The following is a 112040-nucleotide window of genomic DNA, read 5'->3' on the forward strand; positions in this document are numbered from 1 at the left end:
CCACACATGAATTTAGGTCCGTTTTTAGTCTACAAGAAGTTATTCATATAATTAAGTATTGTTTTCGTTCCCTTGGTACCTGATAAAGTTTAATTGTTCCTCCTGTGAAAGTAAGTATTGAAATTTTCGTAAAGTCGTTTTGTTTTTAGCATTTGTCACTGATGTCTTTGAACAAAAAATGCAAATCGCTATAGCAGTGCTGTACAGTTATCTTTTCAGCGTGGTTTGTTGTAGAAATGGAAAAGAAGGGATATGCTGTATTAATTTGTGAATAAACAGATAGACATATTTGACAAACTTCCAAAAACAAAGGAACAGTGCTCGTTCATCTCAAAGTCACGGTGATTCAAAAGCTCGCCCCTCTTGGCAGCACAGTTCATTGAGTATCCTGATTTAGCAGTTATTATCTACATGTAGCTTCTTTTGTGAACGATTTTATAAAAGTTTTCTTAATCAAATCTAAGATTTTTTGTAAAATTCTCAAAAGAGATAACAGATTAGAATAAAAGTTCTTTTGTCTAGTTTCTGAAAAAAATATGTAAATTGCAGTACTCAACAAAATATAAGGATGTGTGATATGAGTGCCAATAGAATATAGTTTATTGGAGGTCAATGTTAATGACATGGGTACAAAATTTGACCAACATTGCCAACTAAGCACACATGATATGACCACTGCGGTCTCTTCCTACATAAAAGTATACAAAGACGTGGCGTTGGAAAGGATCATTTTTTGTGTAAAATATACCAAAACAAATGACAAATTCAGAAATTTATACAAGGGGATGGACCACTTTTTAGATCAGCGGCCATAAAAGATCACAAAAGACAGATGAGCCTTTTCAATCACTTGGCGTCCGTCCTACATCCGTCATCCCGTCGTAAACTTTTTGGAAGATATTTTCCTCTGAATCTACTGAACCAAACCAATTCCACAGGCTATCTATTAAACATCTATTTATTGTACATGTATTTGAATCGTCGTGTATACCTTTTCCTTCAATGTTGTTAATTCGAGTTAGTACTTTTTTTTTAACTGCAGTTGTACACGAAGCAGAACGTGGAAATACTTTTGTGAAATGAAATTAATTAACCATTTCCCAACGCATGAATTATCAACACTGAAACATGTAAGCTGGCGATAAGAAAAGCCTTGTGGTTGAATGTTTTTGGTGTGTAATGTTTAAAAATTATTATGCAGCTGACAAATGTTTGGCGGATTTTTCTTCTGTTATGACTTTTGATTGCCCTTTTGGACGTTCTTACTTTTTTATCAGATAAGAGTAACAGAAACAGGTTTTTTTTAATAAAACCATCACCATTCGTCACTTTCGGTTGTCAAGAAATAATAAAATCTTTCCCAATCTAATTAAATATAGAAAATCAGAGATCTATATTTTAATTAGATTGAATCTTTCCAAGATTCCAAAACCGGGTGTGTTGTACGGAATGATAAGGTGTACATGTCCGTAAAAACCAAAGTTGACCTTAGATGGATTTGGCTATTTTTAGGTCCTTTACTGTCACATACCCGTAGCTTTTCTACTGTTTCGGTTCTTATACAAAACGTTTCGGACGCATGAAATTTAAAAAAGTGTTGTTTTCATTTTTTTAACAAACTAAATATTGGTAAAGACAGTCGAAACTTGAAGATTTTACTTGACCTAATAGTTTTCCTTTACCTATAAACTGTATAGCATTGGGTTTCTATAAACTGTATAGCATTGGGTTTCTATCAACTGTATAGCATTGGGTTTCTATCAACTGTATATATAGCATTGGGTTTCTATCAACTGTATAGCATTGGGTTTCTATAAACTGTATAGCATTGGGTTTCTATAAACTGTATAGCATTGGGTTTCTATCAACTGTATAGCATTGGGTTTCTATAAACTGTATAGCATTGGGTTTCTATAAACTGTATAGCATTGGGTTTCTATAAACTGTATAGCATTGGGTTTCTATAAACTGTATAGCATTGGGTTTCTATAAACTGTATAGCATTGGGTTTCTATAAACTGTATAGCATTGGGTTTCTATAAACTGTATAGCATTGGGTTTCTATAAACTGTATAGCATTGGGTTTCTATAAACTGTATAGCATTGGGTTTGAAATTACTAAACTAAATTGGGTAAGTCAATCACTGAAACTTTCTTAAAAAGAGTGCACACACAGAAATGTCTCGCCTGCTTTACAGATCATAATAGAAATTTATGTTGAAAATCTTTAAGATAAAGTTTTATTACAGCTTAACATTACCAGTGAACCATGAAGGTGTGATCAAGGTCAGACGAACCCTGATTGACGGACATGTAAACCTAATAGTTCAGTACAACAAATATAGTTGACCTATTACATAAAGTATCCGAGAAACGGACATAATCACAAAAAAACTGAGCATTGGCCAATGAACGATGAAAAGGAGGTCAAGATCAGATGAACCCTCTTAGATGGACATATTCATCTTCCAATAATTTCATATACCAAATATAATTTATATTTTGCTTTTAGTAACTGAAACCGACCTTAACACGAAAACTTGAAATGAACCATACCATGAAAATGAAGTAAAGCCAGTCGGACAATCGTTCCATTTTGAATGGTACTAGTATCTGGGAAACGGGTCCCTCCACGATAACTTAATACTTTGATAAATGAACCAAGAAAATGAGGTCATGGTCCGTTGAACCCTCCCAGATGGACATAATTCTATACTAACTTCTTACAGTCATTCCATTATATAGTTGACCTGATGCGTATAAAATTAGAAAACGGGCGTAACAGGAAAATTAACGTTGAAAACTGAGCCATGAGATGAGGCCAAGGCGAGATGAACCCTGTCTGACGTTGACTTTGCAAGATTCCATCTATCAAATATTAAGTTATATTACTCATAATGAGTGAGAAAATCTCGTGATAAAAACAGCAATGTTTAAAGCAGACGCTGAACAATAAAAAGGAGGTCAAGGAAAACGGACATATTCCAGACAGAAACTTCAGAACATAATGCATCTGAATTCAAGATATGAGATCTTCTTACAGCTTTAAACAAATAGTTTACGCCTTCGCCGCCGCCTACGCAGCTACCTTCGCCGAACTAGCAACACCATGTCACGAAAGCATTCCGCTATACATTTGTTGCAGGCACGACAAAAAACGTGTATAAAGGATAATAGGGCAATTTCTGAAAAAAACGTTATCATTTAGTGTTAACACAGTTGAACACAGTCTGCAGGTTGTTCATGAAGAAAGATGACGCTTTTTATATACTGAATGTCTTAGCTTTCCCGTAATTATTTCCCCTCAGAAAATATTTTATGTAAAGCTATAGTTGGTATTATCCATATATGTGTTTTTGGTGCTGTAAAGTTCGCATATGAATATTTATAAATTATAAACCGTTTGTGAGTACACTCATAATTCTAGTTTCAAACCTCAAACCATATACATATCAAAGCAGTAGGTGATAGTATCAGGAAAAAAAGGTAAAAATACATAAATTTCTGGAAATTGTATCCTGCTAAGGATTATGTGGATCATTTTGAAATTAGTATTTTGAAAGAGCTTTAGATTTTGTAAATAACACATCTTTTTTATATTTTTTTCAACACGCAGCAAAGATTAACATTTTTTTTAGATATCAGTGTTTAAAAAGTCACTAAGGAAATTCTTTCGATAAATGATGTGAATGGGCACGCAAAATTTCAGATAGTGCAATTTCTCAGATTTGTTTTAAAAGTGTACGATTGTGGTTTGGAATTACTTTTTACCGACGTGGGGATACATCTATTGATTTCTGTCATTTTCATCCAAGGGAGAGTTAGTTTCAAGCGTCGCCAGTTTTCTCTTTATAAGAACACAACTGTAATTGAACTAAAAAAGAAAAATGAAAAAAATATTGGAAAACTGAACAAAGAAAGATAATCCGAAAAATAATCTTGTTTTTTTTTTTAAATTTATAGTTATCGCCCTTATACCACTGTTTATTAACAAACGTCAGTTGTTCAAAGCGACACAATACAAATTGAAAATGCGACAGCAATACAACGATACAAATATTCACATCTCGAGTTCAGCTTACATTCTTAACCAATAAAAGTTCGGGATAAATTAACTGAGACTTCTCCAAGTTCTGCCTTTTTAACCATTAAATATTAAACTAAATGATACCCTGGGACAGTCACAATATTTTGTGTTAAACATTATTGAGAGTTCAACGCCCCAACTTTTTACCTTTATAAATGAATTAACCAAAGGTACGCAATGATAACCAACAAGGTATAATTATTACCCTCATGAATAATTAGGTTTAGTAAGCCAAAAAAGAAAATTGAAATTGCAATTCATACACTTATTTGTTTTTTAAAAACAATATGACGGTAAAAAGAATGAGTATATTGTACTGTATGTCGTACGTAGAATGGAAAAGTCGCAACGTTTGTCTAATGGTTGTACGAACATTACCACGAGAAATTATAGTATTAACTTAGTAAAACGAAGTCAAGGAAAACAAATTGCAAGCAGTATCTATATGTTGTATTTATAGGTAAAAAAAAAGAGGATTTTTAAAAGAGAATGTGTCATCAAAATATCTGCAAAATGAAAATAAGAAGATGTGGTGTAATTGCCAATGAGAAAACTATACGAATGAATGAATGAATAGTTTATTATAGTGTAACCTGTATATATACAACAAACACATATTAGTTCAATATTACATTACAGCCAGCCAAATAGGCTTACGATGCACTGCACTATATATTCACTCACATGAATTTCAAGTGAATTTCAATCCATGTGAATCTCACGTGAAATTCACATAAATTTCACCTCAAACGAGCTTATACGTGAAACTCACGTGGAATCAGTTCATGTGAGTTTCACGTGCATCTCGTGTGAAGATCACGTTAATTTCACATGAAAATAACATGATTTTTTTCACGTGAAATTCACATGAATTTTAAAAATAAAGTTATTCAAATAACATTTATATTTTCAAATTTATTTGAAATTATGAAAAAATACAAATCTTTTGTTGGGTAAAGTTCAAGTGAAATTCATGTGAATCTCAATTCACGTTAAATTCACATGAAAACTTTCATGTGAGTTTCATGTATAAGCTCGTTTGAGGTGAATTTCACGTGATTTTTTCACGTGAGTTTCACGTGAGATACATGTAAAGTTCACGTGAGCAAAATTTGCCTGTGTAGTACGCTATAAAAGATCCAGCATGACACAATGTGAAAAATGGAAGAAAAGAAAAAGCAACGGACTAATTTGTGTTAAAACATTTATGTTGACAAACAGAGCCGCAACCAACGCAACCATTGAAATACAGGGTCCTAACTTCGGACATGCACATAAAATGTCGGGTTTAAACAACAGGTGCTCAACCGTGGCCTACCCTAATCTGGGAAACTGGTTAATACCACGACATAAGAACAGACTGTACAAAAATACTTCCTGTTACCAGACATATAATATATATGTCTGTGATGTTACCAACATATCCAAACTAAAAATGGTAGCAAGTGTTATTTTAAGTGTTACAACCACTTCCTTAGTTAATCAGGCATTTAGTCCATGCCTGCCTGACTGAGGTTATATGACTGTGACCTCGTTTTCGTGTTTCATTGTGTTTTTCTTTGCTCAAGTCCGTTTCTGTAAGCTATGGATGGTTTATTATATCGGCGTAAGGTGAAGCTGTCTGTTCGCCAAGGATCGAACGACCGTACCCTTTTTCATGGGTCTGGTTCAGTGATTAAAGGTAGTTTTTGTAATTTGTAATCTAGTGCACCACGTTTAAAAATGAGATTGGGCGTTCGTTTTCTGATAAAAGTATCGGTACAACTAAATAATATTCCTAGTCACTAGGTTAGATGAACCATTGTTTTCGGTAACTAACATATATCGATATTGTATTCAGTCATACGAGATTAGAATTGTTAGACCTTCTGTCATATAAAGGATAAGAGAGACTTATGTAACCTTACAATGGGAACTTGTGACAACACTTATTCAGGCTCCTCTGTACTTGTATACAGAACTTTCAGTGCTATTTTTCGACGTAGCGTTTCTGTTGTCTGTTTGTTGATTTTGATATTTGGACATTCGACCTTGACTTTCAGTACATTGTTTTCAGTAGTTATTGTAATACAGGCAAAGGTATTCTTCTTATCTGCTCTTGGGATCTATATTCCATTGATAAATTTGAAATGTTCATTAAAACTTAATTTGCAATTAACGGCAGAACTTATTTTTGTAGAGCTTCACTAATATATATGCTTCTTTTTGGTTATATCAACCCAATGTATTTATACATTGCTTGCTCTTAGCATTCCTGATGAAGGCTAACCCCTCAAAGCACAAATACAATATTATAAAGAAGTAGGGCCAATATCCCCTAAATTTATTTCAATACTAAAAGGTTTAACAACATTTTGAATTGTTTTTGAAAAGAAGTGAACAAAAATTAGTGCATCTTCAACAACTGACACTCTCTAACATTGTAGACTAGAATATAATTCATGACTAAAAGTTTCCGCAAAAATTGTCGTTCAATGACAAAAACTCCTATAAGAAGTAGAACGAAGATTTTGGCTAAGTTTGACTTATTTGTAGATCTTGCCATGCTGATTATTTCTGTTTTTACGAGCTATCTATTATAGTTTTATAGATAACAGGCATCAATGCAAAATTATGTTAAAAATCGCCATTTAAGGGCAAAAACTCAGACACATTTAAAAAAAGAATAGATTCCCCAATAATGATTGTGGGCAAGTTTGGTTTAATTTGGCTTTTTAGTTCCAGAGAAGATTTTTGTAAAAGTTATTGGAGATGGACAAAATGGGATGACAAACACCAAGTGATGGAAAAAGTTCACACTGGCCCTTCGGCCCAAGTGAGCTTAAATTCGTTTATTGTTTATAAAGAAGAAAAAAATTATGCTCTCCCTGAAAGATGAACAGTCAGTGCCTAAGTGCAGAAAACCAACATCCCAATCATTTCACTTTGTACATTGAGATAAACTTTTACCTTTTGCCAACTAACCACAACAGAAAACAAACTTATTTTTATTACTAGATGATACCCTGCTGTCTATATGCTTGGGTTTCTGAAGGTCTGAGCAAAATTTTGTCCAACTTACTCTCCCATTAATGAAGTTGTTGGAGCATATGCATAGACTGCTTGTCCTAATATGTAAACAGATGAGGAACCTAACCCTACCACTAGACCATAAACAGTTAAGGTGACCTACGTTTGCTCTCAAATTGTCTAGACCACTTGTGAATAAAGGAGCTAGTTTCAATGTTTCTATCCGAATTTCAATTAAGTATTCAGTAGCTATTATCACAATAATTCATAGCTAAACCAGTAACTAAAAAGAAAATGTTATTTTTTGGAAAATTTGTTTATTGGCATTCTTTTTATGATGTTGTAATTACCATCAATTTCAATTTTCCACTAGTGAAAACAGGCAAATTTCAATTGATTTTCAGGACCCCCCAAAAAAAGAACATATAAACCAAATGTGTCGGCAAAAATGATCTTGTGTCATTGTGTTTGTTTTAACATACATGACTTGACTATTAAGTTTGTTGAGCCCTGCACATTATGATTGATTGATTGGTGTTTAATGCCACTTTCAGCACTATTGGCTATTTCGTGGTGGCCAGTTTTTATTGTTGGAGGAAGAAGGAGTCCCTGCAGAGAACCACCAACCTTCTGTAGGAAAACTGACAACCCTAGTCAATTCAGATTGGAGTCGAATGCACCTGATGCAGGACTCGAACTCGCAACCTCAGTGTTGACAGGTTAGTGATACAGTAGTTGAACTACTTAGAATACTCAGCCATCAAGGCCCCTCTGCAAATGTTGTTTCCTTGGCCTAAATTTTGTTGAAATTCACCAGAATCTCAAATTTTTACAATAATAATTCTATCTCACTTTCCCACAGGTACATTCATCGCCTTGATACACTTTTCTTCTTGAAATGTTAGTAATAGATCTAATATTGAGGGTGAAATAAGGCCCTTACAGCACCTACCCCTCTATCAAAACTTAATCAAAGATCTGCCTTCAATATCAAATTTCGTAAATGACAAAATAAATCATAACAACTGATGAGATTGGAGACCGGTAGACCAACATATGGCTAGGTTTAAATAGTTCTTTAAGATTTTAGCAATCCACCATCTACCTCTAGCAGCGGATAAACAAAAGGTACATGAAGAGCATACAAAAACATCAGTACAGGAAAAACACTTAACTTTATAACCAATCACAAGAAAGACAGAACATTCAAACAATACATAGCATTTTATCTTAGAATGATTTTAGTTCCTGAAAGCTAGCTCAAAAGTACTTCTTAACCTACAGATGTGAAATTGCCGTCATGCACCCTGGAGCTATAGTGCCGGAGAGGACACTAACTTTCAGCAGGAAAACTGACACTCTTAGTCAATTGAGATTGGAGTTCAATGCACCTGCCATATGCATGGTTCCAACACATAACCTCAGTGTTGCCAGGCTGGTGATACAGTAGTTGAACTACTTAGACCAACTCGGCCATCGAGGCCCTATCCCCATAGAAAAAGTCTTTACACAGAAAACCTTGTTGTCATAAACATGCTGTTCCTTAGGGTATAGCAGTACTACTGAGATAATTGCTGTTTCATATATATATATTCATTCCATTTGCTTTTACCCAAACCAGTCTCATACAATTTGAAGAGGTTAATAAAAAGAAGAATATGTTTACATTTCAAGATTTTTAATCTTTAAAAAAATATAAAACAATAACAAATAACATTATCATAAATAACAGGATTTCTATATCAATGATTAATTTACAATGAAACATATGATAAGACTAGATAAATTCTAGCAAGAATTGATAACATGGAATTCACAGCTTAGTTTGTAGTGAGATCAATGTTCAAGGAATGCACCAGGTTATCTCCCCTTCAATAACATGAAGGATTAACTCCCTTTGAAGACTTTAGCACCATTTGTGAACAAACCTGCAAATAAATATATAGCTATTGAAATAATATGTCAAAGTAGATTAATAGTTAATATCTCATGGTAAAAACAAAAATCAAATTGTTGTAATGAAACTGCAAAACAATTTTAACTTTTATTATAAAATTAAATGTTTTACCTGTTTTTTTAACAGAATGCTGTGAAGAAGATTTAACATAAACACCATTATTAATGTCTGTTAATTTATTTTTATTATCTTAGAAATCTGTATATTGTCAACTACCAATAAATTTCAACCTTTCAGTGAGGCAAAAATAAATGAATATCAATTAAATGGATAACACTGTTACATCCACTTTGTCCTATGGTATGACTGTTTGATTGACTGATTGTTGCTTGCTTAACTTTCATTGGCAATCCTATAGTATATATAATCAGTCCCAACTATGTTTCAGTAGCTTAACTGCCCCATATAAAGTTTTAAATTGTCTACAATGTATTTCTAATTTATTTTCATGTTTTTCTTTTGTTTTATTTGGATATGTCTCAAAATTCTCGAAATTAAAAAAATAATAGACAGAAAATATTTGAAATATCTAAAACCATTCAACAGTATGAAACAAAAAATGCTTGATATTAAATGAAAAAGTCTTAATGTCTATTTCTTTCAATGATATTTTTACCAATATATGATTAGGAATGATGATTTGCAATACTGCATATATTTAGCATATTTGATCTTTATGTATACTTACATCATACAGTGAGGATACAATCCTTGAGTGGCAGTGTACATAAGTGGCTCTGTTTGTCTTTCTGTATCTAACACTTGGAATCATATAGATAATATCAAAGTCATATAAATCTCTACGAGGTATCATATCTTTTAAAATACTGCTTTCAGGAAAAATCTGTAATAATCTGGAAAAAAATAAAATATTCTAAGTTATTTCTTGGATAGTAAACCATTATATTAAGACAGTAAGAATAAAAATATTAAAAAAGATAAACACACACAAAAATAACATACCTAGAAAACAAAAGAAATCAAAACATAACAAATAAGTGAAAAAGTGACATGTGATAACTATTCTACTTCAAGATCAGGAAAGGACAACAAATTTAATAAAAATTACAACATTTGTACAAAGAATGATACAAACATAACCTTATTTTAGAGTACATAATAATAAGCTTGAAAGAGACTTAGTCAAAGATCTGCCTCTAATATCAGATTTCCTAAATGACAAAACAATGTTGTTCATCCCATGATTAATAATACCTGTGGTTATCTCCCATGTCACAATCAGTAGGAATAAATAAAAATAATCAAATTATCTCCCTTAGTCCATTAAATCATTGTGACCACCGTGTCAGATTTTATAAGGGGATTTAAAAATGGTCAAATTGCATGTCAAAATTTCATTAATAATGATTTTAACAAGTTCAAACTTTCTCTTGATCTATAATTAAGTCAGTAATAACAGGTTAATGTATGATTTGGTCAATTAAAGGACTTAGAATCATGAACCAAGATATCCTGTCCACGCTAAATCTAATTTTATTACTTCTGAAATGTGCATTTTTTAGCCTGATTAACCATAAGATTTATGACTATTTTACAAGCAATCTAAACATATAATTATCACAACAAATAAAACCTGTTCAACTTTAAGGTGGAGTTACCTCAAAATTTAGAAATAAAGCATGGACTTAACTAAGCTTACACAACCACAATCTTAAATTAACATCTACTCTTTCTGTTTGGATTGGGTTTTAAATGATATGTATGCTAAACAATGAAACAATTTTCAAGCTCCATAAGATGTATGAATAGTCCATGGTGTAATACAGTTTAAGTTCTCAACTCAAGTCAGTAATCTTATCAGTAAGATTGTTTTTTTCTATATCGTAGAGCCTTTTCATCTTTTATGGAATAAGTTTTTTGATGACAGAGACAGTACCATTCCTTTATCTATGACATGTCTAGACTAAGAGTTATTTTGACCTTAACATAAAGTATAAACTAATGTTGAAGAGAGAATATTGATTGCTACATGTTTTAATCTGGATTTATTTTCATGTTGGGTTGCTGACATATTCCCTCGACTACCTGGTATTCTTTTTATTTTTTTGTCTAATTCCAATATTTTACATTAAGGTTTTGACTGTTGTACAATCAGCACTTACCATTACTCTATATAACAATGCCACTCCTTGGATACATCTGATGATGGTGGACATCCTCCTCACTGCCACCACGGCCACTATCACTCGTCACATCCTCACTTAAATCACTACGTGTATCTTCACCATGGCGTTTACTCCAAATCTGTCGTCTCTGCAAAAAAATCGTTTATATGTTAAGTTTTCAACAAGAAGAAAATACGAGAAAACACATATTAGTATGAATAGTTAAATGTCACCTTCTTTATAAAATCTTTCTTGATAGTAAGACAATAAATACATTGTTCAGACTTTAAACTTTTTCCCATGATTTCATACTTGAAAATCGGTATAAAAAATTAATATTGTCCTAACAAAATCACTCAACTCTCACCTTATAAAGTATCTATTTTGGCAAATCTCAATAGCAAAAAAAGAGAACTACAAGTGACAATTTTAATGTCAGGAGACAGACATATCTAACAATTAAATTTAAAAGATTTCTGCAGAAGTTCTTGTCACAGAAGTCATACTCCAGGTGTAAATGGGGGGCACCATATAATTCTATTACTATGACTATTATTTCCCAATGACATTCACATAAAATCACGATAATTAGTCCAATATTATTACAATGTTAAGAAATATTCTGACATCTTAATACCGAGAGGTTGGACATATTTTATATGAAGGGATAAAACCACTCCATGACGTCCATGCAGGAATATCAGTCCTAAATGTTACATCGAGTACCTCTTGACAATAAAAGAAATCTTCGCATTACAATGTCAAAACCGTATTTAATCAAATTATGTTCAGTTCATTTGAACTGTAGTCAAAGTGCATAGCTCCCACAGAGAAAAGCCTTTCTATTTAATGTATATTTAATCCCATTTTTCAGTATTTGAGTGAGAGAAAGGTACGCAGACACGCCCCCGTTTTTCTCATAATAAAAACTTAACATCCCTTGATTAAATGTTCTTTGAACTTTTAACAATAAGGCTCAACACAGAAACAAGTACAATATTCATTTTCCCCTCCAAGAAACGAAAGAAAGAAGAAAAACTTCAAAGATAAAAGGATTATGAATAAATATGGGGCAATCTGTTTAAATATTTACGTGGATAAATGTTGTATATATCAATAAATATCTGTTATATTAACTGTTGACTTTTGTATTGATTTTAGACACAATGTATCTTTTTAAAGTTGTGAAATTATCTGAATATTCTTCACTGTTATGTTTCCTCATGGTCTATTTAACTTTTATTTGATAGTCATCTGAGAATTTATCTTGTTTAAAAGCTCATCGGAGTAAGGATAAAAAAAAGAAATATAAAAGATATTTTCAAAAGAAAAGATAAAGAAGGAATCTCTGCTGTTACAAAACTATTGTAAACTTTTCTTCACAGTTATTTCAACAGGGTCTAACCTTCAATCCACTGGACATTAAACTAACAACAATCAATCAATGTAGCCTTCGAGAAAACAGTCTAGAGATTTTATATCATATCTGTTCTCTTTTCAATATCAAAATAATATCAAATTTCCCATTTCAAGAAATATAGATTTTACCACTGCAACAAGTGTGTTACAATATTTCTCCACTCGAGACAGTTAAATTTTAATATTTAAAGCGTGAGGCTTGCCAAGCTTTTTAAATAATTAAAATTTAACTGTTGAGAGTGGAGAAATATCGTAATACACGAGTTATAGTGGTGGAATCTGTTTCTCTAATGATTTTTATCATTCCTTGTTCAAAGAATTGCAGACGCCTTTTTTCATGACGTCACAATAGGAAATTCAGAAGAAACCAAGAAAATTTAACTTCATTTTTAAATTTCGACCAATCATTTGCCGAGAACAGATATTTCACTAGTGAGGAGAAATATTTTTCTCACACCTATCAAGAAATGTGAAAATAGCACAAAAATTAGAGAAAATTAGTTTCTATATGAAAAACCTAAGCTACACCAAATATGAAAATTTGGATTAAAAAAATTCCTTTCAGTCAAAGAAATAACTAGTAGGCTTAGATTTTGTGAAAAAATCTTAGTCTTGTGTAAGTCTTATAAACCAATAAAAATATTTACAAAATCTCAGTTTCCTCAAATAACCTTTAGTCAAACTCCTGTGTAAGTGCAGGATTTCCTATTTATGTGAATTGAAATGTTTTCAAGGGGAAGAAACAGCATTCTTTGTTGTAATAACATACTTTTTAACCATCTGTATAGGCCTTAACAGGTTCAAATTTTAAACAATCGCAGGATCTGTGATTAATAGGTATTTAGAAATACTTTAATACCGACATTCTATTCATATCAAATTTTTACCACGATTAAAAATTTAAATTCTAATTTCTGGATTTAAGATTTAACTTAAAGAATGAGAAACACTAAAAAAAGAATAAGATGTCAAAATGAACTAAATTACCTTTAGAATGATGACTAACATGTAACTTTATAATAAAAAAATATGTGGTCATTGTTTTGTTTTTGATTTTGATCTTTAGACTTTTTATCGGCAAAGTTGTTAGTGAACTGGAAAGTAAAACAAAGGAAAGGCAAGGTTGCTTGATTCCCATCTATAGATAGGCTTTAAATAAAAAACGTTATAAACAGACGAAGAAATAAACCAACATAATATTAAATTTCAAGATATTTTGTTAGGAAAAAGATTTAAAACAAGCTTAATTATTTGAATATATATACACCCAATATTACAAGAAATTTAGTTGCACTTTTTGTAATTTTAAATACTTAAGAAAGAAAAGGCAATTCTGGATAGATGCAAACAGGACACCAACCAAATAGCACTAGAATAATTCATATAATATATTATAATGTACAGACTTCATTACCTCCATCATCAGAAATAAATAGTCAAACCTGTATAATGGTCACCCCTCCAGACCAGACAAAACGGACCTTATAAAACAGATGATCTTTGAATTGAGGTTCAACACATATAGGTATTCCTACAACAGGACAGGAGGAGGATGGATGACCAGACAAGACAGTTTTTTTTCTAAATAGATTTGACCTTTATAGCAGGTTTGACCTGTTATATATAAATTCAGTAAATTCTGACAGGTCTTTTGCAGTCAATAGCTTCTATCATAGGCTTAGGTAAGAAGAATTAATAATGTCTAATGAACTACTTACATCATCAGGGTGATATAATAATGGTTTATTATAGGAAGAATTCAGTAATTTCTGATGAAGACGTATGGATGACATTCTATGGTGCTCTTCTTCGTGAGGGTTGGGATCCGATGAAGATTCATGAATCTGAAAGTAAATAAAAGTCCAAACATTGTAAAATTCAGTCAGCTGCTTATTACTACCGGTAAAATGATTACAAGCTGAATTCAGTAATTTAAAAAAAAACATTTCCCGATCAATATTTCAATATTTTCTGCTTGAGAGTGAAATATTATTTATACCAATTCTACTTCTTTGATGCAGTTTAAGTTTGTATACAATATATCTTTGTGCTCATTGATCAATGCCTTTAAGCACATATTTTACATGTCTGGTTGCTAAGTGTCGATGCTTATTTCTTATTGTTCTGATTGTTTTTTTGAATTTAATTTGTAAAATATCCTAGAGGAGTTTTCATTGTTAGCAGGGTATATTAAGTCAGTATATTCCTGCATAGCGTACCAAACCGATACACCATTGCATTGTTCTGTCTTATCATTTACAAAAATAACAAAATGTAAATAATCTGTTGGAAATTCCTGGAAAATTATATTTAATCAATTCAGTACAATTTGGTTTGCTCTCATCAATTTAATTGACTGTTTGATATTCATCAAACAAAATAAAAATGTTAAGCTGTGATAGAAACAAAAGCATTTCCATTGTGTTGCAACAATAAAAGTAAGTTAACCATTTAACATTGAATTTCTTAGTTGATCATGACATTTTTTTCAAGCCAACATTGTTGATGGTAACATATGTACAAGTATATGTGTTTTTATCAGAAGTCAATTTATGATTAAGCTGTGTCACAAGAAACATATTGTACAGAATAAAAAAGACAAAAATGTCAAAAACTTATTACAAAAACCAACTTTTTGTCATTTTCTCATTTTTCAAGCTTTTCCCTATTGGTATATAATTTGGTGAAAGCTACAATTTATAATCACTTTACGGACAAAGTATGGTTTTATCATGCTTATAATAATGATGAATGGCACTATTCAGTATGAAAAATGACTTTATTGAATTTATACTGCACTTGTAAGGTTTTCACATTTAAACTTTTTTTCCTTAATCTAAAGCAATCTATGGCAAATCAATTACAGTCCCTTTTAAAGGTGAACAATCTTTTAATTTTCAATCTAACTCCCAGCAACTTCCTGCTAAATTCAGATATTTTAAATCCTCTTACATCTTTTGTGGTGAGAATTTTGCTTGATAAAATATGATAATTTGTGTAATAACCAACATGTTTGTCAACAAAAACTTTCATTTGTCCAACCCCACATCTTGTAACAGGTTGGGTTCTATGAACGATTTCCCGTTGATATTTCTAAAGAGGATTAGCATATATAAACATCACATGGCTCCAAAACTAACTATTAGGTAATGTTCTGGGGTCTTTTTCAAAGCTAAATCATTTAATCAAACTTTAATTTACATTTAGACAGCTGGCAAACAAACTTTCCTATCTATCATATTGTTAGAATATAATGGCCATTTTCATTTTGTTATCAACACAGTGGTCACTTCTAAATTGATGGTTTTACACTAAAGGAAAGATTTCATATATTTCTAATTCAAGTTATTGTATTGTACATAAGAAAGAGAAAGAAGATTCCAAAGGGGTAATTGATAAGATGCAAAATACATGTATGTCCAAATTTAATACATTGTTGAGGAAAAACTTAACTTCTGGTCAACCCCTTTATGCTGTAAATACCACAGGAACAATCCGTGTTTTATTTGTTTTTTTAATTGTTTTGACAGAAGCCATTCCTCAAACCACAACAGTTGAGCTACATAATTCGTGTTTTAAACATCTTGTGTTCATCATTTCTGTCATCTAATGCCATATCATATATACAAAGCTCAGGGCTCTAGGTCATTAAACTTTATTCAGTACTCAAAATACAAAATTTATGCTCGAAACACCAAATCCAGTATTTCGATTGGTTAGTTTTTATTCTGAGTATGATAATCATGCTCCAAATTGTTATGACGAAAGGCCTGTAATCACTTTCTTATACTCTTGACACTTATGTTGGAGTTATCAAACTTTTTTAATCACTTAAAAAAAACTGATTTTCCAGTTTAAATGTTGGTGGCCTTTCTTCAGGATCAAGTGGACAGAATTTTCTAAGTTTAAAGTTGAGATATGAAATTGGATTCATTTAACATGTAGAACACTGGATAAAAACTTAGTTATTGTTGAAAGAATTAAACATTCACACTTATTCATATTTTCTTTTAAAAAGTTAACAGGACTATTGGTACTCAATCAAATTTGATTTACTTGAAAACTCTATCAGAATATATGAACTATAAATTGGCCAATTAAAACGAATTGTTGATCAAAACCTCACACATTATACTATATAATAATTATGATTTCCCCTGCAGGTGAGTAAATAAAATGGTTTTATTAAAACCTTACTTTATATCAAAAGTTCTAAAGATTCTTCAGTAAAAAAAACAACTTTAATTTAACTGTCTTTTATGGACATTTTACATGTGAAAATAAACTTTTGCATCTAAAGACAGGTCAAAGGTTACACAGAATTGATCTGACAGTGAAAAGTTCACCTTACTGAGAAAAGTTTATATTACTGTTTTATTACCCTAATTAGGCTACCAGATACTAGACTGACAAATTCTATAAAATGTCTAGATAAACCAGTCTTATTAAAATTGATAGGTGTGAACTTAGCTATTTAACAAGTGTAAATTGTTGTCTATTATAAGAGCAAAAAAATGTTAAATTCACTTAATTTTAAAATGAAGTTCAATATATATCTAAATAGTGCACATTTTCTGCAAATTTTAGATGCTTTAAAAATTGTTGAATTTAAATTGAATTTAAAGAATAGGTTAGAATAAAACTTCATGCAAAGACTGTTAATTAAATTCCAAACCTACAGAAATCTTAAAATTAAATTGGAGTTAAATGTTAGGAGAAAAGCCAAACATGCCTAGACTGTTCCCCCTTGAACAAAATGTTTGTTAGATGTTAGGTGAATATAACGGGCAAGGAAACAAACCTGTTTTAATGACTGCTGTGGTTTGGGACTACCCGATTCTGAATTAGCTATCATAAATATTCCAGAGTCTCTATGATCATCTAACGAAAAACTCACTTCTTTTTTATCTCCACCACTTAATGTATTAGTATTATATCCATTTGGTAAATTGGTCTCTTTTGTCAATATGGATTTTTTATTGGTGTTAAGGTGTATAGTTTCTGAAATCTGAAATTCTTCCTTCCCTGGTGGTGGATAGTCTTTCATTAATTTATTATTGTCAACTCTCCGTATGAGAAATATGATGACAATTATGGCTAATGATAAAACGATTGTTACACAAACTATTGTAATCACGATAAGGACATTCTGTCCAATACTTGCTTCAGACGAGGCTGATGTTTTTGTCAATTCTATCCTTATTTTAATCTCGGTACTGTTACTCCGCGGAGTAATACCGTGGTCCTGTACTTCAACAACTAATAAATAATCCTTTATTTCACTACTCTGAATGCTGTGTGCGAGAAAAATCTTTCCAGTATTGCTTTCAATAAAAAACAAATTATTGTCATTTCGTGACCGGATTGAAAAACTGAGAGATCCATTTGGTCCATTGTCAGGATCAAAGGCTTCTACTTTGGTGACAACAGAATTTGCTGGTGTTAAATGTGAGACTTTAATGGAGCCATTTCCCTGCACTGGATACAAAATCTGTGGTGAATTATCATTTATATCTAGAACCATTACTTGTATGTTAACTGTCGAGTTTAAAGATGGTGCTCCAAAATCTTCAGCCTTTACTTCAAATGTGTATAGATTTTTATACTCTCGGTTCAATATACCATTTGTTTGAATGGTTCCTGTAGATGGATCTATGTGGAAGGGTACTGCTCTGTTTCTAGACTTTATAGAATATTTAATTTTACCATTATCACTAATGTCATTGTCAGTGGCATATACCGTACCCACAAAAGTCTTTGATTGTAAATTTTCTTGAATTTTAAATTCATAACTGGTCTGATTAAAACGTGGTGTTTCATCATTTTCATCAAGAATGTGAAGTTCCACTGTTGCAGTTGAGGTAAATGCCTTTGTTTGTCCTCCATCCACAGCTAGAACTTGAAATGTATAAACATCCTGCATTTCTCTATCAAACGGTACTGTGGTTCTAATCACACCAGTGCTTGGGTCAGCATAAAACTTGTCTGCATTACCCTGTTCTACATAATACCGAACTTGAGCGTTCTCTTCCTCGTCTTTGTCTGAAGCAGTAACTTTTGCTATGAAGATCCCTGTATGGTCACTCTCTACCATTGACTCATTGTAAAAACTTTTTAAAAATTCGGGGAAGTTATCATTTTCATCTATAATTTGAACAATAAAGCTGGACGTTGTTTTAAGTGGTTCTTTTCCCGAATCTTGACAATCAACAGTTACAACAAGTTCAATGTCCTTTTCTCTGTCTAAAACTTTATTAACCAACACTTTATATTCTGTTTGAGAACTGGACAGTTTAGAAAGTCTAAATGTGTTGTCACGGAGACTACAAGAAACAATACCATTGTTACCAGTATCTTTGTCTGTGACTCCAATGTAAGCAACGACAGTTCCATTAGGAGAATTCTCATTTGCTCTAGCTGTACTGCCACTTGATAACAAATTTATGTTGATTTCTGGAGGATTGTCGTTCACATCAGTAACAGTAATTGTCAAGGCAACCTGACTGCTCTTGGGTGGTGTCCCTTTATCAGAAGCTTGAACGATAAGACTAAGTGGTGCCCCCTTTGTGTGAGAGAGATGTTCTATGACCGACAACTGACCTGTTGATTTATCAATGGCAAAGAAAGTTTGTGCATCACTTGAGGGTGATGATATCAAAGTGAACTCTACATCACCATTCAAACCAGCATCATGATCCACCGCTGTGATGTTTAGAATTTTATTTGGTACAGATATATCTTCCGGCACAGTGATATCATATTGTTTACGACTAAATATGGGTTTGTTGTCGTTTATATCAGTAACAGTCACGTTAATTGTCAACATACTACTTCTTTGTGGTGAACCTCCGTCTTTTGCCACCAGATAAACTTGATAATGGCTCAGCACCTCTCTATCTACTGTCTGTTTGAGGAGGATAGAAACTTCAATATTTCCTGATAAACTATGGTCAAACTTTAAACCGAAAGTTCCGCTATCTGGTAAAAGTTCATACGTTTGTAAAGAGTTGTTATCACCCATATCTTTGTCAACGGCCCCTATTACTGGGTATGTTGTGTTAATGTCTGCATCTTCTGGAATGTTTAAAACAATGGATGACCGGCTAAATTCTGGTTTGTTATCATTTATGTCTTTTAAAGTTACATTAACATTTATCGGCTGGAAGAAAGTTCCACTACTAGCACCAATACGGAGTTGAAGAAGACAACTTTTCTGAAAAGGACAAATTGTTTCTCTGTCTAATTTAGAATTTGTAGAAAGAGCACCATTGTTTTCATTTATTGTGAAATATGTTCCAACTGTTTTCAGAAAGCTATATCTCATATTGGCAAACTCATCAGCTGTAGCTATGGATGCTAATTTGCTTGCATCGGCAACATTGCCTAGATATAAAGGTGGTTCTTGTTCTTCTAAAATCTGATAAAATATTGTAATATCTGCAGCTCTAATGAACACAAATACTGTTGATAATACTATTACTGTTACATATCTACACATTGCCATTGTCTTTTAGAAGTATTTCCAAAGATGTTTAAAATGTTTTTGCAATTCCTCACATCATTTATATGGAAATGGAGATTCTTTACCCACACTGGACGACTTTCAATTTCTCAGTCTGAAATTAAACAATAAAATGAACTTTAAATTGGCGATTTGTTTAAATGTATATCGAGCACAGTCATAGGTTCCTTTTGATTAGGTTTTAGTATAATGATACGGTATACCAAGGATTTGTATAGTGAGAAGGATTGGAATCTCGTGGACTATTTGCATTGCCTGTATTGAAATAAGCTGCGTATGATGAGATTTTGCGAGATTTACCGTGATGCATCTCGTTAGTCGTTTTTCGTCCACCATTACAAGTTGAATTTATGTCATTTCAAGATAAACTCGGCGTTTTGTAAGTATAATATAACAAAATTACATGATGTGATACTTTTAAGTGTTAAATTATGACAGTTCTGATTCAATAAACAGTTTTTATCTTTACAAAACACATTGTCTGCATCTAAATATACTATGCATTTTATCTGTTGTTCATCGTAATAATCCCGCCCAAATAGGCGGTCCAAACCACAACTTTAATCTCAATCTCCTCCTTCATAATAAGGATTTGTGTTCAGAAACTTGAATTATATGAAATAAATGTGTGTGGTGCGTGCATATTATAAACTATATAGTGTAAGGAGCTTTCGTTGTTGTTACTTTAATGGTTATCTCAGACCAACCGTCAAAAATCGTCCCGCGTCAGTGCAAAAAAGGGTGGACTGATAAAATATCAATAAAGTGCCACAATCGGTCGATTTCAACACTAAAACGTAATTATATCAATTTATCATAGTTTATTTGTTGTACTTTCTAAAACATTTGGCAGTAAAATGATAACGTGTGATATTATCATATTTTCAAAATACCGCTACGGTTACTAGATGCATCCAAAAGTCGTTATTATGGGCGGGACCAAATTAACATAAATAAACTTCCTGTAGTCCCTCGAACGTGATGAAAAATGTTTACAGTAGAAAAAATAGTTTGCATCTGTCGTTTCATGGACATTTACACCAAAAGGTATTGCTTTTTCCTTTAGAATTGATATGAAAATGTACTGGGAAATTCCTTTATGCCTTCTAGGGTTTACAGAACCCTGCTTACGTTCACCACATCAACTGAGTATATCATTATCATACAGTCATACTGCACATAGGCTACTGTCATAGGTGATAGCATATTTTGGCAGTAGTATAAAGTGAAAATATAGGGACACTATTAATTTACAAGTTAAAGGCGTGTTCTTACTATCATATATTAAGACTGTCTATCTCTCCAACTTTTTGGTATACCTCAGGCCTGTACCAAAGATAACAGGAGATAGTTACATTTGTATATGTGTATATATGTGCTTAAAAGTGTGGGGGATAAGGGTACGATTTCAGTCCGACTAATTCAGTTAATGAAATAAAAAATATATATTGCCGTCTTCAGGATAAATTACAAGCGCTCGTCCCAGACCAGTATAATTTTTCTGAGGCTTAACTGCCCAAATGAATAAAAAGAGAAATTTTATGAAAGACTATTTTTCAGGCTTTGTTGTCAAAAAGTGTTCTACAATACACAAAATCTCTAAATTAACACTCATAAACAACAAAAAAGAAAAGAACGGTCCATTCACATGTACATGTATGGAGAATTTGAAAGTAAAATTAGGCACTTCATCAAAGAAATACCAAAATAGTCAAAAATTTTATGTTGTCATGGTCAAACATTTGATATTCTTGGGATGGCTACATGTCTACTAAAGTACATAATTAATCCTTGTTACCCCAATACAATCAACCGGTTATGTACTTGTATAGGATGCATAATGTGCCAATGCGGACTTTAAAAATCTGAACTTTTTCTGACCAGACTCCATATTCTGCATAAATTCATGTCTTGTATTTTATTATTTTTGTGATGTATTATGAACTGTGTTATTTTGTTAATGTTCATATATATATATATATGTATACCATAAAACCCATGATAACTGGATTTAAATTTCAATAAAATACATATCCCAGCATTATTATAGTGAACATGTAAATTACATCTGTTTACATGGTTTAAACAGTAACAGATTATACATAACCCAGCAGTGACGAGTGCCCAATTATTCGTTTTTAAATTACTGCAAAATTCTCGAAATGTTATTTGATAAAATATAATTATTTAGCTTTTATATATGGACAGCTAGGAGAGAAGCTTACTCTTGATACATAAGTAATAAAATTTCAGTTACTGTGTATAATTGTTTAACATCATATTTGCATTCAGTTTTTTACTTTCAGATGTAAAAGATATTTTGTGTATTAATAGTACTTCTCTCTGAAGACAATAGTTGGTTATGGCTGTGGATAATAATCAGGTAACTACATTATTAAAAATATAAAATAATACTGATACCAGAATTACTTTAAAATCATTATATTCAGAATTTGTGCAAGAATCATACCAGTGTGCCACATCTCTTAATATTTTTTACAGAAATTCTTAGTTGAATTCTAGCCAGCTCTGACAGCTTTCAGCACTAGTACTAGTACTGCCACAAAATGTAATTTTTAGATTCTTATTTGTTTTTTATTTGTAGTAGGCAGGTGTATTTTGTTTTACATGTAATGTTTTATTTTCTTTGCTTAGAAATTAAATGGATTAAAATTATAATTTTACAATATGGAAAATGTCAGGGAAACCCTAATTATATTTTATGTATTTTAGTCTTACAAAAAAAAAAATGTTTGTTATTTTCAGGATACCAAAGTTAAAGAAAGGAGATATGTTTCTTTGTGGTGAAAGTGCAAGAAATAACACCATATTCTGACTTACAAAATGATCACTCATACTGCATGCAATACAGGGAAAGGCATCAAACCAAGCCTCTAGAAGACATACATTTGTAGAATGTATTTTCTATGATGTACACATCGCAGAGGATACTTTATGTTCCAAAAAATCAAATACAAATTGTGTCAGCTCCTGTGACAAACTGAAGATGGAAGTTAACCAGAGTATGAAATCACCATTATCAATATGTAAAATCCAACCAGTGACTATATATTTATTCAAATAGTGTCATGAATGGAATTAAAAAAGGACTTGGAAAATTAACATGTTTTAATATTGCTTTGTGTGTGTGAATAAAATTTGTTAGCAAGAACAAACTTCTTTTATTACAAGACATCCAGAATACATGATGTCTTCATACATGTCATAGCAGGTACCAGCATTTCTGTGGTTGGGTGTTCCCAGATAGTTTAGTTTGTAACAATGTTCCATTTTTTGGTCTTTCATGCTTGGTTCATAAAGAATGTAAAAAAATATTTCATGTGCGTATAAAAATAAGGAGATGTGGTACGATTGCTATTAAGACAACTATCATGAGATCAAAGGACAAGGATGTAAACGAAGACAGGTCAGTGTTCACTAAGATAGGTTTTCTAGGTACAAAGTAGGTACTTTTGAAAGTGGATAATCAATGGATTTATTGGGTCAATGGGATGAAGGTGGGGTGATGTGGGAATGAATATTTTAGCATGGTGAGAATTAGTAGAAGAAATAATGTTGCCCGTTCAAGATTGAAAATGAATAAGCTGCTGCATTTCTGCCTCACATTGAGCATGAAAAATTATTTAAAAAAGTGAAAATGAAGCTATGTGACATAAACAATCTGAGCAACAGCTAAAAATGAAATAATATTGACTATTTCATTTTGTGAAAAATCTGTCCAAGAGAAATCCTCCTGCCTTACCCCCTAAAAATGAAATGATTGTCCCCTTATACATGTATATGCTCTTAATGCTAATAAAAAATGTCAAATCTTTACCAATATAAAAATAAGGAGATGTATGAATGCCAATGAGACAACTATCCATCAAATTCAAATGAAGTGGATGTAAGCAATTATAGGCAACTGTACAGCCTTCAACAACGAGAAAAACCCATATTGTATAGTTGGCTCTAAAAGGCCACAGCGTGAAAAATGTGAAACAAATTATGAGTAGGGTGTATGACACAATAAGCAGATAACCCATCAAAGTTATTCGTAAAATGCTGTTAGTTGCTTGTGTTACTAATGTTTTTCACAAGGGAAATTTACTTTTACTTGCTATGGGTACAACCATTGATTTTAGGGTATGAATGATACGTTCGTTTTTGAAGACCCTACATCAACTGTCAAGATGAAGAACAGGAATAAAAGCCATGTTCATTGATAATTTTCTATGTTTTCTATGTATTGTGTGAGATTTAGTCCCATGTACATGTACATTTACTCCATATCTTTTCAGTTTCTATTTTACTGTTGTTTATAATCATGAACTTATTTTTAACTTCCTGCCAGTCCTTCAATGAACTCAAACCTCTATAGTTCCAGTTTACACTCATGTATTTGCAGTTTGAACAGACGAGCATTCTTGAAAATCAATGAATTCATTTAATTTCTCATTTGTTGCGGACCTTACATGTATATTGATTCTGTTAAATTTATTCATAACTTAACTATGATAAAATAAAACAACATACAGATAAAATTTGTATGGAGACTGACTATTCTTGAAGACTGTATGATTTCCTCTAACTGTCAATTATCTTGTGGTAGTTGGGTCAGTTTCATATACTAGACTACTACTAGAAGAAAGGACAAAGACAAGCTGCGAAAATAAATAATTGTTTTGACCTTCTCTTTGGGGTTATCTTAAACAGCTATTACTAGTATCATAAAGATGTGTTGGGCTACTCAAATTACGATCACAAGAAAAACAACAACAATGTCAACATAATTACGATAATTTTCGGCAACTGCCAAATGTAAACGACTATCAAAGTTTATTTTCCAGCTAAAGAGAGGTCCTCAATATGACATACTCAGAAGGAATCGTGATATCTTTGCGAATTAAAACAAAATATTGATCAAAGATGCTAAAACAAACAAAACCTAACAACAAACAAGTCAGAAATGATTATCTTGCAATACACGCTGTTCAACCGGATATTTACTAACAGGCGCGTATAAATTTATAGTGGCGAGTACGCAACATCTCACGATACGCGAGAAGTGTCGATATACCGCGAGATTCCAATCCTTCTCACTATACAAATCCTTGGGTATACCAACATTTAATTCTAAATCTGTTGAAGTCGTACAAACAACGATACTAAGTGTTTAGACAAATTACAGGGTATGCATTTTAATCTCAGGTCCATAAAGAGATTTATTTGCGCCTGTATTGTTCCTTGCACAAATATATTCAATGGACATTTATTTAATCTGGACTTTACTGTTTAAGAAACTTATAATCGATTTGAATTAAGAAAAGAAAGTTTATTTTTGTTATCTTTTACTTTTGATATATATTTATTCTGCAAGTTAAGGCTTTTATATTGATATAAAACGACTTTTAAAGGGAAAATATTCATGGTACAAATGTATGATATTCAAAGATCCATGAGTATTAAATATAAATAAGAATATCAAATGATTAAGGTGTTATTCTTTCTTCTGTAACAAAAGAATTGAATTAAAATTAAAAATTTAAATAATTCTCTAGATCAAATTAAAAAAAACAACCTACCAGTTGCAATTAAACTATACATAACTATAACTGTATATATTTGGTCTCTGGTGGAGAGTTGTCTCGTTGGCAATTATACCATTTTTTTTTTTTTTCATATAACTGTATATATAAAATCATTATTCTTTCCAGCCATCATCATTTGTTTTAACTTTACAAAAAACCTCTTATTCAACCAAATTTTACACAAGAGATTACTGAATTTCAACAGAGACAAATAAACATCAAACATCTTAACCAGATTATGTTATACACTTTTTTACATATTTCTTGTCTTACTTTTTGGAAAGTGTATGTAATACATGTACCTGTAGTTGTAGATATTAATGAACTATTCACTGTTTATGTTCAACACTATAATCACCTTTTAATTGAAAAATACATAAGTATCAGACTGTTATAATCTGGCTTAGGACCAAATGTTTCTGTCGCAGTCTAAAAAAAATCTTATGCAGGTTTTATTATTATTAAAATTATTACCAAAATATATGGTATGTTTATCATAAGATCCTTTATGTTATCCTGTTCCCACTGATGTATGTGTAGTTTGGGCTTCCAAACTTTTGGCATCGAGAATACAAGACACAATTTATTCTAGAGACATGTGTTGTGTGTAACAAATTTAATACTGGTATAAATTCACCACTAGATCTTAATCTTTATAAAAAAAAAACCTAGGCACTGTGAAAGTATCATTATTAGATGAAAATAAAATATGTTCATCAAAATAGTCTATGATCTGATATGGTCTCCACTTATGGCAACAATTTAAAATCGTTACAAAATATTCAATATCTAAGTAACACTGGAATACCGACAGTTAAGACAAAAATAACATTTTCTGCATATTATAACAGACATAAAACATATTCAATTTTCATTCAAATAAAAAAAAAAATAAGTAGGAAATTATAATAAGACAGCAGCCCAAGCAATATAAAACAAAACAAAATGAAAACCTAGAGATGATATTATTCCTTCTCGGAAGATACAGCTTTCTTTCAAGATTTTATCGTTGTGTTTTAACTATGAATAAAAATATTTTGAAATAAAGCTGCTCAAAACTAGCTGTTCCTTTTTCACTTTCATCTAAAAATATGCCATTTATATAAAATATTACAAAAGTATAAAAATAATCAAAAAAGTGAAAATATGAATCCTAGATTATGTATTACAATCAGTCACTAATGGTTTCTTTACTTCAGCTCATATTGTTTCAAATCGAACATATATACGTACTATCAATTCTTCCAATATTACAAGCACATATGCTTGCTACATGCAGAAAAAGATCTTCATTTTTTTGTATGTTGCTGTGCCTAAAATTACTTATTTTACATAAAAATTACTTATTTTACATAAAAGATATGTTTTTAGAAAACTTAAAAATAAAAAGTATTTTATTATATTTTATTATACAACAGATGATAAGATCAATTGTTTCAAAAATAACTTCCTTAGGTATACATGCAAAAAAGTGTTTAATGCAATGCGATATAATGTAAATAATAAGCATGGTATTCGAATATACTCATACTTGAAATGTTTTAAAATTCTTAGAACTAAGTCAAGTAAATTGAAATAAATCATGATTTGTAACATCTATGAGTGTAAATTATTTGGAGAATATCATAGTAAATGCAAATTCACAAGGAAAAAAATGTATATATATCAAAATTTTCATTGCTGTGACTTTTATTAAACATTCGTTATATTTATATTTTCATTGATTTAAAAAAAAAATATACATTGCAGATTAAACAATTCATTTTTTTCATAGAAATTAAAATAAATAAATATGTTTACCTTCACTTTTAGTTATCCATTTAAATTGGTTTTTATTTTCCCTCAGAAACTAAATGTAACATACATCTCTTGTTAATTCACTTTCATGTTTTTATAAACGTATAATCTTTAAATCTTGTTGTCATAAATCCGAGGATAAAAAAATTTAACTCCTGTACCCTCCAAGTGTGTTTAATGAAAAATACCTGTATCTCTGTTTAATGGTCTTTCAATTGATAATAGGGTGGAATGCCAACCAATCAGATTGTCTGTTACAAGTGAGTGATGACAGTACAATATCTTATGCTCAAATCAATGATTTTATCAGATATGTTTTTAAGAAGTTTTTCAGTTATGACAATGTCACAGTGATTTTTTGAGTACCTGTTTTGCATGTTTTTACTCTTCAAATGTCATGCATTTTATAAAAGAATTTTGTGACATAATAATTGAAATTGAAAATTGACTGATTTGACACAAGTCAATTAAAGAAAACATTTTATTTGTGTTATGAGATCTTATCTTAAAACAAGATTTTTAAAAGCAAGAAACATTTAATATATGGCTTTTAACCAAATAGTTCTAATCCAATCCATTACAATAAAAATCAAATATGTTATGTTCATTAAAAGGTAAATAATATGAAGAGCCTTCAATAAGAAGATTCAATATTTTACTTGAATCAAATTTGAAATTGTCTGCTTAAAATTTTCAACAATTAAAAACAAAAAGAGACTCACATATATAAACTCTTATACTTCGGAAATTTTATATTTAATAGAAACGTCTAATATTTTGAAAAACAGGATGAAATTTTCCATATATGAAGTATTTGTCATTGTTTCCCCTAATTATATATTTGCATGCTTAATCATTTTGTAAAAGATTAATAATTTACTTATACTTGCATAAAAAAGACAAATGTCTTACTCACTTGTTATACACAGCTTGTAAATTGAACTGTTTAACTCAACAAAAAAGATAATCCTAAAGACACATGTGCTTCACTTTCAATCCTATATCAATTATTGATAAATATGTCTGGGTTCTTGTATTAAAAGTTCATAATTAGTAAATCAACAGAATTTATAATTAATGGACATGGTCAATATTTACTCAGGATTAGTAAGGTGAAATGGACACTGAAAACTCAATCAGAGTGACTAATTACACTCAATTCCTACAATCATTACTCAAATTTTTAAAATATGACATTTTCTATTTGTAAATTTGTATATATTTTCTTCTTTCTTTTTATGTTTATTTCAACATTTACACTATTCAGTTGTATTTTTTATGATAATCACCAAGAGTACAAAAATATATAACATCTTCTAAAAAACAAATTTATTGACTTCACAAGGTTTCAAAATCTAAACATTCAAGTCTGTATTGTTTGGAAATTAAAAAGAAGAAAACTGATCAATTAAAGATTTAATTAGTAATACTATAACTATTAAAACACATTATACTATAACAACACTTCAATCGTGAGTAAAAAAGACAAACAAGGAAAATTTTATACGAAAAATATTTGTTTGCTTGGTTCAGTATAGGACTTAAATCAGTCAAATGTGTTTGTTGGTATCATATAGGGGCTAAAATTACCCAAACACTGACCAAAAGTAAATAAATCTCTTTTTCATTTGAATCTACCTGAGAATATAGTACAGACAAACTACCTGTAAGTCTGTAATCAACCCGGTGATGTACAACAGATGTAAAAATCACAATTAAATTTGAACAATTAAAAACAATTTATGGTCTGTTTTCATGACAAACAATCATTTACATTTATCTATAAGTAACTGTACTTAATATATATATTGGCAAATCAGACAGCCCCCAGCAACAGAAGGTATGATTATTGAATAAAACCATATTAATATGGAAAACTAATACCACAGAAACATAACAAAATATATCCATTTCTACATGCAAAAAATGTACCGATTACTTCTTGTTTTATTACATGTAAATAATGCAAAAAAATGCACCGATCACTTCTTGTTTGATTACATGTAAATAATGCAAAAAAAATGCACCGATTACTTGTTTTTTTTTACCATATAAATAATACAACTTTTACTGTTTGTTTTTCATTAACTTCTGCTGCTATAATTTGCCTGACATCTAAAATCACTTAACTATTAGAAAAATAAGTTGTGGTATAACTACCAATAAGATAACTTTGTACTAAACAATATAAAAAAGAGGCCAACATAGATCATTCCACAAACTCTTTAAAAATAAACGAAACATTTGACATAAATTTGTTACTCACAGACTGACTGACACACTGACATTGCAGAATACTAGTATAATTCCAATGTATAATCACTAAGCATGAGGTTTGATAATATGACAACTTTTACCATAAAAAATATTTCTTTCCCCAAACTGTATGAACATCCTAAAACGTTCTCATCTTTTGCAATTTGCCAGTTGCTTTCTATGAGAACCTGAACATCCTGTTACAAACTGGGAGTATATGTTTACCATGTCTCAATGCCATTAATTGATAAACTTTAACTTTCATTTAAATTAGTGGTTAGTTAATTGTTTCCCCTTATCCGTTGTTGTTGTAATTTATCTTGGAAGCAAAACTTGACCATATCTAGGAATTAAAATCGGTACAATATTTTGCCTATTAACAAATGAGATTACTGATAAGTTTGACATGTCAACCTGAAGTTAAAACTACCGTCTGATAGCGAGGATTACAGTAGCATATGCCAAAACTACAGGGCTTCTCAAATATCTTATTCTTTTACAATATATTCTATTTAAACTGAACTCCAATTTGAATATTATTAAGATTGGATCTGGACGTCAATGAACCTAACCTTCTAGTCACTGTGCATGAAATCAGCAGATTTTAATCAGTATTTATCTCTGAAACAATTGTTTCAAAGGAAAAAAGCGACAGTAAAAACAAATTTTTACTGATATAACACCACAAAAAAGGAACTGTTGAAGGTAATGTGATAAAAAAAGCTTCCAAGTCATATATAACTAGACTAGGTCTTATTTTATATTATTTGAGGTCTGCACGAAATAAGTATTCTTCTATTGGTATGAAGTAAAGACTTTCAAATGAACTAATGATATGAAGGTTAAATGTCAAAGGAGATTAAAGCTTCATGTTTTCACTTTCTGTTTTAATAAACTGAGGTTTGGCCTCCATAACACAAATCTTCAGATATCAAAACTTGTTCCTATTTTACACACAATAGTATCTAACTGTTGATATCAAGAGCCAAGACCTGAATATTCCGACATTCGTTTCACATTGAAATGTGATTTAATCTTTCTTTTCAGTAAGAATTCAGAATGATAACTTAAAGACAGATTCCTCATGACAAATGCCATTGGATTTAATGAGAATCAATACAAGTATGCACCAGAATAATGTCAGTCGTTACATTATGCCTTTTACTGACTGATCTCTGATTGTTACGTAGGCTACAGGCCACTAGAACACAATGAATTATTTGAGTTATACAAGACTGAACAATGAACCATAAAAGGAGGATGCATATGAAACAATAAATAAAAGCAAAGTATTTCAGAATATTTCCACATTAATTTGCAAAGTGTTCAAGAGGTTGTCAATTTGCAAAGTGTTCCTGAGTTGATCTTGAAAACATTAACATGCCAAGTGTTCCTGAGTTGATCTTGAAAACATTAACATGCCAAGTGTTTCTGAGTTGTACATATTGAAATGCTAAGTGTTCCAGAGTTTTTTTTTATCAATATGCCAAGTGTTCCTAAAGTGTACATATTGAAATGTTAAGTGTTCCAGAGTTTTTTTTTATCAATATGCCAAGTGTTCCTAAAGTGTACATATTGAAATGCTAAGTGCTCCAGAGTTTTTTTTTATCAATATGCCAAGTGTTCCTAAAGTGTACATATTGAAATGCTAAGTGTTCCAGAGTTTTTTTTTATCAATATGCCAAGTGTTCCTAAAGTGTACATATTGAAATGCTAAGTGTTCCAGAGTTTTTTTTTATCAATATGCCAAGTGTTCCTAAAAGTGTACATATTGAAATGCTAAGTGTTCCAGAGTTTTTTTTTTTATCAATATGCCAAGTGTTCCTAAAGTGTACATATTGAAATGCATAGTGTTTCATAAATTTACCTATTTTTTTTAATGTCAATTGTTCAATAGTTGTATATATTAAATGCCAAGTGTTCCTAAGTTGTACATATAATATGATATTGAATGCCAAGTGTTCTATAGTTGTACATATTGAATGCTAAGTGTTCCATAGTTGTACATATTAAATGCCAATTGTTCCTTAGTAGTACATATTGAAATTTAAAGTGTTCCTTAGTAGTACATATTTGAATTCCAAGTATTCCATAATTGTATGTATTGAAAGGCTCAATATTGGAATGCAACATGTTACATAGTTGTAAAAGAAGATGATTGATTGATTGGTGTTTAACGCCACTTTCAGCACAATTGGTAATTGTGTGGCATTCAGTTTTTATTGGTTAGAGTTCCCTGGTAAGAGAGAACCAACATTTTCAGCAGGAAAAACTTTGTCAATTATGATTGGAGTCGAGTGCACCTGCAACATGCAGGGTTCAACTCACAACCTCAGTGTTGACAGGCTAGTGATACAGTAGTTGAACTACTTAGACTACTCAGCCACAAAGACCCCATGTACAAGAAGAAATGACAACTGCAACATCGTTGTACATTTTCTGAGAGTAAGTGAAGTGTTATTATTTACAAATCAAAGGAACATTTCCATTCCAAATGTTCCAGAATTTATGTGCTCCCGTATTGTAAGTTGTACATATAAAAATCCAGATGTTGTACTTATTGAAATTGCCAGTATTCAATAGTTATAAGTATTTAATGTATCAGTACTACATTATACTGATAAACAGAAAAATATGTGTTTATAAATGTATTATCACCAAAAGAATTTCATGTCAACCAGATTTCACTATCTATATTAACAGAATGACATGATGTCAAATGAAAATCTATATTTTCTTCCAAAAACAAAATAAAGCAAAAAATTAAAATAACCACTTTCTAAAGCATGAAGTTCAGGATCATCTTTTACATGGAAAAGACAAATTTTATGTTTAAATTATTTCCAAATGGTCAATAAATTGGAGAAAAGTTGGCCATAAAATTGATACTAATCTCTGTCAGAAGACATTTGAATGTTCTCAGCCTTAAAATGAAGCTTTTACACATTGTCATTAATAATCTGTGAAAAAGTATTCTGTTATTGTCCTTAATTATCTGAGGGGAAGAAATAAAATATTTCATGAGTTTAGAGTAGAAAACCTGTGGGAAATAGTATTGAAATAGTTGTGTGTGTGACTCTCATTAAATTTTACACTTTATGCAAGAATTAATGTCCCTATTCAAAATTATGATTTTGTTCCATTCAATTTTTTCATGTAATAATATTTTTGAAGAAAAGAAACTCAATTATAACAATTATGGGAATTGTTGGTGACCTTCTCCTGTGGCTTAAAGATTACTTGTCGAACAGAAAACAAAGGGTTGTCATAAACGGAGTAGAATCTTCCTGGGCGGATGTAAATGCTGGAGTACCCCAGGGTTCAATTCTTGGGCCCTTGTTGTTCCTCATTTATATTAATGACATTATTAACGAAGTAAGCTGTAAGATTAAACTATTCGCGGACGATACATGCATCTATGCTGTTGTAGATAATCCACTAGTTTCATCGATTTCTTTACACTACAACTTGCGTAAAATAAATAACTGGGCGGATAAATGGTTAGTAAATTTTAATCCGTCTAAGACAGAATCCATTGTATTCTCACGAAAAAGCGAACCAGATTATCATCCACCTTTGAATATGAATGGCGTCATAATAAAAAGAGTTCAAACTCATAAGCACTTAGGATTAACTTTCTCGAGTGATGGAACATGGAATCATCACATCGAAAAAATTACATCAAAGACATTACCCCGACTAAACTTACTGCGTCGCCTAAAATTTAGGCTACCCGATCAGTTTAGAAACATACACCAGTATAGAACTCGTTACGCAAATAATTTTCCATCAGTACCCTGTCGAACTACTTATTATATGAATAGTTTCCTTCCATCAACAGTTCGACTTTGGAATAGCCTTCCCCTAGATATAAAAAATGCTGGTTCTATCGCTCCACTAAAAGCCTTTCTTAAGTTAAATCATTCTATACCAAATTATTATTATGCAGGCAGTAGACTAGGTCAGATATATCATGCCCGAATCCGTACCGAGAGCAGTAGTCTTAGAGATCACTTGTATCAAAAAAATTTGGAATCAGACCCATTTTGTAAATGTAAACAGATAGAAACCTCGGAACACTTCCTTCTAAACTGTCCCATTTATCATCGAACTCGTGAAGCCCTTTATGTTAACCTAGTTGGTACACTTAACATAGATACGTTACTTTATGGTGATCCGAACATTACAGATATAGACAATCAAAACAACTTTCTTATTGTTCAAGACTATATATTGAAAACTAAGAGATTCACAAAATAATTCTTGTTGGCTCAACAACATGTCACCCAATATCAAAAAATACTATCTGCATTATATGTTAATTTCCATTACATTTGATTTCTTTTTCTATGATATTATGTTATATGATTGTACATTTTCTGTCCATTGTAATTAATTTTGCCGTTCAAAAGGAGAGGAATTTGTATAAGTGACTTGTCACTTGTTTTCCAATCCATGTATTGTATTGATGTACATATTTATTTATCTGTTTCTAAATAAAATATTGTTTACACTAATTATAACAAATTTCCTTTACCAAATCCTATTTGTAAAATATTTTATGTCGCACGTTAAACTTCTGTACACCATTATATTCACACCTAATTCAAAATGTTTATATTTAATGATACAAACATGACCGTAACAACTTTTTAATTTGTGAAAAATTCTTTTTAACAGTCAGAATATAAGTGCATTGAAATTCAGCTACAATTGACTGAACCCACAGTAAGAAATAACGGGATCTTCTTAAAATATTTTTCACTATTAATGCAAATCTACTTTCTAACATGACATTTAATTTATTGGAAAAGATTAATTCTAACCCAATATTAACTGTTTTTAAGAGGTTTATGTAAAATGACATCATTGCTGACTTCACAATGAATCAATTTTTGACAACTAATTTAAACATATGAAGTAAAGAAATCATTCTGATTGCCCACAGTGTTCTTACATTAATTTTCATAAATCAATTTTACAACAAATATCATCTTTGGACTCAGTGAAAAAAACTCAATCAAAGTATAAACTAAGGCAAGGATTTGTATAGTGAGAACACTATACAAATCCTTGACTAAGGTCATGGTATGTAAAACTGTGACGAAGATTAAGAGTGAGCAAAATCAACAGAATGAAATCTGTTGTTTAAGTTTACACTTTCTAAGGGAAGTCTAGATCATTCTGTGTAAGATCTTTTGAGATCAACAAAGATGATTAGTATTACCTAAAAAGTTTATGACAATACTTAAGGAAAAGTACTGTAGCACGACTGCTTAAAAGTCATTTCTGGACTGGAAAAAATCTTCTCTTACAAGCTACTCTGTGATATCACTTACCAATCAGCGAATCAATTCATCCTGAAATATGGTTTTGACAAGCGTGGTATGCATTTTAACAACAAAACATAGGCTTCACTTACCATAGAGTATGGGTTTTGCTCATTGTTGAAGTTTGTACGGCACCCTATAGATGCTTATCATCCTCTTCCTTTCGTCTCTGGTGGATAGTTGTCTCATTGGCAAATATACAAAATCTCTTTTATTTTATATACATATATGATGTTGTTTTCTAAATCAATATTTTGTGGGGATTGATATAATACTCAAGACAACATTAAATTAGGGAATCATTCAAAATGGCCCTTGTGAGCTTCAGAAAATAAACACACTTTTATTGATTGTGTTATCCATTAAGGGAGGTTTTATCTGCTTTTCTTAAACTTTTTCTGTTTGGTTGTCCTGTTTGCATGTAACTGAAGTTTCAACAACAAAAAAATAGGAAATAATCTAGACAAAGGTTCTCGTTTTATTCAACAAAAATCATAAAATTCTAGGATTTTTTTTTTGGAAGTCTGACAGTCTTTTTTAGAACTTGCAGGGACTTTTGTTCCCTGGCAATAATCTAAAAATGCCATTTGACGTCAACAATCTCCCACTCATATCATCATAATACCAAGAAATAGGTTATGGTTTTAATAATTTGTTTCTGGAAATCAAATTTCTGTTATATAATATAGAAAGCTAAATATAAGTTTCATATTTCAACAAAAGAATTTTGTAGATTTTTATCAATGTTTGAAAAAAAATCTTTATCCTTACACATTAAAACTGATCTCTAAATAATGAGTTTTCTATTTGCTTCATTTCCACTTTCAGGCATTCTGTATCATTACATAAAATGTTAACTGTTGTACCATATAATTACAGTAAAATAACATATTATGCAAACTTTTTATATCCTGTGTAAGCTGTGCATTTAAGGAAACAATATATCACCAACACTAAGCCCAAGTCAACACAGTCAAACAATACATACTAATTTAATGGCAGATTTTGTTCCTTATTATGTATAATATATAGTCTCAAAACATGATCTCATCTTGTATCAATTTTCACCTAGGTACTTAGTACTATAATTTATCTGATACTGAATCAGTCCTTTCCTCTAATTTTACCGCTGGAAGCATTGTTCGCCATTTAATTACGTTTTTCTTTGACCAAATTTGTGTTTATCCACTGTCAATATCTAAGACTCTGGACTCGTCAACATAAACATGTCATACGATAGTCTATGTCATGCCTCTTATTATCCTAACCTCGTCAAATCAACCGGCAACATTTTTAATTTCTCTAAAATTATTTCATCTTCTGAACCATGAAAAAGATTTCATGACACAGAACTACAAAGTAATACGCCTTTAACCAGATATTGTCCATATGATATGGATGATGTCCAACAAAACATTTTCAATTTGTAGATTTTTTTCATCTGATTCAAGTCAATGAAATGGACATTAGCGGTCTACGATCAGAATGTTACAAATGAACGACAAATTTCACATTTAAATGGCGAGATCCTTCTGTACTGGGACATTACTTTTATACCAGAGATGCAATCTTTTAACAAATGACCACAACATTAAGATAATTAATTTCAATATGACTCAAGTACAAACGATTTGTTTCCTCGTCTCTAGTCTTTGGTGAAATTAGACATATGTAGGTGTGGAAATAAGTAAAATTCAATCTGATTAACATTCAGTAAAATATCTTGTATTCACTTACTGATAAAATAATACTCTAAATTAAAATATTGGTCCAAGGTACTATCTTATGTCATTAAGTCACTACCATCTATTTTATGTACTTCTAAAACAATCAAAAACACAAATGCATTTTTTCCATTCTGTCTAGAGTATCTAAAGTATCATTATAAATGTATGTAGTTCTTTGGTTTAACAAATGTCAAAACTTATCTTGGGAAGTTAAAAGATTGACAAAATATCTTAGAGAGAACAAATCTATTTCCTTTTGGACAGAAGCTTAAACATTGAAATGATAACCTTCTCAAACTTGACTTCCCCGTGTCAACATTGAAACAGGAGACAGGGAAACCAAAGGTCCCCTAAATATCTAACTTCAGATCAATGCATACATCAACATTTTTTTCTGCATTTTTAGGTACAAGAAATCAATTTCTGAGTAAAGATATTGTATTTTTATTTATCATTTATGACAGTTTTAAACATGACTATTTCAGTCATTATTACAGGATTGTCAGCTACATGTGACAATTGAAGAATATTAATTAATTATTCAAACAAGGTGAATATAAAATGTTCCACCGATTCAATACTTCCAATATTTTTGATTGACGGAATCAGCACAGAGACGAAGGCATGACTTAATCAATTGAATGTTTTACACAATGCAACTTTCAAATATACCTTTAAGATCATGTTATCGACAATTTAAACATTTGCAATTGTCAATAAACAGCATGAAAAGTAAATTAAAAATTTTAATAATAAATAATACACATAAAATCTACTTTAGAAACTTAAAAATGTTAAAAGATAAGCCAAGTCTGAATTCATTTAAACAAGAAATAATATTATACGGAACATAATATACTTTCTGTTCTACCAATAAAATTTAAAACTTATTTGAATGTCAAGTGACAAGTATTTTAATTGTAAGCAAGACTATATTTCAATTAAAAATAATTACAACTATAATTACTTAAAGTTCTATTTTGTTGTTTATTTTCAAAAATTCTTTAACAATATTAGAGGTGATATTCAATGTAGCAAACTGAATCAATTTCATATTTTTGTATTAATCAATATCAAGTCTGGCATCTGTTAAAGTTGTATCAAGTACAGAACAAATTGTTAGTGCAATAAATATTCTTAGGACATTAAATTACATATATTTTTCAAAATCAATCAAGATGTACTAAACTTAGTGTCTATCCACCAAGAGTGGTCCTGCATGAATATTAATGATATATTTGCAAGGGAATGTTCAGCAAACAATAATAAATTTAAGGGATCATCCATACATGCCAACCATTTCCAAAGTATGCAAAGTGCACTCCATTGCGAAGTAGAAAATTCAACAACAACTTTTATCCAGCTTATTTACTGTATTAGTCCAGAAATATTTAGGTTTTTCTATAAGTTTATATATTATTCTATTGAAAATGATTTTTGTCGGAGGGAGGGCTTTAAAAGAAGTGTGTTTTGCACGCTTGGAAAATGGTTGACAACTATGGATGGACGACCCCTAAATAAATATAAATATGAAAACTAGGATTTGTATAGTATTGTACTATAGTATTGTACTATACAAATCCTTGATGAAAGCAGTTTTCATACTTATGTTAAAATAGGACTGCTACTAAATTATCAAAAACTTTTATCAACTTTGACTGTTTGAATGGGCTACTTTTCCATGGTCAACGTTTGGTAACTTTAAAAGAGGATAAAGAGATAATACCTGTTATGATAAAAGTACTGATAGTACTGTTGACTTAGTACCTTTACTTAGCATCTTGTTACTAATCCTTAGTTAATATTTCTTTATATTATCCACAGGATTATTCACCAATTATCTACTTCAGCCCTAGTCATCTTGACATTAAATAGATTTATAAACAAGCCATCTTGTACTGATAAGTTGTCTAAGAACAAATGCAAACTTTTTTAAATCTTAAATTTGTTTTCTGTCTTATTAGGGTGTTGATTTTACTGCACACTTTTATAACCTTGTTTACTGTAAACATTAGGGATTACTGCCTTAGTTGAGTATTGAGGTTCTTTTAAACAGTATTTTGAGTTTCATAAACTGGTGGTGACATTGATTTTAGTAAATATCATGCCATTTAATTAAGCTTTAAATTTCTTTTGTAAATTCAAGTAAAAAATAAGAAATAAAACCCTTTCATAATAAAAATGTTATATTTTCCCTTATTGTATTATTCTTGTGATGTGCTTCTATAATTATTGGTCTCATAAAGAGATATACTAAATGATGTTATTTGGTAATCTTAACTAGGTGCATGGGTTGCAATCTGCATTTTGTGATTTTCTGTCAGCTTTAATGTTTGAGTAAAAAAACAAAATCCCTATACATTGTAATTGCCTTTAATCCATAACTTTAGGATCAGATCAAACCCCTCAATAAATCATTTATAACTAATCATAATGTATACTACAAAACACAGTGCCAATAATATATGTACAAAGCCTGGTAAATGTTGGGAATCTGCATTGGACTAAATTTACAAGTTTATGTATAAAACTAAATAAAACATGCATTGGGATAAATTTACATGTTTATTTATAATAGATTTAAGAAGATGTGGTATGAGTGCCAATGAGACAACTCTCCATCCAAGTCACAATTTGTAAAAGTAAACCATTATAGGTCAAAGGACGGCCTTCAACACAGAGCCTTGGCTCACACCGAACAGCAAGCTAGAAAGGGCCCCAAAAATGACTAGTGTAAATCCATTCAAACAGGAAAACCAACGATCTAATCTATATAAAAAATGAGAAACAAGAAACCCTTATGAACCACATCAACAAACGACAACCACTGAACATCAGGTTCTAAAACTAAATAAGCATATGTCCATATATATAATAACAAATATACCTTGTCAGTTATTTAACCAGGTTTGTAGTTTGATATGTATTAATTATTGATTGTGAAACATGTCAGATCTGATTGGATGCTGCCACAGAATCCATTAAAACATGGTTTCTTGGGACACAATAACCTCAGCTACACTGCCTGAAAGGACTACCAAGGGGTCACTATCCTTTGTGATAAAAGATGCCATTTTATGTGAAGCATTGGATTTTTCATTAGAAGTTGCAGGGTGGTTGTATAATAAATTAGTTCTCTTGTAATTGTATAATGCAAAAGGAATTAAATTACATTCAAAGTAGACATTATCAAAGGTCAAATTAACATGGAAATCTACTAAGTTAGAAAGAATTGGAACAAAATTTGTAACAAACAAGTCATTTGCTTTAAATGAACAAATGTTCCTAAATTTAGAGACCCATCTGATAGCTTAGAATGGAGAGATTTATCTTAACTAATGTGAAAGATGCACACCCATTCTTTTGGTTATAACCAGATAATTTTGTACCCCATCAGTAACATAACAATTTAATAAAACACAATAAAAGGATTGCTTAAGGTATAAATTGACAAATAATAAATAACTTTTTTACACAGCAAGATCACTTTGCCACAATCCATAAAATAGATGAAATGCACAAATGTTGGAATATAATTTGAATAAAATTTCTCTAAATCTGTCAGACCTTTCAAAGGCTAATTATAAGGCTGTGAAAGAAAATTGCTCTGTACAACCCTTGACTTAATTAGATGCAAGAGTCCTTAACGCTTGAGGCAGTTAGCGGTCAGTTATTTAGTTGGACAATACACCTTCCATTATCAAGATGTCATTAAAAACCAGATCAACTATCTTGTCATGGTGAAAAAGTTACCATTTATATAAAATTTAGGCCTGCAGGCGCAGAAATGTAGAAAAGACACACGATTGAATAGAGCCCACACTGACAAGTGTAAGGAAAAGGTTATTATAACATGCTATTTAGTGACAAAAGTTAATTATGTATGGTGAGAAAAGGAATCATTATTGCTCTTAAAAGTCAGATAAAAGATATGGTGTATAGATAAGGCTCTGGCAGTAAAGTGGACCTCAGCTTTCATAGTTATCTCCCCTTAAAAAACAACAAGACAAACAAAATATGCTGTGAATTTCTTTCCACAGACAAAATTAAGGTGCATGAGGCATGTAACAAGTAGGAGACTCGTAATTACCAAGCAGTAGGTTATCATATTGCAAAATCTTAATATCATGAAAGATTTATACCAAATATAAAACCTGTTCTAATGGTATATAGATTGATTGATTGTTAGTGTTTAATGCAAATTTCATCACTATTAGCCTTATCATGGCGGTCAGTTTTTGTTGAAAACATATGCATAAACCTGTTATATTTGTTTCTAGACATTAAAATAGTTACACATCTTAAAATCAATTTATCAGAATTTTAATAAACAAATGCAACAAAAAAATCATGAATATCCAGTAAAATGATACAAACACAGTAAAAGATAGAGCAACCAACAAAACCTGGTTCTTTCAGATTTTCAACATTAAAGTTTAAAATCAATATTATAAACATTTGTACATGATTCTGAAAGTAATTTCTTTCTTTTTACATCAATATAAAGCAATTCATTTATTTTATAAGTATTTCCTTTTTATGGTTTGTCAATACAGTTGATTCACACTTTTATATTACAATCAATTTTTTATAATTTTTATTCAATCACTATTCTTAAAATAATCACAATTTATACTTTGATCAGTAAAAAAATGAAAGAAAACATCGAAATTAAAAGAAAGATCCTAGCATACCATTTACTTCCGTTTGTTTAAAATTAAAATTGTATACAACTATGAATGTTACGGACCATTTATGGCGATCAAAGTCTAACTCCGTCTGAACTGAGGGAGTTTGATCTGTTTTATTGGTTTGTATTTGTGATGACAAATTGAAAGAAAATTTTTATTTTCAAAAGTTACTCCTTTGGCAATTTTCAACAAATGGCTGATTTAAATCTTCAGAAAATACTTAAAAATATCATCTGGAATCATCATTTTTTTTACTATGATTTACTTTGATCTATACTTTTCTCGGGTATATAATCATATCATGTCACCAAATTAAGAGAAATATACAAAAAAATGCCAGAGCAATTAAAAGACATTGATTATAAAACAAAGAAAAATGTCTTTTGTAGTTGAAAGTGAAAGCTTTTCTCACCCTAATAAGGAATGTCCTTAATTAAGTTACCTGAAAGTCAATTGATAATCTCGTTATCTCACCTGAGGTAATCATTAGATCCCATTAACACCTGTATGATAACTGGATTATCAGGTAAGTGTTAATGGAGTTCAAAGGTGATTCATCATAACACATTATTGTTTATTTGTCTTTCATCTTTGTCAAAACACAGACAATTGACTACTTTTTCCCTTCTGTCCCTTTCCTTTTTGGGGAGGAGAAAAGACAATACAATATATTTTCTTTCTATCACATATAATCTGACAAATTCTCTGGTGGATTATAAAAATAAAAACTAACAGACAATACTCTGATAAATTTTGGGTAACCCTTAAAATATACATTAACACCTTTCATTTGTCTGTATAAAAAAGGATCAACATTGTTTTTAAAGGAATTTATTAAGTATGCCCCAAAATATGACAAGAAAAAAAGCTTAAATTCACACATTAAACCAGAAGTGTGAGAATACATTAAAAATGAGCAATACGCATAATTTTATTGATAAAAGTTATTTCATGTGATTAACTAAGCTAATCTTTCCTGGATTTTCAACTATAATCTATTCTTTGTATACATTTTGAAAATCAAATGTCTTCAGGTCAACCAGATACATGTAATTCAAAAGATTGGCACCTCCAATTAATGGTCATATAATCTATTGAAATATCATACAGAACTCTTTAATATTATGCTCAAACTACCTTTTTACCTACAGACATATTTCTTTTCTTCTTTTTTTAAAATAATTTTCAGAACTTTTATCATGGATATTGTTTAAAAGATTTGAAAAGAAAAATATCTTTTAAAATGAAGATTTCATGAGCAATGAAAGCCAAAAATTTATATCACAATAATGAAAAAGAAGTGAGAGAATATGGATGTTGTCAGTATTGTTGATACTTCTTTGTTTTTTATAGTATTTTAAATTATGATGCTATAAAACAAGAAATCTAATTAATCGCAGCAACCAAAAATAAAAAAAAATCGTAAGGGTTCCGTGGAACCCAGTGTCTCGCCTAATTTTGCTGCTAGTCACAGGCTCAACAAAAATGGGGAAAAAATTATTAAAACTTTTCCTATTGATACTATCTTTTGATTGTAAGAAGCTTCTGTCCAAGTTTGGTAAAAATCCAGAATGGTTTATGAATCTAATAAATGTTTTAAAAGCTTTAACTACAGACTGTATGTAATGTTAACTGGATGAAAAACTAAGTCCATTTATAAGTTATGTACGGAAAAACAGGAAATAAATTTTTACAAAATTTCGTTCTAGATACTAGCTTTTGATCATAAACAAACTTCTGTCCAAGTTTGGTACAAATCCAGGATAGTTTAAGAAAGTTATTAAAACTATTAAAACTTTAACCACAGAGTGAATGTAATGTTAACTGGCAGAAAAACTAAGTCCATTTATAAGTAAAATATGGATAAATAGGATTTTTTTTTTTACAAAATTAAACTTCTGGATACTATCTTATGATCATAAACAAGCTTCTGTCCAAGTTTGGTAGAAATCCAGGATAGTTTAAGAAAGTTATTAAAACTTCAAAAACTTCAACCACATAGTGAATATTTGTGGACGCTGCCGATGAAGGAATGTAGGATTGCTATGTCTTGCTTTTGCGACAAAAGTCGCAGGCTCGACAAAAATGAGCGAGTGCTCAGATATAATTTTAATTAGATTGTAAAATAAGAAAATCTAAATAATTTCTTCAAACGGTATAAAAGGTATATATTATACATGTACTTAATTTTTTTATAATTATTGTAATATTTTAGAAAATATGATTTTGATTAGTACTTATTATAAACAATTTCATTGAAATCATGAGGGCTAATTAATATCATAAGATTTTGTCTAGGTGCCAATCTCTTGTATTATATATATTCTTTTTTGTAAATGACAGATTTCCCATACTAGCAAATGGATGATTGTAGACATTTTTGTATCCGCATAGGAAGATTATCTGAACAAGAGAAAATTCACATAAAATATTGAAGTAAAACTTACCATATTTCTAAATAATAGAGTATAAATTATGCTACTCCATCGTTTTGTTTTACCCTTTCAACATTCTTTCAAAAATTGAAAAATTTGAACTTCGTGTGACTAAGAATTAGACATTATGAGAAATAAACACTGCTTTATTCAAATTAATGAATGAATTATATTGTTGACTAGTCAAACCATCTAGTATTTTCCAATATGAAAGAAATTCTTCAAATAAGCCCATAAACACACCCTTTGTAAAACAAACTAAAATATTTACAGTTTACATAACAATTCCATTCCACAAATACATATGGCTTCTTTTCTGAATTTATTTGAAATCAGTTTTCTTTTTGTGATGTAACTAAAACCCCGACTTTAAAGAGATCTGACATAGTGACGATATTAACACTAATATAATAATGTATTTAGTAAATATTAAACATTAAACTTTACCTTTAAATACTAACAACTGAATCACAAATGGCTGCTGTGTTCTGGTCCGTTTCTCCAGGATTCAGAGACCTGAAAAAGACAAAGATATTTTGGGATCACACTTTAAACTCTGCAATCATGCTTAAAGAATGAATCTTCTATAAGGTTTGCCTTCTGTACCAAAAATCTGTCTTACAAAGGGGTGGAATGTCATGTCTAAATGTTAAATACCGGTATAGATGCTTATTGTGAAGGTTTGGCCACTGGTGAAATATCTTTTAGACTATCATATTCATTTACCGTCCAAATATAAGCAAACTACAAGTATGCAAGGATTTACATAAAGCAATGTCAAAACCCTTGTCCAAGGGTTAATTAATTCCCCTGTAAGTCAACAAGAAAAGATTGCCCTGAGGTTACTGTAGTTTGTAACATTCTAGTTAGTTACACTGGCTTTCCAGTAAGCTGTTAGTGCTGAATTTTGAAAACTATACAATTACTCTGATTCATCAATGCCAATTTAAGTTTGTGTTTTAAGGTTTACATAAAGGTAAACCGCTTATGGGTTTTAAATTGATGCCCTTTCCTCGAAAAACAATACTTTACTAATATTTTGTTCATGCCGATATTATAACTGTATTATCAGACAGTTGAGTTCCTTCAATAACGAATAGCCTTTGCTTTACACAATCATTTACTTATTGCTGCTTTGTTTTACCCTTTTAGTTTATTACTTGAATGGAAATATCTCTGTTAAACAGACTTTTTAAGACTTCAATCCTCTTTTATCCTTTATTTTAGGGACCATACATTTTGAACTTGGGGAGTTAAAGTCATCTTGTTAAAAATCTAAGTCAATTAATATTCAAATCACAGCATATTGGTATATCTATTTACAGCTAAAAGTTAACATTATAAAATCACATAGGACACATATGTAGTCATCACTGGTCAGTTTTGGCTTGATACCTGTAGCACAAAACAAAGAATGAACAGATTTGACTAGCATAATCTCTCCTAACTTGTACTTATTTCAAATCTAAATTAAATATTACAATTCTCAATGCCCGACTGAGGTGCCTGCCCATCAATATATCTTATTTTGATGAAATCAACAGAATGTTGTTGAAGAATCCTCTTCACAAAGACAAAAAATGCAAGATGAGTTGAGTAAAACTGATTATTATAGTAAGCATTGAATGATTCTGAATCATTTGTCATTCCTTTAATGTATGATGGTTGCTCAGCCCATAGTATTGGTTACAGGTGAAAAGAGGAAATGTCTGGTCAATTCAGTACAGGTGAATTAAAATCGAAAGCCAAGTTTCCATCATATTTGGAGCTCAAATGTCCTTTTGTGTTACAGGTAAAAAAGGGGCACACATCCTGTCTCCTATTCACTTATATTTTCCAGTGTCAGTCAAAGTACCTGCTTTTCTTACTTTACTGATTATATAAACTGATCTATTGGTTATTGATTTTGTCTGAAATATGCATGAAATTCCACCACTGTATGTTAGGCAAACATAAATCAATCAATCAAATTTACAGTATGCAAGATCTATGACTAACAGACTCAGTGATAAATTTTTAAAAAAATTCTCAAATTTTAATTGAATTAAAAAAATTCTCTCACATAATTTATCAAATCGTTTCAATTAAGTTTCATTTAATATAACATATTTTATTTAAAAAAAATTCCCTCTTTTTTTAAAAGAGTGATCAAAGCAGTTTTCTCTTATAGTCAATTAGAATCAATTTAATTTATCTTCTGTAAATATTGCCAAGTTTCATATAAATCAATTTAATAAGATAGAAATGTTATATATTCCTTCTACAAGTTATCCCATCAAATTCTAAATACAAATACAATTTAAACACTTTCTGAAGACAGATCAAAAAGAAATTTCTGTTGTACAACTTTTCCTTAAATGAAAATGTTACATGCAAATTTATCAAAATATGTAACCAAAATACTGATGCAAGTTTGATAACCAATTTTGAATATTTAACAATATAGCAGAATTAGAAATGTCATTCCGAGTCAAACAAACATTTGTGACTTGTGGAATACTAAGGAGCCTTTTATATGATATAATCATAGATTTAACACATTTTAGTTCTAATTAAACTAAGGATGTACAATGATTTATATTAAATTGGAAAGGAATTTCTAATTTAAAATCATGTCACTGCGCACCAACTTGTTAAAATCTACTCTACATATTTTATCATCTTTTATTCATTTCATCATCACTATGGTGAAATAAGAATCGGATTTTCCTGACAAATATTTTGTATATTAGTGAAGGCGATATTCATCGTTATGACAGAACCTTTTTAGAAAGTGCTCAACTGAGCATAAATTTATTTTAAACCCATCAATTAATAAGAAATAATTTCCGTCCACTTATGGCAAAATAATATAGATGAAAAGGCGAGACTTTATGCCCTTAAGTTGAGTCAAATGGAGATAAATTTCCCAGCTGTCAGAAGGATTGTTGTCGTTTAAGGATGATTAAGTCTGTAACAGTATCGTTTGTTACAATACAATATTTATGAATCGTGACGGGAACTTCAAAATTGAGGCCTGTCAGGAAAATGTGCAATTTATATGGAACTTTGACCAAGGTATTGTCCTGTGAACTGTCTAGAGACAAGACTGACCAACACTGCAACAAGTTCAATATGCCAAATATAACAATAAAAAAAAACATTTCTGCACATGATTTGCATAAAATACAATTATTGAAAAAGCAAGTGAACTGTTACTAATGAAAATGTGAATTTAATGACTTGGTTTTCAATCAGAAAAATTTGTTTTATTGCTCAGGTGTTCTATGAAAATACCTTCAAAGAGAATTACACTCTACATAATTAAAAGCGAACACAAGGCAACAATCAACAAATATGAGAGTGCAAAACAGACTTGAAGCATCACAAGTTATATATCAATTTACATAAGGTATATCATTCCTGTAAAGGTTACAATATCAATACACCTAAACAAGTTTTACTTGGTATCCCCAGGAAAATTGAGACATTGAATTGATGCAAAAGATTAATATTTGGTCCCTGGATGTCCAGCATCAAATATTTCTTAAATAACTTGTATTATAAAATAAAGTGTCTTCAGTACAAAGTAGAACTAATTTTGTTGTAATGGTAACTTAAATTATCTAAAGAACTAACCTTAAGAAATGTTCATTTAAGTCTCTCTGCGTTAATGTAATTGCTTCTGAATTATCATTTATTTTGTTTATTGTTGCATAATGATTATTTCAAGTTTAAAAAAAATAATATCCTAGTTATAACAAGTAATTTGTTTAAAATTCAAATATTTTACTCACCACATTAGGCGACCTAACAAAGTGTGAAATAAAATCAATGCTTATGTGCATATTTCTGATCTTTATAAAACTTTTAATTCTGCTATATGCAACAATCAATTGAAATATCAATCAAAGATTTAAAATACACTCATATAATCGTTATCTAAATCCTAGGTTCACCAAATAAAACAAAGTAAAAAGAAGTGCCAGCACCCGACAGATTACGGATAATCCCTATATAGACAATGTTATAGGATTGATCAAAGATTAAAAGGATTTATTTCCAATCTTTTAAATTATGAAGTTTCAAATTTAAACTTTTAGTCTTAAAGAAGATTAAAAATTTTACTTTGTAATGGTTAAGGCAGTTTTAGATTTACCGAATGCTCTGATTTGTAATCCATTTGCGGCAAAATTATTTTTTAAAAGTTTGTTTAATAGATTTTATTTCCAAAGAACAAGGACAATGTTAGTCATTTGTTCCTTCAGGATAGCTGTGCTGATCTCTAATTAATTTGTTCAAAGAAATGATTTTCAAAGTTTATTCTCAAGTCAATAAGCTAACGGAAATCCTATTGGGAGCCATAGTAAATCAAAAATTATAAAACAATACAAAGTTATTGTCCTACCACAATATGCCATTGAAAGGTGACAAGGGTCAGTAATCTTGTAATCAACAGACCTTCTTTGGAAACATATATTTGGTCAAAATCAAATCAAATGTAGTACATTTCACCTACTCGATAAATTATTACATGAGAAGATGTGGTATGATTGCCAATGAGACAACTCTCCACCAGAGACCAAATGACATAGAAGTTAACAACTATAGGTCACTATACGAACTTCAACCATGAGCAATACCACTAAACAATTCACATTCCTTCACCATATACTTATACAATAAGTTTATAAAAATATCAAAATATCTTCAAAGTTCTTACTAGTCTACAACAATGAGCAAACTAGCTGTATTGTGAATCAAAGTTAAAATCCTTCTACAGCCATGCAGCAATGATCCTTTTTTTCATATTTTGTGTGAAGAATTTCTATGCAGATATTATGGACAGTATACTAAAAGCAGATTAAATTTTCAAGAATGCATAAAAAATAATAACAGAGACAAAGTTTTGGTTAATGATTGGGGGTTAGAATTGGAAAGGGGATAATGGGATCAAATTCTCAACCATTTTTCAAAACGTCGATTTTTATTCAAATTTTTTTTGAAGATTTTTTAAATACATATCATTAAATAGGATCTGTAAAATATCAGTATGAGAGGACAAACAATTCATTTAATGCTTGAGTTTAAAAAAAAACTATGAGAAATATATTCTTTTTTCTAGCTAAGCTTGACTTTTTTTTTGCTACTGTAAATTCAGAAATTATTGCGATGTTTTTATTATTGCGAAAAATGCGACAGGGTTATAATCGCAATAATTTAAACTCGCATTTTGAAATTTTTTATATGAATTAAACAGGATTTTTCTCAATATCGCAAAAATTAAAATCGCATTTTAGTCTAAAATGACAAAATCGCAATAATAAATGCACGCAATAATTTTTGAATTTACAGTATTCTTATTACATTTTTAGTGTTATTTTACAATGATTTAAGATATATGATTTGTTCTACTTTATAGGCTTTTTATATACATTGTTTTTTGTTGTCAATAAACTAATCCAGTATTTGACTGTAACTCTGAAATATTTATCTCAAAGCTAACTTATAAATCTGGCAAATTCTACATGCAAATTTTCTAAATCGCAAAAAAAAAAATCTTTTTCCAAATCACTTAATTCAGCATCAACTAATATACATTGTAAACTTCTTACAACTTTGTTGACAGAAGCAGTGTTTACAAACAAAACAATTCGTAAAATAAATGAAAATTGTGTCTTACCTTTTCTCTCCCCAGCAACTATGCATGACATGTTTTTCGTAAACATTTTAAATAACTTTTAAAATTTAAATACATTTTATGCCATTTATCTGATTAACTTTCAATTTAGTTTTAACCTAAAATATAACACACCCATTACAGAATGATGATTTCAAGCTGATAATATAAAAACTGATTTTTAAAACATAAAAACTATCAATAGAATGAAAAATAAAATATTACACATTTTTCTAGGACCAATAGAAATGTCTATAATAGATTTATGTATAAGCTCTAAATATTTTCAAATTTAAAACACTTCTCAGTCTACATTTATCATTTCAATATATTTAACAGTATAATTGACTTGTCCTTTCACATGAATATTGCCAACATACCTGATCAGATGATTATAGGAATAAAAACTATAGTCTGGGTAAAAAAAAAATTAAAAATTAATCAATTAAATCCGTGTAAATCTTCTTGTGCACATCTAGGTATACATTTGTCAAATGAAGAGAGAGGACAGAGGATATCGATGATTTTCAATGTACCCATGCATGAACACATTTTGTTTAATTTCTGAAATCAGAATTTAAATCACTGAAATGGAACCAACCAAAATATCTATCTATATGGGAAATTAGCTGTGGTCAGTTTGAAAGGGTGAATGGCAAATTTTCAAATTACCTGAAGGGCCAAAATAACCACCAATTGTTGGTACAGTATTTTCTTAATATAATTGAAAACCATTGTTCTTTAGGATGAATCTCTGACAGCCTTTGTTTACACAGAAAGTTTTATTGGTGAATCATTTTGACCAGTACACGTAAATTGAAAACAAACCCCATTTTAACCATGAGGTATATTATTTAGTTTGGGTGTAAAAATAATATCAGGTGATTTTATAAATAGATGTAATTATAGTTATTGATGACATTTTGGACTATCTTTACTGGACAAATGACCAGTACTGTAAATTCTATTGTACAACAATATGACACCATTTAACATCTGAAATGAGTTCTCTTTCATGAAGGTGTCAACAAGCCTTCTAACATTGACAAAATTCTAAACCCCAAATAAGTGAGAATAGAAGTTTTTCATACTATGTTTATTTACAAGCAGACTTTTTACATTGCAGTCAGTAGATAGTGTCTAGAATTGAAAGTCAGCAAAAAAGAAAATAAACAGAAGTCAAGAGGGAATTTAAGTATCAGATTCAATCCATTAATGTGACACAAAGAAGATGGTTTTGTTTTTATTGTTTTGACTATGCTTTATGTTTTTCCAAAGTTTGATCATAATACTGTCTACATGTGAATCACTGATATCTCCCACATCACAAAGCTAACATTCAACATCTAAAAACAGACCAATAGAGTTGAGAGATAACTACCTACAAAAGGAGTCAGTGGGTACAGCTTGAAAGCATCAATGTTATTTTGCAAATCTGATCATACAAATGTGCAGAAAATGCTGTAGAGTGGGTGGCAAATATTCGCCTTGGACACATTTTCGCCGTTTTGCTATTTTTTCTGTAAAATGTGTGTCCCTTTACCCAATACTTGCCTAAATAGATGGTAAAGGCTGTTTGTAATGTTACAACTGTTAATATTCCTCTTTACCCCATTTCCAAGGTTATTTGCACATATTGAGATATACGCAGGTGTTTTTAAATGATTTTGGCAATTATGTAAGATTTATATGGCAATCATGCGCAGTCTTAAAGTAAGTATTTGTGAGAAAAAATTGTATAGGAATGATCTCTCAAGCTAATTCATGTAATTGCAAACATTCGTTTTTATAATATACCAGGATAATAAGGATGGTCATATCATACATTGCGGCGAAAATGTCTCCCCCATGGTACACGAACAACTTGATTTCCTCTTGAGTTTGCGTTCGTATTTAGAACAATTAACCAATGTTTTGAAGATAATTTCTTTATCAAACATTTTTTTCATATAGTTAAATTTCTGAAACCTTCATAAAAAGATCCAAATATTCGAATGTAGGTCGGATGTAAGTGGAAATGAACGAATTATGCGGCGAATATGGGTCTCTCACTCTACTGCAGTGAATGATTTTGTTTGTGTTAAGTAACATTGTTTGACTCTTTTGACAATTGTAAATTTCTATACAAAACCTGTCAGTTGCACAAAATTTGAGAAGAAATTTTGTTATTGTTTTAGTTTTTACAGTCTTTCCTTTTTTTGTTTTTTTTTAGGCTTTTTATAACATAGACAGAAGATTAAAGAAAGTTAACTGACAAGAAGTTAAAGTCAGATCCTCCTGTTGTATGTGTGACAACATCTGATCCAAAGCAATAATAATGTAGGATACTACATGTCTACAATTAACTCAATCAGGTATCCAAAAAAAAAAAGAGTCAAATACTAGTACATGAAACATTTCAGACCACCAAAACCATAAAGAACCTGTACAGAATAACCAAAAACTGTCCAATGTTGACAGTCATGGTGAGAATAAAAGAACCCTAAGCAATATAGATTTATGATACTTACTTCAGAGTACAAGACACTTCTAGAGTACCTCCTCAGGCCTTGTAGTCATTAACATTTGTGTAGGACTATCATACTCAGACTCTGAAATCAACCAATCAAAATACTGGATTTTGCATTTCGAGCACAAATATTGTACACAGAGTACCAAGTTGTATGACCTAAGGCCCAAGTTCGCTCAAAACATAAAGTTTATAAAGTCAAATACATTTATTATTTCAGAGTACAAAAACCAACAAAGAACGAAACAGAAAAGTCAAAAGTCACAGGTCAACTTTTTTGAAGGAGATGGAACCTTAGCTGTACTACAGTTACAACATTCATGAACAAATATTTTACAATGTACATGTACCACATAAACCATGCCAGTACCCTGAGGAACCAGAGAAATTAACACTTACACCAACTGAAAGGTTTTATCAAGGTATAAGTTATATACAAACTACATTTGAATCATTGGTTATCTATGGACAATAACACTGATATCATTACTAATGGCCTATATGTACCTCTGTGACCAGAATTTCAAATAATGTATATCTCAACTATTTATTTTACATTTATACATACAATGTCAACATAGGAAAGTCCTCCGATATTATAACCTAAATGAATTTTAAGTCCCCCTTATCACAAAGAAAACTGAATTTTCTTACATTTAACTGAATTTTCTTACATTTATATTCAATCTTAAATTATCAACCCTAAGATAATACTTAAATCATAATGATAAATTGTCATTTGATGAGGTTGATTTTTACAGTAGAAAGATTTGCTTTCTATTCAAATAAAAATAGAATCTTTCTTTAGATGTTATTATAGATTTTCTATTCTTTCTTTAATTATAATACAGACTTAACATCTTGATGTCATGATATAACAAGATACCCATCTGTAGGTAAAAAACTTTTCATTCTTTAAATTTCAATAACTACTGGATTATCGTGTCTATGCTGGCACGTTAAAAACATATTTGATACCCACATTAAATTGTGTTACTTAGACGATAATTGTTTTTTCTTTCTTCTGTTTCATGCAGGTCATCCTGGATGTGATAATTTTAATGACACTATTCATGCAATCCCAGGTTTGTTTGCAGATAAACAGGATATTTAAAAATATTTTTGACAATAAAAGGCTTCAATCCTGTAACGTATCGTCCAAAACAAATGTTACCCGAGTAAACTAGATAAAAAATCTACTATGTTTTTTAATTATGACAGCATCCTATATGCAAATGTATGACCAAGTCACTGATGTATCTGAACACATGATTCACCAGATTAACCAATCAGGAAGTATCATAGTCTATAAATAGACTTAAGTAATTATCACAAACAATCTAGGAATAATTTATGATGCTTGTTCAATGACATGACTGAGTAAAAACTGGCAGGAAAGTAACTGATGGAAGATCAAAACATAATAGTTGGAGTAGAAACAAGATTACTAAGATATCATAAAGATCTAGAATTAGAATTAACAGAAAGGATATGAGAATTGGAAACACCATGCAATATGTGTATTACATGACAATGGAACAGAGTAGGAGAATCAGAAACTACAGCAAGTCAACTACTTAATAATATACCATGCTATGATACACTCGCATAATGCCTTACAGCACTGCATTTAACAAGAAATGATTGTAACAGGATGCTGTTACGAAGTCTCCCAAACGAAGCTCCCATAATTCGTAATTCCCAGGGTCGCCTAACATTGGGCAACGTCCAGTGAAAATTGGTTTGGTACAGTAAAGTTATATGCATTAGTGATGCCTGGGGACTAACGTTGTATATCATTCAAATCATCTTGGCATGACAAACCAGAATATATATGGTTTAGGGGTGGGGATCTCGACCATTTACAAGATACTAGAACATTGGGGGTGGGGAGGAACCCCTGGGGACTGGCCCTATACGTCATTCAAATGTTCATTACATGACGAACAGGAATATATATGGTTTAGGGGTGGGGATCTCAACCATTTACAAGATATTAGAACATTGGGGGTGGGGGGGGGGAACCCCTGGGGACGGACCATATACGTCATTCAAATGTTCGAGACATGACAAATAGGAATATATATGGTTTAGGGGTGGGGATCTCAACCATTTACAAGATATTAGAACTTTCTCAAATGGCAGGGGGTCGGGATGACCCCTGGGGACTAACCCTGTATATCATTCAAACCATCTTAGCATGACAAACCAGAATATATATGGTTTAGGGGTGGGGATCTTGACCACTTAGAAGATATTAGAACTTTCTTAAATGGCAGGGGGTGGGGGTGACCCCTGGGGACTAACCCTGTATAACATTTGATGTGCTTTATCATGACAAACCAGAATATATATGGTTTAGGGGTGGGGATCTCGACCATTTACAAGATATTAGAACTTTCTCAAATGGCAGGGGGTCGGGATGACCCCTGGGGACTAACCCTGTATATCATTCAAACCATCTTAGCATGACAAACCAGAATATATATGGTTTAGGGGTGGGGATCTTGACCACTTAGAAGATATTAGAACTTTCTTAAATGGCAGGGGGTGGGGGTGACCCCTGGGGACTAACCCTGTATAACATTTGATGTGCTTTATCATGACAAAACAGAATATATATGGTTTAGGGGTGGGGATCTCAACCATTTACAAGATATTAGAACTTTCTCAAATGGCAGGGGGTCGGGATGACCCCTGGGGGATTAACCCTGTATATCATTCAAACCATCTTAGCATGACAAACCAGAATATATATGGTTTAGGGGTGGGGATCTTGACCACTTACAAGATATTAGAACTTTCTTAAATGGCAGGGGGTGGGGGTGACCCCTGGGGACTAACCCTGTATTTCATTTGATGTGCTTTATCATGACAAACCAGAATATATATGGTTTAGGGGTGGGGATCTCAACCATTTACAAGATATTAGAACTTTCTCAAATGGCAGGGGGTCGGGATGACCCCTGGGGACTAATCCTGTATATCATTCAAACCATCTTAGCATGACAAACCAGAATATATATGGTTTAGGGGTGGGGATCTTGACCACTTAGAAGATATTAGAACTTTCTTAAATGGCAGGGGGTGGGGGTGACCCCTGGGCACTAACCCTGTATTACATTTGATGTGCTTTATCATGACAAAACAGAATATATATGGTTTAGGGGTGGGGATCTCGACCATTTACAAGATATTAGAACTTTCTCAAATGGCAGGGGGTCGGGATGACCCCTGGGGACTAATCCTGTATATCATTCAAACCATCTTAGCATGACAAACCAGAATATATATGGTTTAGGGGTGGGGATCTTGACCACTTACAAGATATTAGAACTTTCTTAAATGGCAGGGGGTGGGGGTGACCACTGGGGACTAACCCTGTATTTCATTTAATGGGCTTTATCATTTAGAACATTTTCAATTAAAAAGATTGTGTCTATCACGAACGGTTTTCAATTGATAATCATTTGAAAATTTAAAAAAATAAAATCCCATAGGGTTCTATAGTAAAACCCTCTTTTCTTTTTGCCCCTCAAAGTACCCCTTTATAAACCCCATTGCACAAACAAAACCCTGATTGCACCACTAGACATGTTAGTCTAACATATTGTGAAACCCTAAGTTAATCTGACAAGCGGTTTTGGAGAACGGGTGCGGACAAGTTCAAATTTAAAAGCGGCGGAAGAAGAAGAAGAAGTAGAAGAAGAAGAAGAAGAAGAAGAAGAAGAAGAAGAAGAAGAAGAATAATAATAATAATAAGAACTGAGCAAAAACAATAAGTCTTCCCAAACTTCGTTTGGGAGACTTAAATATCTATGGAAGATTCAAAGTATATGGCCACTAGGACTTATATCTTAGAGTAACTGTAAATAGTCCCAGCTGGCCATTTAGAAAAATTTCCACACCTTGATTCAATATGACATCTTTTGTAAAAAATACTGAAAGTTCTATCTATGTTGTAAAAGTCTGAATACTTTCTTTAAGGAAAATTAGACATGGCAAAATATTAAATAAAGTTTCTGGCTGAAATAAGTGAGCTGGACTGTTCATTTCAATATATACAACAACAGCATACAAGTATTAAGACCTCAACATCAAAAGTAAAAAAAAATAATATGATAGAAAAACAAAGGATATGGGGTATCCATCTATGACACAAAATCAGCTTATACTACTGTTTCACAATGTTGACATATTTTATATTGATTGATTGATTGCTGCTTGATAAATGTCCAGTGGCAAATATTTTATGGATGTTCATGACGAACATTTTGCATTGAAGTTATGCTCTTAGTAGCATGGGTTTGATATATAACAACTTACTCAGGTATATAATCCTGAAAACAAACGATTCAAAGCAAATGAGTCAAAATTGTGAAACTGATTACAGTATTTAAATCAACAAATATATATATGCCTTCATGTAATTCAGTGTTCTCATTAGAGTATATAAAATAAAACAACAAAACACACCCTACCAATCCTGCCAACTTAATACCCCCAATGCTTAAAATTTCAATTTTTCTGTAGTTCCTTAAAAAAAACCTCCCCAGCTCCTGCTTCAATATGAGGGTTGCCATATTTTTCTCACTACCCCAATCAATCAATTTAAAACCTGCTGTTGCCTCTTAATTTAAAAAAAAATTAATTCAAAGATAATTATTACATGAAAACAAATTGTTATGGCACACTTTGTCATCAATTAAAATTCATATAATATTGTACAATTGTACAACATGCAATCTTAATGAACATATTGTACTACAATATATAGATATATAAGCTACAGGCCAAAGTCATCAAGTTTTGACAACCTGCATTAAGATGGGAAGGCTGATTAAGATATGTTATAACATTTTTCAGCCCTTTAAAAGTTTTACCGGTCAGATTTTATCAACTTATGATTAATAACTCTTTTAGTTTTCTCTTTGCTTGGCTGTGTTAGTGTAGCATTGTACCAGTCTTCAGGCCAGTCATGTCAATGATTTTTAACCATATGGGATGGTTTTATTTGTCATATCTTCCATAACTTACAAATTTATATTTTACGAGAAAATAATGACTCTTTTCCTTCTTGCTTTTACAATATAAATCTATGAAAAATCAATTTGGATATTGGTTAAATATTAACTAATGTAACCTAAGTGGTAGCTTTTTTTAGAAACTGAAAATTATCTTTTAAATTTCAATATTGAGTTATGCTAATTTCAACAAAATGGTTTTTCAAATAGTATTAAAACATTCAAGGCATGTCAAAGATTTGAAGAAACCTTACTGCTTGACACGTATAAAAGCATAATTTAAAATATTTATTGTAATTTGCCTGAAAATGTCAGCTGTCTCTCTGTCTTTTTTCATCAGAAGTTTAGAACATCTAATTGCTATATGGAGTATAAGTAATTGATGGTACAGCAGCTGTAGTCAGTGTCATCTTACCAATATTGGTAATTCAAAGAATTAAATCAACCAATCACCTCAATATTTTTACCAATAACTTAAGAGCTTTGAGAAGTCAAAGATGTCTGGACTTCAGTATTGAGCCTATTTTAATTTTTCATAATGTTCAAGGTTGAAGACCATAGCAACTCTACACAATATTTAATACCGTAAATTCAGAAACTATTGCATGCATTTACTATTGCAATTTTTGAAGAATGGACAAAAATGGAATATTAATTATTGCGATTTCATGAAAATCTGCATACAGATAAATATATCAGATATCAGGATGCGAGTTGCATTATTTGCATAAATAAAAACCTCTGAATAACTTCTGAATTGACAGTAATTATCAATTTTTGGCAATCCCTGTTTTTTTTAGTCGTGTGTTGGTAATTGATCATCATACTGTGATCTGTTGTAGTGTGCAGTATTCTTGGCAATTCCAATTGTCCCTTTTTATGTATAATGGAAATAACATTTGATTGCTTGTTTTTTTAATATTTTTATATTTTTTCAGAAAGGGAAAGGGTGTGTCAGCATACAATGTAACAAAAATGATTTATTTTGATGGTCTCTCAAATGGGTCAACAGTTCTTGGCATTATGCTTTTTTTATTCACAAAATTTAAAATTAAATGTTATACTGTTTTCCCAAAGTATTTTACGTAAATAAATAAATGGATACATAGACAGAAGAAAAAAGGCAATTTACCCCCCAAAAGAAATTTTACTGTTCAGGAAAGCAGGGTAATGGATACATAGATAGAAGAAAAAAGGCAATTTACCCCCCAAAAGAGAAAGCAAACCTACATTACGAAATTAACTGCTTACAGCAAATTGTGCCTTTAATTTGCATTTAAAATTAGGCTTACAAAGAATATACATGATAGTTATTTTACCTAAATTTCTATTCTGAAATGTGCAGTTGTGGGCTGTTTTACTTTTATTTCTTTACTTCTGAGGAAAGGATGAGTACATTATTTCTTAATGTACTAAAAAAGGTTAACAGAAGTGACAGATCTTAAAAGTCTGCAATATCAACTAAGATGTCAGGTCTTACAAATATAAAATCTCTTTGTAGATTTCTAATTATGTGCAAAATGCAGATTGGAATATTATTTCTTGTCCAAAAGCAGAATGTCTAAAATTAGAGGATGGATTTATCATTTATATCTATGTTTATCGCTAGTCCGAAAAAGTGAAATGATGCTGCATCAATTAGTAAGACCATCAGGTTTGTTATTGACATTAGCTCTCAAATTAAATTGACCACTGAATAATTTGTATACCAATTAACTTTAACAACATCTTAAACAAACCATTGACCTAAAAAGTTCACAACCAGGGCAAAGTGACTTTATAAAGAAATTAATTTTAGTGTTACATAAAATTTAAATCAAAGATGGTCATGGGACTGGACATTATCGGACAGGTAGATCTTAATGGTGCCAGGTTATAATGGTGTTGACCGCACACGTGAATGTAAACATTTGTACCTGCTTTATTCAGATGTGATTAATTTCGTAACAGGTGTCATGATTCACGTGTTACTCCATACATAACAACAATATTATTTTTTTATTAATTTAATTTCTTCATTTTATATACATTTTTATGGTTATGATTTCAAATTAAGTGTGTAACTGTGGAACATATATATATATATATTTTCTATTATGAAAGAAAGGAATTTCACAGGAAAATTTTTATGGCTTACTGGAAAATTAATACAAATGACTCAAAGTATACCATAAAATCTTTTACACTGATTTACATATGGTTATTAAGTCAATTTGAAATTATATTCCATTTCATTAAGTAAAATCTTGTTCTGCATAATCTTATTTGTTGGCTTTTATATTAAGATTCTACAATTATTCATGTTCTATCATCAAAGCCTTGTTTCTTTTATTTGAATAAAAGGAGATTTGACTCTGTTTCAAAAAATACCAGACCTTCAAACATGGACCTCTGTCAATTAATTATATCAGTCCAAAACTAGGGAGTAGGGACCTCTCTTTAAAGTAATACAAGTCCCCAATACTAGGTACCTCTCATTCAAGTAAAATGAGTCCCCAAACAAGGACCTTTCTATCAAGTAAAACCAGTCCCATCCAAGGACCTCTTTGTCAAGTAATCTAAGATGTACTATACTGATAATGTTTAAACATGTGATTCTAATGTTCCATTTATAGAAAGCAAAAAGAATCCAACTGTGGTGGTTGTTAATTCAATTAACGTGAGTGTTCAGCTCAGTTTACGGTAATTTATCCCCTGCACTTGTCGAGAGGTCAGTTATTTGAGCCAGACTTATCCTATTCAGAAATTAATTATTTGGTTAACAAATGGCGTGTTTCACTTTAGAAATCACTCAAGTAGACACCAACAAATCATTAGGCGTAATCCAAAACCATGAAACGTAAAATAAGATGGTCTATACCTGAGCATGACTTCACATTCAACTGCAAGTTTTAATAATGATATTGTTCAAAATATGGAAAACCGTCATATATAATTCCAAACCTCAAATACCAAGGAGGAACTTTGTGACAATATAACAAACAAAACATGCCTTCTATATACTGACCGTGGTGTGCATTTACTATGATCTCACCACCACACGAAATGCTCTCACATGAAAGTGAAACATAAACTGACATGACAAGTGCTTTTATTAATATTCCTTTTGAAAAATACCAATCCTAAAAATGATACTTGTATACTCTGATACTAAAACAGGTGCAAGAAAAAAACATCTTGAAATTAAAATCTTCCTGTGGTTCAATTGAATTCAATAAAATATTTTTTTTTAAATGATTACTGGTAAGACATAACAAGCAACAAGTTTGCAACAACTGTCATACACTATAAGCACATCTTCAATATAGGTTATATGCTAGATGACACATGAAGAAAATGTTTTCATATATAAGCATGGATTCTGCATCTCAAAAAATTACTGGTAGTGTGAAAGTAGGAAAGAGAATCAAGAACATAAGTAACAGACCTATTGTCAACTTTCTGATATTCATTAATAATTGTTATACATGTCCTTGAAGGAATATATAATTATTCAGAAGTTCAGTATATTTTAAATAAAACTGGTGGTTTTCACATAAATTTGATCATTCATTGCCAAACAACTAGTAATGTACTTTATAATCTTAAAAACCATTAACAAACACTCACAAGGCTTCATCAAGAACTTTGTAGGAAAACAGAGCTATTAAAAGTATAGTTAAAATTGGTGGGGAAAGCAGATAATATGCAAAATATATTATCAAATTAATAACTGATATAGTTATTTATATATCATAAGGACACATAATTAAGTTAATTTGATGCTTAATTGTAAACTTAGACAAATTAATAAAAGTTACCATAAACTGTAAATTTCCAATATTCAGTCTGCAACTTTTACAGCAATTACAAATTTATTATATAACTCATAAATATTAATGGATTTAGAATGAAATGAAACATTCAATCATAAATTAATAAGTAATCAATTTATAAATGGATGTCTATACAATCATCATTGAATTTTGTTCATCTACGTTTTGATAATATTTAACAAATTATAAATTTGGAAAAATTTACTAGGCATGCGTCGGAAAGTAAACATCAGTATGTTGATGGTTTTCTCTAACTGAAGAAGAAGATCATCTATTGTGCCACTTTAAGTGTGGACTTAAGAAAAAGATAAAAAAAATCTCCCAAGAAGATCTTCTATTTATAAAATTTCAAACCGAAAAATCAGAAACCAAAAACTAAAGACAATAGCACCAAATAGAAAAAGGCATCTTATATATTTATTTTAATCTAAATCTTGTATGGATTCCTACTAAAATACTTTCTTAGTATACACTTGTTTATATAAAGTTTCTATCAAGATTCCTCAATACTCACAATAAATTTGAAAGAAAAGTTAAAGGCATCAATAATATAAGTTCCTGTTAAACTATTGCTCCTATATGAATCACAAATAAACTTCCCTAAACATCTGAATTCCAATGTTCTATTTCTAACAATACTGTGACAGTTTGAAACAACAATCAAACAAATAAATATTATCTTCCCTCAATCTACTCTAAATCAATGGAGAAATGACCCTGTATCTCAAATATAAATTACTAATTAGATATTCGTTAATCAATTAATCTAAAGTCAGGATTATACTATGTCAACCGTGTCGTTTGCTTTGTAGATATCAAACCAAAGTACTGAACATCTTCAATAATTCAATGGTGATCAAACTGGTGCTCGTGCGGTCTACGCTATTGTTGGTCAAAGAACTGTAGCGATTTGTGGCTTATAAACAACAAACATAAAGAAGTCAAAGGAAGGGACCTGACTCATTCCAAAGATAAAGTATCGATAGATCTTAAAAGATATTAAATTATATTGGATCTTTATCTCCAAACACTTCTAAAAAACATTTAAGATACAACTATTGTCAAATATTCGACAGAAATGACGGTTAAATATTTTACATGTGTCACTGGACACAATACATAAAACCCTGACAATTTCAAAGATATGTTTCTGAGTATATGAACCAGACAATCACTCTAGGGTGATGGTTTTGACAAGATTTTGTACTCTTTTGTTATAAACTACTAAACATAGTAGTATTGAATGTGTCTATGTCATGCAAAGCTTGATGCATCTCAATGTGGGTCCTGTTATACACTGTGTGATCATTTAAAACTTTGTATCACAGATTTATTCTAATGTTTATATTGTTTCATTATATTAGCTGCGTCAGATAGAATTCGACCTTATGAAAGTGAATATCAATAATCTGTTAACCTATTTCGGGTTGAATAAATCTCTATGCAAAGTCTGTAACTGTTTGAAACTAAATTCATCTTTTATTTCACATTGAATGTTCCAAAATCAATCAAAGTCTTATACATGTACATGTATACATGCTTTTGAATAAGGTTGATTTCTATCCAATGCAGCTCATATATTACAAGATAAGAGGAATTACCAAAAATATTGGACAGTACACAACAGACCATACCATCAACCAGAACCGAACTCTTCAGAACATACAAACAAATACAAGCAACAAGAAACAACCCATGATCCAGAGGGTTCCGACTTGGTACAGGCACAAATATGATGGGGTTAAAACAAGACTTGTATGCACACATTGATATTCAGGTTAAGTAAACACTGGAGACAAAAGGTCATAGCGTGATATTTTTTAATTTCATTTTTCATGAAACCATTAAATCTGTAATCTGTTCCAATTTCTTTGTACATCTGGGGTTTATTTTCTGACAAAAATTAATGATTTATGCAATACCACATTCAAACTGAGCGTAAATAAAAGAAATTAAACATCTGATTTTGACTTCTTTTCACTAAAAAAATAAAATACACCAAACTATTTTAAAGGAATTAGCATATGTTTGAATGATACAGTTGTTACCTGTAGGGATGTACCTGTTCACACCTCTAATTACCATGTCATCGGAGCTAATTTTATCAATAATCAGTGAAATCTTCTGATTGTAAACATTGACACTCTTCCTTACAACTAATTATCACAAATCACAAAATATCTGCAGTATGTTCATTTTATGGGATGGTTGCATGAGAATTCACAATTTCAAGTTTTAATTATGAGTACAAATTTTGTTTGACAAGAGAATAGTATAGGACAACACTTTTTATTTTTAAGTTTAAGTTTAAAATTTTCAACATGAAATAAATATTCAGAATTCTAAAGGAAATCCAGCTGGTCTACCTTTTTATTCGAGAGATCATAAGCCTATTCTATTACAATTTCACCAATTTCGAGGCCTTTCATATAAATATTTCTTATAAAAGTTTTCTTTATAATATATCTTATCAACTTAACAAAGGTATCTAACATACTGCATGAGATATCCTATATAATGTGTATGTAGTTTAGATATCTGATATATTGTTTTATAAGATATCTTATTGACTGAAAAATTTAAGAGCACCATGTATGTATGTAGTTTGATTCTTTATACTAATATCAGATATCTTATCTATGCACATGTTATTGGTGGAATCTTTATACTAATATCAGATATCTTATCTATGCACATGTTATTGGTGGAATCTTTATGCTAATGTCAGATATCTATGCACATGTTATTGGTGGAATCTTTATGCTAATGTCAGATATCTATGCACATGTTATTGTTTAATTCTTTGATCTGATCTATGCAAAACATGTTATTGTTTAGTTCTATATACCAATGACAGATATCTGATCTATGCAAAACATATTATCGTTAAATTCTATATACTAATGTCATATATCTGGTCTATGCACTTGTATGCAGTTTGATACTTTATATTCATGTCAGATATCTGATCTTTGCCCATGTAGTGAGTTTGATTCCTTATACCAACATGACCAATGTCAGATATCTGGTCTATATAAAAATAAAGAGATGTGGTATGATTGTCAATGAGACAACTTTCCACCAAAGTTCAAATGAAGTGGATGTAAGCAATTATAGGCAACTGTATAGACATCAACAATGAGAAAAACCCATACTGCACATGTATGTAGTTTAATTCTTTATACTAATGTCAGATATCTGGTCTATGCACATGTATGTAGTTTGATTCTTTATACTAATGTCAGATATCTGGTCTATGCACATGTAAGTAGTTTGATTCTTTATACTAATGTCAGATATCTGGTCTATGCACATGTAGGTAGTTTGATTCTTTATACTAATGTCAGATATCTGGTCTATGCACATGTATGTAGTTTGATTCTTTATACTAATGTCAGATATCTGGTCTATGCACATGTAAGTAGTTTGATTCTTTATACTAATGTCAGATATCTGGTCTATGCACATGTATGTAGCTTAATTCTTTATACTAATGTCAGATATCTGGTCTATGCACATGTAAGTAGTTTGATTCTTTAAACTAATGTCAGATATCTGGTCTATGCACATGTAGGTAGTTTGATTCTTTATACTAATGTCAGATATCTGGTCTATGTACATGTAAGTAGTTTGTTTCTTTATACAAATGTCAGATATCTGGTCTATGCACATGTATGTAGTTTGATATTTTATACTCATGTCAGATATCTGGTCTATGCACATGTATGTAGTTTGATTCTTTATACTAATGTCAGATATCTGGTCTATGCACATGTATGTAGTTTGATTCTTTATACTAATGTCAGATATCTGGTCTATGCACATGTAAGTAGTTTGATTCTTTATACTAATGTCAGATATCTGGTCTATGCACATGTATGTAGTTTGATTCTTTATACTAATGTCAGATATCTGGTCTATGCACATGTATGTAGTTTGATTCTTTATACTAATGTCAGATATCTGGTCTATGCACATGAAGGTAGTTTGATTCTTTATACTAATGTCAGATATCTGGTCTATGCACATGTAGGTTGTTTGATTCTTTATACTAATGTCAGATATCTGGTCTATGCACATGTAGGTAGTTTGATTCTTTATACTAATGTCAGATATCTAGTCTATGCACATGTAGGTTGTTTGATTCTTTATACTAATGTCAGATATCTGGTCTATGCACATGTAGGTTGTTTGATTCTTTATACTAATGTCAGATATCTGGTCTATGCACATGTAGGTTGTTTGATTCTTTATACTAATGTCAGATATCTGGTCTATGCACATGTATGTAGTTTGATTCTTTATACTCATGTCAGATATCTGGTCTATGCACATGTAGGTTGTTTGAATCTTTAAACTAATGTCAGATATCTGATCCAATACCTCTCCAATCTGGGACAGTGGTTTAACAGCACAACATAAGAACAAATTACAAAAAAAGTTGAAAAAGGCTTAACTCATAAGAATACTTATGACACACAGTACATTTGGGAGTACTTGCAGTTACTGAAAGCTACTTCAAAGCCAATAACTAACAAGATTCTTAAAGGGTTCTGCTGATCCCTGTGTCTTGCCTGCAATTGCTGTTGTCAGTGTAAAAGTGTGAAGTTGAGCCAGTGTAAAAGTGCAAAGTTTACTGTAAAAAGTAAGTCCATTGACTCATTCATTGGTAAAATCAAGGATTTGTATAGTCTTACTATACAAATCCTTGGTAAAATACAGAATAAAAAAAATCAAACTTTGTCCATTAGTTTCATAATAGTCAATGAAGGTTTACAAATTTATCATGTCAAAAAAAGTTAATACCAAACAGTCTGTTAATTTTTATTGAAAAAATAAGTACATCTGTCAGTAAAATAGTGAAAATTGGAAGGAAATATATTTTCAGAATTTTGCTTCAGACATTATCTCTTAATCATATAGAAGCTTCTGCCAAAGTTTCATAAAATTCCATGAAGGTTTAACAAAGTTATTGATGACTGAAAAACTTTAACCTTACAATGTATCTTGATGTTATTAGTAATAAGATTATTTTTGGTAAAACATATTATGAGATGTGCACAGTGCATACAAGTGCAATAGTAAAATTATTTTTTTAATAGTGGAAAATGAGTGAAAAAAGTAAGAATCCTAAGTGATCAGTAATCTGATCTGTAAAAATAAAGACCAAATATCTTCGAACAATGAAAAACTGACTCATTAATATTTCAAACTTAACTTTTGTCCATTGATCATTTGAAGTGGTATGTCTAAATACCATCAGATCAATTCTATCTTTTAAGCTGTATTTACTAATGACTCAATTAAACTCTGTAAATTACAGAAGACAGCATATCTCATTCTCTACTCAACTCTCAACATTAGACCCCACTTAACCAATTATATTACAAACAGAATGAAAGTTTTTTAACATCTCTGCAGGTAACCTGACTTTGTACATAAAAAGTAACATCAAAGGATTTCACCTGTCCATTTATTTTATCTTGTCTCACTTGTAAAAACTATGGAAGATGAACAGTGTCAATATCTCAAAAAAATATCAAAATTTTCCCGTTTACATATGAATAACAAGAGGCTCTCAAGAGCCTGAATCGCTCACCTGTATTTCAGAGGAGAAGATTTTTAAATGTTAGCAAACTTGATGAACAAATTGTTTATAATTGTCTTTAAAGGGCAATAACTCCTTAAGGGATCAATTGACAATTTTGGTCATATTAACTTTTTTGTAGATCTTACTTTGCTGAACATTAGTGCTGCTTACAGTTTATATATATCTATAATAATATTCAAAATAATAACAAAAAACTGCAAAATTTTGTTAAAACTACCAATTCGGTGGCAGCAACCCAACAATGGGTTGTTCGATTCGTCTGATAATTTCAGGGCCGATAGCTCTTGACCAATTAAACAATTTTACCCCATGTCACATTTGCTCTAAAAGATTTAGTTTTTGAGATATAAGCCAAAAACTGCATTTGACCCTTATGTTCTATTTTTAGCCATGGCGGCCATGTTTGTCGATGGATACAAACTTCGGATACAATTTATCAACAAAATACCCTAAGGAACATTAAGTTAAAGTTTGAAGGTAATTGACCCAGTAGTTTCAGAGGAGAAGATTTTTAAATGTTAGCAAACCTGATGAACAAATTGTGTAAAATTGTCTTTAAAGGGCAATAACTCCTTAAGGGGTCAATTATGGTCATTTTAACTTTTTTGTAGATCTTACTTTGCAATGTCACATTCGCTCTAAAAGCTTTAGTTTTTGAGATATATGCCAAAAACTGCATTTGACCCCTATGTTCTATTTTTAGCCATGGCGGCCATGTTTGTCGATGTATCAAAACTTCGGATACAATTTATTAACTAGATACCCTAAGGAACATTTAGTTAAAGTTTGAAGGTATTTGGCCCAGTAGTTTCAGAGGAGAAGATTTTTGAAATAGTTTACGACGACAGACGATGACGACAGACGACGGACAACAAGTGATGGCATAAGCTCACATGGGGCCCTTCGGGCCCCATTGAGCATAAAAAGAGACAGCCCATTTTAATACTGAAAAAAATTCAACTAAACCAGAAGTGCATAGGTCAAGTTGCAACTAGTTATAACTACCGGTATTATAATAGCAGGAGATACATTTCATATTTTTTTTAGGTAGATTGATTGTTGGTGTTTAACGACACTTTCAGCATTATTGGCAGCCAGCTTTTATTGGTTGGGGAAGCCAGAGTGCCTAGAGAGAACCTCAATCTTGGGCAGGAAAATTTGCAATCCTAGTCAATTATAAACTGTTAACACAGAGATATGTCTCGCCTATTTGTTATTTTCATAATGCAAATGTGGAAATTAAAATAGCAATACTTTAACATGTAAGTTATGCAAATATTCAAAGTCAATGCCCCTTTTATTAGATAGAAAGCTTGCTGAAGATTGGATGAATCATTCTAGCAGAAAAAAGACAAAATACCTGATATTTAGCACACCTGAAATTATTAAAAGCATAAGTATGAATTTGATTGATTGATTGATTGATGTTGATGTTTTCCACCATTTTCAGCAATCTTGGCTATATCATGGTGGTCAGCTTGTATAGATGGAGGCAGGAAAACTGACAATCCTGGTCAATTAAAATCGGAGTTGAAACCAAACGGATTTTGTGTAAAACAAAATTGCTGACTTTGAAATGCTATCATGAAATAATCTTCATCAGACACACACAGAGCAAATGTTTGAAAGCCAAACATGCATAAGAATATGGAAAGTAACAACTGCATGAAGAGGATTGAAGAGTAACCAAAATCATCTAAGAACAACCCTACATAATTAACACTCTACTGAAATTGAGAAATTATTAAAATTTATGTATGTAATAAATTTGAACTAATAGCCAACAACTATGCAAAATTCAGATTTTGCTATGAGAAATCCTGAAAAACTCATTGAATGAAAACCTGCTATTGAAAATTAAGAGTGCACAATGGCATTATGTAGGAAATAGTCTATGAAAGTTTTATTGAAATCGGAAGTTGGTAATTTATAAAAACTTTGAATACCCAAAATTTATTGTTGAAGGCCATAAGGTGACCTATAGTTGTTAATTTCTGTGTCATTTGGTCTCTTGTGGAGAGTTGTCTCATTGGCAATCATACTACATCTTCTTATTTTTATACATAATTTTCCCTAAAACTGGTGTTACATTTGGTCCTCCATATTAAATTATCTACAAGAGCATGACTTACACAAATGAAAGAAGTAGTTAAAACTATTATCATCCGTTTCTTATATTGTTGTGAATGATTTCATCGGAAACTTAAACAGATCTTATATTGTGATAAAGCGATATGTTGTGGTTCTCATGCCATAAAACATGATTGTTGTGAACAAAAAACGCCAGATCAATTGTCAATTTTTACAATAGTTATGACTTTTGAAGATATTTTTTATGCCGCCAGTAGCAATTTAACAACAAGCTATACTTGTTACAAAAGTAAATATACAACCACTTAACTCTGTCGCTATACATAATTTTACTAACTCAGATTGAAAAGAAAATGTTCGTCGAACTTGGTCAAATATTGACCTAAGAACAATTATAATGATAGGGATGCCCTGGTATTCAAACATATAAATACAACTTTTAACACAAATCTTATAACAAAAAGCTATACAGAAATAGAAATTTATTTTACTTTCAAGAGGTGTCGGTACATTATGAAAATTTACAAGTAAAATTAGGAACATGTAGTTCAGGTGTAATGATTCTGTAATGATTAAGTAATGATTAAGTTTAGAAGGATGTTGAAATATACAACTTTTATAGGACAAAACACTTGTATAAATGAAATAAAATCAAATCATGTATTTCCCCTTTGTATATGATTGTTCGTGGTATAATTGCTTCCTTAGTTGATAGTAAAAAAATTGTCAGTTGGTAAATTTCATTAAGACGGTGTAAAAGTGTGTGACATTTGCAGCTACTCAAATTATTTTTATTGACTGTTCATTAAATGACAGAAAGTAAAGCCTTGCTAGTGTTTGTTAAGCATAAATGATGTCAATATATTCATAAAAAAATAAATCAAATTAATTATTTCCATCAAAGTTTAATACAGGACTTGTACAGATCTTATTTTGTGTTCAACAAAAATATATCTTATTCACTCTCTTATATGTTAATTTATTAACTTGAAACATTTTTCATCTTGAAATAATGAACTGGATATTGGGAACCAAATAAGACCCTTACCACTTTAATTAAGAGGCACAGACAATGAGCATTAATTTAAATTTTGTGCACAATTATTTCCTGCATTTCGAGGGACAAAATTTTCAGTTCTCACAAGTCCACCATATTCATTTCGAAAATCCCTCCCCACCACTAAAAAAAAACCTAAATTAAATGGTAAACCCCTTAATAGTGAAAAGGAATTATGATTGCTGTTATCAAATTTGAGTCAGTTCCATTCAGCAATAATTGGAGAATGCTTGTTAGTGATACATGTTATAAGATGAATCTTTTATGAGTTTGGTCATATAATGTGATTCATAACCATACTTTTATAACAAATCTGCTATTAAAGGAGTGCAAATGGTGCCAATAAGAATACCTACAATCTGCCATTAAACTTCCAACATCTGGAACCTTTTCAGTGGTTGTCTATCTTATTATCTAAATAATTTATATCAGGGACTTAAGTATTAAATGCAGTTTTTTGGTAGCCTTGAGAAAAATTTATTCATGATATTTTTCCGTACAAGGTGAATCAGAGTTTAGCATAATTATCTATAGCTGAAGACTGTTTATTGACCTTTAGATATCTTTCATTATTTTGTGTTGTTGGGTTGCTGTCTCATTGAAGTAGACCAAGATCGGCTTTTATACATATTACAAAAAAGGTATGAATAAACATTATGTTTTCATTAAATTCCTGCAAGTGGAATCATATCAGATTTAAAATTAATCTAAAAAATTTGATAATTTAAAATATAAAGTTTTAACACCTGCATCCTTGTTGCAAAATATTTTCAGCAATGTAACTATTAGGTGAATTGAAATCTATGACGTCAGTGAGAAATCTTCACTCTGTAAGAACATCAATAGAACAGTAACTTTGAGGAAAGGAAAATTGACAACAGGAAAAGAATCTGATCTCTATTAGAAATATTACCAATTTTACAAAAAATTCAACAAAGTGAATTTTAATGATATACAATATAGTAAAGAACTCAATAAAAAGTATAAAAGTTTAAAATTTCAATATGCCTTTCTAACCGAATAGAGTTTATAACTATAAAGTTATGACTTTGAAGTCTTTCCTTTTAATAAAGCCATTTAAACCAAATTGATTATAAGATTTAAAAACAGTGATGGAAAAAAAATCCCATAAAATGTCTTTTTTCTTTCTTTTATCTTGTAAAATATCACAGTCAATAACAAAATATACTGTCCCCTCTGAAAACACATAAATGAAATTAACAGAAAAATGCCTTCCATTAAGTTTACCCTTGTACAGTTGTTGTCAAAATAAGACATTAATTCCCAAACAGCAAATAAAATAAAAAATATAATTGATTTTTCCTGTAATACGAAAATATTCCATTATCATTGATCTCTTTCATCAGCAAATGAACAAACTGCTAAAAGGGCTAAGTCAATTATTATCTATAATTTTATAACTTGCGTGTCAATTTGTATCATGAAAGATGAAACTAGTCTTCATTTACTTGTACCATTGAATCATAATGCAATTTTTTTCATTTTCAACGGTGTAACGACGACACAAAGTATTTTAATTATCATTATTTGCTTTTTCTCTCTTAACTTTGTTGTTTAATCATATTTTATGATTCTTTGAATCGCACAATAATATTTTTAAAGACCTTCAAATTTGGAAAGGCAGATATAGAAACATCAGTTTAATGTAGAAAAAAAAGAATAATTTACCTTTTTAAAAGTAACATCAAAGTTTTCAAGATTTAAATGTAAGGTCTAAATTATAATTCATAATACATAAAATGAAATAACGTTTCTGCATTTAATTTAGACCAACATGTTTTAATTACACATCTCTCTGGAATGCAGACTTTTAAGTATGTACATTGATTTTTTTCATACAATACAAACTGCTTTAAACTATTTATATTACTAAACAGTGTCAAACAAAATATGAATATTAGCTCTTCAAATTAGTATATGATTTAATTAAATAAAAATTTTAACAGAAAGTCATAAAATAAGAAGCTGAAGTCAAATCAGTACATAATGAATCTTTATCATGAATATGAAAATATATCATGAGATATCCTCATTTTGAAATTACCTCCCTTTTGTAGAAGTTGCTTTCATTAACTTAAAGTTGGTTTTCTTACTTTACAGCAAGGATTTGTATAGTGAGACTCTCTATACAAATCCTTGCTTTACTTAGTAAAACATATGTATATAGATTTAATCTGTACTTTATTCAAAAGTCAGATAGTACCGGTAATCATGAACCTTCAATTACATGGAAGTTTTTATTAGGAAGTCATTATCAAATATAAAAAAGAAAATGCTTATTAAGTTCCATTGATGTCTAGTTTGTCTAAAATACTCAAAAATATAATCGCAAATTGGTACAGTTATTTACAAAATTCCACAGCACTTATTTGTTTATTTCAAATGAATTCACAGTTTTTGAACTTCAAAGATTTCATAATTAAGAACACAATGTAGATTTTAATCAACCAATCAAATTGATGGCAATCAGCTTATCACAGGTGTTTTAACTGATACACATCATTCCCAACATGATAAAAAGCAAGCAATTAGAAATAAAAAAAAATAAAATGTTAAAATCTTTGATCAATTCCAATAGATATTCAATCCACCATCTGCATATTCCAGTTTGGGTGTATTATTATCTATAAATCCAATAATTCAATTGAGATGATAAACAGACACTGTTTTTTAGAGTGCAGGACACAAAATGTGTTGAATTTCATAAAATAAAAGAAGAATGTGCCTGAGGACACGAATGCCCACGCTCAAGCTTTGCAATTTTCCAAGTTATAAAGGGGCATTACGCTAGAATGGTAAGTGACTTACTGCCCATATTCAATCTATGTCTTTGAGTTTCATAAATTTTGGATAAGGCAAACTAAAGTTAGAGTGCGGAAATGAAAATGAGACTGATGGACATACAGATGGAAAGACGGACAGAAGAATGGTCAAGGGTAACACTTAATGCTCCCGTTGTCTACAGCGGGGGCATAAAAAACATAAATATTGATCATTTCCTTTATTCTTTAAAATCAATGCAAAAGCAAATTCTAAATGAGCCATTTGGAAACAAGATTTTAAAATTATGTACATTGGTACGGTAGACTAGACCTAACCGGATACTGGCTAAACAAATATATCAACGAGACAAAACCATTTGGTATGGTTAAACCAGTTTATAAGTACTGTCACCCATTAGACAGGCTAAACTAGCTATGGTTTAAACAGTTTATACAGACTATAGGGTAATCTATCAGACAGGACCATAACGTATGGTTTAACCATAATCTATCGGACGGGCAAAACTATGTTTTTTTTTTTTTTATGGTCTTAAAAAGAACTGCAGTCCATCAGACATGCAAAACTAGGAATGGTTTTACCAACTACAATCGATCAAACAGGCAAAACTATGTACTGTCAATTGTATATATAGGAACTGTCGTACATCAGACATGCAAATTTAGGTATGGTTAAACCAGTTTATTAGCATGCAGGCAAAATTAGGTTTAACAATTACTAAATCCCTATGTTGTGTAAATTAAGTTTGCTGGTGTTTTCAACTTATTGTATGCTTTCTCTTCTTAAATATTTTATGAATTCTACAAGAATCAGTATTTTCTATTAGTTTTCTGAATGTAAGTTTACCCTATATGAAGGGTAAAATACAGTCAAATTTCTAAGCTTTGAGAAATATATACATAACTTGGATAAAATAAAATATTATACATAGATAAGAAATCTTCCATAAAATGCTAAATGGAAAAAGAGTTTCACATCTACATGTAATTTTATCTGAATTATAAATCTAAGGAAACAAGTATCAAATCTTTAACATGCAATTTGTACATAGTGAATTGGTACTTTTGGATTTAGTTTTTAAAGCACCAATTAAATTTAACTGGTAAAATGTGAATTTGAATGTTATCTATCAATAACATCTAGGTATCTAAATAAAGAAGTCATGTCAACTTTCACTAATTAAAAAACTTGACAGCATTTAAACTGAAGTGAAAAGTGATTTAAATACTTTCCTTTATTTCCTGGTATGGTTATTAAACCAAAAATTAATGCCTCCGTCTCTTTCAAAAGTCAGAAACTAAACAGGTATTGTAATTTAATGTGCAGTGCAAGTGTCAATCTGTAAAATGCTTACAAAAAAATCGGAGTAATTTGTTTATTAACTGTTCAAGTATTTAATTTTTTTTTTAATTTAAATTGTGAACATCTGTTACCATTAGTATATTAAGTATCACATCTGTATTCTGGGTACATACATATTAAGTGTTTTCATCAGCGTTGACATACCTTGGTGATTACATTCTGTTTTTCTATGTATTGTAACTTTACACAATTCTGTCTCTGCTTGGCTTGTTTTCTCATCAATATAATCTGTTTCTCATCAATGTTTGCACGGATGGTCCAATGAAACCCCGGCATCAAACAGTTTTAAGCTGTCTCGGCCTACCGATTCAAATAACACCGGTATGGATGAATTTTTAACTGCAAAAGAATGAAATATGTAAAGTGGACCGAGGGAGAGAAATGGGATATACCATAATGACATGTTACACATAGAATATAATTATATAGATATTGTTAGACAGACCATTAGCTGTTTTCATCCCTGTATGGCAAATTATTATTATCAGGCTCTTATCAGATAGAAGAAACAAAAATTTGACAGGATGAACTCACTACAAAGAGTCAACAGTGGTCAGTCTCAGCTAGTCAACCTTTCACAAATAGAATTAACAAACAATTCTGACATTTATTATCTCAGAGAATATATACAAACTGCTGTGAAATTTTCTACAATTGAAATTTATATCTGTAAAATGTGACTTACTCAGTGAGTGTATTAAGTATTAAAATTTGGCTTTTTAATGGAAATAAAACATTTATAATACTTTTCACTCCTCTTTTTTACTTAGTAGTTCAGTTTAAAATCTTTCAAAACAGAATTTCAATTACTGACATGTACCGGTATATTGAATTACACTACTGTGAATCATGCTGCTGCCTTTTCTCTGGTACCAGTATTCCATGGGAACCAGTCTTTTTTATATTTCACCATCTCTTTCCATAACAGTGGGCACTGCAGCTTACAGCTGCAGACAGAAAAGAAAGAAATATGTGAAACAAAAATATCTATACATTTTTTGATACATGTAATGCAATGGTTGAGATTTACTCCAAAACTTTTAAATAACTAGACCAATGTGCACTTGATCAATATAAATGGTGATAATGTTGTGTATGTGGTTAAAATCCAGTGGCAAATACCGCAAGACAAGGGAATAAGTTAATCATAATGTGATTTGAATATGAACCCAGCTTTGTACTAGACCCACACACTAAGTCAGATATTTAAGATGATAGTTTTGAAAGGTAATTACACTATCATCATGAAAACATGATTATCTACCAAAAACATTGTCTGACTTTACTCTGAAGTAATTTTACTCCTAAATCTTGCCTGCATAGCTGAGAAGCAGCAAAAACCAATTTCAATCCTTAAATTTGAACAGACCATGGATCAAACACACAGCCTCCTCAGACCTGTACAGGTGGCCACCATGATACCACAGTAGCAGTGATCAATACATAAATCAATAGTGTATTGAAAAAGACAGAGATTACTACTCAAAAAGGCTCTGTACCATCTGGGACAAAACCTACAAAGTTATGTCTCACTCAGCAGTGGTGTAGCTGCATTGTAGCATTGTAAGCATGTAATTTCAAATAATTTTAGAAATTTTTTTTTTCAATAAGAATTTTACAATAATCGTTCAGCTTCTGTTGGGCTGCCAACCCCAGACCTCTCCTTATGCCACTCCTTGGTAAATCACAGAAAACATTTTAGAAACATCAAAACCGGTAATGATATCAAGGATAAATGTATACTAAGTAGACTCATAGTCATCTTGATGATAGCTGACACTAAAATTATCCACTATAGACAAATAAATCAAAGTACTGAAGTACTGAACATCGGATGACCACAAGTTCTTGAGGATGGTCAAAAGCACTTGTCTCAGAAAAAAACAACATATCTCTTTACCTAAAACTGAGGTTAATGTACAGAGATATATTTTTTTCTGAGACAAGTTCGTGCGTGGATGATGAATAAATGACAGGAAATTCAACTTCACCGTAATAACTATTATATTGTAGTGATACAAATCAGTATACACTGAGTTGTTGTTTATATTATATTAAAATAACAGTAATATATATAGATTTGAATCCATTTGTATATCATTCTATTGTACTATTCTAAAAATAGTGCAATGCAAGTGCATGGTGGACACTTTTCTGTAAAAATTCAATTTTTCTAAGATTGGATACGAGTAGGCATTCATAATTTCCCGCAAAATCAATTACAGAGTTACCGGTCCTTGACGGTATTTTCACAAAACGTTCTTTGAGATATTCTTCCGCATGCTTATACACAATTTTTCGGTACGTGTGCATTGATATTATCAATGATTTTTTACTTATATATATATATCTAACTACAAAACATTTTCATATTATTAATTTATGTTGTAAACAAAAATATTTTTATCAGTATTCATTGAAGAGATGTATTTATATCAAACGATAAGGAATGTTATTTTGCACTCGTTTATGTGCGCGTATTTATCATGTTTATAGATCGGTTACAAACCCAAAACTAATTTACATAATGGAAATCTAAGCGATAGCAATACATCGGAATGACCTCAAGGTCATCGCGATGTAAAAAATCACAATATAACAAACAACAGAACACAAAACAAAAACGTTGAAAATACAGAAAGTGAGCTTCTGATCTTTTAATTATGGAAAAACTACTATTTTGTTAAATTACTTGAAACAACATAATAAAACAATTATTAATATGCCATCATTTTAGTTTTTGTCAACATTGAATACATTTCTTGTACAAATTTTAGTCATTTATACCATTGTTAGAGGTTCTTTAACAGCAACCCTTAACACAGAAAGAGATCCTATATAAAAAGTAGTACTTAACTTTTATAATCTGTTTATTAACAGTGTACCTTAAAGAACACAGTGATAGATCCAACATGAAATGCCTCTTTACTTTAATAATCTTTGTTTATTAACAGCATACCTTAACACAAAGATAGATCCTAAATGAAATAGTACTTAGCTTTAATAAATCTCTGTTAATTAACAACAACCCTTAACACAGGGAGACATCCTACATAAAATGGTACTTAACTTTTATAATATCTGTTAATTAACAGCAGCCCTTAACATAGAGAGAGATCCTATATGAAATTGTCCTTAACTTTAATAATCTCTGTTAATTAACAGTGACCTTTATCACAGGGAGATATCCTACATTTTTGTACATGAAATAGTTCTTAACTTCAATAACCTCTGTTAATTAACAGCGACCTTTAACACAGGGAGATATCCTACATGAAATAGTACTTAACTTTAATAATCTGTTTTTGAACAGTGTACCTTAATACAGAGATAGATTCTACATGAAATGCTTTTTTTTTAATAATCCCTGTTAAGTAACAGTGTACCTTAAATGCTTCTTTTTTTAATAATCCCTGTTAATTAACAGTGTACCTTAACGCAAAGATAGGTCCTAAATGAAATAGTACTTAGCTTCAATAAATCTCTGTTAATTGATCACAACCCTTAACACAGGGAGATATCCTATATAAAATGGTACTAACTTGGGTAATCTCTGTTAATAAACAGTGAACCTTAACATAGAGAGAGATCCTACATGAAATTGTCCGCAACTTTAATAATCTCTGTTATTTAATAGCGACCTTTGACATAGAGAAAAATCCTACATGAAATGGTACCAGAAATATTTTTGCTAACATTAGTTCTGAACACAATGTGAAACGCTACATAAAATAAAACCCTAACTTTTATTTTAATATTGATTAATTTATACTGACCTAAATACAGTGCTCCTTTAAGAAGATAATTATGATGTTTGCAGGATTGTCAGAGAGACCCTATAAATTTTGTCATCTCAATTCAGTAGAAGCCATAATAATTAAAAATTCTAACCAGTATTAAGTTGCCAAATCTTTCTCACTGAATTTTCCAATTTTCCTTATACATCTCTGTTGAACACTATTGTTATGTATGATTTTTTTAACATTATCATGCAAAGTTTCAATATGTTTAATGTGTGAACTTATGAAAAGCTTTTAGTTTTGGAACAAAACATAATAACTTTGCAATACATTTGTATTAGAACTTTACTGGCTTGTTTTGCGGAACCTTGCTTAAAATGAGATTTGTTACATACAGTCCAAGGGACACAACTCAAACACAGCAAATGCTATAACTGCATTTCAATACTTTATTCGTTCAGGGTTATCCTCAAAATATAGCATGTATGGCATATCATGTACAAACTTGTGTAGAAATGGCCTGAATCAGGCTCAACCTGTATTTGTGGTTTATAGAATTCTTGCTTATAATTCATTATTTGTTTGGTCATTATTCTCTTTTCTGCATATATGTGAGCCAAATTTTTTTAATCCTGAGAAAAAAAGTTCCAATGGAATAAATATCACAGGAAATATATATTCTGGGAGAACTTTTTTCATAATATAATTTCTATATAATTTTTTCCATCTCTATAAAATAAGTTCCACAATTGGTGAAATAAGTTCTGGGTTTGAGAAATTTGTTCATTACCTGGTGTAATCAGTTCCGGGTTTGTGAGATTTGTTCCTTACATGATAAGTTCCTTGTCTGTAAAATATGTTCCACTGGTTATACAAGTTATCTTTAATACTGAGCATTGTCATCAGTGAGTTTAAAGATATCATTCAAGTACATTATAAAAACATGTATTACATTGATAATGTATTAAATCAAAAGTGTAAACATCCAATATGGATCCTTTGGAGTATACTCAATAAAAAATACCCAAATGACACTAATGAGGCAGAAAAGAAGATAATAAGAAAAATCACTCAGAAAAATTTTATAGTTAAAGATGAACATTTATACTATGTTCAAAAGGACAAAGTGACTGATTAATTAATTAAAAGACTTGTAGCGACAAAAGACAAACTCAGGATTTTTTTGAAAATGTGCCATGACCAAGACATAGTGAGCATCAAGGTGTAAACAAAACTGTAAACAAGATAACAGAATGATACTATTGTAAAGGCATTGTGTTTGATACTACAGAATATGTTCAACAATGTGGAATTTGCCAAAAACAAAACAAGATTGTTAAACCTGCAATCCTAGAGCTCCACATCTGTACTTGTTGGTAGCGATTTTGGGGGAAGATAGGAATAGATCTGATTGGACCATTTTCTGAACTTTTACTATTGGAACATGCAGCAGTGATTTTTGTTCTTGAACTTATTTCACACTTGGTCAAAATTTTACAGTGCTGGAACATATTTCCTTATAGTATATATTCAGGGTATAAATTTTCTGTGATATATATTCAGTGGATTATCTTTCCAATGAAATAAGTTCTGGCGAAACAAATGTACTGCCGGAACAAATGTCACGCCAGAACCAATTTTTTGTTACATATACCCCATCCAGACCCTCTTACATATTTATTTTAATACATAGCAGTATATGTTTACTGTTTAATTCTAAAAAAAACAAACTATAAACTATAATTATAACTTTTATAAACATAATCAAAGGGCTTATTACATGAATATATATATATGTAAAAGACTGTATATAAAACTCAAACACTCATGTATTTTATAGAATTAACTCTAATGATATTATAAATCCTCTGGTTAAAGAATCGCTACAACAAATATAAATTTTAACACATTCTGCAGGAATTTATTCTCGGTACTCATTTGCAGATAAATTTTTATGAAAATAAACCCAGAAAATTTTTATGAAAATAAACCCAGAAAATTACTCTAATACTAATGTATCTTTTAAACAATCAAAAAAGTGTTAAAATGTAATATTAAAAAGTGTGTTTCAGAAGAATATGAAAAAACTACTTTAAATAAACTTTCAAAATTGGATTCCTCATCCAAACTTTGTCTTTATGGGAAATTAAAAACTAATAGACCACTTTCGAGTTATGTCCTTCACCGGAAAAGTTCGTCAATTTTGTGCGCCTTTGTGACGTCATTTACCAGATAGGGGGGATCGCTTGTATCCCTGCTCTATTAAAGTTCATCAAGTGTCTTTGTGATCGTCATTATGCAGGATACACTAGAAATAATATTTTTTCCGTAAGTACTTAATCACATTTCCCTAATGATAGCAGTGCTGAATATCAATTATAAGAATTTAATTTGCCGAATAATTCGTGCAATATAGCATTATTATTTTTTTAACCAATCCCTCAACATAGGAACGAAAGTGACGACGCCCTTAAACGCACAAATGATGTTCACTAAAACCAAACTTTTTGACGGAAATGCAAAGAACTCGAAAGTTGTCTATTGTCAGTCTGAGGAATATTTAAATTGCAATAATTTTATACATAGGCAGTTACTCTCAAAATTTAGACTTTAATAGTGATCATTCCCTAGGCATTGAATTGGGAAGACATAGAAACATTCCAAGAGCACAAAGATTATGTAAAAAATGTGGAGTCCTTTCTTTTTGTATTATGACATTAACATAGTATGTAAAAAATGTGGAGTCCTTTCTTTTTGTATTATGACATTAACATAGTGTGTAGTAAATGTTGTAGATACTTAGTCAGCCGTAAGCGGTTGAGCTAAGGAAGTACTTCTTTTGCTCAGTCAGTATAGGCGCTGACTTGTAACACAGAGGTCCAGGGTTCGAATTCCGGTGGAGACAAAGATGATTTTGTATGTTGAACCATGCTCTCCGGTTGCGTTTAAATTTTTTTGCTTATCTAAAATACTATGTACCATTATTTCAACATCTTGATGCATTTAATAAACTAAAACACATTCTTAACCCCACCCCTTGCGATCTTGTTTGTCATATTGGAGTCTTCATTAAGCAGTCTTTAGAACTGAGGGCCAGGTCAGACAAGCTTATGTTTGTGTTTTCCCTAAATTTGATAATTGAACTCTTAAAATATGTTCTATTGTATTGTATTGCATTGTATTGTATCTAACTGTATTTAATTGTATCATTGTTTGTTTGTATTGCTTGTCCCTTATGGGTGTAATTTTGCAATAAAGATTATTATAAAGAAAATAAGATTAAGCTGATTCGCACACACTTTCACAGAATACTCTTAGATCTATGGAGAATCCTGTTGCATGATACCTGGGAAAAGTATACTAACATATGTCCCAGATGATACCATACACCTGGATGTTGTCATTTTGCAAATCATCAATATAAACATTGCCATTTAAATTTCCCTGGTTTCGCTATGTAACACGTGATCATTTCAAATCTAAAATTAGTAAAGGGTATTTCCAATATTAAATCAACATTACGGATTACCCTTTCTTGGTTTCTCCTTTATAAAGAACTGCGAAATACTGGTGAAAGAAGAGTTTTACCAAAGAAAAGTTTGTACATTACTTGTTTCAGTTATTATTAAGTTCTCGCTCAATGATTTTCCATGCAGAAAAAATCTTTCATGATAAAATGAAACTGAAAGTTAGGAATGTCGTTTGTTCCAATTCTACAAAGACCTCTTTTAGTTTCCTTTTTTATTTCATACATTGAGCCCGATAACAACATATTTGGTGTTGTTAGTAAGTATTTGGTAACCACATGACATTGAACAGTTTCTGTGAACTATATATTTTTAAGATATTATGATTTTAAGTCCCAGCTGAGTGGGAACAGAGACATATAATACAATTATATGTCTCTGGTGGGAATAAATCTTATACTTTATACCATCCTAAAATCAGACATTACCTAAAATAATACCTTTTGGTATTCTGAGTGTGAAGTGATTTGTGGCCAAATCAGAAAATCATTCAAAACTCAGAATCCCAAAAAGACTCAGAGGCGCCAAAATCAGAAAATCGCTCAAGACCCAGAATCCTCAGGGATTATACATTCAAGGGGATACAAGACAACTCGTACCTTCCGCAACTCATACTCAACCAACTGGTACCCTATTTTTACCAACTCGTACCCATAATTTATAATTATTTATATTTATATACATTATAGTTGTTATATGATAATATAGCAACATATAAACGAAATAAAATATAAATTAGATGCAATCATAATTGTTTCAAATAAATCAAAACTAATCAAATGCTATTAAATCATTAGTCCATAGAATTTTTTTGATTATACGAAATTGTTTGAACGGCAATTTATTTGATGCATATTAGATATGCATATTAGATAATTATAATCATACAATTTACTATAAATCAGTGATCATTAGTGGATGATAGTCATAAAAAATAGAATGGGTTTGTTTAAATAAGAAATAAATATTTATAAAAACAAAAATTATCAAAAAACGTTTCTACATCCAAAATTTATCAACGAAAAACACACATAATCCATCCACTTATATATGCATAAATACTAGTTTTTTTTCTCTCCCAAAAAACACCAGTAAAGACACAAATAAATATCCTTTCAACCACACTACAAGAAAGACACAAATGAATATCGTTTAAACCCCACTACAAGAAAGAAGTGAATATCCAATGACTTAAAACATAAATTTGGATGAACTTTATTCAAGATCTTTTTATAGTAATTATAATTCTAACATTCATAAATTAACTTTGTTAAGTGAGTAGATTGTCAGCTTGATCATAAACTTAGCCTGTAGATTATTGGGTACAACAGTGGAAAATGAAAAGAAAATCATTACAAATTGAAATAAAATTCCTTATATGTTATAATCAAAAGATTTGTTCTTCATATTTAAGGTGTATTTTGAGTTAACGAAAGTCCAAATTACTGTCCATTCCTGAGAAATAATAGACAGTTATTTGGACTTTCTCTATAACTTAATGTATTGTTATTCTTATCTGTTATTTATATATATATGGTATCTAATAAATATATATATAAAACATTTGGACTTTGTTTTATTCATAAGCAGGCTTTATGATTTCAAAAGGATTTAAAAGTATTCTTTATATATATATATACAACAAAAAAAACCCCACAAAATTCAGTAAAAAAATGTACTATCAGTAGATCAATTACAAAATAATTATAACAATTAAATTTTAAATATAACCTTATAAATAAAACACTATCGTGCTAACAAAATATTAAGTACATGTTGCCGAAGGTATGAGTTGACATGTATCCCTAAAAGGGACTCCCTGGACTTAATTTGATTGGTCCAACTCGGGTGAGTAGAGTTTGTAGAGTTTACTCAATAATAAATACTGTTATATTACAGAATATCTCTTCCATTTGGAACTTATGTTATAAAGGAACTTATATTTCATGACAACAATATTCTATACCCTCTATTCTGTCAGGAACAAATACAACAAAATGTACTGTTATATTACAGAATATATCTTCCACTTGGAACTTATATTTCATGACAATACACCCAAACAGACTTATACTACCAAGAGTAAAAGTAAGGATACTCTTCATAATACAGCAAACACACTTACCAGTAGTCTATAAATTTCATTTTTTTTTTATAAATAAGAAAATTGGGTTATTGAATTAAGTAGATAATAGTGTGAACAAATTCAAAAATAAAAGTACAATAGAAAAATAAACAATCTAGCTTTCATTTAAAATCTTAAAAGTGAAAGATCTCATCACACAAAAAAAACCCACCAAAAACTCAATATATGTGGAGAAAAACCCAACAAAAACCTGATATTAAAAATAAAAATAAGCATTATTCAGAAGACCTGAATCGAATTTAGTTGAAATTCAGGTGCATTGACTTTATATTGTTTACATCCGTTGTTTTTGGATGATATTGTCTCAATAGATATACCCTATGGCCCGAGAACACAGTTATTTCGTAGTGCATTTCTTTTAGACAAAAAACGCAAATTAAAACAATCTCACCTGCGATATCCAAAAAATATTTTTACAGTGTAGTGTACTACTTTTGGGACAAATTATATCAAAATTATAGAAAAGTCTATCGGCTCTAACTCAAAATATGGATAATTTTATGTTAAGGGGGTCTGTAATTCAGTTTGACAGCTTCAGACATACTAATTTTTGACCTTTTCAAACTGGACCAAATCACTACTTTACCTGAAAATTCATGCCCCAATTTTTTTTAAATATTATTTCATCCCCCTACTTACTATTTTATGCATAAAATATATAGAAATAAATTTGTAAGGCGTATGAAAAAAATTTGCAAGTTATACACTGTCCACACTAGGGACTCTATTTGTAATCAAAGGACCATAACTGTGTCCCCAGACCTAATATATATATATATATTTAATATAGAACTTTTACAGAACAACATGCTAGATACACATTACAATAAGAAATGAATATTAGAAATGTATACTTAACAAAGCACAATGAATGCAATAAATAAGAACCATAGCATTTGGTAATAAAAAGAAAAAATCATATTGGTTGAGGCAATTTATGACCATCAAACCTCAATACATCATTACAAATCATTTTCTATGTCATTGTTTAATCCACCGATGCAGAATTTCACTTTCTAAAATCTATTTTTTCTCTTGCAGAGAATTGACAACTATAATAGTGTTTGGCGAGAGGTGCTTTATTATAATAATGCAATCATATATATAGTTATACCAAACATGGTATCAATAAGCTACAATGAACAAAGTGTCAATATGAAGCACCTGAAGTTCTGAACCCCAATGTGGGTAATAATAAAAGTAATTAGAAAAAAATCAACAACAAGGAAAAAAAAATTAAGTACATAATAAAAAGTGGCTGGAACATGCTCTCTTGCTTAAAACCACATGTTAATTAAAACCCGGATGAAGTAACAAGGAGAAGCAATCTTGTACAAGGCATTATCAATTAGGTACAATGAGAGTTACCTCCCATTGTACGCAATTGACAACTATAATAGTGTTTGGCGAAAGGTACTTTAGTATAATAATGCAATCATACATAGTTATATTAAACATGGTATCAATAAGCTACAATGAACAAAGTGTCAATATGAAGCACCTGAACCCAAAAAGAAGTTGCCAAACCGAGGGGGAGAAAAAAAAAAAAAAAACACAAATACAAAATACAAAAAAAATCAAAAATATAAAAATATAAAAATACACCGACACACATACCCTGAAACTGACTACCAATCAAATAATTCATGGCTGAGGAAACTTGATACATATCAACACTGGCTTGTTTAATGTAAGTCTGAAAACAGTCAGATCGCCAATCTCCATCATGTTTAAATAAAATCTCGGGAATTCCAGCCTTGGTGGCTAACGTAGCCCCTCCGTGCCTCAAGGAATGAAAAGAATAAACTGAAGGGTCTAAACCAACAAGAACAATTTAACTCTCTGAACCTACCAACAAAACGGATCTAGATAAAGGCAATAATTTTCCATTGACAGATAAGGCAAACACGGGAGCATACTTATCACCAGGTATTAAAGTCACAAGATGTTTGTAAGCTTGAACAGGGCATATTAATGGCTCGACTGAGCAACATAGAGAAACCTGATGTGTGAAATCATGATCTTGTCTAGTCTTTGACCATTTGAATAAAAGAAGGATACCCCTATCACTAACAACAACATTCTTTCTGATCAATTGTTCACGGGAATTAAAAGAAGCAGATCTTCTGCTGACCAGATTTGACGCCCTAAGCAAACCAAAAAAAGCAAACGTTAGAAAACACCATAAACAAGCATCGACATAATCATAAATATTCAACAACCTAACAATATCAATTAAATGTGTCGGTAACAATGGCAATTTTGACACAGCCACGTGCTGATTCTTATGGCTCAATCCCCTTAAAGTTAATTTCAAATCTGTAGATAAAAAAGGTTCCACAGTAAAACCAAACAGTTGACTCCAGGTCTTAATGCCAGAAATATAATTCTTTACAGAAGGAAAACTGCGTCAACTCTGATAAAAAAACATGCGTAAGCACACAAGGTATCCTTAATACAAGGAAATGGTCGAAATTTATAAAACACACAAAAAATATGGTATGCATTGAGTTGACTCTTCAGATTAGAATAAGTACCAGGTCTATAGGCTGCACCCTTAGCAAGCTTGACCTCTTTCTGTAAAACTGCTCTTCTGGACTTAAGACCTGGAAGTCACAACACAACAGTAATTAGATAAACAACAATGTCATATTCATTATCATAGTTACTCTTATCACCAATTTATCACTAAAATAGTATAAATGTATCATGTATGAACACTTAGATATTAATGATATCATTAAACATGTGACTAAACACTTCTTACTCGACAAAATCTGAATTGTACATCTTAGATTCTATGAAAAACTGTGATCTGCTCTTCTCCGAAAGATTCCAACAGGATAGCAAATCTGATAACCTATTTTCAACAGATGCTATATAACTCACACGCAATTGAACATTACTTGTCGCACACAAGTACCATATTTGACGTGTCAAATTCAACATTTCCTGATTACGTCCTGATCCCCCATTTAAAATTTCAACACATGCTTGATCGTCACAAAACAGCTGTACCCGTTTATTGGAGATACCTAAGATGTCCAAAATTGAATTGCTATATAAATCGCATACATTTCAAGCACAGATATGTGCATGTCCCACAAAGACTCCGGTATGTCCGAATAAAAATATTCAAATGTCATAAAGTTGACACAACCAATACCCTTGAGACAAGCGTCAAAGGAAATAATTGCGTCTGGTGAAGACCAATCTACACCAGGAATTATACTAATTCCATTATAGTCATGTAAAAATGATAACCACCACCTAATGTCTTGTCTAAATTCATCTGTGATATGAACACGATAATGATTGAAATGGTATTTTTGTAATGTCTGTAACATGCGTGAAATAAAAAGTCTTCCGCTTTGGACACATTCGGAAATAAATGCTAACTTGCCAATAACTTCTTGTAACTGACATTTAATGCAATGTTTTTTTCCAGGCAAATCTTTGTAACAACTCATAAGTCTCTTGCAATTTAGTCTCTGGAATTTGAACTGTCATGTCAATTGAGTTATACTCCTTGCCGAGAAATGTCAAAACTTTTGTTGGCAGCAAACACTTTTCTTTGCTGACGTCTAATCCTAACCTCTGAAACAATTCTAAAACAAAATTATAGTCATGTTCAGCGTTCAGATTGTCACTAACATCACAAAAATCATCAACATAGTTAATTGTTAGATTGTTAGATGTAAGATGTTAGATTTCCATATCATATAGGAAACAGCATTCGTTGTTCATTGACAGGCCTGTGGTGAAGAGCGCATACCAACAATAAGACGGTTGTCAATAAAAATTTGTCCCCTCCATTCATAACCTTGTAAATGTAAGTCATGTGGATCTAATACTAGTTGCCGGAGGGAGACAAATCCAATTTCCACATGGCACACTCACGACCGTGATTTAAGAGCAAAGCCATGAATTCTTCATGTCTAGGATAATAAAGTTTAAAATTCTCAGTCAAAAAGGTGTCAGAAGGGATTCTCTCTTTGAGAGAAGCTCTACTGTGATAGTCGAGTTTGACATATTTATACACCATTATTGCAAAGATTTCAAACTCCTATGGTTTGATTTACTTTGTGTATCATATAGATCATAGCATAGACCAAGAGGGTCATAAATGTTGGTTATTTATGGTTCTATAACCTGAAGATTATTACACTAGGAAAAGAAACCAAAAGGTCTATAGTATTTTCCTTATTATTTTCTCATGTTTCTGTAGGATGGATAGAGATGACCGAAGACGTTACTTTATTGTTGGTTCTGTTATAGTAGAGATAGTTACACCAGCTTTCAGACAGAGGCTAGAGAATGACTACAAAAGTAAAGGGTTAGGATGTCTACAGGATTTCATCAACAGTAAACCTGTCATACACATCCTGTTTCATCTCCGCCATAAAAATACCCAGTGTTGTGTGGACAGTACCAACTGTGTAAATCATGGTCCACTTCCTCTGAACCACAGCCAATGGGACCTGCTGTACACTGGACCACCAAATCATCACTGTTTCTGCAAGTTTACAGCCAAACCTGTCACACTGGATGAGCTTGACATCACCTTGGCAAGTCTGATATTACTGAACTGTTGTACTTTATCTGTCAATGAAAGGTTTTATGTTTCTAAATTACGAGAATTTAAGAACAACTACTTAAGCCACAATGCTAATGGCACCATAACACAGGCAGAGTACACCACACTGATTGGAGACCTTCAAACCCTTGTACTAAAACTGGATCCCAGTAAACAAGATGACTTTGCAAGGATACAGAACAGAGCACTTGATGAACCACTGTGTAACAAATATTTTACATCTTTACTGGATATTTATGGCCTGTTAGAAAAGGTATAGTGTTCATATCCTCACCAGCGCTTTACTTATATATGTGATGTTATCAGATAAATAAACTACAAAGTTACCAGTTTAAAAAATTGAAAAATATTTCTAAAATACATTGCTGAAAGAGAAAGATCTTCATGGTTTCATTTTTGGGTCTAAATATAACCATTAAAACATGATTCTTTTAGGAGTCTGATTTAAGATATTATCTTAGTGGATTAAATCAACTGCTTCAGTGTTCACAGAGTCCCATGTTACAATGCATTTGTTTTTAATCATCCTATTACTGGTATTATTTTAATGTACAGATTGAGATCACTAGGACATTGTGTAAAAGGTCTTCAATATCAAAAGTTTCTTCTATGGACAGCTTTCAGGTATGCTGACTAAGTTTAATCAAATATTTTTTGTGTGTTAATTTTAGATTGGGAACAAAGTAGAGAATGTAGATACATCTACAACAAGAATCCTGACTACAGTGAACAGCAATGCTCAAATACTGGCTACAATGGGTATCAGCAATGATGCTTTAATTGCTAAAATAGAGGTATGTTTTCAAAATATAAGATTGCAAACTAATTATAATCATTAGTATATAATCATTGTATTTCTGAATTAAATTGTTTTAAGAATCAAACATTGTAAGTATATTGGTAAATATAACATCAGAAAAAAGATAGCTTTGAAATTGGTAATAAAACATTTTTATGTAAATCAATTTACCAGCGAATGACAGTGAAAAATTCACAGTCATGGAGCTTATTATAAAAAATGTTTTCTACATCTCGTTTTGTGCAATTGTACCGTTTAAATTTGTACAAATACAGTAAAATCTTTGTACAAGCTGAGTTTATTAATGGCTTCCTTGGTTGAACAACACGGGTTCAACAGTCGTTTATTTCAATGTTTTTCATTTCAACATGTGTCTTCCCAGAAAAAAAGCTAAATTATTTTTTCCATGACCTGTCATTTCTTCTCATTAGCATTGGCTGCAGATGGATGTTTGATGCTGACAAATTTATGATCATCGTGAGACGGGGAAATGATCATCATACATTTTTCCTGAATCCAACGTTTGAAATAATTAAAAGAACACCGCACTATTTTGCTTGATGATAGTATTTTCAGAAATTACAAGAATATCTTTTTTTTTAAAGCATTCACTTAATACTTTCTTACTTTTACACAAATTATTCATGTATTTTACAATAAGGCTCTACAAAGTTACAAGTCAGAACAGTTGTTATATGACCAGGCTGGATCGCATGCCAATTGTTGGGGGTACTTATGATTTGACATTCTGCGGCCCAGCTTTGATCATATTATTTTGCAGGGGAACTAACTCAGAGCTTTGGGTTGGTAGAGCATTAGGTCCAGCTTACTTTTGCAATACGGTTAATAGTCAATAAAACACTAAGTTGGATGTTCATATATTAATTATTCACAAAATAGATTAAAAAGATATGTTGTCAGCCAAAATTTATGTATTTGTATTGTAGAGAGCAAATTCAGTTTGAAGTTCAACCTCTTTGCAATAACCTTGTTTGTCAAATATGTTTGGCTTAATCCACCCTGAATTAATCCCCCGTCCATTTTGTTTTCGAGGAATATTTTAAAATAAGTGCAGAACCTTCAGTAAAAAAACAATCTGAAGACTTTTTCAATGGCCACAAGAAAACTTCATGAAAATGTTATTGACAAAACATTTACAGTATCACATAGAATTTGTAACTGATTTATAAGGCAGGGGCATGGAAATATTTTTGTCTCATGTTTAACTAAAATATTTACTCCACTCCCCTTCCTTGTAAGTCAGTTACAAATAGAAGTATTGACTTTTGGATATGTGAACCTCATGGGAAAAAATGATTTAATGAATGAATGATGTCATATTATTTTATAAGGATGCAAAAAATCTCACGAGTGTTGTGGCTCTAGGAAATATAAAACTATTTAAAATATGAATGTCTGCTTCACAACTTCTGTCATAAGAAAAGATGAAGGTGCAGATATTACACAAGAAATTTGTTATTTATTCAATTATTACTTACAACTTATGACACGTGGCACTTTGTTATGTATACCACCATGCAGGATTTGGCGACCATGTCGCAATCGTCTTATACTTAAAGTGATCTAGAACACAGAAAAAAACATATTTATGATATAAACATAATTTCATTAAATATTTGGAAAACAAACTAAATATTTCTCAATGTGTAAAAGCCAGGCTCTATTCTATGGTCTCCCTATGTTGTAGAAAGGCAACATTATCTTTTACTTTTATAACAGTATCTGCAATAACAAAAATTTCACATATATTCGAGTAAGGTCTTACCAATTAAATGTAAAACTGAGAGATCAAAACAAAGCTTGGTCACAACATGTTCAATTTAATCAGACTGTTTTTTCACCCCGACATGTAACACATATACATTTCATGCGTCCAAAGCACTTTTCTTGATTTACCATATTCCAGTTGCTTAAAATATTTGAGCATGTAGTAATACTGGATGTACTAATTTCAAACAGGATAATCTAAATGTAAAACCCACATTTAGGTATCACTTGGTCATCAACTCAAAAAATGAGGTTGTTTGTAAAAGTTATTTAGGTATTATCGTCGCTATTATTTTTGTTATGTTTATGTCTTATACCGTGTTCACACTATGAAATCTGCTCCGGGTCGAACCCGGGATAATTAATCCGAATTAATTACCCCAGTTCACACTTAATAAAAATTTAAACAAGTTTGGGATTTTCCCTCTCAACAGAAGTAGAAAAGTAAGCACCAAATTGTAACCTGCATCTGTCCACTGTCCACTGTACATATTTACATTTTCTATTTCATCACAGATGCATTATTTTGAATTCTGATTTTTTTTACCGTACTCCTGACCGCTTCGGATGAGTTCTACATCAACAGCTTTCTGTTTTTTACGTCACTTTATCCAAACTGCACCAATATTTAGCCCACATAAAAGCCACAGAAATCTTATAGGATTCATCGTTTGTCATTATGCAGGTTTTTCAACATAGATAAATACACTTATATCCCTCTTGCTGCCGCTAATTTAATATGGGTTATATAATTTGTGACCCAGTAAATACGGTAACTGGACGTCTATCAAATTATGACGTCATTCGATATGTGACGTCACGTAATTGTTACGTCACATTGAAGACCTATTCAAGCAAACGTCACTATAGCAATAACCTCACATTAACTTCACTTTGCGTTCACATATAGAAGAGAGGTAGTTAACCCTGGTTCGCCCCACATTAACTCCACCTCAAATGAGGGGAAATTTTAATCCGGGTTTGCCCCGGGTTTAGGTGTTCACACTACCTAAATTTAACCCGGATTAACTCATTCGGGTCGAACCCGGTTTAAATGGGCATAGTGTGAACGGGGTATCAGTCTTAAATGACGCAAAAATTAAACTTCAGGTAAAGTCTTAACTGTATGCATGTTAAATGACTAAAAAAGGCTGAAATACTCTATTGTAGCAATTTGAGTGCTGTAATTTGACACCAAACATAGTCAACAAAATTGTTACATAAAAAATTAATAAAATACCGCTGGATTGACAACAACACTTTAATGAACTGCAAGTTTTATTGTGTTGACTAGTTTCGCCGATTAGATCGGCGTCTTCAGGACAAATTATATAGAAATTACAATCCCTGAAGTATAAAAAGTGGTATCTAAATTTTAACGTCATAATGTGTTTACTACATTGTCTTTGTTGTTCCTAATTACCAATATATGAATGAAATGAAACCATTATCCATTTCTTCCTAATTTGGACAACACTTTAGGGCCCTAAAGTGTTGTCCAAATTAGGAAGAAACTTTATACAAACTGTACACTGACATTGTACTTACATTCATGTTACACATGTTTTTTAATTTACTACCTTTATGTACATACGTTTGTAATTTTTTCATTTCATTCATACATTGGTAACCAGGAACAACAAAGACAATGGAGTAAACACATTATGACGTTAAAATTTAGATACCATTTTTTTATACCTCAGGGATTGTAATTTCTATATAATTTGTCCTGAAGACACCGATCTAATCGGCGAAACTAGTCGACACAATAAAACTTGCAGTTCACTAAAGTGTTGTTGTCAATCCAGCGGTATTTTATTTATTTATTTTTATTGACAACCCTGCATACCATCGGGTATCCTCTTTAGTGACTCTACCTTCACTTCACCACAAAGGCGTTGGTTCAGCAGCTTCTTATTTATAAAAAATTAATGTAACATGGTAACTAACACCAAATGTGACCAATTTTCATTTTAATGGTTATGATTTCTAAAATCTAAATTTCACATGCCTTTCAGTAATAGGAATAAATTTACTAATGCATAGCCCCATTGCTTTCTATGTAAAAATCTGTAATTTCAAGCATTAATGACTACTTTGTCTTATTAGTTCAGCTAAATTGACAGTCGTTTCATGTCAAAACTATACCTTATACTGACTTGTGCTGAAAAATTCAACATTCATTAAACTACATATAAGAGCATGTCTGGTTCCCAGACGTTTGGTAGTACAAAAACAGGTACTTCTGATCTGGACAACACAACAAATTATTTCATTTCAGGAAACAGAACAAAACCTAAACTATTTATTTTAAAAATTTTGAAAAACTTATTGCTTGAATTTTAGAAACACAATGATGTTCTTTCCTTTAATTCATGATTTTCTCTGTTTGTAGGATTTGCTACAAAATATGATATGCCAGAGATGCAAGGAGATGATAAATAATCAAGGTAAGCCGTTCTGTATTTTGTCCAATTATCTTTCAAACAGATGAAGTGATTTCACTTTGTGGATAATCTTAATTTCCATACAAAATTTGCAGATATTAATTTCTGTCTATCTACATGAGTTTACTCTTTTAAAGAATAATTAAGATTACTTCATGTATCTTCTAAGCATGTAACCTGGTATATTTATCCCCATTAACCTTTAGGTGTCAGACCACCAATTACTCCCTCCAATTTAGAACGTATGTAAAAGTAGCCCTACTCTGACACAAAATAGTGCTTTTGATGTCATTGTTTACTTAAACTATCCAACAAATTTGCCGATATGAAACTTTTGGTGAAAGAGAAATATATTTAGACCATTTTGAGCCAAAATTCACTTGTCTATGAGTTTGCATTAAAAATTAAGGATTTCCAGAAAACCAGGGGTTATTTTTGGAGTACCTCTGTTCAAAGGTCAGTTTTTTTTCTTAGAAGTCTTTAAAGGTATGTTGAAAATTGGCATGTAGAAAGCTGATACATGTACAATTCAGGATATACCTGGTTTCTATGAAGTTAAACTTAAGGTAAAATATTTAGAAAGCTGTGAAAATTGCAAAATTTGGTTGAACAGATAGGGATTTTTAATTGGTGGTCTGACACCTTAACCAAGCAATAATTGACAAATCCTCAAATATTAATTATGTCTAAAATTAAGTTCAACAATACCTCAGCCAATAATTGTTGTAGCCTTTGTTATTCAGTGGTTTGGTTTTTGGTTTCTGTCTGTTTTGTTTCATTGTTTTATTTATCAGGCCGTTTGTTTATTCTTTTGAATTGGTTCATATTTTGTCATGTAGGGGTCTTTTATGGCTGCCTATACAGAATGGGTTCCACTTATTTTTATAAGGCTGTACAATGACATACAGAGGATAGCTGTCTCATTTGCAATCATACCACTGCTGCTAAATTTGATACTTATTACATTACTGTTATGAGCAATAATAACTTTGTTGCTGAGATAATTGTGACCATACATTCTATACAATTTCAATAGAAACTATATAGCTTGGGATTGTTACCTCAAGATCATTCATCCAAATAATAAATGTACATCTAAAACAACTGACTGAAATGTTAGATTTACTTTTAGTGTAATAAAAGCATACTATCCCAAAAATGTCCCATTTAATAATTATTCAGCTTTAAGAGATAAGATAAATGCTGTTCCATTTAAACATATGATGTTCTCAGAGAAGGCACTTACAAAATGGGGTAACCACCCATAGAGGCATATGAAAAAACTCACTAATATTTTCACTGTACCTGACATCACACCCGTCCATATTTGCAATTTTAAAGTGCCTTGTCAGGCTCTAATGTATGTTTTAATGGGACAGCCCTTAGCAATTGTAGCTATTAAAATTACAATTTACACAAATTATGAGTGGGACCTCACACTCCCCTTAAAAAAAGAGAAAAAAAACATTCCTTACATGTACAGAACAGTTTACATTATGAGTACTGTAAAAAAAAAAAGAAAAAAAGTACGTAGCATTTAATGAGAATTATACTATACCCAAATTACAGACATTTTTAGATATGCAACATTAAACCACTAAAATCTACTTGAATGAAGTAAGGATTTATGACAACAGATTTTAAACACATAACATTACTAATAGTTTTGTTGTATATCATTTTAATATATATATTAAAATAACAAATTTTTTCAGGACTTAGTATAAAAATATGGAGATGTGGTATGATTGCCAATGAAAGAACTGTTAGATATATTCATAGCATTTGTTATTTCTTTTTAATTATTATTAAATTTGCTTAATTTGAACAATAATTAAATAGTGAATTATTCTGTTTCAGAAAAGGAAAACTCAAATAAACCCTATAAACTAGGAAATTCTATCTTCACACTACATCATGAGATAAACCTTACATCAATAGTTAGTGATGGCTTGGTAGGATATGTATCAGATATGATGATGATGGATGATGGTAGAATAGTGATATGTTTACATAACCAGAGCAGACTACTGATCTGTAATACAGATGGATCACAGGCAGACAGTATACCTGTACAGAGTTTCCCATTGTGTGTTACAGCAGTCAACAACTCTACAGTAGCTGTTGTACTGTATAGTAGTATCTGTATAGAGATGTATGACATAAACAATAAACTCAAACTTAAATCAATATCACTACCTGGAATGTGTTGGGTGAGTTGCATTACAACTATAAACAACAAGTTAGTTGTAGGTGGTTACGACAGACTACAGATCATAGATCATCAGACAGGAGAGGTGGTACAGACAATAAAGACTGACTGTAGTCCTTACAGGTTACATTGTTCTGGTGACAGAATATTCTACTGTGGTAACAACTATAACAACAACAAGCTGTACAGGTACAGTTATACTGATGACAGACATCACACCCTAACATTGCCATCACCACCCTATAGGATGACTACACTACAAGATGGCAGTCTGTATGTGGGGTGTGAGGATGGATCAGTACAACATGTGTCATCTGATGGTAAACAGTATAAAACTGTTACAACAGAGGACCAAAAAAAACTAAAATTTCATTCCATGTCATATAATTCAAAGCAAAGAAAACTTGTCACAACATATGCAAGTAAAAATCAGACCTTAACATTCAAAGTCTTCTATGAGAAATAATACAGTCTTATGTTATCATGTTAATGTTTCATAACTGTATAAGTGCTTTAGAAGGAATAAGAGATGAAATATTTGCATGCATGGATGGATGATAGAACAAGTTTCTTCATAAAACATAGACATAAATATGATAGGGGAAATTGATAAATATTCTATGAGTCTGTCAAAAGAGATGATTTTAAGTATGAACCTTTCCCTTTTACAAAGAGTGTATAAATTAATATTTTGTTAATCAAAGGAAACTGAAAAATTGCTGACTGAAACTGAACAGGTGAATAAAAGCATTATGTTCTAAAGTAAAATAGAACGTGAAGGTTTCATGAATATAAGTTATTACTTTTGTCTTAGACATATGAACATTATACAGTACCATAACATTGTTTAAATATCTTCAAAATTTAATTTGAGCTAGTTGCACGTTTTAGTTGTTTTAAATAAACATTGCTGTTCCATGATTGGTATCCAGTATGGCCTGTGATATGGACCATTGTTTTAAGGACAATGTGAATAATCATTAAAAAAATAAATCAAAATCCTAAGCATCTTTAATTATTAACAGTTATAGTGAAGCTTAACATAAATTGTACTTATAAACAGAACTTTGAAAGGGATCAAACTCCTTTTTATACGACCGCAAAAAAATTTGTGGTCGTATATTGGTATCAAGTCGTCGGCGGCGTCAGCTTTGTCCGAAAACATTTGATTTCCGGACAATAACTTTAGTATAGGTGAATAGAAATCTATGAAATTTTAACACAAGGTTTGAAACCACAAAAGAAAGGTTGGGATTGATATTGGGGGTTATGGTCCCAACAGTTTAGGAATTAGGGGCCAAAAAGGGGCCCAAATAAGCATTTTTCTAATTTCCAGACAATAACTTGTTGAACATTGTATGGATCTCTCTGAAATTATACCATAAGTTTCCATACCACAAAGGGATGGTTAGGATTGGCTTTGAGGGGTTATGGCTCAAATTGTTTAGGAATTAGGGGCAAAAAAGGGGGAAAAACAAGGGTTTCCTGGTTAATGGACAATTACTTAAGTATTGGTCTTTGGATCTCTATGAAATAGATATTGGACCATTAAGCATTATATAAGGGATAGCATTATATAAGGGATAGCATTCAATGGATTCATGATATTTTACAGTATATAGAAGAAAACAATATTTTGGGATTTTGATTTTGAGAAAGCTTTTATTCTTTATGTTGGGACTTTTTGCTATAAGTATTACAATTTTTCATGCTATTAGTATTACAATTTTTTTCATATGCTGAATCTAACTGTTTATTTGGTTGTTGGACCCATTTTCTAATTGGTCCAAATTTTGGCCTGAAGGCTATAAAATTTGTTTTGTTTGATTTAATAAACATTAAATAATTTAAAAGATAATAATTACAATGTTATATTTGAATTACCTCCCTTACATTGCTTTTAAATTATGTAAAGTTGTCAGCTAGTTCTAGTATGAATTATTTTTTAGCTCTTTCTAGAAACATCAAATACTGTGATGGAAGTATATATAATATAATAATAGTGTATATCAAAGGGTTCAGTGGTAATAAATTTTCATATTCAAAATTGTTTATTTGTGATCAACATCATTTGTTTGTGTTTTTTTTAGCATTAAGAGTTACCTCCCTTACAATGGTTTTGTTATAAAGAAATGTTGTATTGTCTTGAGGTGATTAGCTGCCAATTTATTTTTATACAACTGCAAAAAATTTTTGCGGTCGTATATTGGTATGACGTTGGTGTTGTCGTCGTCCGAAAGACACTTTGGTTTTCGCACAATAACTTTATAGTTTAATTGAATGGATCTTTATGAAATTTTACCATAAGGTTCAATACCACAAAAGGAAGGTTGGGATTGATTTTGGGGGTTATGGTACCAACAGTTAAGGAATTAGGGGCCAAAAAAAAGCATTTTTGTAACTTCCAGACAATAACTTGTGTGCTAGTGTATGGATCTCTCTGAAATTGTACCACAAGGTTCCATATCACAAAGGAAATGCTGGGATTGATTTTAGGGGCAATTGCCTCAAAATTTTATGATTAGGGACAAAAAAAAGGGGCAAAAAACAAGCATTTTTCTTGTTTCATGACAATAACTTGTGTGTAAGTGTATGGATCTTTCTGAAATTGTAGTTTGGGGGTAATTGCCAAAAACGTTTAGGAATAAGGGGCCATAAAGTGGCCAAAAATAAGCATTTTTCTAGTTTCCAGACAATAACTTGTGTTCAAGTGTATGGATCTCTCTGAAATTGTACTGCAAGGTACCATACCACAAAGGAAAGGCTTGGATTGATTTTGGGGGTAATTGCCTCAAAATTTTAGGAATTAGGGGCAAAAAAGGGGCAAAAAACAAGCATTTTTCTAGTTTCAGGACAATAACTTGTGTGTAAGTGTATGGATCTTTATGAAATTGTACTACAAGGTTCCATATCACAAAGGGAAAGCTGCAATTGAGTTTGGGGGTAAATGCCCAAAACGTTTAGGAATTTGGGGGCAAAAAGAGGCCAAAAACAAGCATTTTTCTATTTTCCAGACAATAACTTGTGTTCAAGTGTATGGATCTCTCTGAAATTGAACTGCAAGGTACCATACCACAAAGGGAAGGCTGGGATTGAGTGTGGGGTGATGAATCATAAGGGGGTTCAAAAAATTTGGGGGGATTTTTTTTTTCCTTTTTTTCCATTTTTTTTCTTTAAAATTTTCCATTTTAAATTGGTTATTTCTGATTTATATATAAAAGCAAATAATAATGATATGGTTTGAATAGGTAAATTAAAAAATTTTAAGTTCTTAGACCACATTCATTCTGTGTCAGAAACCTATGCTGTGTCAAATATTTAATCACAATCCAAATTCAGTGCTGTATCAAGCTTGAATGTTGTGTCCATACTTGCCCCAACTGTTCAGGGTTCGACCTCTGCAGTCGTATCAAGCTGCGCCCAGCGGAACATTTTATTATGTATTTTACTGATAAATGGACTTCATTTTTTTACTGTTTAAAAGTCTTGGAGGTTTTTTTAAAGTTAACAAATAGACTTTTGTTTTGCAGTTAAAAAGATACAGTCTTTGGTTTAAGTTTTTTACTAGACTGGTACCTGGCACTTATTGATAAGCCTACTGAATATTTTACGGAGGGAACCAACCTAAAGTTTTACAGTTATCAATAACCTTGTCAAACCTTCGTGGAATTTTATGAAATTTGGGCAGAAGCTTAGTTTAATATGATCAAAATACAGTATTCAGAGCAAAAATTTGAAAATATTTATTATAATTTTCCTGTATTTTACTGATAAATGGACTCACATTTAAAATCAGATACATTCAGGGGTTAGAGTTTGTTAGACATCAATAACTTTGTCAAACCTTCATAAAATTTTATGAAACTTTGGCAGAAGCTTTCTTATGATTAAGAGATAATGTCTAAAGCAAACTTTTGAAATTATTTTTTTTCCATTTTCAGTATTTTTCTGATGTATGATTTTTACAGTTAACATTTACAGACAGTCTTGGATTATACATTCTTTAACATGATAAATTTGTACACCTTCATTGGTTGTTATGAATTTTGGACAGAAGCTAATCTTCAAGACCATGAAATAGCATCTAAAGAAAAGGGTTGAATTGTTTTTTAAATTTTGTATTTTACTGATAAATGGACTCATTGTTTAAGTCAACATTAAACTTTTACACTGGCAGCAGCAATCGCAAGCGAGACACAGGGTTCCGCTGAACCTTACCCTTACGAATTGTTGTATAAAGTAATGTCTTTTGTCATAAAATGATGATTCTTATTCAAGTCCTATTTGAAACAGCAGCTTCACATTTAAGAACAAAAAGGGGCTTATATTGTAGAGGGTGTACTCAAGTTAACAGTAAATCATTCTTTGATTGAACGCAGGTGATCTTCTCTGTTTGTTGTTTTGTATATATATATATATGTAGGACTCTAAAGTGCGATGGTACTCCAAAGTGCGATGGTCACGCTAAAGTCTGATGGTCTACGCTAAAGTGCGATGGTGTCAGACGCTAAAGTGCGATGGTTGTTTGTTTTTAAGTGCGATCTGAAAACACGTTAAAGTGCGATGGTATGACACGCTAAAGTCTGATGGTGTAACGGAAATGTGGTTCAGGCAATGGGTTTCGTTTGCTGCTGAGTCCCTATTACTTTTTCGTTTATTGTTTTATTTATACATCAAGTCGTAGTCTTTCTCTTTTGAATTGTTTTACACTGGTCATTGTATAACCCTATATAACTTGTTATATGCGGCATGGGTCAAGGCTTTACGTTGAAGGCCGTATGATTATTAGTTGCATACATAAAAGGACATTTGGGTTTGGATGGATAGTTCATACTACATCTTCTTATATTTATTTAAAGTACGATCATAGTTGTCCAAAAAGTGTAATGGTTACATTGCAGTAGTTAGTATCAGAGACATATAATACAATTATATTGTATTATATGTCTCTGTTAGTATATCCAGAATTTAGTGGTACATGTAGTCGTTTGTTGGTATATTTCATATTTGCTGTTCGTTTATTGTTTTGTATTTAAATTAGGTTGTTATTTTTACTCGTTTGAAGTGTTTTACACTGGTTGTTTTGAGGCCCTTTGGTTTTATTAGAATACTATGTGGTGTAAGCCAATGCTCCGCGTTAAATGTCATACTATAACCTAAAGTTGCATACATTAATGACATTAGGTCTTGGATAGAGAGTTGTCTTATTGGCAATCATATGATGTTACTACATATCTGTTCGTTATTTTCTGTCTAGTTGACGTATATTCATTATTTAACAGAAAAAACAAACCATATTTAAATTTTTTTATAGAATTATTCAATTAGAAAGTAAAAAATAAGACTTTTTTTTGGCACCGCAGCTGTTTTGATTAATTTCTTTTTACAATTTTACAAATTAAGTTAACCTCTTCCAGCATGGACTAACATTCTCGTCATTATGCTGTTTAACGTTGCTAACGTCGATACTTTTTCGGAAAAACGCACTTTAGCGTGTTCAAATGAAGAGCACAGACCATCGCACTTTAGCGTAGGCCAACGCACTTAAGCGTGACCATCGCATTTTAGCGTCCCCATCGCATTGTAGAGTCCTACATATATATATATATATTTATATATATACTCCTTAACTTGAAACATGTGATAACCGATAGTGAATGGGTTTTTATAAATGTAAATAGAAATTTTCCGAATGATTTTATTCTTATCAATAATTATTGTGGACTACTTCAATTGATGTTTAATTTATTTCATATTATTACAGTCATATTGTATTACTACATTTGTACTAAAGCATCCTCATTATTGTTGTTTGTCACCATTATCTGTCAGTTGACATTTTGTTTCTTGGTTATATCTTCTGATATAAATGATTGATAACTAAAAGTTTGATACATTCTTAAGGAAGTTCGCTACTCCGTTTCAAAATAACAACCTTTTCATAACACTAGTATATATTGATAGGGGATTAATAAAGGAACCAAAAGAGAGAAAAAAATATAGGTCCGTGTGCTTCTTTTCGAGATATTAGCCATTGAAATTTTGGCGGGAAAATGTTCTCTCTTGATTTTTCATAGCTTTATCATTGACAAGTTTAAGTTCTCAAAAATTATTAAAAAGTAACAAAGATTTTTACAGATGGCTTATAATTAAACATGTTAAAGATTTATAAAAAGAAAAACGGGGGTTAGTAGGCAAAATATTTTAAGGCATTCAAATGGATAAAAACCAGAGGATCCCGAAAATCTGACAAAAATTCCAAAACATGACAGATGAACATCCTTAACATTAATACTTTTTTGCATTTTTTTTTATTTTTCAAAATGAAACATTTAAATAACATAATACGGTATTAGACAAAAATTCGAAAAATTAAGTCACCCTTGTAAGATTGGTCAAGTAATAAGGATATCAGAAAATGTATTACAATTGATTTTGTTAACTAAATGCTACTTCTAACAATTGCCACTTCTGATCTAATTTTACTTTTTAAACAGCGGTTATGAAAAAAAAAGAGTATTTGTCTATACCTATCCAATATTTTAAATATTCTATTCCATCATATTTTGTGGGTAATATGTTCTTACATCTACATTTGAATATATAATTTTAAATATCGACAAAATATTATTTACTGTTTTACTGTTAACACAAAACTCAGACACACCGAAAAATAACTTTCTTTTGCTCTAAAAGGCAAGGAAATGTCATAATTTCTAATCCAGTCTAAAATAAATAGCCAGAAATTTTGTACATTACACTCCCAAAAAATGTGAAAAATGCTTTCTCTGATTTCTGAACAAAAAGTACTTAGTTCAGTTTCTTTTAATTTGCATTTAAATAAAAAGGAATTATATAGTAGAATTCGATGAACAATCTTTGAATGGAAATTTTGTAAAGACGAATCTCTGGTTATAACAAAAGGCATTGAGTAAATAGTATAAATTTAATCTTCAATCTGCAAAGATAAAGCCAATATTTTATTATCTTCCAAAAATAAGTATTAAAAAATTAAAGGATTTTGGTTCTTCTTTAACTTTATCTACCATTTTATTTTCAGTATTGTCCAACTTAGAACTACCTTCTATCATACTTCTCCATCTTTTTGAAATTGCACTAATAATACCACAAAACTCAACTTATTGATAGCATATTTTTCTTCAAATTCTTCATACGAAATAATGTGTTATTTTCTGACACCAAATCGTTTGTAGATAATACACAATTTTCAATATATTTGAACAAGAAAAGTCAAAAATCGTAAGTCTGATATAAGTCAATTTCATATTTGTTATTTAAAAAAAAATTGATATAGAAACTGAACATCCAAGTCTTAGTCCTCGTTTTCAGCGACCTGACTTCAGTTTTCACAAAATTAGCAATCTTTTACGTTTTTGGGTTGAAAATGTCAAAACTGAAAATGGAAAGAATCTTCATTTTCCTAGAATTTGATGTTATTACTACAGAAATATCGTGATAAAATTTTGACTTATTTTAAAAACACTTGCAATAAAAACTTTCACTCAACAGAAAATGGCATCGGTGTCCGAGTGGTCTATATGTAACAGTCAATTTAGTAAATTATTTCAAAACTTTGTTGGAAAAATACATCTCTCACTATTATTATCTTGAAATCAGAAAAGAACATGTTTTATGAAAAATATTTTATATCAGACATTCCTGTTATTAAAGTAACTGATAACCATACATAAATATTGTAGTAATTCTTGACTAGTTTATATTTAAAAGAATTATCATGTTTGAACTTTTCAACGTTTGAATTGCTATTGATATTATTTAAATTGACTACACCCCACTGTTTGTTTGTGACATCGTGAACTGTCTGTTGAATTTTTTATTGCACATATTCAAATAAAATATCATATAAAAAAAATAGTTCAATTACTGTATCACTAGCCTGTCAATGCTGAGGTTTTGGGTTTGAACCCACCATATGGCAGGTGCGTTTCGACGTCAATCTTAATTGACTAGGTAAGATCAAGAACGTATAACTAACATATACGTCCTTGGAAAGATTGACTAGGATTGTTAGTTTTCCCGCGAAGGTCAGTGGTTCTCATCAGATACTCTGGCTTCCTCCACCAATAAAAAGTTCCTTCAAGAAATGGACAAGAGTGCTGATTGATATTTTAGTTTAGTGCCATTGGATGTTGGATGTGTACCGATTGATATTTTAGTTTAGTGCTATTGAATGTTGGATGTGTACTGATTGATATTTCAGTCTTAAATACATGATATTTTTACTGGTTGTTATTGGCTTTGAACTAGCTATCAGTAACTGCGAGTACTCTCAGATCTGTATTTTGTGCCTTTTGTTGTGAGAGATGTATAAATTCCCTGCCACGTCCGATCTGTGTTTTTGTTAGTTGTTTTTATTTCTGCTTTGTATTGATCTTATGAGTTGGACCCTTTTCAACGGATTATTATTGTTTGTTCTTATGTTGTCCTGTTACTCCACTGTGCCAGCTTAGGAGGAGAGGGTTGGCGCCTTTAAACATGTTTAACAGTGGCACATTCGTTATGTGCCTGCCCAAGTAAGGAGCCTGTAGTTCAGTGGAAATCTTTGTTTCATGTCTGTCATGGAAGCCAGAGTGCCTGGAGAGAACCACTGACCTTCGCGGGAAGTTGTGTAAGGTAGGGATTCTGCCTTACTATTTAGCAGTCGTTACTAAAGACAAAAGATGGCTCAACTGTTGCTTGTCTAACTTCCAGTGCCAAATATTTCAAGCAATTTAAGACATCCCTAATAAGGCCAAAGGAGTGCGCTACTGATGCAAGGGTTTGATTGCCGGATGGTGTAAATATATGGATGACCAGACTGTTATATCCTCTTCCATCCTTGAGGTGTTTAATACAGAAGAATACATATCAATATTTTTTTCTTATCTGCAGATAAATGGTTTAATTAGGTATTCGAAGCTGGAATTAAGTAACAAATACAGCAGTTCAATTATTTTTAAAACAAATGTTGCCTGATATAATTTTAAATATATATTCGATGGTCTGCCACCACCGCTGAACTTTCTCGTTCATATAAGGTAGATTTACTGTATACCGCCATCTTGGATTGTACAATAGCAGTACATAATCGGTCTAGTGCTTTGCCTAATCTGCAAATTTTGAGACAGATTTGCAATTTATTTGTAAGACTGTTTATTTGTATAAAGAAAAAAAAAAAAGATTTATTGCATTATCCAAAAGGTTTAAACAAATAACAAATATTTGTAATTTTTATAGAATCAATTTTTATACGCCCGTTTACGGGACGTATTATGGTATACCGTTGTTCGTCTGTCCGTCTGCCCGTCCGTCGTCAACATGTCGGATATTAACTCAAAAACGTTTTAACCAATTTGCATAAAACTTTGGTGAATTGTTTTTATTACATTGGTTGCAAAAAAATTACATTGATTTCCCAGTAAAATAAAAACCGATAATTTCACATGTGAAATAAAAAGAGAATATCATATGGCTTTTTCAATATCACATCCGTATCAACCCGAGACACCAATATAATCCCAAGAGCTCTGCTCGAGGGATTATATTGGTTGAGGTTTGATACGGTGTGTGATAGTGAAAAAGCCATATCATATACACTTTATTATATACATATACCTCACGTAGAATTTTTTATGTGACATGACGTCATAAAGATAAGGAGGTTTGAAATGACGTCATACAGATTACAGGTTTGACATGACGTCATACAGTTTAGGGGTTTGATAAAGAACAGTGACTGCAATCGATGACGTGACGTCATACAGATTAAAGGTGTGATAAAGCCTTTGCAACCGTGCTGATATCGATATCATCACGGGTGGCTGATACAGCAAGCTTGCCAATGATTGTATTACACATACAATTTATCTGTATTTACTACTAAGTATATAATAAACGTGGTTATTTCACTCCTCTGACGTCATACAACAATAGGCGTTGTCATGACGTCGGATCAAAACAAATTGTGAATGCTTAGAAAAAGATATAGTTCCTTACATATTCTAGTTTAATTTCAGAAAAAGACCATTTGTCAATGTAATAAAAAGAATAACTAATCAAAGAATTCAAATATCGAAAAATATTCAACTCGTGACCGAACAACACTTATAATTAACCCATGCGCTACGCGCATTCGTGAATTAATGTGTTGTTCGGTCACTCGTTGAATATTTTTCTCTATTTGAATTCTTCGATTAGTTATTCTATAAATATACAATATATGTACATTGTCGGAAAATATAAAATTTATTTGTATGAGCTTTAGAAACAGGACGAAAAGCGAGGCTCGCCGAGCTTTTCTCCTGTTTCGTAGCGAGTACAAATAAATTTTATATTTTCCGACAATGTAAATATATTGTTTTTATCCTGAAACTTACACCCAACACTTGAAACTTTAGTTGTTAAAATCTAGATCACTGTCTCTAATTTTTCAAAGAAATCGACATAGTTTAAACGCGGACCGCGAAGAGGACCCCAAATGAACTGGTACGCAAAAAGAAATATCCATTTTATCGCTTGCTCAACATGGAAGCGGGATAATAGGAGACTTTATTTGTACAAGTACAAATAAAGCAGACATTTATTTGTGTACCTGTTATTTGTACAATAGTTAGCTGATTGCAGGATAAATATCTACTGACGTGAGCTCCCTTTCGTTTTTTATAAATTTTAGATTTTACGTTTCTGAGTTATGGGGTTTTATTCATTAAAAAAAGGGGGATTTTCCAGTTTTCGGACAATAACTCAAGAATGCTTTCACCATCTTGCAAGAAATTGTGGTGAATTGTTTATATCTATTGACATGAGCTCCCTTTCGATTTTTAAATATTTTAGATTTTACGTTTCCGAGTTACAGGGCTTTATTCATAAAAAAAGGGGGATTTTCCAGTTTTCGGACAAAAAACCAAAAATGCTTTCAGCAGTTCTAATGAAACTGGTGAATTGTTTTTATCTATTGATGTAAGCTCCGTTAAGAATTTTATAAATTTTACATTTTACATTTCTGAGTTATGGGGTTTTATTCATTAAAAAAGGGGGATTTTCCAGTTTTCGGACAATAACTCAAAAATGCTGTCAGCAATTCTCATGAAACTTTGGTGAATTGTTTATATCTATTGATGTAAGCTCCCTTTACATTTTCATAAATTTCTAATATGACATTGAGAATTAATTGAACTTTAATTGTTTATAGTCTGTCAACAGATTTACTAAGTATTGCGCAGCAGCACAGTGTATTGCACAACAGCAGGAAATCTTTAATTGAATATAAATTCTATTCATATAACCAATTTCAAGTTCTTTGACTACATTTATTCAGAAACCTATAATATGTCAAATATTTAATACAATCCAAATTCAGACCTGTATCAAGCTTGAATATTGTGTCCATTTTTGCCCCAACTGTTCAGGGTTGGACATCTGCGGGCGTATCCAGCTGCGCTCAGCGAAGCAGTTTATTCATCTTACCCATTTAAGGGGATATAACCCTTGTAATTTTTATACTGGAATGATAGTGAAATTTTCATTTTTTACTTGAAGCAAGAAAATAAGTTCGGTGACACCATTTTTATGCCCCCGCCGTAGCGGTGGGGGCATTAAGTTTTACCCTTGTCTGTCTGTACGAAACTTCTACACAATGCTTATTACCACAAAACACAGATCAAATTTGAATTCTGGTGGTGTTAACCGTTCTAGAGTTATGCCCCTTTGTTAATGGAAAAATTGCAAAATTTTTAGTTTCCGTTCTCTAACTTAAGTTTGCCTCAACCAAATGGTATGAAACTTATACACAATGCTAATTACCACAAAACACAGATCAAGTTTGAATTTTGGTGGCGTCACTTTAACCGTTCTAAAGTTATGCCCCTTTATAAATGGAAAAATTGCTAAATTTTTATTTTCTTCTAAATATGAAGTTATTTTTAAAATTGGAGTTATCTTCCTTTGTCCATGATTATAGTTGAATCAACTAAAATCGATGCTTTATACAATGCAATGTTTAATTTTGACCTGATAAAACACAGATCGAGTTGAATTTGGGTAGTGTCACTTTAACCATTATTGAGTTATGCCCCTTTATAAATCGAAAAATTTCAAAATTTTTAGTTTCCATTCTGTAACTTAAGTTTGCCCCAACCAAACATTATGAAACCTATACACAATATTCATTACCACAAAACTAAGATCAAGTACAATTTTTTTGTTTCTGTTTTCTGACTTTAGTTTGTTACCATTCTTGAGTTATGTCCCTTTATAAACATGAAAAATGCTGAATTTTTTAGTTTGTCTCAACCAAATGTTATAAAGCTTATACACAACCGTTCTAGAGTTACAAATGTATGCGTGTTAACAAATAGAAAAATTGCTGAATTTTTAGTTTCTGTTCTCTACTTAAGTTAGCCTTAACCAAATGTTATGAGACTTACACACAATGCTTATTACCACAAAACTCAGATCAAGTTCAAATTTGGGTAGCGTCACTTTTACCATTCTTCAGTTATGTCCCTTTATAACTATATGATATGCAAGCGGGGGCATCATCTGTGTCCACATGTGGACACTATCCACATTTATTTCTTTTTATTTTCTTAAAACATATTATAAAACCTATCTTCTCATATTTTATTTCAAAATTCGATCCCATAGATTTCTTTTTATTCACAAAAAAACTAGTTTTTTCATGAACAATCTAAAAGGTAATTTTGCACGACTTGTAGCTTGAAAAATAGCACGGTGACCCCATACTTTTTTTTATATTTTTGAAAAAAGCATAGTAAAATCTTCACTTTAGCAAATTATAAAAAAATTCTATCTGAGGAAATATATACCAATGATCCACCTTAAGGATATCTTTAGAAACAACAAGGCCAACTTGTACATTAAATTTCGGTAACTTCATAATTTTGTCATACGAAGTAGATATCTGAATTTTCGTCTCCACAGGCGCTTGGCTACATGATAAGAATAGAGTATTTGTATTTTTTTTGCTAAAAATATTCAATTTTCTATGTTTATACCACATATCTATCACTACTGTGCATGTCTCACCTAGTTTAAAGTGAATGTATGAACTCTGATACAACCTCTTATTTTACTATAATTCATAGTAAGAGTTGTCGTTTAGTAAATATTTTAAGCAAAAAGTAACAAATACAAAATTCGTATCACATACCAAAGCGCCTGTGTTTGTCTCCCCTGTTATAAAAATCACAATTACGTTTTCGTAATTAATTATGAAAAATACGAATGGGGTGTAAGAATTAAAACACAACTGAGATCCTATGTATACTCATACTTGACAATACCTAACTGACTGACCTAAAAGGGGGGGGGGGCTCCAGTCATGCTTCAGTGATTCCCTATATTATCAACCAAATTTTTCCCACGAAAGGGGGAGGGGGGGGGGGGGGGGGGTGGCTGGGTCCGCCTATGAGGTTATTCCAGAAACATGTCAATCTAATTAAAATATAAAGAACTCTGATTTCTTTATACTCCACATGAGCATATAGAGTATAACGAAATCAGAGTTCTATATTTTAATTAGATTGGAAACACGTATTGTGCTCAGGATGGTCATGTCATTGCTTATTGCTGGATTGGTAAAGCTGGAGCTTCAAAGGGACTTCTGTAATATACCCAGTACTGACAGGATTCAAATGATACTTTTTGTTTATAATTTTCCATTTCATAAAATTGGGTTAATGTTGTCAAAATAAGCTAAAAAAAGTATGTTGTACTGTTGTTGTCGTTGGTTCATGTGTCATATTTGTTTTTCGTGAATTGTTTTGTTATAAATTACGTCGTTCGTTTTCTAGTTTGAAATGTTTGACATTTTTTTTGTCTGGGCTTTTAATAGCCAGCTATACGGTGTGCATTTTTCTCATTGTTGAAGGCCGTACGTGACATAATTGCTTATACCCACTTCATTTGAACTGTGGTGTATAATTATGTTATTGGCAGTCATACCACTTTCATTATTTTCATAAAAAATCGCTGATGCATCATTGGCTTGCAGGTTAAAATAATTCAACCTCATTTCAATGCGTATCCATGTGACCTCTAGTTTAAACCCTGAGCTGGATACGCATATGTTAAACATATGCAGTTATGATTTAAACCCTGAGCTGGATACGCATATGTTAAACATATGCAGTTATGATTTAAACCCTGAGCTGGATACGCATATGTTAAACATATGCAGTTATGATTTAAACCCTGAGCTGGATACGCATATGTTAAACATATGCAGTTATGATTTAAACCCTGAGCTGGATACGCATATGTTAAACATATGCAGTTATGATTTAAACCCTGAGCTGGATACGCATGTGTTAAACATATGCAGTTATGATTTAAACCCTGAGCTGGATACGCATGTGTTAAACATATGCAGTTATGAAAAGAAAAGAATGTTAACATAATTGAAAAGTGAAAAAAAAATGGAGCCAGCGGGAAGAACCATAAGCATATAGCATAAAAGCATAAAAGATTTATCTAAAGTCGGGTATACATATAACAATACAACATAAACTCTGTAGAGCTTTTAACCGACAAACATATAAAAATAATTGAACTGCTGTATTTGTTACTTAATTCCAGCTTCGAATACCAAAATCAACCATTTATCTGCAGATTAGAAAAATATTTATATTTATTCTTCTGTATTAAACACCTCAACGGGATTGAAGAGGGTATAACAGTCTGATCATCCATTTAGTTGTCGGATTCGATTTACAAAATATAATTCTTATGCAGATAAAAACGATGATTTACATATTGTTTTCTAATATATGACATACATCAAACAAACTTAATAAAATCGTCATTATACAATTGCGTGCACGTGCTTGGTTGTGTATTTATATCTATGCATTGTTGATTGCTTTGGTTGGACTTTAATGCAAAGCTCTGACTACTTGTCCGCGGTTTTGGTTTTACTTTGGTCCTTTTTGATTTCACTTAGCTCTTCAACATTGTATTACATTTAGGACTTTCGAATGTTTTTGCCTCGAGCATCAATGAAGAGACATTGATAGTCGAAATGCGTGTCTGGTCCAATACAATTGTTACCGTTAATGTTATTTCTACCGCTAGGTCGATACCAGCAGAGGTATGACCATCGACCCAGGCAGCCTTAGAAATAACATTAACGGTACCAATTGTCGCTACATCTGCTGGTGGACGGTTAAACCCCGAGGATATCAACAGCACAAAAGCCGGTACTTCGATACCGGCATGAAAAACCGGATATTCTTCCTTATGCATAGGTCTGAGTTCTTATTTGGGTTTGGTTTTATCAGAGCTCTCTTATAACATCTGTTTTAGGTTTTGGATTTTCAAATACTTTGACCTCCAGTATCACTACACGGACATTAATTGTCAAAATGCGCATCTGGTGCAATACAATTGGTATAGTTAATTATGTTATTTGTAATTTGGATGCACGCTTTAGTATGTTATTTGTAATTTGGATGCACGCTTTAGTATGTTATTTGTAATTTGGATGCACGCTTTAGTATGTTATTTGTAATTTGGATGCACGCTTTAGTATGTTATTTGTAATTTGGATGCACGCTTTAGTATGTTATTTGTAATTTGGATGCACGCTTTAGTATGTTATTTGTAATTTGGATGCACGCTTTAGTATGTTATTTGTAATTTGGATGCACGCTTTAGTATGTTATTTGTAATTTGGATGCACGCTTTAGTATGTTATTTGTAATTTGGATGCACGCTTTAGTATGTTATTTGTAATTTGGATGCACGCTTTAGTATGTTATTTGTAATTTGGATGCACGCTTTAGTATGTTATTTGTAATTTGGATGCACGCTTTAGTATGTTATTTGTAATTTGGATGCACGCTTTAGTATGTTATTTGTAATTTGGATGCACGCTTTAGTATGTTATTTGTAATTTGGATGCACGCTTTAGTATGTTATTTGTAATTTGGATGCACGCTTTAGTATGTTATTTGTAATTTGGATGCACGCTTTAGTATGTTATTTGTAATTTGGATGCACGCTTTAGTATGTTATTTGTAATTTGGATGCACGCTTTAGTATGTTATTTGTAATTTGGATGCACGCTTTAGTATGTTATATATCAAATATGAGAATTTGAGTCGAATCGGTGAACATGAACTTGACAGCTATTGTCCCTTCAATAGTAAAGGATTAACTGAATACGGTTGGATTTTATAATGTTACAACAAAATATTGTGATAGAGGAGCTTTTAGATGGAATAGGATTGAACGTCTTCCATTTGAACAACTACATCAAAATTGACTGATCTTCATTTAGACATTTTCAGAATTTCTCAATCAGATACTCTCTATTCTCTTTCTCGATTCTACAAACAACTTCTGGTGTATCAAGCTCTCTAAATTTGATATGCGTGGTGGTTTGAACATTTAAAATATGGTCACTCAATACTATTCACTCTTCAATATTCGCAATTAAGTTACATGTGTAACAGGGAGGGTCGGGCTTGGATTCTTCCGTCACTTCTTATTATCTGAAAGGGTCTATAAATTCTCCTAAAAACAACCCTGTAGTCACCGTATGACTATCATTTCCAAATTACTACAAGTAAATGTGAATACGTTACAAATAAAGAATAAGAAATAAGTAACCAACTTGACAACCCTGTTTTAGATATATGTGTTATACCTTTAGTATTAAATGTTAAGTCCTGCATTTATTTTTATGATTCGCTTTAATTTGTACATTTAATTATTTCGCTGTTTGAGATATAAAAAAAAAGACCCAATTTGACATAAAATAAAACCATTTTAACCTCGCAACAGGGTCATGTTTATATAGAGAGAAAAATCGTGGGTACTTACTGTGGACTGAAGACAGTAGGAGACTTCTAGATGATTCAGTA

At 31.2% G+C, this 112040-nt stretch overlaps 2 protein-coding genes and 1 long non-coding RNA gene across 6 annotated transcripts; 2 read left to right on the forward strand and 1 right to left on the reverse strand.

The window, feature by feature from the left end:
* Positions 1–8757: 8757 nt before the first annotated feature.
* Positions 8758–49743, reverse strand: LOC127736696 (protocadherin-9-like). 3 transcript variants are annotated; one of them, XM_052247275.1, is made up of 7 exons: positions 49610–49743; positions 44395–44463; positions 17400–20214; positions 14317–14442; positions 11177–11327; positions 9742–9907; positions 8758–9024 (listed from the first exon to the last, which is right to left on the reverse strand). In XM_052247275.1, the coding sequence occupies exons 3-5, from the start codon at positions 20100–20102 to the stop codon at positions 11184–11186; spliced, it is 2973 nt and encodes a 990-aa protein (XP_052103235.1). In that variant the 5' UTR covers positions 20103–20214; positions 44395–44463; positions 49610–49743; the 3' UTR covers positions 8758–9024; positions 9742–9907; positions 11177–11183. The 3 variants fall into 3 exon arrangements, with proteins under 3 accessions (XP_052103235.1, XP_052103234.1, XP_052103236.1); XM_052247274.1 differs by lacking the exons at positions 44395–44463; positions 49610–49743 and adding an exon at positions 27512–27780; XM_052247276.1 differs by lacking the exons at positions 44395–44463; positions 49610–49743 and adding an exon at positions 27512–27779 and having other exon boundaries at positions 17496–20214.
* Positions 20325–23239, forward strand: LOC127736697 (uncharacterized). Of its 2 annotated transcripts, none has more exons than XR_007999137.1 (3): positions 20325–20499; positions 22427–22503; positions 22887–23239. It is a non-coding gene; the product is annotated as an uncharacterized LOC127736697 (long non-coding RNA). The 2 variants fall into 2 exon arrangements; XR_007999136.1 differs by lacking the exon at positions 20325–20499 and adding an exon at positions 20976–21167.
* A 31381-nt stretch (positions 49744–81124) lies between the features above and the next one.
* On the forward strand, positions 81125–99163 carry LOC127736701 (uncharacterized). Its single transcript, XM_052247284.1, has 5 exons — positions 81125–81214; positions 87519–88140; positions 88559–88681; positions 92870–92924; positions 94782–99163. The coding sequence occupies exons 2-5, from the start codon at positions 87520–87522 to the stop codon at positions 95597–95599; spliced, it is 1617 nt and encodes a 538-aa protein (XP_052103244.1). The 5' UTR covers positions 81125–81214; position 87519; the 3' UTR covers positions 95600–99163.
* Positions 99164–112040: the final 12877 nt, after the last annotated feature.

The sequence above is a fragment of the Mytilus californianus genome, unplaced genomic scaffold (genome assembly GCF_021869535.1).
Source record: "Mytilus californianus isolate M0D057914Y unplaced genomic scaffold, xbMytCali1.0.p SCAF_35, whole genome shotgun sequence".
NCBI classification, from domain to species: Eukaryota; Metazoa; Mollusca; class Bivalvia; order Mytilida; family Mytilidae; genus Mytilus; species Mytilus californianus.

Excerpts from the sequence above, each read along its gene's own strand:
- LOC127736701 (XM_052247284.1), top strand. The coding sequence starts at position 87,520 with ATGGATAGAGATGACCGAAGACGTTACTTTATTGTTGGTTCTGTTATA. Across the intron at positions 88,141-88,558 it reads TTTATGGCCTGTTAGAAAAG|ATTGGGAACAAAGTAGAGAA; the intron begins GTATAGTGTTCA and ends TGTTAATTTTAG. Across the intron at positions 92,925-94,781 it reads GGAGATGATAAATAATCAAG|AAAAGGAAAACTCAAATAAA; the intron begins GTAAGCCGTTCT and ends ATTCTGTTTCAG.
- LOC127736696 (XM_052247275.1), bottom strand. The coding sequence starts at position 20,102 with ATGGCAATGTGTAGATATGTAACAGTAATAGTATTATCAACAGTATTT. Across the intron at positions 14,443-17,399 it reads CACAGCAGTCATTAAAACAG|ATTCATGAATCTTCATCGGA; the intron begins GTTTGTTTCCTT and ends ATTTACTTTCAG. Across the intron at positions 11,328-14,316 it reads TATTATATCACCCTGATGAT|AGACGACAGATTTGGAGTAA; the intron begins GTAAGTAGTTCA and ends ATTTTTTTGCAG.